Genomic DNA, 144,179 nt, shown 5'->3' on the forward strand with positions numbered 1-144,179 from the left:
ATTCTATAGAACTCTATGAGTGAGAAATATCTACAAAAAGGAGCAGTTGCTCCTCTGATCCCAAAGAGTTAACCTAAGAAGAATAAGTAAACACAAATTTTGTAACTTTAACAACTCCTCCAGAATTTTAAGACTGTTAATGATTTTATCATTATCTAAATTTATTTAGATTTAGATATTAGATTTATCTAATACTAGCAGCAGTCCAATCCAGTAATAACAAATAAGGGATTTTTCCCTTCACTTACCACTATAAGTAAGCTGCCAGGTATTTTCTGTTTTCTACATTCATTTCTTAAAATGTATTTTAATTGACTAAAACTCTGAATTTAATTCTGCACTTATTATTAGCCACCCAGAAATGAAAGGTTTTTTTCAAGAGGCTAGATATCAAGCATAATAAGCTTTTTTCCTTCCTTCTACTTTGGTTGAAAGATTTGGTTTTACAATACAGGCATACTTTTAATGCAAAGATGATGCAATAACTGTAATTTTGCCCCTTTTTTTTTTTTACTTGTATAAGAATGAAGAGCAATAACTATTATAAATTCAAAGAGACTGCTCCTATTTGGCAAACTGTATTCAAAACCAAAGGTCTCTCAATATAATTTATCTCACAGGATGATCATAAAGAGATGCAGCTTGATAGCAAGGAATATATTAGAGAATATGTATATTTTATTAGGGAATATACTAGAAAATACTAGAGAGTATATAAACAGATACCAACATAACTTGTTCTTTAAATACCAAGTCAGAATATAGAACACATGTCCAAATCATTACTTTTTCTTTTGCTATATATTATTTTTAAAACAGTCAGCCTGTACTTTTTCTGTAGTGTGAATACATAAGAACTCAGAAAAAATTTATAAGATTTGCAACATAACTGTTAGCCAACAACTTTCAGCTGAAGGAAAACATACTGATAAACATTAAAAATGCTGACTTACTTGCTTTTTGCACACTTTCTTAGTGAGCAATTTTTATTTAAAAAAAAAACATCTTTAATTGAAGTCTTTTTAGCACTTCCTTTGCTATTATTTTGGGTTTTGTTCATTATTCAGTTACAGTCCTGCACTAAGAGCTCCTGCACTTTTTCTCTTTAAGTTTAGTAATTCATGCTGTAAGTGCATTGCTCTTTGAATAATTACAATTTATATTAATAGGAGCACTTATTCCAATGAATATTTAGCTATTCTATAAATCCGTAGATTATATGCAACTCTCCTACAAAGCAACAACGGCTGAAGGAAAGAGTCTGATCAGTCTGAAGGAAAGACAAATATGACTTATGTCATATCTGGAGCTAAGCTACTTTTTAAAACTGGAATAATTCAAAGTAAGACCTTCTTGATCACATTTTTAAGTTTGTTGCCTTGCACACATAGAAACATTCAGCTATACTTCAGAATGTACAACCACATATCATCACATATGGGAAAAGAAAAAATACGATGAACATGAAAACAGGGAAATGAGTGACTCCACTTACTAGTGTTTCCAGGATAGTCAGTTCCACAGTTCCAAAGTATAATTGCCAGACTTACCAAACCCCAGAAATGCAGCAGCATTACTGCAATTCCTTAGAAACTTAAGTCAGGCCACAACACAGATAACACGTTGTGCTTAAAATTCACAGCTTAGAGTCCTCTTAACTGTAGGATCCAATTACTATTCTGTTAAAAAAAAAAAAAAAAGAGGAGCAGGGCTTGCAGTATTCTGTTAAATCACAGCCAGGATAACAGAAGGAAATGAGAAAACAAGTGCCTCCTATACAGCAACCAATTGTTGCTGTGTTTCCCCATTAAACAAAAAAGATCCTGCCCTATTCCTGTTAAAAGTCATGCCACAATGAAGCAAATTCTGTTGTCCATAGGAACAGAAATGATATGCAAGAATTATCCCAAGGAACTGGGCATTTAACAGGGAGTGGCGGATCCTCACCTCTAATTCATGCTCCCAAGACAATTTAAACTCATGCAGTCAGTCTTTAAGACATATTACTTAAGGGAGGTGATGGGTTTGAACACTCTCAGACGGAAACAAACTGCATCTTCCAACTCTTGTATCAATAATCTAACAGAGAAATTGTTAAATAAAAGGGTATTCCATCTCTTCATCCTTCATGTTCAAAGCAAGCAACTAAAACAGATTAAGAATCTCACAATGCAAACCTGTGCCTGGTGTGGCCTGAGTACACTGACAAAACAGCGCCCTTGAACTTTTCAGCTGAGGACTGTAAATGGCTTAATGTGAAATAAGTGCCTAAACTGCTCTAGCTGCTGCACACTGAATGTGCACAAAAGTAAAATCCAAGACACTCTAAAGATACAAATTAGAATCAAGGAAGAACCTTGTGATTTTAGGCACTCCTGGTTACGCAGCAGCTGTGTGAGCTGTGATTGCATTTTTGTGACTTAGGCACATGAAATCTCCATAAACCCTGCTTTAGGTATTTAAGTCCCTTATTGGATCAAGCCAATAAACTCTCTGTCTTTACCTCCCTAAGTATTTTAGATTCTATTATGTTTTGCCTCTATTTTTATTTTTAATGAGATCTTTATCTTTCTAACATGTAGTTAACTATTTATCCCACGTGTAGTCGTCTTTTCTCATACTAGTGCATACATAATTACTAAGTGTAATTTAATAACTTACTATGGGCCTTGTTTTTTCCAAAGTACTGAGAACCCAAATTTTTTCAAAGGGAATTAAGATCCCTCGGAAAATCCACACTGCAGCGTTGTACAGAAATGCTAGAGACAGTGGTAGCAGTCTAGCTTTGCTCTGCTCAAATTAACTTTTGAGACTAAGCTGCAAATGCACCTTTGTGGTCACTCATAACTACAAATTGAACAATTGAAAAAAATTGAAAAATTGAAGTTAGCCAACTTCTGCCTAACACTGTGTTGCACAAACAAGGGTTAGTGTTTGTTTAACCGCAGTGATGCAGAGCATTTTTCCATTTAAAAATCTCTTTGCTGGAACAATCTCACTAAAGCCCCAAAAGTCTACTAAGCAACACAGAACAAACTGAAACAAAACAAAACCAAGTTGGTTTTGAGCATTATTTCTTAGCCAGGGCTGAAGTGACTCAAACATCAAGCATCAATTTTAATGACTTTTAACTACTTTAGGACAAAATAAATGCCATAAAGCTGAGGCAAAATATTTTCATTCATGGATGAAAAAGTAAAAAAGTTTTTATAACCAGATATGCTTTCAGAAGTTGGAAATGACCGTGGATTCTCAAGAAAAACTTGATTTTCACGAATATGTATATATCATTATTAATTTTGCATATCATGTTTTATGTGAGGAGGGCTGGAAGCCAGAACTGCAAGGTCCTGGTTGCTGATTCAATAGGAATTTGGAAGTTTTTTAACTGCAGCTACAGACACATGGCAGGAGGCTATTGCTATGGAGCCAGGAGCTGACCTTTGACAAGAAATGGATTTCCCAAAATCAGTTTCTTGTTCCACAACAGGGGTTTTACCAGATTAGAGGGATGTGGGGACTAGTCCCACGGCCCAGAGCTATTCTGGAAATACACAGAAATCACCAGTGCTATCTTCTTGGATATTTGGAAAATGCTTCTGATGAAAACTTATCCATGATTTGTCAGATTACCTGAACAAATACTCTTCTACAAAGCATTGCCTTCCTGATTGATGGGTAACTCTTTATTTTTTTTTAATTTGAGAAAATGTTTCACCGGAAAATTTCAACTAACTGTAATAGAAACTGCAAATTCATTTCACATATGCTATCTTGGTCACCAACTGGCATGGTAAATAAGTAACAATTTATAAGGTGAAGCAATCTGAAGCCATTCCCCAACAGTTGACACATAGAAGGCATGACTATGCATGAGCCGTTTGCAGGTTGTTACATTGCACATTTTCCTTCTCAAAAAAATTACAAAAATTATTAGAGAGATATCAAATGTCTCAGAGCATTTGGCACGGCCATTTTCGCAGGGCTGTTTATATTGGGGTTTTGCCGGTTTCTTGTGCATGGATTTTTAAAAGCCGTAAAATGGTATTGAACAAAAATTTTATCAGTAGTAATAAGGTGATTTCCCATGAGAGGATTCAACTTAAGCTCAACTGGTCTTTTCCTATTTAGAGCCATCACCAAAGGTGCAGCAAGGCCTGTTCCATCCTTCACTGGATCTACTTGAAGTGCAACGTGCCCAATTCAGCTAAAGCAGTGAGAATGGCAGGACAGAGATTTAGGAGTGAAAAGCAAAAGGTAATGGTCTAAATAGTCACAGTCTCTGGGAAGTACCCAGCGCCAGGCAGGGCAACAGCCATGAGTACTTCCTCTCTGGAGTGCTACCAGAGAAAGCTCAAGGTGACTAAACTTGGATTTTGCTGCTTTCTCTCCCCACCCCATTTTTGCCACCACAGAAGTAGTGGCTAACACGCCTCTCCCTATGGCTACAAAAGGTGGGTATGGGCATTTGGCTGCACTGACAGCAGCTACCTTCTCTGTCAGTCCTGCTGGTGTGTTGGGTATCCTAACCTGGGCACAGGGCTAGGTAGATGCCTTATTCCTGCTGTCTTTCAACAAAAGAGGTTCCTTCTCCTTCCCCCACTCTTCTCTAAAGTCTCCTTCCCTAAGTGAGTTTGTACTTTTTCCGAGGGCCTGGGGGACATTTTGATTGTGGTCCTCATGACTATGCAACAGTTCCTTTATCGCCTTGCTGAGATGAGACAGCTGAACCATTCACTGTGTAACAACTGAGCCTAAGGGGTGAACTCGATAATTGAAAAGTTTAGGTAGCAGTTTGTCAATTACTCTTCTATTTACCAGCTTGTTTCCTACTGATTAACTGTCTTCTGTGCTTCAGACTGAATCCAGTCCCTTGCTGTAACAGCCTAGCACGTCAGGTAATCCCTGTCCTGGCATTAACAAGCACTGTTTGACAGTGTGTAAATCCTCCCACTGGTTCTCAGAAACCATCCCATAATCTCACTTCAGATTCTCAGTATTCTCCTAAATCTAAATTTATTTTAGTCATTTACTTCATCTTTTTTCTTATGTGTCACTTGTTATCTGTCCTCATAGATCACTTACATAGGGCAATCATGTCCCCTCTCCATCCTCATTTTTGTAAGGCAGTGGAGGAGCAAGCATTTCTCCAATTCTTGTTGCATGGTATATCTGTTCCAAATTATCCTTTTCTCCCTTCAGTTACGGTTATGCTTCCTCTTTTTTTGCAAATAACCTGACCAGAACTGTGTGTTGTGTGTTTACTGACTGTTCACCAGTCACGTACAGCACAAGGAATAATTCCTTATCTCAACAGTAAAAACCTGTTTATATCAGGTTTTTAGAGCTTCCTTTTCTCTCTCATCTTCTTTCATTTCCCATTAATAAACTCTCAGGATCTAGCAATAATTTTTCTCAATAGATGTACATGGTTTGACACTTGCATGACTACAATTTTTCCACTTCTACTATCCCAGTAGTCACGCAGGTCGGTTTCTTTGTGTCTGACATTTTTCTCCTCAGTTTATAGACAGCACTTTCTTACTTGCTGCCAAACCAAAAGATCGATTTCCTGCTTTTTTGTGCCAGGGTCACTGATGAAAATATCAAGTAAAATTAGTACCAAAGCTGATCCTCAAAAAATGCATATGAAGTGTGTTTCCAGACAGGAAGCTCTTCCTATCTCATGATGCATTTCCATAGGCCTTTTAACAGGATCTTTTGAACCTGACAACTTTTTAGCAATTCCATTTTACTCTGTAAAAATCCTCCATGTGGCTCATTATATAATCTGCTTTATTCAAGTCCAAAGAGACAAGAGCCTGAGCACTGCCTGTCTGCAGAATGTAATTTCCATTACAAGAACAAAAGCAGACTGAGTTAGGATGGCTTTAGTCTATCTTAGGTAAATTCAAGGGTTATGGTATTCATGGTAGCTTCATGCCTCTTATTAGTTTTTCACTTGAAAATGTGTTCTACGTACCTAACCTACTATTGAGGTCAGCTTAATTGTCTATACTTGGTGAATTCCTTTTTCTTCCTTCTCATAAGCAATACTGTGCTTGCTGATCTATAGCCAGTGTCCCAGATTTTTGAACATCTGATGGCCATGGCTGTCAGTTCTGCCACATTTGGAAACTTAGTCAGCTCAGCCTCCCCTAGCTGAGATTTTCCTGTATCTTAAAATAAAATCTGTTCTAAACTTTCATTCCCTTTATACATTCCACCTTTAACCCCAGAGGTCATACCTTTGTCATCCATATTTTTAAGGCAAGTGCGGCTATCATCATCATCATCAAAGTGAGAGAATCTCATTCAGACAAATCTCAAGTGTCATTGAATCTATTGAAAACAAGTAGTCTCTGGTTGGAGAAAAAAAAACATCAGTCCATAACATCGGTATGTTAAGACTGAAAACAGTTGGTTTTGGAGATGACCAGAGACTTCCCAGCACCACAGGCAAACTAGCATTCTAGCAGGTAAAAAAGGTAACTGGGAAGGAGGAATAGGGGACCAGCATCTCCTGGGTTCTGGGCATCATTACCCCAAGTCCAAAATCACCCAGTAGGAGCGAGCTCCTCAGGGCTCTCTTGACAAAGTGGGCAGACACCTCCAAAACTGTAATTGAACCAAAGATGAGGACATAGAACCAGAGAATCATTTAAGTTGGAAAAGACGTTTGAGATCAAGTCCAACTGTTAACCCAGCACTGCCAAGGCCACCACTAAACCACGTCCCTAACTGGCACATCTACATGTCTTTTAGATCCCTCCAGGGATGGTGACTCCACCACTGCCCAGGGAAGCCTGTTCCAATACTTAACCACCCTTTCAGTGAAGAACGTTTTCCTTATAGCCAATTTATACCTCCTCTCGGGCACCTTGAGGCCATTTTCTCATCCTATTGCTTGCTTCTTGGAGGAGAGACCAACCCCTCCCCCCAGAGCACTGATCAAGATTCGAAACCAAACTTGTCCCAGTACTGAGCCCTGGGGAACCCCACTAGGGACTGGCTGCCAAGTGGATGTCACTCCATTCACCACCACTCTCTGGGCCCGGCCATGCAGACAGTTTTTCACCCAAGGAACAGTGCACCTGTCCAAGCCATGAGCAGCAGTTTCACCAGAACAATGCTGTGGGAAACAGTGTCAAAGGCTTTACTAAAGACTAGGCAGACCAGCTCCACAGTCTTTCCCTTATCCACTGGCAATTGCCACATTGTTATGCTATGCAGCAGAATTCAGATTTCATGTTGAACTGAAGGGAAATCCCAACGAGCACTTGACTGTTAATTAGTGATTTATTTAGACAGCTGAAATCTGGTTTTGCACTGCAGAAGTCATTGCATTAAATACATTTCATAAAAATGCTAAAATTCTTGCCTTTGCCAAAAGAAAAAATCTTAAATAAATCTTGCTTATTTAAAATTATTTTTGTTTTGGAAAGACTAGTCTTTGGGATGAACTCTAGTACCTTCAGCTGCTCCTCATAGGACTTATGTTCCAGGCCCTTCACCAGCTCTGCTGTCCTTCTCTGGACTTGCTCCAACACCTCAATATCCTTCTTGTACTGAAGGGCCCAGAACTGGACATAGGACTTGAGGTGTGGCCTTACCAGTGCCGAGTACAGGGGGAAAGTCCCTGCCCTGATCCTGCTGGCCACACTATTGCTGACAGTCTAGCCCTGTTCAGCTCATCTTAACTAACTTTTGAGACCAAGCTGCAAATGCAGCTTTGTGACCACTCGTAACTAAAAAAAAATTACTCAAAACCAACTTCTGCCCACCACTGCATTGCACAAACAAGGATTAGTGACTGTTTTACTGCAGTGATGCTGAGTACTTTTCCATTTAAAAATATCTCTGCCAGAACTATCTCACCAAAGCCCCAAAAGTGTACTAAACAACAAAGAATAACTAAAACAAAAGAAACCCAAGTTGGTTCTGAGCATTACTTCTTATCCAGGGTTGAAGGAACTCAAATATAATCAGCTAAGATTCAAAAACCATTCCAGAATTTTAAATATGGCTTGATATTTCCTTTTTTGGTTGGGTTTTTTTTTCCTCTAGAAGAAAAGATATTTAAGAGTTTCTTGGTAGAATGAATAGTTTTCAGGAATATTATGCTTTTCTTTTTTTAAGTATGACTCTTATTTGCCTAATCTAATCTTTCTCCAATTCATTTTATTTTGCCTTTGCTAAACATATCTTTGCAAAAAGTTACAATAGCTGGGTAAGTGGCATATCCTTCAAAGAAAAAGAAGATATACAGCCAGAAAGCCATTATTTCTCTTAGAATACAACTACATCCTTTGAGTTGACTACTTTTTCTTGGGATAGATGCCAAGGACCTGTAAAAATGGGGCTTGGCTCCAGATTTCCAGTATGTAGGTATTAATTTTTAGGTCCACTGCCTGTTCCCTTAGCCTGAGTTGGTCTTGCTTTACTTTGTTTATACTGCTGTTGATTTCTGAAGACCTTAAATCAGAATCATTGTGCTTTATTTACCTACAGTGGGGTCAAATACAACTGAAACCACTGTTTTATTGTCATCTCATGTCCAATTGGGTTACACATTATACTCATACAAGGAATTGCTTGGAAAAACATCCAATCAATACCTTAAAAAGCATAAGAAAGGAATTACTTCTAGCTCACTGTACTGAAGGCACAGTGCTTTGCAGGTACCTTTCTGAATGAGAACAACCAACTTCCATTAACCAGCAGTGCAATATTGCTCTACAGCAGAAAAGGAAACGACAGTCCCTGAAGTCTTTCCTAGAATGGCCCACATGAACTGTGCAATGGCAAAGCTTTGTTATTTTAAAATATCATTTATCTGACCCTACAAGCGGGAGAAAAAAAAAAAAATTTGAGCGTGCTATTTTAATAGAGTGGTGGTGGAGCTGTGTGTTATCTAATCTTGAAAATGTCTTTTTTTCCTCTCTTACATAACTATCACATCCTGATGGTAACAGAGTGAAAAACTTGAAAATTCAGGGTATTTTTCTTGTTTAGTTAAATACGCCAAAGGTGAAATAATACACCAAAACCAAAGCTCAAAGAATGAACAGTAGTTCAAAGATACAAGAATGTCAACACTGGGTAATACCAAGGTCCAACTAGGCTCAGGACTATTTCCAAGAAGGATAAAAAATAATGTCTAGAGAATAAGGACGAGGTGAATATATAGTCTAGATTTATTGCAAATAATCTCCCAGATTCCAGACATTTCTACAACTGGTGGGAGCAATATAAAATGTCAGGCTCCCTACCCATCTATTCATCCATCCTACTCCAAATCCCTTCTTTAACTGTTTCAGTTTTGAAGAGAAAGATGATGGGAAAAACCTCAACTCTTCTGCTCCAAGACCCTAAGGCTGGCAAAGCCATGAGTATTTTGTTCCTTTACACTGGAAATTATGAAAAATGGCTGATTGCATTGATTGCACTCATGACTGCTTGAATCATTAGTATAAACATTAATGTATGAACTTTCATAGGAATCACTGGAAGTGGGAATAGTGGAAACAAGTTTTCATATCTACTGTTTCAAATTGTTCCATCAGAGGACAGCCTTACTATTCTAATTCCAATCCCACAAGCCCCTGGGCTTTGTCGTGTTTTATTTTATTTCTGTATTTCCATGAGTATTCTAATCTGAAGTGCAAAATAAACTACTGCTCTCTTTAACAGTACTTCTTTCAAAGTTTTACTTGCGTCCAAATTGGCTAAGTCCAATACTTTGTGAGGGGTCAGCTCATGCTTGACATGACCACACCAGAATCCTTAATCCATTAAAACCATTCATAATAAACCAAAGCAATTTACAACATCCCACGATGAATCAAGCTCACACTACAGACTTTACTTTGATCCTTAGACTGTCATTTCTTAGCTCACTCAATTTTTAATTAATTACTGTAACAGACTATCTTTCCTATCCATGTTTAAAATATACCCATGGTCCCGTCACACTTCAATTACCATAACATCATTTTTCTTTGACTTTAGGAACTTGAAAGACACTGTGGAGGCAAAGGATGCAGCTTACAGTTGTTGAGTTCACAGAAAACACCTGGACATAAATCCAGATGTTGCTGGTTCTTTCCAGTCATGCCATCTTTGCCCATAGCTCTCTTAACAACCTTTAGCATCACACTCCAGGCTGCCATACACGGAATACGGCTGAGGATAAATATAGCTTTGTTCCTTTCGTAAGGCCATTTATTAATTTTCCTGATGTGCAAGCTTTGCTTGGAAGGTTTTAAAGGTACTGCTACATTTATCTGAAACGTCTAGATTTACGACAGCCTTCTAACATAAGGAAAAAAAAAAAGGCATTGTAACAATGACAAATACATAGCACTTATGCAATAGGCTTCAAGCTTTCATTAGAGGCTGGCATACACCTGGAAAGCCTAAGCATGTCTCCGCTGTGACTACTTTAGGCAAAACAGATCAGGTGCTTGCCCGCAGAGCTCGCCTGTGCTCAGAGCGGCGGGGAGCGCGGCTCGCTGCCCGCTGGGCTGTGACGGCACGGCGGGCGCGCAGCGAGCGCGTCCGACCCGTCCTGCGAGGGCTGGGAGCACCCGGGAAGAGAAGGGGGGAAACAAACCCTAAGGACAAAGAGCTTTTCCTTAACCTTGTAACTTTTATGTTATCGTGTCCTCCATTAAAAGATTAATACAGAAGGAAAAGGGGCCAGCCGAAGCGGCCCAAGACAAGTGCGGGTAGCAGCCGCAAGGGAAGGCGGCAGGCACCCGTCGAGTGATGCCTCCGGGACCACGGCAGCTACAGATCCCCGTTCCCCGCTGGAGAACCCTCTCCCCGCGCCGGCGGCTCCATCCCTCTATCTCTGCCTCCCCACCAGCCCTGCTAACGCCCGACCCTCACCACGGCAGCCGCTCCCAGGAGTCAACCCGGAGCCCGTAGGGCTGTCCCTCTTCCCCGACCAGCCACCCCCGGCCCGGCCGGGGCGCTTCCCCGTCCCCAGCGCCGGGCGGGCTGGAGGGGGCTCGGGGGGACCGACGCCCCTCTGGCCGGGCGTTCCCGCACGGGCCCGCCCCGTCCCGCCCCATGCCCCCCACGTGACGCCGCGCCGTTGGCGGCGCGAGCGTGGAGCGGTGTTTTGTAACCTCCCCCCGCCTCCTCCCGCCCCCCGCCCGCGCCAAGCCCGGAGCCGATCCCGGCGTCCGGAGCGGGAGCGCCACACCCCCTTCGCCGCAGCCGCGCAGCCGATGGCAGCGTCCTCTCCCGCCGGCGCCGTGGGCTCGGAGCTGCCGCCGGAGCCGGGCGGCAGCGGGGCCCCTGGTGAGGTGGCGGACGAAGAGCGGGAGCTGCTGCTGGCGCGGCTGGTGCCCGCGAGCCGACTGAAGGAAGCGGTGGGCGCGTCCCTGGCGTCGCTGTGCCTCGGCCCCCTCGGCGGAGCCCAGCGCCTCGGGACCCTCGTGGACTGCCTGGTGCTGAACTACAGCCTGCGGCAGGGGCCGGGCCGGGCCCGGGAGCGCGGGGCCGAGGGGCCGCTGCGCTGCTGCGGCTGCAGGAGGTTCCTGGGCGAGCCGGTGACCGTCCCGTGCGGGCACACCTACTGCCGCCGCTGCCTCCGCAGGGAGCTGCGGGCCCGCTGCCGCCGCTGCCGGGACTGGCTGCTGCCGGCGGGGGGCACCAGCACGGCCGCGGCCCCCCTGCGCACCACCGTCGTCCTCAACCGGCTGGCGGAGAAGTGGTTCCCGGGCGAGTGCGAGAGGGCGAGGGCCGGGACCCGGCTGGAGGAGCTCCTGGCCCAGGGCCGCTTCCGAGAGGCGCTGGGCGCCGTCAACCAGGCTGTGCGAGCAGGTAAGGCTGGGGGGAGCGCCCTCCCTTCCTCCGCCCGTGCCGCCCGCCGGAGCCGCGCGGTCCCCGCCGCTGCCGCCCGTGTCCCAGCGGGACCGGGACGGGCTAGTAACCCGGGACGGCGGGCTCGGGGGACTGGGGGTGTGGTGGAGTAGGTGGATGTGCCCTTATCTCCTGGTGCGGAACCGTCAGCGACCGACACGGGCTGGTGAAGAGCGTCCGAAGTTTTCTCGAGTTTGAAGGGATTCGAGGAACCGCTCCATTGGGAGAGCGGAGTGGAGGGGACGTGCAGCTGCCCGGCCCTTGGTCGCGCGCCCAGCCTGGGAGTGGGGCACACTTGCTTCTGCTTACTTCAGAGGTGTGGGGGAGCGTCCCACACGGGCTCCGTCGTGTCTCCCCCAGCACGCTTCTGTGGGACTTGTTTACGGAGGAGTTTGTGGGCTCTGCTTCGTTTTGTAGTTTGGTAATCGCAGTGCGCGGGCAAAGAGAAATTCCGTTGGCGTATTTAACCTTGTTTCCTGAGAGAGAGACCTATTTTCAGTCTTAAGTGTCACCAAGACAATTCCCAGCACGCCGGGCCCAGTTGCATAAGCAGACAGGCACGGAGGGGGACAGGTTGTGTAATGGCAGTGACATCATAGGTGGGTGTGGTTGGAGTTTTATATAGTGTTGGACAGGGTACAAAGAGGGGAGGTAGAGGCGCGCTTTTAGGCTATCCTGTATCCGTCGCAATATGTGTGTCTGGCTGATGCCATGGACTCTTACGATACACTCAGTTTTTCAAAGTTTACTCTTTGTAGAGGGAGTCAAATTTGTGTGATTGATATGCCTAAATGGATCCAATGACAGATTCCTTTGTTGTTTTAATTTGACTATGGATTTTAACGCCTGGTGGCATGGGAGGTTCTGTTATGGTTTATACCAGGATTTTTTTTTTCTGTTCAGTAATTTAGGAATTAATATTTTTGCAGATTAAGTGTGTTACGTTTATACAGTTGTCTTCCGTGGAGGAAAAAATCCAAAAGCTTGTATAAGTCTAATCCTTCCAATCTGTTCTGGGGAGATACATTAGGTCTAGTTCCAGAATAAACTGTTCTCAATGTAGATGGGATTAAATCGAAGATCTATTTTACATGCTTTTTGGCAACCTAATTTTAAGGGGTTCAGTTTTAGCTATCAATTCTACTTTATTTTCCACTTTATTTTCAAAGTGTAGGATATAGGATGGATTTTAGATGTTGAAACTATAAGATGCAGACTTCTTCCTGTAGTACGGCGTTGACTCATACAGGTCACAAAGAAATCTCAGTAGCTTTCAGGGTATAACTGATGAATCCAGTACTGATCACAAATGTTTACAGGGCTCCTGTTTCATGTTTCAAGACGGCTTTGAAAGAATAAGAGTAAATTAATTACACAGTTTTTGTTAATATTTCTTTTATGGATTTAGGGATATTATTTAGATATTTATTGGGAAATAATTTTGGTTCTTTTTTATGTGAATCTACATCTTCTATTTTGGCTTCAAAATGGGTTTAAAATTCGAGAATACTTACCAGCTGTGATGCTTATTCAAAATTTGATTATTCAAATGCAGTACATGTGCTAGAACTAAGTGCTCGAAGCTCAGTTTAAGGTTCCTTGTACAGTTCTTTCCTGTGTTGCCAGTCCTGAGAATTATCAACATTCCACATGTTCTGGTAAAGATACTGAAGAACTTAATGAGTCAGAGTGCAGATGTACATTAAATGTGAATTTATAGCTGTGGATTCACAACTACGAATTGAAGGTGATTCCAGGCCACTAGATAACAAATCAATAGCTGCTGGTATACTTGCCATCTAACAATCTTCCTCCAGAACATGGATTTTGAAGACACTTAAAGATGGAAAAGCTGTAGCATAAGAAATGTATTAATGTTTAAAATCATTCATGTTCTGCTTCAGCACTTCCTTACTGCTGCTTCATCTGTTTCTTTTTAATGCACATAGTTTAAAAGTTGTGATAAACATAAATCTGATGTCCTAAATAAGGCATTGATGCTCTCAAGTGGCGTCTTTTCATAACTTTCCTACATTTCTGAAACATTTGAAAGACTCATATTTGCCATGGTGCAAAAGTGACTTTGAAAAACCATAAGGAATGTTAACATTCTTATAGTTAATATATTCATTGCAGGAATTGAATAGTTTAGTTAAAGGATGTCTATTGATTTAAAATACGAGTGCAGCTTGCCTTTAGTCAAGTGTCCTGAAACACACCACTGATGGGTTGAGTTTGGTCTGAATCTCACTCATTCCTGCTGGAGTGGGCCTCAGGAGAGCTGTTGAGCAATCAGTCTCCTGTTTAAAGCAGAACAAATACTGAGATCTGAGCAGTTTGCTTAAGGGTTTGTACAGCTTGTTCATGAAAACCTACAGGCTGAAGATTCCACAGCCTCTCTGGACAACCCGCTTAAAGGTCAATTATCCTCACAGTGAAAAATCTTCTCCTTACTTCAAGTCTTGACTGCCCTTGTTTTAGTTTATAATCGTTGTCTTTCTAGGTTTTTCACTGTGTACTTCAGTAAACAGTGTTCCAGGCAACCCACTTTTGAATTCTGAAAAGCTGTTGTGTTCTCCCAATGCCTTCAGGAATTGTTTTCTGATAAACAAGCCCAGTTCTCTCTCGGCACCTTCTTATGGGTTGTGTGTTCCAACTCTGGTTATTAGGGTGACCCTGTAGTTCTGTGTTAATAAATACTGTGTCCTAAAGTATTTCTACATAGTGTTTTTGATGTGCATGTCTTTTATTTTGAAGAATTTGGTATAGTAAGAACCATAGAAAAAGCATGCAGAATCAGATCAGAGGTAGTCCATTTATTGGTATGTTTATACTGACAGTAAGAGGAGATGCTTTGGAAGTAATATACAACTCAAGAATACGTATTGAATGGGATTTTGTGTGTATACCTTTGTATACTTTCTTACTAATGTAATAATAAAAACTGATACACACAGCTCTATGCTGCAAGTACTTGGTGTCTTTTTTTATTAAAATCATTTGTCTTTGGGATGTTAGAAGTGAGTGATATATGTATTTACAATATATTATTGCTGAAATTGAAACTTCAAGAACAAATTGTGTTTCTGCTCTCTTTAGTCTTTGGTCCAAAGATGCAGAATTAGCTTGCATCCTCTCTTTAGCTGAGAAACATTAAAATATATACTGAAACATTGCAAATTTGTTTTTTTCATGGTAACAAAGCCTAGAAATAGAATTGTGGTCTAAAAAATTGGATATATAAATTTAGAAACAGAATTGTTTAGGCTGGAAAAGATCTCTCAGATCATTAAGTCCAACTGTTAGTCCAGCACTGCTGAGTCTATCACGAGACCATGTCCTTAATATCTACATATCTTTTAAATCCCTCCAGGGATGGTGATTCCACCACTGCTCTGGACAGTCTGTTCCCATGCTTGACAACCCTTTTGGTGAAAAACTTTTTCCTGATACCCATACTAAACCTCCCTTGACACCATTTCCTCTAATTTTGTTGCTTGTTACGTGGGAGAAGAGACAGCCAACCCCCACCTGTCTACAACCTCCTTTCAGGCAGTGGTAGAGAGTGATAAGGTCCCCCTTGAGACTTTTTTTTTCTCCAGGCTAAACTCACCCTTGTCAAACTTGTGCTCCAAACCCTTCACCAGCTCCATTGCCTTTCCCTGGACTCCCTCAAGCACCTCAATGTCTTTCTTGTCGTGAGGGGCCCAAAACTGGACATAGGATTCAAGGCATGGCCTCACCAGTGCTGAGTACAGGGGGGGATGATCATTGTCCTGGTCCTCCTGGCTGCACTACTGCTGATCCAGGCCAGGATGTCTTTGGCCTTCTTGGCCACGTGGGCACACACTGGCTCATGTTCAGCTGCTGTTGACCAGCATTCCCAAGTCTTCTGCCACTGGGCAGCTTTCCAGACACTTTTCCCCCAGCCTGTAGCACTGCAGGGGGTTGCTGTGACCAAAGTGCAGTTCCTGCGTTTGGCCTTGCTTAACCTCATACCGGTAGCCTTGGCCCATTGATCCCCCTGCAGAGGCTTCCTGCCTTCCAGCAAATCAATACTCCCACCCAGCTTGCTGTCATTTGTGAACTTAAGTGCCCTCAATGCCCTTGTCCAGATCATGCATGAAGATATTAAAAGCATTGGCTCTAATACTTAGCCTTGAGGGACACCACCAGTAATCATCTACCTTTGGTCTTCCAAATATTCAGATCTGGTTTGTTATATCTATTGATCATTCAGTGACAGTGTTTGTATGTTCAGCAGCAGAGTTGGGGTCTCAGCTAAACTTCGTTTTGTACTAGTTCAGTTCTAATGATGCATTTCTCTTGGAAGAAAAAAGTGGATAAAATGTCTGCCTGCTGTAGACTTGAACTCACATTTTTATCTTCAAACTACCCCTCATTTCCCCCCCTAGGAAAAAAGGCTCAGAGTTCCTCAGGTCATGTTCTGCACTTGAAAGTCTGAAAAAGATGAGCTTCCTCTGATTCTTTACAAATAGGCAGCTTATCAGAGAACAAAGACCTGCACTTACTGCTGCCTCCGCACAAAGGAGTCTGGTTTGCTGCTAACTCTGTTGGACACCAAGGAGTCAAATACAACATGAAAAACTATCTGAAGAGTTTAATCTGAGCTCCCACCTTGCTAGGCTATAGCAGTCACAAAACACAGCCACAGGAAATCAGGCTTCAGAGTTGTTCTGCTTGCAGAATTAGTGTTTGACTCAGACAAAGAGAGTTTCCCAGACTTCAGTTAAAACAAACATTTTATTATATCGAATATGAAAATGAAGCAAACCAGCTTTGGTAATACTTATATTTGAGGGGAAACTGTCAACTCAAGGACAAATCAGGAAGACACTTTAGTTTCAGCTAAACTAATTATTCCCTGATTTTCATAAGCCTTTCTTTTCCATTATGATCTTTTTACATGTAACATTGTGAATCTAAATACAAAGCATTGTGTTGCAATCTGTGGGAACATTGGCCAGGTTGCCTTGTAACTGTAGAACAGGCTAATGCTGGAAATTTATGAGAATTTATACTAGACATTTAGAATAAAATAAGAATATTAAATTGAAATGATAGCTTTCCAAGAATGCCTTTTTGGAAAAAATACTTGATTTTAGTACTGTTTACAGTAGATGAACCTTTGACTAGTTTATCTCATTCAGTGAAAACCAGGTATATTTTTAAAAACAAGTAAGAGCAAAGTAGTGTTCTGGAATTTTTTTCCAAGCAGCAACTGCAATTAGTTGTGTTACAAAACTGTAGTTTTAGTGGCATGGGGATGAGTGTTCTTCCTATTTAAATGGACTGCTGTACTGGAAGAGCAAAATGCTTTGTGTTGGACATGAGACCTCATCCTTACTGAACACTTTCTGCTTTTTTCCGCGCTGTAGAAGTTCCACTACTACAGCTCCTTACAACAGGGCTGCCAGCTGGTGCTAAAGGCTTTCTGGAATTGACTGACTGTTTTTATCACATAGTGATAAAGCGTGGTTCTGGTAGCTCCCAGATGTATGCCACTGTGAAGTGTCATCTACAGCCATAGTCAGAAGGGGCAGGCACTGTAAAAACAAATTGCAGTCTGCACAAAAACTTGGGTGTTTGAAAGCATTTGCAATACTTAGACTTTTAATACAAGTGTGGTGAATTCCCAGGTTTCTGTGGTTTTGATTGGATGTACTATAAAGTTTACTTAGTCCTCAATTTTTGTGCTCCAGCAGTAGTGAGCAGTGCTTTGTGAGCCTCTCTGTTCAATAGTTGAAAATAAATTTTCTTGTTGCTGCAAGATACATTCGGATCCAAAATTCTTTCCTTAACTTACAAGACATGAACTAGTAATTACTGCCATTTTTTTGATCTAAACACTAGGGAGTGAGAGAGAAGCTACTACAGTAATTTTGGAAGGATTGTACAAAAAATTGTAATTATGACATATCACTTTGAAAGCAAATCTAATTAAAAATTACTAAATTCTGATTTTTAAAATATTTTACCTAATTTCTGTCTGCAGATTCCAGTGACTTGATGCTAAGAATTTACAGAGCTGAGTCATATGTTGGCCTCCAAGAATATAAAACAGCCATAGAAGATCTAAATTTTGTTATTTCTAAAATGCCAAATTGGCCAGAGGTAAGTTGGTATGAGCTCATCATTTTTCAGTATTGTGTTTGTCTGTAAAATTAATAAATTCCAAATTATACTTGCATCAATTTAAAAATCTAAGTCAGCTACTTTAAATGTTGTTTTTTAAAACATGCAAAATGCTAAAAGTCATCTTTGAAATAGTTAACTTGTATGAGACAGTCTCCTGATGAGTATGGCAGGTTAGAGCTGGTTGACAAATATAACGAAAGTTGCAATAGTTCGTGGTGATGTAACCTGTAGCAGCTGGGGTTTGGGGCTTGTTTTGTTTAGTTGTTAATTTTTGTTAATGGAGGGGCACTTTGCTGTTTTAGCTTGGAAAGTTTATCTTCAAAAAGCCCAAATAAACTCAGCGGGAACTGAGCTTTGCAAATAGTACGAATAGCTGGGGAGTCTGTGGTCTTCAGAATTCTACATGTTGTAGCACTGTCTAAACTCTGAACACAGCAGGAGCAGCAAGATCTTGTCACACAAAGGGAGATAACTGTACTTTCTTGGTTTCTCCTGTGTTCAGCAATTCCATGGCTACTGCAAATTCATAAAGCCTCCTGCTTTTCACCTCTCAGTGTTGTTAGTACTGTCTACTTTTTTCTATATGTTTGGAAAGAAGCATCACTTTATTTAACTGAGCTTGGTTTGATGGATGGACTCCTGTAACAATCCCTACCTCTGTAGGAAAATAAACTGTCTGTAAGAGGAGGATTAGCAAACTTCCCTTCTTCAGAATTCATCTTAAAGGAAACTGCCCAAATCATCAGAGGATCCGTGTCCTCATCTCGCAGTCTTGTTGAACAGATGCTACTGTTCACACTGTCAGTCGTTCTGTAGACACTGCACTGTGGGGTTTGGTGGAGTCTTTTTTCGGGATTTTTCTTTCTGTTTATTTGTTTTTTAAGTTTAGTTTTTGGCCCATTATCCAAATTCCTATATTCAAATAGATACTGTTGATTTAACTTTTTTTTTGACAACTGTTGGTTTATCTAACTAATTATTTCTATTACTGCCACTGCAACTTTTAAAAGCTGAGATAAGGTCTCAGTTCCAATGTCATCTACTTTCACGTAAGTTCAGCATAATCCAGTAGTCTTTCCTCCCTCTTTTTCTTTCAAGGAAAGCAATACACAGATATTTTTTTTTTCCAAGATGGTGTTTAGTGTTCAAGCATAAAATTTAGTTGGAAGAAGCAATTAATTCTGAGTGGCATTGTTTTGTTTTAAGAATACAGGTTGAGAGGTATGTAAGGGATGAACAGTTGTGTGGGTCATTTTTTTGTAGTCACCCCTCTCCTGAAGGCTGGAACCGTAAGGCTTTTAACAAAGGAGAGGGCAAAAAAAGTATTCTGTAAGCTGTTGTGTGAGGTTATGTAATAATTTGCATTTCCTGACCCTCTTCTTCCTGTCCCTCTTCTTCCTCTCTAAAGGCTCACAGAAGAAGGAAATTAAGGGCTGTGAATGCAGCACTAGTGAGGGTTTTAATCCTTTATATAAGACAAAACAAGTTAACTGGAAGAAGACTAACACCAGCCTATCCCATGACTCTTTTCAAACACTGTAGTGGATGTATGTTAGACAAGGGATATGGATCACGCCCACTGTACACAGTTCCAATTTGTTAGAGCTATATTCTTTCTGTCATGGTGGGTTCTAATTCTAGCGCTGTTGCAATGCCTGTAAGATCAATACTGCAGTTCTACATATTCTCTACAAATATCTTCATGGTATCTGTTTCTCAGGTCTACTTCCGGAAAGGAAAAGTGCTGCAAGACTCTGGCTTTGTAGGTGATGCCTTACAGCTGTTTCTACAGTGCTTAGCCCTTGATGAGGACTTTCTTCCAGCCAAGCTAGAAGTAGAAAAGGTAATTTTATTTATGATACTAGATTCCTATCTCTGACTTGATTCCTTTATGAAACCCCCATTATGGTAGACTTGAGTGTCTAAAAATCTTTATTACATACAGAGAATGTTCAGGTGGCAGATTCCTTTTAGGATATTTCTTAAATCATACTACATTGAAGAGTTAGTCCCAATGTACACATTTTACATACAAGTTTAAAAGTGTCTGCGCTTTTGAAGTTACTAAATGAATATGTAGAAAACTGGAAAACAGGCAGCAAGTGAAATTTTCCAAGTTGAAACCCTCTGCACCCAGAGCACAACAGTTTTTTCTGTGATAATAAAAATTTACATTGAAAAAACTGCATAACACTGGATTGATAATGTCAAACTCTGTTTGACTTGCAGTAGAAAAGATTTTTTAGCAATCGAGGTATGTAGGTTTCTAGTTGTTCTCAACTCTACCATCACACTTACTGCTTGAATAAAGATCTATTCATGGGAAAAACTTCATGTAGATTACCTTCTTAGTTTTTGATATGGTGTTTCATAACAAAGGTATGTGTAGATCCTTTTTTGTCATTATTAACATTGAGCTGTTTTTTCTAGATACTGTGTGATGTTTTGTCACCAGAGAAGCTAGGTGAAAGTCTGAAGGAATCTGCTTGGAATTCACCCCATATTAGAAATAAACCTTTTATGCTTGGTTCTGAGGTGACTGCATCTTACTGCAATTTACAGCTTTGTCCTCAGCAGGTAAGAAAACTCTGCAATAACTTTGCTCTTTGACTGATGTGTAAACATTAGATGTACTGATACCCTGATTTGTCACACTTACTTTCCAGTGTAAATACTGATCTTATGTAATTAGCTAAGTTGGAGGGAAAGAATGGTGGTTTGGGAGTAGTTTCTTTTCATTTGTAGTGTTAAAACTCCTCATTCTAGTGAACTAGAATGAGTAATAAATACAGTATTAGAAGCTACTGAAGTTTCATATTAGGGACTTCAAAATAAAGAGAAGTACAAGTTTTCTTCTTTTTTTGAAGCAGATGAAATACAATTCTTGTTTTGTTTGAAGCAGATGAAGATTTTTGAATTGTTAATGCTAAGCAAATTTGAGTACTGTCTTGACTTAGAAATTTCTCTAGTTAACTAATGGGTACCCACTAACTGGATATCAGTGTGGCTTATGTATCTTTGCATAGTCACATCTTACATACTTATATTTGTGTTATTCTTAGAATACAGTTCAGTTCATCTTTCTATTACAGAGTTTAGGAGGATCAGATGTACTGGAGCCTGTGAGTGGAGGCTTAAATCGTGCACAGTCTGCCCATGCTCTTAACTCAACAAAAGACCTTGCCAAGGAAGATGGCTTAAAGAGAGTGTCTTCTGAACCCCTTCTCTCTGGCCAAGGAAAAGGTGCTTTGTTAAAAAGAAAGCTTTCCTTTTCAGAACAGGATACAGTTGTATGTGAAGATGGAAGAAACAAACATAAAAAGCAAGGAGGTAAACAGTCACTTACTTCGAAATTAAAAGTATTTAGTGCCTTGTGCCTTTCTTTGAAGTATTTTGTTCTGCTTTTCCTTAGAAAGTACAAAAAGGGACATGACACTGGCTTTTGGAACAATTCCAGGGGATTTGATTGATGCATCAGATTTTGAGTGCTCTCTATGTATGAGGTAAGATTTTGTCCTTAATTCAATATTTGTTACAGATGCTTGGCCGCATATCTGTTACATGTATAAACTGAGGTACTTGTAAGTTGTTATGAGTTCTGATACCAGTCAATAATTTGCAGCTTTTCTCTATCCCTGCACTTAAATGTGTATTTAAATGTTACTTGCTGTAGTACTATATACTATAGGACTATTTTAATCAAGTTGCCTTTTTAGTTAAACTTGGCAGTTTTAACTGGTAAACGTAAAAGGACAGGATCTTTTTTGATTAAGTGTTCGGGGTTCTTCAGTCAATAAAAATTATTTTGGGAAGGCTAATGCTTAGAAGTATAGCCTGCGAACCTTGTATTTGTCTGGGAGACACAGATGCTTCAGAATGTTAGTCTACTTAAATGTAGCTGATGATGTACTTGAAAACTCTTACTGAACCGTCTAGATTTTCAGAATAAATACCATGAAATATATGGTGTATACTCAACTATTCATAGTTATGTTATTAAAATGTAATACTGCTGTTAAAACAACCCAGTTTCTCAAAGAGTCGCCTAATTTTGTGTATTCTGAGTCTCCTATGGAGGGAGACCAAAGTCTTTGTATGTTGGGGTAAATGTTTAGTTACTTAGAGTTTTGGAATGTGTCCAGCTTAATCAGAAAAGCAGAATAAGGAGACTTGGGATTAATTTTTTCTTTGTTATAGTATAGCTAGTCTTAAAAAATCAAGAGGTTAATCACTGACATTTTTAGAAAAACACACACTGGCCATGACATCTAACTTCTAATAATTTTGTTTCAGGCTATTCTTTGAGCCAGTAACAACCCCTTGTGGACATACTTTTTGCAAAGGTTGTTTGGAACGGTGTTTAGATCATGCTCCACAGTGTCCACTCTGTAAGGAGAGCTTGAAAGAGGTATTGTTTCTCAGTAAAGCTCACAAATATAAATACTGTATAATTTTAAGGCTGTTTCACTTGGAGGCAACATTTTGGATTTGCTTGGGCTATGGATTACTGTTAGAATGGAAAAACTTGGGACAAATTTTGTCAATACCTCAGGGTCTTAGAGATTTTGTGTTTCTTTGGCCATTTACTGGTGTAAATAAATCGTGCATATTTGTAAACTTTGGTAACTATTCAGTTTTTAACTGTGATTTCTATACACTTTTCTTATTTGTATGGCTGTATATAGTAGGAAGTCAGTTCTGTCTCTGGTAAGCATAGAAATACAAACTGAGTTAGACATTCAAGTTGTCAGAAACTAAGAACTTACACAGAGAATCTAATTTTCAAATATTAAGAGTATCTTTAGGTTTTAAGTAATGAAACAAAAACTTCTGAGCTGTACGTTTTTACGAGTTTTATGTCACATTTCATAGATCATATTTTCTTTTTAAAGTTGCATTTTCTCAAGCTATTTGTTAAAATACATGAAAATAAATACTAATATATTTTTTAATTGTTTACAGTACCTTGCAAGCAGAAAATACAGTATCACAGAACTGCTGGAGGAATTAATAATGAAATATTTGTCTGATGAATTATTTGAGAGAAAAAGAATTCATGCTGAAGAAACTGCTGAACACTCCAAGTAAGCTTCCTGTCTTGAAAAACTTGAGAAATTAGTATGGAAATCCTTTTTAGAAATGTTTTATTATTTTTATAGTCATTAATCATTGTATATTATGGGTGCAAGAAGGAGTATGAAGCTTGTGAAGGTCCCTCTGGATATCGTCCCATCCTTCTGTTGTGTCAACCACACCACTCAGCTTGGGGTCATCAGCAAATTTGCTGAGGGTGCAGTTGATGCCTTTGTCAATGTCACTGATGAAGACATTAAACAGTGCTGGTCCCAGTATGGACCCCTGAGGGACACCACTCATCACTGGGACTGAGCTCTTCACCACTACCCTCTGGGTGCAACCATCCAACCCTTTGTTATCATCTGACAGCCCACCCATCAAATCCATCTCTCTCCAATTTAGAGAGGATGTTGAGGGGGGAACTCTTTACAGAATTCCAGATGAATGACATCTGTAGCCCTTCCTTTGGCCACTGATGAAGCTCTGAGTAACCTGGTCTAGTGAAAGGTGTCCCTGCCCATGGCAGAGGGGCTGGAACCAGATGGTGTGTAAAGTCCCTTCCAGCCTAGGCTGTTCTATGGTTCTATGAAACATGTTTCCCCTTCCATTTGTCTTTCTGCATGCACTGTCATGGAGCTTTGGTTTTAGCTTTGGTGCTGTTAATAAAATTGTCTTCAGTTCACTGCAGAGTCTCAGAGACTTGAATTTTTTGCAAAGCAATTCATGATAGACATTAATCATATACAGATAGATGTAATAAAAAACCCTGGGATTTTTTGTAAACATGTTGTTTATCTCAGTTCTTCAGATACATAGAGCATAATGTATTGTAGATATGAATGTTGGAAAACTATTTTAAACTACATCTCATGCAATTTATTTAATGGAATTTTTTATAGTCTGAAAGGTATTAAATACCCAGTAATGTTTTAATAATAACATGTTTGTATCTACTATCAACTATACATACTTGATAAAACAGAATGAAAAAAAAAACTTTGTTTTTCAGTTACGCCTGCTGAGGCATAGTGCAAGGTGCAAATTATACCCTGGGTTGCATCTTGTGATCTGGAGTTCCTCCTTGAAAATAATCTAAATGGTGACCTAGCTACTATGTAGTTACTACTACATCTTTTTAGTTACAGGAATACTGTGTCTCTGAGGGCTTAGTTGCTTTTATAGCTCAGACTAAAGCAAAAATGAAAAAGTAGCTGATACCCCTGTCCCCAAAACAGAGCCAGTCATTCACTGACTGGATATTCACTACCTAGAAAACTGTGAGTCTTACTGTCCAGTATGTATGCAAATCAATACATAGGTATTCAGCCACTGTTATCAGTATGTGGGTTTATCATTGAAGATGCTACAACGTATTTTGACTTTGAAAAGAGTGCTTTAGGACATCAAACATAGCCGACATACTGAAAAAAATGTATTGTCTTGGCATAGCTCAATGTTTAGATGTTGAAGGCATATATTTCTTTTTATGTTCCATTGAAGCTTGACCAAGAATGTTCCAATGTTTGTTTGCACTATGGCATATCCTACTGTGCCTTGTCCTCTACATGTATTTGAGCCAAGATACCGACTCATGATTCGCAGGAGTATGGAAACTGGAACTAAACAGTTTGGGATGTGCATAAGTGATTCTCAAAATGGGTAGGTTTGCAACCTAATTCTAACCTTCCATCTCTTATGGCATTTTTAATTACAAAAAGCGTCTTTTCAGAAGTGTATAATTGCATTACTGACAAGGTCTCTTTTCTAGTTTTGCAGATTATGGTTGCATGCTGCAAATTAGGAACGTTCATTTTCTACCTGATGGACGGTCTGTTGTTGATACAATTGGTGGAAAGAGATTTAGAGTTTTACGGAGAGGGATGAAAGATGGTTATTGCACTGCAGACATTGAATATTTGGAAGATGTTAAGGTATCCAGAATGCTGTCTAAATACTTAGTGGTATTAATATACCAAGATTTTTGCTTGATTTGTTCTGGAAAGCTCTTTCAAATTTTTAGGTCCCTAGAAGCTAGCTTAATTTTTTTATTACTATAAAACAAATAAGAAAACTATAGTTTTTGTTTCAACAATAGTTTGAAGCTGTAACTTTAAAAATACCGCAAGACCTCTTTACCATTCAGTCATGAGCAGTCAAGGTTAAGGAGAATACAAGAAATGTATCTAAATACAGTTAAAATTGAGTGGTTTTTTATTTTAGCTTAAACACCTTAATTGTTTCTTTATCACTAATCATGTTTTCTTAACTTTCCTCCTACAGGTTGCTGATGAAGAAGAGCTAAAGAAATTGAGAGAGCTTCACAATTTTGTTTACAGTCAGGCCTGCAGTTGGTTCCAAAACTTAAGAAACAAATTTCGCACTCAAATTCTTCAGCACTTCGGACCAATGCCTGACAGGGAGGAAAATATACAGGTGAGATATAATTTAATATTAATTATTAGATGCTTATTTCTAAAAATAAAAACCCTGTTAATAACTGGAAATATTAAAGAACAACTCCCACTTTTTTCTCCAGCTTCAAAGATAATAAGGCTTGCACCTTGTTTCTCTTAAAATGAGCAACAAAAAGCAATTCTGTCACTGATCAGCAGTTTCTGCAGGAAAAGATGATATGCTGATGTGGTAATAAAACTAGTAAACTGAAAACACTTTAAGTTCCAGTAACAGTTAAACTGTTAGTTTGTATAACACTTCTAGAATTCAAAGTGAAAAAGCCCTCTATTTTCTCCCCTGTGAAAGTCAGGAAAGAAACTGAAACTCCCACATGCAGGCAGTGCCCTTTGGCAAAGAGATCATCACAATTAACACTTTCCTCCTTTCTGAGCTAATGCTATAAACTGCTGCAGCTGCTAGGATTTGACAGATGTTTCTTAAGAAAGCTGCAGCAATCTATATTGATGATTATTATAAACAATTAGTGAAGGTGAGATCCTGAGGGAGTGGAGGCTGTAGGAAAGTAACACTTAAAAATACATAAAAATTGGTTTTCAAAGCAGAGTTATATGTGAATTGGGATCTTAGGGGAGCTTGTCCCTCACCCATCTGCCACATACTTTTATGAGACTATCATAACCTATCTGGGGGGACTGTAGATGCTGTAGAGGCCAGTGCATGAAGACAGAAGTGATTTTAGGACAATTTAATAAAAGTAGATTTAAAACAGCATACTAGGAAAGATGAATACATGTGCAAAACCAGAGTAATTAGCAGGGCAGCAATACTTAAGGTATGTACCTGAGGTTTGTAATACGGCACAAAAGTGTCAGCTATGTGATAGAGCTGCAAGTGAAGAAATGTCATCTTGGAGGGTACCACTACCGCCAGTATTTTAGCAAATCATTTGAGGTACTTAATATTCTCTGCAGCAGTAGGACCTCTACTGAGGAGTATTAAGTCCAGTTCAAGGCCTGACATCTAATGGTTGCTGTTGGTAATTAAAGTACAGGAATAAAATTACAGAATATGTTTTAACAGCTTAGAAGAAACTTAGGAAGTAGCCCTGCTCTGTCTAGAAGGTAATGAGAAAGGGAGCAGAATTGGGAGGTGACAGAGCAGTTCATCAAATAAAGGTAATTATAATGAAAACATTAGGCTTTGAGAATATTCAAGCCTTAGGAACAGCACGAGAAGTATTAGATTTAATTTTTATCAGGGAGGTTTGTTATAGGGTGACTGTCCTGTACTTAGCCCTCTTTTCCCAAGGAACCTATGAGCTTCCTATGTTGTCTTAAAAATAATTGCTTTATAAAGCTTAGTTTAAGTGTACTTTGACTCCTCAGTTGAGGAGAAGAGATCCTTTCAGCACTCTTCTAATCTCATAGATCTGGGATTCTCTAGTTACTATCTAAAGTAGTTACTTTAAAGTAGTCTTGGTCATCGATGACTTTGTCTTTTGATGTCTTCATGGTAGTCAACTATACAACATCGGTTATGGGTAACCAGCTTATGTTTTAATTTTAGGCAATGCCCAATGGTCCTGCTTGGTGTTGGTGGCTTCTAGCTGTTCTCCCAGTAGACCCCAGATACCAGCTGTCAGTTCTCTCCATGATGTCTTTAAAAGACCGTCTGATAAAAATCCAACATATACTCACATATTTTTCTAGAGACCAGTCCAAGTGACTAACCGCCTGGATCTTCCTGAAAAGTTACTCTGTTCTGGTTGTAGTAGCAGCTGGAATTTTTGCTGCCTTTGCACATCTAGCACTGGTTTGAGAAGTGTAATGGAACTGTTTTTTCTCTCCACCCTCCTGGCTTCCTGAACCACATGGTTCATTGAATGCACACTTTCTTCAACTACGAGAGAAGACCACTGACAATTGCACAAAGTCAATCCAGCTAGATATGTTTTTCACGTTATCTACATTAAAATTTGCACTATGTAGAAAAGAACCTTTTTGAGACTTGATCATTTTAGCAATTGACTTTTCTAAGCTGTGGAAGTGCAGGACCTTAAGGCTGACAGTCCAAGTTTACAACATTGAGGAGGTAATAAAGGTTTTACATATATTTGCCTCATACAACTGTTCTTTTGCTGTTTGCACAAATATTTGAAATATAGTATTGAATGTCACAGTTGGATGTTACTACTCTTGTTTAACTATCTTGACCATGAATATGGCACAGATTTTTTTAAGTTATCTTGTAAATTTATGCATCACAAAACAGGTGACATGAACTGTATGCTGAACTGAGAGCCAACTTTAAGGAACAAATGCAGAAAAAAAAGGTACTTCTGTCTAAAACTACTTAAACTGTGAATATGGTTTACATACCAAGGCCTGTACATGTTAGAGGAAACTGAAATCTAAATGCTAGTACCAGTTACATTTCTACTGGGCTTTTCAGGCTGTTCTTCCAGAGCACACACGTAGTTTGTAGAGCTTAGAAGAAGAAATCTTACAGTGTGCGTGCGCGTGTCTGTTGGGGATTGTGCATCCAGGATTCAAAAGCTTAAAGTTTTATTTGACCCTTTTAAGTTGGTGCAAATGTGAGTTCTATGCCTTATTCATATCAATAGTAGAGCACACTGCAGTGGCAGGGTTAGCATCATGCTGCCAATAGGTACTTTTTGTAATTAAAGGTTTGCATATTTGTGAATATGTCTGATACTGGCTTTCTTGTATGTAAATCATTTGTAAAATATTTCTTAAATCTTGCTTTTGCTAATATATTTAATTTTCAATAAAAGCTTAAAGTTTGTAATATTTTTAACTTTGTCAGAAACTAAAAATCACTTTCCTTTTCTGTGTGCTTCTATTTTGGGATCTTAAGTAAACCAGAAGCTGCTGTTTAACCTACATTAAGGTTCTGAGCACTTCATGATGTAACTGTTATGTACGTAATCTGTTTCTGATTGTAGTACCTGTCCCAGACTGATTGTTGGTCACACAAGTTTTTTCCTGGTGTCCCGCTTTTCTTTCTACTTAGTTTAAATCAGGTATGAAGTTTGCATTTTGCAAAACTTAGAAGTTGTAGGAAACTGTGCTTGCAGAGCAGTGAGGTATTTCACTGACTTGCTAGTCAGATGCTCTGGCCTCGTTCTCTTCTGGAGTTCAAGGCTGGAGATATTACAGGCAGCCTGAAATCTGTTGGATCGTCTTGTGATGTCAGTTTCTATCTAGGGTAAATTTCCCCTTTAGGGGATGAATAAAGTCCTGGATGAATATTTGGAAAGCTTTATTTGCATAATAAAAGAAGAAAGGGAATCCTCTATTTTTCTACTTCCATATGCTATAACCTTAGAAATGTAATCTTTGTATCACCATGATCTTCTTAAGAATGGAGGTGGCAGGATATTTTTAACTTGGCAGTTAAAAGTCCCTATAGCCAGGCTTGAAATACCCAAATAAACTAGCGGTAATTTTTTTTCTTCTTCTTGCCAATAGCTTGAGTTTGAAATTGAGTATTCCCTACTCTGCTGAAAGATGTGGCTTTTAAGTGTCTTTATATGCTCCCATGACTTTTTAATACAGTAAAAATGCAAGTATCAATTGGGTTGCACTGTCCTGTCCTTAAAGGAGTTTTACTTCTGGAATGTATAAACTATATAAGGCAAAACTTTATTGAAAAAAAACAACAACAATATGAAAAGCAAAGTTACTGTGTTTAACAAATGCTGCTTTAAGGTTGATTATAAGTACTACTCTTGAGTAACCATTCCACAGATGCGATTATTCTAGGTGCTCTTGGGAATGATAGAAAATGGAGAATGGGGATGAAAGATTTTTAAGAGGTTTCTCATATTGGAATTTTTTTAGTGAATATTTTGTGTACCAGATTTTGTTGCTTTGTGCAGTTACAGTGGGGCAGAACAACAAACTCAACTGAATGTTTGCAAAACCCTTTCAGTAAATAGGTTGGAGAGAGTACCATGCTGTACTTTGTACATTGTATTTTGAATTTGGGGAGTTCTTTGTTATTCTTACAGTTATTTTTTAAATTTTCTTCCCCTCCCCTTCCCCATCACACAGCACGGCTTCTTTAGCTATCGAACAATTGGCCAAGGACAAAGTTTGATCACCTTACATTATTACAGTAAGGTTCAAAATCAATGTAATTAAGCCTGAATGAAATGCAAGGGATCTAGATGAGCGAAAGGGAAAAGAGGACTTCCTTTTTAGGCACTCAATTCCTTTGTAGGCACTGACTTCCTTTGTAGGCAAGGTACAACACCATTAATGATTAGTCTTGCCTGATGATGAGCAACAGTCAACAGAATAGTCAATGTTTCATTTTCTGTCAGATTTAAGGGAGTCTTCTTTGCTGGGCAGCACTCCTGGACCAGCCAACAAGAGCTACTCTCAAGTGTTGTTGGGGCACCTTATGTATGATATTGTGCCTTCTTTGTTCAGTCATAAGATTGACAAGTTGATGTAGAAATGTTCTTTATGTAATCATGAGAACAAAACTAGATGTGTCTCAAAGGATTAGTGATCCATAAATAGCTATACAGTGAATCAGATGTGCGTGTATGTTAATATGAGAGAGCTCATAAACTTCCAGCATGGTGGGATAGAGTCACCATACTCAGAAGTATCTGCCTGGAAGTGATGTGTATTTTTCAAACCTTCCTGGCAAGGATCTCTTCCCAGTTTTGTTAAATTATGGCCAGAGATCTCACTGAAATTCTTAATTTATGATTAATATTCACCTCTAGCCTTTTACTCCTACCAAACATCATTTCTTGTAACAGCTTGCTGCCCTGGATGAGCACTGATGAATGTTCGGTTTAGAAACTTCAGCTTTCTCGGTATGAAATGGCAACTTCATGTTTCTCCATCTAACTTGATTTTTCTTTTGGCAATTGGCAAATATTTGTCACATTCATTCTAGTAAATCGTTTCTGTGTGGGCCTTTTACTGGCCCTAAGTTTCTTTAAGGAAAATGTGCAAAAATGACTGTAAGATATGTTGATGGGAGAGAAACTTGAAGTGATGTTAGAACATTCATAGAAGGATGTTTGTTCTGAACCCCATGAAAGATGAGGCCAGATTCAAACATTGCTAAATGCTTACAAAACTTGTGTCATCTTTTTGGTTTTTTAAGTGATCTAACCCCATTCCTTTGAGCTCTGCATCAGTATGTGTGGGGTGGGCTAAATACCTGCTAGATACTCAAATTGTGCTTTAGGCTCACTTGCATAAATGACAGATGAAACAGGGTAGAGTTACCTGGCACAGCTGAGTCCTGGAAAACAGCATGGGGGAGCCCCACAGTACCAGGCTCTGCTCACTTGACATTGAGGCAAGGACAGTTCCCAGAATGGTTGTCTTTTGAGTACTCTGAGGAGGAGTAGACAAACCATATCTGCCTGGCCTGCACCTCACCAAGGCTGAGATGTTTTTTCAATACTGACTTTGATTGTAAAAACCTGGATATCTACAACTGGATTCATAATGGGAAGAAGGTTTTCCAGAAACTACTTCTGTTTAAGGAAGATAGTATCCATGGTATCATGCTGAAATCTGTCTATTATCCTTTCATTTATGTGCTTTTCTACAATAAAAAAGCCAAAAAACCTAAAGCTGTAAAGTTTAGTCATAGGATTTAAGATATTCTAAGGCCTTTACCAAAACAAAACAGTCCACTGAGTCTTGATTTTTGTGAAGTTATGCTTTCCTCTACTCTCATGACTGCAACTGCTTTTACGAGCAAAGACCAATAGCAGAATTACAGTGTGGATAAAAAAAAAAAATTGCACTCTGGATAGTTAAATTGGAGTCAGAAATGCCTATGAGGATGTGACAGGCTCTCTAGGAAAAAATGTTTTGAGTGTTAAAAAGAAAGTTGGTAAAGAAGTCTACAATTCCAGTTGAGGGGTTTGGTTTTGTTTGGTAAGTAAGTTGGAAAGATGTCCTATATTGGAAATAACTTCTAAAGCATTTTGAATATGGACCTGTACTAGCTATGAAACTGGCCATTTAGTAGATGTTTAGTGTTAGAAAAGGGAAGTGATGTAATGGGAAACTGGAGGCTGTGCCATATTTAGACAAATACAGTCACTTTCCAATCCAAACAAATTCTCTGGAGCTTGGCATCTTAATTATATTATCTATTTGAGTGTGTTTTGGTTCCTTGTGCTCAAGAGCTTTCTGGTCTGTCAGCTCAGAATGTTTTTATCAGCATAAAGAGCTATAGGAGGGGCTTGGCAAAGTGGGCTACTAGCTTCTCCCTGGCAGTGCTGTAAGGGGAGGGGCAATGTTTCTTTCTTTCCTTGGTTTTTTCCTTCTTTTTCATGTTTCCCTTATTGCATCAGATCTCACTCAGTTACAACTGAGGGTTCCTTGCGGGGGCCACAGCCCATCCTCTTTCCCTGCCAGTGTATCAGACCTGTTCTCCAGATGCTTCAGCTGCCTGCTGGATGAAATCATGGAGTCTGAGAAGCACCAAGTGAACGACAGCCCATTCTTTTCTGTGAAAAGCTGTCGTTGAAAAAGACTTGTACTTAATGCTTGATATTCACAAGCATCTGTTGAGCTTCTGGCAGCTTGTTTGCTGTACTATTTTTCTGTGAAGATATCCTCCTACTGGTGATGACATCTGTCATCGGAACGGGAGAGAGAGAGAAAAGCTGTTACAGTTCATTCTTTTACCAACTTCTGTGCAAATACATCTTCATTCCTTCCTAAAGAAGTTTTGAATTTTACCTCCTACAGGGAACAACAAATCTGTCTAAGATCGCCTTTGCACTCAGCGAATACTCTTCAGTAAGTAAATCCTGTGGAAAGTTCCCCACTGTAGCTGAACTGACATTTCATAGTCATCATATTCATACAGAAGAAAGATAACAGGACCTGTCTGTGGCCTGCTATGAGACTGCCAACGCAGAAACCCAAAGCTCTAGAGGCAAGCTCTGTTGCAGTTATTTAAGGAAACAAACTGAGACAGTGTGGGGGGAAAAGGGGAGATCAAGATCTTGCCTTCCCACAGATCTCTGCATGCCTGTGGTGGTTAAAGCACTCTTCCAAGAACTGAGGGAAAGGTGAAGTTTTGTCCTTTCTTCCAGTAGAAAGGGGATCAAATTGCTTATAACGAGGGTGGCTGTTTTAACATGCAGAGTGCATGTTAGGTTTTGTGTGGATAGATGTGCTTCGAGGTTCCAACTGGAACACTTTGTGTTTCCAGATAAGGCTGATTGGTAAGAGGCTGTTTTGCTCTGTAAGATCTAAAATGCTTCTGTAAAAGTGCAACAGGAGATGCTTAAGTGGCTTCAGGTCCCTCTCACCAAGGTAGCCATTGCACAGCAGCAGTGAGAAGCTTTGAATGCACACATTTAGATCACAAATGGAACAGGGATTTGGGAACTAGGACTGCAATACAATTCTAGAGGCACTTAAGCTCTGCAGGAAATTCTGAGTTTGTGTTGGGGGTCTCGTTGTTTTGGGGGTTTTTTTGTTGTTTTTTTTTTTTTAATTAACCCTTGATTAAACTTTTATTACTTTCTCCTCTAGTACATACTTTGAAACAAGCTTTGAGTGTTCCAACAACATTTATACTTTATTTTTGCTTGAGGCCAGAAACTGATCGTTCTCATGTGTAAGCTTTTGGAAGTTTTGAACAGGAAGTGTCATCTGAACATGCATAGGCTATGCCAACTGCAACACAATCCAAATACAGTGCAGCTGGCACCTCTGATTTGATTTTAAACCATGGCTCAGAATTTCCACCACTGTTTCACAATTAAGTTGCAGTGCTAAAGAAATCACTGAGCCTGTAAAAAAAGGTCCAAATGCCCACTCCAGTGAAGGAACAATCATGATTTTACTTTGGGTATGAATTACTTTAAAAAGGGACTGCCTTAACGCCATCCCCAAGAAGTCTTAACTCGCATCCTCTCCTAGGCCTTCAGTTCACTTTCACAGTTCCCCACAGGCAGCAGATACTAAAACCATACCTTCAGTGTTCTGCACAGATGCTTTAACCTTTGAGTCGTGGATGGAGAGCAAACCTGTGGCAGCCATGACTGATTTTTCCCTCATTTTACAAAATGGGGTTTTTTGGGGGTTGGCATTTTGTGGAAATTAAATGATGTTAGTGAGGCTGAGCATCAGGTGCCACTCACCTGTACCTGAAGCATGTAAAAGAAGTTCTGCCCTCAACACTTCCCTCTGCTAAGTCCAAACAGTTCTTTGCTGGTATCTTGAAAGAACATACACTGTTAAGCAGGTAACTGCTAACTAGGACATGATCTAATTCAGTGTCCTAGGTTCCACAGCAGGTGCTTAAAAGACTTTCATTACAGGTATTCCAACTCAATTTACCAAATACAAATAAACTTCATTAACTGCTCTATGTAATAGTTTCTGTGAAGATAAAATCACTTTCTTATTTAAGAATTTGTTAGGATTGTTTTTAAAATTGGACCAAAATAGCACAAGTGCTACTGGAGCAATTTTTAGTCTATTGCATCAATGTAATAGTTGGAGTGATGAAGCAAGGGGAAGTATTTTCATTTCACATTAAAAGCTTTGTGAAGAAGTTTCAGCTAAACTAAACAGCTGACCTTTAGGGCAGCTGGCCTTTAGGGCAGCTACAGAAAGTCCTTGCAGATATGACAGACTTACGCAGGTTTTGTCTGCTAATCACAGCAACACACTGTTAATGTCAGCTGCTGTGTCTTAGTGCTTCTTTGCAAGACAACTCCTCAAGCAAGGATTTGCATCTGAGAGTTCAATACAGACTGCACAAAAACCCCCCAAACATTACCCACCCCATCCAAAAGAATGACCATCTGTATGGCAACTAAACCATTTAACATGCTAATGCCCAATGTAAATTGCCATAATTTTACAAATGAAGTTAGTATAATCAGGGTGACAGTAATTTGAGAAAACTAACTAGAGACCAAACAGTATTTCAGGTGTTAATGCTCAAATCATCATCTATTAATAATTTTTATTGCATAGGGCAAGACTACAGACAGCACAGCACTCTGGGTTGAAGAGACACCAGCGTAGTTGTCTATCTCAGCATGGTGCTAGGGTGGCCAGGTGACTAGTAAGCTTGTCAGGTTGATTACCCATCAGAGCCAACACCCAGTGTAGTGCTGGGTAGGGCCCAGTAGGAAATGACACCTTCACCTGTTGTGTAACTTAACCCTCAGGTTGTGTATTATGCATCTGAGTGAGCAGACTGCTGCCACCAGGAGGAAGAAATGCTGCAATCGCCTTTGCAGTTGTTGGCTCTGGTGCTTGTCTCATTACAAGATGATCCAATTCACTCACCCAAGCCAACAAAAGAGCAAGGACTCTTCCCCCATTAATTCTTCTGCTAGTTGAAGTTAATATCACTGTCTTGTCAGGAGAGCTGGCTGACAGCATGCTTTCAGATGTGCCTCAGCAACTGTGCAGGCATGTACTAACTCAGTAAATAGTTTGCTAAAAAAATGCCCCAGTCTTGAGGATCTTTACTTCAAAGTCAGTGCTTCCACAGATACAGTACAGAATCATAGAATCATCAAGGTTGGAAGAGACCCTTAAGATCATCAAGTCAAACCATCCACCCAGCACTATCACTGTAACCCTAAAGCACTAAACCTTATCACTCAGAACCAAATCCAGACAGCTTTGAACAACTCCATGGATGGTGACTCCACGACCCCAGGCAACCTATTCCAATGCCTGACAACACTAACAGTGAAAAAGAAATTCTAGCATCTGACCCGAATCTCCCCATCTCAGCTTTAGCCCATTTCCTCTGGTCCTCTCACTGCAGGCACAGCAGGAGAGACCGAAGCCCTCCTCACTACAGCCTCCTTTCAGTGAGTTGAAGAGAGCAGTGAGGTCCTCCCTGAGCCTTCTCCAGGGTAAACAAACCCAGCTCCCTCAGCTGTTCCTCACGGGACATGTTTTCTAGACCCTTCATGAGCCTTGTTGCCCTCCACTGGACATGTGCCAGTATCTCCATGTCCTTTTTAAAGTGAGGGGCCCAGAACTGGACACGGCCTTCAAGCTGCAGCCACACCAGTGCAGGAGGATCATCAGTTCCCCACCCTTACTTACTACTGCTTACACCATTGCTGATAGGCCAGGATGCCACTAGACTTCTTGGCCACCTGGGCACAGCTGGCTCATGTTCAGCTGCTGTTGACTAGCACCCCCAGGTCCTTTTCCACTGGCTAGCTTTCCAGCCATTCTGCCCCCAGCTTGTAGTGCTGCCTGGGGTTAGCATGGCCAAAATACAGGAGCCAGCACTTTGTCTTGCTGAACCCTCATACCACTGGCCCCAGCCCATCAATCCAGCCTATCCAGACCCCTCTGCAGAGCCCTCCCTACCCTCCAGTGGATCACCATGCCAACACAACTTGATGTTATTTGCAAATTTTCTGCTAGACTAAATGCCCTCATCCAGATCCTGCCACAAAGGAATTTCAGCTTCTTTGTTCTTCACTAATCCTCATAATTATTGATATTTCATTTAGAGATTCATTAGAAGCCCTAATTCTTAAGCCCTAGAGCTTAAGAAAAGAGTTACAGTTCTTTTACTTTAGGGTAAGCTTTGACCAATTTTAAGCTGTTGCATTCAAGAGAACACTGCTTAGAGCTCTTCTATACAGATACACAAGATATGGTCAGTGCCTGTGAAGGCCAGCAGCATCATTTAATCCAGTTACACTACAAGGTAAGCCTGACCTACCACACCATCACAGAGGAGTACTTCAGGAACAAAGCAACACTCCTGAGACAATCAAGTAGCAGAGTAGCTTCCAGAAGACTGTCACCTAATTGTGTTCCATGCAGGTTTTAGTGCATAAGCTTCTTACAAGATTATTACCTAATTTGAGGTCCTGAAGTTACATAGCACAGCTCATAGCTACTTTTGAGTGTACTTAATAAATCTCCATGAAGCAGATTTGCATTCAATAGTTTATTTATAATTGTAAAAGCATAGGTGTTACATATTTTGAGTAATTGCATATTTGTTAGAATCTTACCTACTCAGGAGACCAGTGTGTGCAAAGACAAGAAAGTCATGCTTAGATTTCCCCCCAGTGGTTTGTTGCTTTATTATTTGTTCCCCTGTTCAGTTCAGTAAAATTTCCACAGAAACAGAGCGAGGAAATACAGACATAGAATAGCTACAGTTATTGAAGTGTATGAAGACAGTCCAACATCACCACACAGGCCCTATAAGACTACTGAAGGTAGATCTGCCTAGTATTTAAAAGGACAAAGCCTGGACTAGGCAAGAGTTAGAGCAAACGGGCAACAAGCCAAGTTACAGGCCACTCAAGCCATTTGTATTTATAGCTTGTTATGAACAAGCAAATTGGTGTCAATTTCATCACATCATCCCAAAAGATATCAATGGGGTAAATATACACACACATTTTTTAAAAAGATATGTGTATGTATATACATTTTTTAAAATAAGGCATGTATTTATTTCAGGCTCTTTAAACATTTTTCCACACTTTTCCTATTAATACAGCATATATTGCCATTTTATTGCTAAAGAAAGCATGCCATCATTGCAAGCAGGAACACCATCAACACTGGCTTTAGGCAGCAGTCCAGTTCAGTTAATAAGGTTCAAGACATACATTAATACTATGGGAGAATGTTACTGTTACAGAAATGCAGAAGACTAGTTGAACTCTATTTAGATCACACCAAATCATTCTCTTGACATAGTAGTTAACAGGATAGACTAAAAGCAGAACAGCACCATTCTGGAGCAACAGAAAGACATACCTAAAATACTACTTCCCCATCTCTATTTAGTTGTTATATTAAAAAAATACACAAGGGAAGGATGACTACACAACAGACTTCCTCTTCTGCTCTAACAATGCTTTCTTCTGCAAGAAATGATGCAGGACTTTTTGAGCTCATCCAAGGGTAAATCCTAACATGAATGAATACGCACACGCCATTATCACTGCGTAACCAATAATAGTTACTTGTTAGTGTGACTTACAAGGAGCATTCTCTAAGTTTTTTGTCAGCCTGCTTCAAGGAGATCCAGGTGTTCAACAGGTTTGATCGCAGTTTGGCCCACACTAAATGGTTGTTTAACCCAAATATCTGGGCCGCAAACTGGGCAGCTGCTTCAGGTGACAGAGTAGTAGGACAGCTAAGACCTGCAGAGAAGAAAATGCCACTTACTAAAGCATAGTTTATAGTCAAACAAAACATTTTCTCTGAAGAATAATTTAAGACAAGGCTTGTTTTAACCGCCAGGAGCCACATGATTCAGTTTTAAAGCCACTGAAGCATCACATTTTCCATTACTTCTAATATGACTGCCTTGTGGCACTTTAAACCAAAAGCCATGATTTATCATCATGCAAATGACTCCCTTATACAGAGGGAACAGACTTCTGGGCCTCTACTCAAGTTACTAACAAAATTAAAAATCATACAGGTAAAAATGCCCTGAATTAATAGTTAGTTGAGGTCTTACCTACACTGATTGTTGAGAAAGATACTATTTGATCTTTGATCATAAGGAAAATGCATCAAAATTAAATCATTTAAATTCCCATTAATATTATTTTTAATTTCAAAATGAAACATTTAGCAAGGATAAGCCAAGGTTTACTTTTTTAAAAGATTACTCCTATTTATTCTTTGCGCTATTGGGCTTTCTCCCATTAAGAAATCAGACTGTATGTGACTTAATTCCACAGACTTTGCTTGGTACTGATCCAGCTGCTTTTCCAGTGCTTTGCCCCGTGTGTGTACAAGAACAACAACAAAACAGAACTAGATCAGAACAAGAGCGTAAGGTGAAGATCATCTTACCACTGGGTAGTCTGAGAGAGGACCACACATCCTGAGTACCCCAGTCAGCTGAGAGTGGAGGGCAGTTGACAACTGGGTAAGCAGTGTTACCAGACATTACTGGCCCCAAACCATTGCTTCTGCCAGCTACTGCAACAAACACTGTTGGGATTCCATCTCCTGGTGGGAAGGAAGACATTCAGAGATAAGCAATCCACCTTGTTCTCTACAACTAGCTTTCATGGGAACTTTAGAGTTCACAATTGTGTTTGCAGTTACCTCTTCAAATTCATTACATTGCACTAAAATTTTGTATCCAACTTCCTCCTTTACAGAAATATCGTCTAAGAAATCTTACATCCTTAAATCCCAGCTACTGTTTAGCATAGCTGAAATTTGGATTTCTTACTCTGAGGGGAAGTCTTAGCATCAGAGGAAGAGATGCTTAGCTTTGTAGAGAACATTGCCATTAAACCTCTGGCATCTTTAAGTGTTGCTCTCCTTAAATCTGAAACAGTTCACCTCAAGGTGAATGTTTTAACTATGGTTACCACATCCGTAGTTTCACCAAGTAGAATGGTATATGTAGAATGTGTATACTCCCACAAAAATAAATAATTCCTGTATCTCCTCTGCTAGGCTATAAACAATTTTGAAGAGATGTTAAGCTTTCTTGGCAAAGAGTAATTTAAAGCAAGTATCTTCTTCTCATGGCATCTAAAGTAATAAGCAAGAACATTTTCATCAAACAAAAGTTGAACACAGTGGGGAGCAACATCTGCCTAATATAACACATAAGAATATTGAGTCAGCTAGAGAAACTGTTCTAGTTTCAGAAAGGCTGGCATCACCAGCAAGATGCTACAATAAATCTATTAACATGATCAAGGCTTGGGGAAAGCAGTTCTAGTACTGGGAAAAAAGCAGAGGTTAGACTTCCAAGTAATGGCAGTTGTGGCTGGGCAGTAGGACAATACATTACTCCAAAATTACTTAGAGCAGTCATGCTACTAGCAAGTGTGAAACAGAATTTTAACAGCTTGGTGTTCTGTTTAACAAAAAATGGAAAAATCCCACATAAATCTTTTAAGTTGCCAAGTCATTCTGAAACATGACGCTGTGTCAATCCAAATCAGTATTTCTTGGCATTTACCTTCATATTCTGCTTTGATCCTCAGGGTTTCATCTGGCCCTTTGTGAGCAGAGGTCACTCTTAATTCACAAGGAATTCCAAAGGTTGCACATGCCTTTTTTATTTTTTCACAGTGACTGAGGTCAGAAGAAGATCCCATTAACACCACAACTCTACCTTGGCTCTTTGTTTTTAGAAGCAACTAGGGAAAAGCGTGGAGAGGGAAGAGGGAAATAAAAGCAGTCAACAGAACTGAAGGCATTCAGTTATCAAAGTCTAGATGTGTTGTTCATAAAAACAGGTACCTCCACTCTTTCTGAAACCCATTCAAAGTTTCTCTTAACCATTTGCAGTGCTTCAGGAGTCACTTCTTTCAGGTCCCGATAGGACTGAAAAGAGGAAAATAAAAGCAGTGAAGTGTTGTGGTTTAACCCCAGCCAGCAACCAAGCCCCACACAGCCTCTCACTCGCTCCCCCGCCAGAGATCAGGGAGAGAATCTGAAAGGTGAAAGTGAGAAAACTCACGGGTTGCAACGAAGAGTTTACTAGGCAAAGCAAAATCTGCACACACAAGCAGAACAAAACAAGGCATTCATTCACTGCTTCCCACAGGCAGGCAGGTGTTCAGCCATCTCCAGGACAGCAGGGCCCCATCGCACATAATGGTGACTTGGGAAGACAAACGCCATCAGCTCTAAACATCTCCCGTCTCCCCACCACTGCTTCCTCCTTCACCCCCGCCGTTATAAACTGAACATGATACCACAAGGTCTGGAATGCGCCTTTGGTCAGTTGGGGTCACCTGTCCCAGCTGTGTCTCCTCCCAGCCTCCCATGCATCCCCCCCCCAACTTCCTCACCAGTGTGGCAGTACCAAAAGCAGAAAAGGCCTTAGCTCTATGTAAGCCCTGCTCAGCAATAACAGAAACATCTTTTTATTATCAACCTTGTGTTCAGCACAAATCCAAAACACAGCCCTACACTGGCCATTGTCAGGAAAAATAACCCTACCCCAGCCAAAACCAGCAGATGAAGTTAATGTGGTATGGGTACACAAAAGACTAATTTTGCTACCATAAGTAATAAGAATTATTATTATACCCTAAATGAAATATTGACACAGTTTCTAGCAATTCCAGGAATAAACAACCTTCTACATTGCAATTTATGGCCATTTACAACACAAAAGATTTTCAGCCACAAGGGTTATTAAGGTTTTGGAAGCTTTCCACAGGGAAAATTTAAGAAAAAACATACAACTTCTTTAAAATAGGATTTATAATGACATGACTGCCTGCAGTAGCACTGTACTAGCCAACCAAGGTTCTACATGATGTTACCATGTACCTTATTTTAGGGGACTGTCAGAGCAATTCACTCAAGCGTACTACTTCATAATTCAGGTCAAGTAAACAACAGCGCAACTCCGCTTCCCAATTTAAAATTAATACTCTTCCTCCCACAAACACCTTGAAATCTTCCCCTGTGGCTTACAACACTTTCTCTCATAGGGTCTCTGTTACTAGTCTCAACAACCATGACAAATTCCTGGCAGCAGCATTCCCAAACCAGCTCTTTCATAACTACTCATCTGGTAATTCAGAGATATTTGAGAAATATAAATGCTGTAAGTTTAAATATCGGACAAGTTCTGTTTCAAACTTGTTTGCAGGCCTCATATGTGGGCCCAGTCTATTAGTAACACTTTTGGAGGCAAGATTATTGAATTCATGGTTAACCAAAATAAATAACAAAGAAAAGCATCCTCACTGCAGTTGCCTCCTAAGTATCGCCAGATCTCTACTAGTAGAGGATACCCCTCTGAATAAACTGAGAAACTTGGAGGCAGACCTGGGAATCAAAGCTTCTATTCTTCTCACTGATCTGTTATGCAACTATTTTATTATTATCTGCACAAGTCAGAAATCCCAGCCATTCCTGGAAACCCTACACTTCATTATGATAGCTCCAGTCAATAGTGCTGTTGGGTATTCCAGCTGAAGATAGACACATAAGATTTTTTTTCTACCATAAACCAGATAAACTATTTAATGAGAACAGGCTTGGACGTGAGGTACCATACAAACTACTCTGTAACAAGATAAGACTATATAGAAAAGCCACTCTGAAAGCAGATGTAAAACTGTAGGGTTTACTTTTTTCATTCTTCTCCCCTGCTCACTTAGAAGGTAAAGATTAAAGCACCACCTGTTTGTCCTTCTGCTGGCTTCTGTCTCCTCCTGGCCACAGTCTCCATGAATCATTGTCAATGACATCAGCAAGAACAATTTCTTTTGTCAGCACATTAACACCAAATTCAATCTAAAAAGACAGTAAGAATCCTATTTTAGTAATTACATAGTGATATTTTTCCTGTCAAAACCAGATCATGAGAAATTAGATGCTTATACCTTCAGGTCTACAAGAGTGCAGTTTTGGGGCTGCCATGCTTTTTCCAGGATCTCAAAAATGGCTTGAGTAGAACGAGACATAATATCCACTTCAGTCTGGCCAATAGTAAGTCCAGCAAAACAGAATTTTGCTTCAATTATTTGCTCCTCAGACCACTGTGGATCATTATTAGCATCATCCTGTTAAGAAAACCAGAACAAATACATCATGTAATTTAAGCTTGCTATAAGAGGAAAATAACCATTAAATGATGCAAGGTTTTGTGTGGGCTTTTTTTTTTTCAAGTAACAAATACAGGCTTCAAACTAGTATTTTATGATTAGCATTAAAAAAAATGACAGTAACATTGAAAACACTTGCTGTAACACCTGACCATCTTTAAGAGTGACAGGGTATACCACAAACACCACTTTTTTTTTTTTTTTAGATTACAATTCACCAGATATATTTTTCAGCACACATTCCCAAAGGAGTTCAGAATCCTAAATGACTAGCTAGCTACTTACCCTCACCATGCAAGTAGTTTATTTTCATTTCTTCAACTATATCAACACATCTGTTTCAACTGATGCATTAAGCTTATGCCTAAAAAGCCCTTATACCTACATTTTTCTATTTTCAAGTACAGTTTGGCTTATAATTCTTTGATTGTGCTGTAAGCCAGTACTGTATGCACTTTGGACAAAAGAGCTGCTGGACAAGAATGCAAGAAGACATTAGGGTGGCAAACTAGTGATACTGAAAGGACTGCTCAGCCATTAGCATACTTGCTTTATCTGTCAGCATTTTAAAGGAGATAATACAGAGTTCTAGCTCTGCTTAAATTTGATTAACATCACAGGAAAGGAAACTTACCTTGTAAAACATCTCAATTTTGGGTGGGTAAAACTTATATCCTTCTTTGACACCAGGGTTTCTCTTGAGGAAGGAGCCAGTAGCAATTCTTCTGCACACCCATTCAATTGGGATCATTTCACAGTGAGCTGCTATGAATGCTGTGTCACTCTGTTTCCTGACAAAAGCTGTTTTGATTCCTAAATATAAAGACGGCAACTTAGTTCCACTAGTAGGCACACTCTACAGTTAAAACAGTAGTCACAAACATCTTTAATTTTTAAAGCACACCTGAATCTTGTTCTTCCCTGGACTTACAGGACACACTGAATCTCTTCAGGGTGTTTTAAGCCCACTCCAGCCTTGCAAAAGACAGTTATCTTCCACAAGTCATTAGTTTTGCCAATTTTATCATACAACTCTCACTTGTAACTCAGAAATCCTAATTTTGTTCACAGAGCCATAATCTATCCTTCACAACGTTTTTGCTTGTTTAAAAAATAAATTAGCAGTAACCAAGTACCTAACCATACTCTGGTGAAAGATTCATTATAGATCAAACAGTAATTGGAGCCTTTCAAAGGAGTAACAGAGCACAGCAGTCTTCACTACTTTGCTTCATAAAAGCAGATGGGGAAGAGAGAATGGCTTTGCTGTCCCTTTCATCACAAACTAAGTTATTTAGGACACTAGATCTTGGTGATTTTTTAGGCAAAAGACAGTAAGATTCAGAAGCATGTGCACTCAAACCTGCTGCAACAAGTCAACCTTCCTACATAATTGTAGATTACTGACCCCACATTAAACAGGGACAGCCAACATGCAGATTAGCACTCCAAGTGCAAAATGGCTCTTTTTCCAATTTCACTCTTGAGGAAAGTCCCACCTTTCTCCCCAGCCAGGGCAAGACAACTGCCAAGCCCAATCGGCATCTGTCAGGACAAGAAGGCAAAGGAGCTGCACTCAGTCAAACCAAGCAGTTCTATTCCATTCCACTTCCAGAACCATAAAGGAAGAAACAAGAAGTCTTAAAATGTAGTATGAACACTGACTCTTCAAAAGTTTGGTGCATTTCCTTCAAAGGCAGAAGGATTTAAATAATCAGCTGCACATTAAGGCCCCTGTCTGGTTCACTACTACATTTTTCATCAGTGCAGATGTGTGCTTTTGCTGGGCTGACATTAGCTCTATTATAAAAGAGAGAGAAACTTTAACAGAACTTTGTAAATCATCACATCTGAAAGAGGAGGTAAAGAAGAGTTGCGCAAGGCAAACAAACTACCTCTACAATCAGGCATTCCCACTATCTGCATTTACACCACTCAAATAAGGAAACTGGAGAAGAACCCTGAAAGTTCTTTAGTTGCTTTAAAATGCAGCTGCAGTTTACTCTGCATGTTTTTCCATGGCACCTGTGGAAGTTATGGGTACAAGCCACGCACAGATTTTTGAGAGGTCAACAGAATGGCTTCTTCATGTTAAAAGTGCACAGTCTGTAGGGTATGAAGTATTTTAATTGTTATCTTAACTACTGCCATTCAAGAATTAGGCAAAACATCTCACTAACTCTTCCTTAATGAAAACTATAAGTTTTAATCAGCTGCAAATATAGTCAAATACCTAGGAGGCTTCTTAGTACTGTATGCACTACAGGCTTCCCAAGAAAGCCAGTGACTCAGGATTACACTGAATTACTTGAAACATATTTCTGTGTAAGCAATTCTTAAAATACGGGCTGAGACAAATAACTCTAGAGAAACCATCTTTCTCTTCCCCACATATTAAACATGCTAGGACTTCACAGTTTGAGAGCTATCACCACACCTTATAACAGATAATACCAATTCTAGAATAACTCAGCTGGTACTTGAAGCAGTCTGTGTGAATGTTTCAAAGCATACTGAGCACACAGCTATAAGCAGTCTTAACTAAGCTTACTAGTGCCTTGTATTCTAGTACTGTTAGCAGACTCATCACCAGCACAAATTCCTCTTTGCAACTTGCAAACTACTCAGTCAAAGACACTTCAAAATGCTTTCTCAAAGCAAAGCTACTGGCTCCATTTTTGGAAGTGCAGTGCAAAACTTACTTGAGTGACTCAAGTTAGTTATGTGCCCCGTGAAAGCTCACTTCTAGCATCAGAAATACTTTGAATCTTTTAAAGTAAGGATTAAGCTCTTGATACGTTCAATACAGACTGATAAATGTATTTAGCAACGTGGTCCTTTGCAAATGTTAGGGGCAAATCTTACAGGAAGTTTATGCTGCTACAACACACAACTGGGGGTGGGGGGAGGGGGGCGGGGAACACTCTAATTTTATGTTTCAGCTTACGTACACAGATTTCACACAGCCTAGACAAAGTCTGGTAGTGCCACTAGCTAGCAGTGCGTTCTATGCATGCAGATGTAGTAAAGCAAGGCAGATGCATCCAGCCCGGAGTTACAGGCAAGGAGGTGTAGGATATGGAAGAACTAACAAAAGCAGAGGGGAGGGGATTAGGGGCGTGTCCAAACAAGCAGGAGAAACATTGCAGTTATCTCCAACACTAGGTTACTGCAGATACTCTCATGTTCCAAACGAACAAGTCACTCGCGCAGCTCTAAAGTACCAGGGAGAAAAACATAATTAAAAACTAACAGAGACGAGACTAAAAAACCACCAGAACCTCAAGGCAGGATAAAGTCTTTTATAAAGCAATACTGTTTTGTAATAACGTCTGTAACATATAGACATATACACTCTACCTTTAAAATACTTACCAGCTTCCTGAAGCAGCTGAAACACACAGCTAGTTGTTGTGTTGGAAATGGCAGCCTTCCCTTCCATTCGGTCCTTCCTGGCTGCATTTCCCGCCGTTATTTGGTCTTTTGACTGCATGAGAACACATCCCGGGATATCTGGCAGCTCGTACACTTCTTTCGTTTTACCTTCATTAACTTTTTTGCCAAGTTTCAGGTCTAGAGGAATTAAAAAAAAAAACCAAAAAAAAAAAACCAAAAAAAAAAGGTCAGTTTTGCCTCGCAAAGGCTTGTTTACTTCCGCAGGCAAAGCCACCCCCTTCGAGTTCATGGGGATACAGCAGGACCCCGCGCTGCGGTCCCTGACCACGAGGAGCTCGCTGAGCCCCGACCCGCGGGCCGATTTGGCCACGCTCCCCCAAGCAGCGAGGCCGAAAGCCCCGCTCAAGGCTTCTGCCCGGCGCCACGGGGGTCGCGCCGGCCGCAGCCGGGCAGCTCTGGCGGAGGCGGTGCCCCGGCCCCCCACCGCCCCGGGCAGCCGGGAGCTGCCGCCTGAGAGGGGCGGCCAAGAGCCCCGCCACTTCTTTTTTTTTTTTTCTTCAAACTTCGGGGCAATCCCGGAGCTCCGCAATACGAGCGGCAGCTGCCGCCCCCAGCATCCTGCGCCTGAAGCTGCCCCTCGCCGCCTCTCCTACAGCCGTGCCCACCCTCGGGCATGAGCGACTACCCACAGGGGGGAGAAAAAAAAAAAAAATTAAAACTACACGGGGAAAAAGTTGGTTCCCAAGCACGTACACCCCAAGCCGCTGAGCGGGCACCGGCCCCCCGAGAGCAGCACCTCCGACCGACCGACCCACCCCCGACGGCCGCCCGGTTACCTGATGCTGCGGGGGCCATGGCTGCGGCGGGAGCGGGCGCGGGCACCTAGAGCACAGGAGAGAGCCTGAGCGCACGCGGCGGGCTCAGCCGCCGGGGTAAGAAGGGGCCGGCGGAAGGGGCGGGCAGCCCGGGCAGCGGGCAGCGACACCGCCCGCCAATCGCCGCCCTACGCCGCGGGGCGGCCCCGCCGAGCCCCCCGTGCGAACCCCGGACGGGAGCATCATCCCCCCCCCGTCCCGTGCAAACACGGCCCCGGCCCTCTGCCCGGCCAATGCGGGCGCCACGCCGCGCCCGGCCCCCGGCCCTCCGCAACCTCACCCGGCGGGCAAACATCCCCCCGGCCTGGCGCGCCCCGTGGGGTCGCGGGGCACAGTGGAAGCTGAGGAGGCGGGGCCGGGCGAGGCGGTAGAGCGGGCCGGGGGTGCGGTGTCGCCCCCCCGCATGTAAATGAGGGCGGGAGGCGCCCGGCGGGCCACCGGGAGCCCCGGGCGGAGCGGCGTTGTGGGCTGAGCGCGCCGCCGGCAGCAGCGCGCGGGAGCCGCTGGAGTGCGGCCGGGACTGGGACTGGGAGCGGGAGCGGGGCCGCCGCGCCACCACGTGCTGCCCGCGCCATGGAGCTGGAGGAGCTGGGCATCCGGGAGGAGTGCGGCGTGTTCGGCTGCATCGCCTCCGGCGCGTGGCCCACGGAGCTGGACGTGCCCCATGTGATCACGCTGGGGCTGGTGGGGCTGCAGCACAGGTAAGAGGGGCGCGGGGGCCGAGGTGTGCCCAGACGGGGCCGCCCGGACGCGGCTCGGTGTTGGGCCGGGCCGCGGCGGCTGCTCGGGGCCCTGCGGCGGCACGTGCAGCCTAGAGGGCCCCGGGTCTCCGGCGGCGGGAGCGCGCTGGGAGGGGAGGGGAGCGTCCCGAGCGGTCCCTTCCGCTCCGCCTCGGCGGGGAGCCCTGGCAGCATCCCGGAGGTGAAGCGCAAGGAACAGCCCTCCGCCTCCTGCCTCCCGAGCCAGTCCCGCCGAAGGAGCAGCTGTCGAACGCCTTTGGACCTCGGCTGCATCTCGCTTGAGTCGCATCCGCTCTCGCTGCCGGGGCTGTGCCACCGGCCCCGGCGTTCGCACGTCCCTGCGCGGAGCCCGCGGCGTGGCCGTATCCGGGGCGGCGGGGATGCGCTCGGGTGGCGGGATGAGCCCCGGGCGGCAGGGGGGTGAGCCCCGCGCAGCGGGATGCGCCCGCCGCCCCGTCCCAGCCACGCCGAGAGGCGACCTCCTGCCGGAGTCGCGGCGAGGCCCGGCCGTCACTCTCGAGGTGCTCACCTTAAAGTGTAAATCACACAATCCGACGCTACCGAAACAGAGCAGTTCTTAAGCGTTTTTAGGCTCCTGCTAGCGGTAGTGGTTTAGATTTATCACCATGGTACAATAAAACTTCTACCTGACATGTCTATGGCAATGTGCAACAGACCTGATTTACTGTCAACCATGTGGATGCAGAGCTACAGAATGAAGTTTGGGTTCAGCTTCCACTTGGTTAGTATTCAAAATAATAATGTTATGGACTGACATATATCAATCATTTTTTCAGTCGTGCCAGAAAGGGATATCCTCCTTGTGGGAACACCTGCACAGTCAGACACGCACAACCTCGTTTAGTAGTACACATACACACTGAGCCTTTTTACTATGCTTGACTTCACAGCTGCAAAAAGTGTGCTAAATAAACACATTCCTGACGTTCTAGGTAGGTGGACTTCTCCAAGTGCACATGCACTAAATAGATAAAATATATTCTTTGTATTTCTGAGCTCACAGATCTGTAAATGTTGATCTGAAATTGGTTTTGGATCAACAATAGGAAATCGTTTACATGGAGATTTTCTGTTTATTACAGTAGAGTTTCATATGCTTTTACTGGTAAAATGCTGCATCCCTACATGACTCTCATATGCTAATAATTCTCTTTGGGCTGCAGGTATATATATTTGCCAGTGTCCAACAAAAATGGTTTTATTGGGAGTGATACAGTGCAAAATACCAGGAACAAAGCCCTGTAATCTATAATCTCATTTTAGGTTGCATCGTTTTTCTGTGAAGAGGCTGGAAAAAATCTTACCTTGTTTGTGCTTACAGTTACACTGGTGGACCTGGAGTTTCTTAGGTGGAAAAAAGATGATTGATGTACTTTCATTACTTTGTATCTTATTATCTCAATTTTCATTGCAACCTTACTTCATAACTTTTCAATATGCTTTTCTTTTTTCTTTGATGGGCACTTGACAAGTATATTTAATTTGCTTGAGCTTTTTAGATATCCCCTGTGGAGGACATAACTGTACATAGCAATGCTTACACTATGATTGAAACTAAGCAATTCACAAATTCTACAGGAAGCTACAAGTAGAGGCATATATGCCACTGTAAAAATCAGTAATTCTGATCTAATTCAGTAATGGTCAAAAATTTTAAGGGATGCTTTCCTAAAGGCATAAACATTGCATCTGTAAAGTGAATCGGTCTGTTCCATTAGGTATACCTGTGCAAGCACTCAATAAAATTCTGTTAAATAGCTGAGATATTAACGTTCCTATTTTCTTCACTAATGTCCTACTGTGATGTGTAAAAGGGCTGGCATCCCGATCAGGAAGTAATAGGATAACAGCTATTTTTCTTTCTACTTTTCGGAATGCCACTTGAAAACCAGAGTTAAAATTTAGGATTAACTGTATCAGTAAACTGCATTAGGCCCACGGTTTTAAAGTTAAAAACTAAGACATGTCTCTTAACCATAGGCCTTTAAAAATAAGTAAATATGAAAGAAAATTATAGTAAATATTAATGAGCCATCCAAGTCAGGCCTGAGTGACTAACAGAAATTTGACTGGCCACTAGAAAATACAGACCTTAGACATCACCTTCAAATTAGTAAGGATATTTATGTAATGATTACTGGCCTTTGATATAAGCATGTTCTTCTATATGCAAATTGAGTCCTGTGCAATACATCAAATTACAGAATTTGGCCCTTAATTGGTCTTAGATTTTAAAATTCAGAATATTAAAGCATGGCATCGTATCAAGCTGTATTTTGGAGATGACTGGGCCACAAAGAGAAGAACAGGTTATAATTTCTAATCTTTGAAATCTTACCTGTATGTGTAAAAATCCAGAGTATTTGTTAGATGCCACAAAAACATGCAGCATAAATTCTTTGTGCTTTATGTTCTGATAAGCTGGTTGCAGCAAGGTGAAGGACTTTGTTGTTTCTCATAAACGGCCAAGAATGAGTTGATAGTTTGTATTACTGTGGCACTGAAGAGATTTTCTTCAGTGGGGTAATGTTTGCAGCTGAAAACTTAAAACTCTGTAAGCTGGAACAAGCCACCAAAATATTTAAGCATATGTGCAGTGGTGTGTATGAGTGGTGCTCGCTGCTTCACTCACTGAAACTGTTCTGCATGAAAAATCGATGTGTATATGTAAGCAAAGTTCTGGAGCCCACAAGTAGGCACATCATGAAAGACAAAAGATATACTTGAAATTTCACTATTGTGACATAAGCAGAAACAACTTTAAAAGTTGTTTGGGGTTGCATTTCTTTTAGTAATTAAAAAGCAGCTGCTAGTTGTTAAGGCTTAAATTCCCAGTCCTTTGTAGCAGAAGTAAAACACAGCTTTTTATTGGCTTTAACTTTATAATGGTGAATTAAAATGAAAACCAGTATATTCCTACTCACAGTCTAATCAAGGCCTTCCACACACTAAGAACATTTTATCAATTTAACTTGACACCATGGTAACATTTTACAGCTATGTTAGCAGTGAATGCTCACTATGTTTGAAACTTTTAATTCTGCTAAAGCAAATCATGTTACTCTGGCATCAACATTAACAAGGCTTAAAAGCGGATGTTCTAAATCATCTCTGCATTTCATAAGCCAGGGAACAAAGTCACTGCAAAATCCACTGACAGCATGCCAAAATAAAATCAGAGGGTATTGGTAAGGAGAGGACTTTCTTGGGGGCGGTGAGGGAGGGAGGAGGAGTTACTCTGAATTACAAATCTATCAAACGTCATTTGAGTCCTTGACCAGGACAAATTTGCAAAGTTTATCTTTGAACAAGTGTGATTTCTGTTAACTTTTTGCAAAATTCTCTGGAAAATATTTTTTGGCAATAATACTGTGTACTGAAACCTAAGTGTACTAGCTTTATACTCATTTTTAGAAAAGGTCTTTCAAAGCCCTTTTCTATGAAGGTGGAAGTCCCATAAAGTCAGGGAGCACTCCTTGTGTCAGCTGGGCCTGTGTATGGAACTTGTTATGAGTGCAGGCTTGGCCAGTGTGCTTTTTGATACCTTTCCTGTAACTGTCCATTATTAAAACCCATGTAACAGAACCCAGATATCAACAATATAAGTTAAGAAACTTAACTTGTCTTTCAATCTAGTAAAGTTGCTTCCCATTAGCCATCCTTCCGAACACCTGCATTCAATATAGCCTAAAGCGTTTATCTACATTTCATATACAACATCTTGGCTACAAGGTAGGGTTTTTTAAAGGCTATTTAGCAAGCCATTGGTATCATGACTTACCCTGTGAATCTTTCAATCAAAGAGCTTCAAATTGCAACAGTATTTGGATGGGAATTTTCTGAGGAACTCAGATATACTACAGGTAATGATCTTGATAATTTGGTATATAAGGTATTATCTTTTTATTTCATCTCAAGAACACATGAGTTCAGCAGATCCCTCATTCCCAGGTGCAAGAACTGCAGAGTCAACTGTCTTAATTGTCTAAATACCAAATTTTGTAATTAATCATATTTCTACGTAAATTCCCTATGGAATATACAGGATAAGATGTTTGCCTAGCTAGTTATTGAGTCTGTATGCTATTTTACAAGAACATTCATGGTGTATGTGCTGGTAAAACATTCCTGAGTACTTTCAGACACTGAATGTGGACGTAAACACACTTCTGTCTTTTAGTTCTATCTTGGTTTAAGTTTTAGGCCATTCTGTGCTGCAGGTGATGACAGCCTGGTTTAATTACATTCCACAGGGCTTGCTCCTGCAAGAAGAGAGGAGGAGCAAGGCCTTTTTGCTGTGGTGAGCTCTTATATCTGGTTGTTTTACATAACATCGTGCAGGGCTCAGGTTCCTGCACACTCATTTGGGAAAGTGAAGAGAAGCTAGATTTCATTCTAACCAAGTTGAGGTCTCTTCGATGTACATGTCACAAAATGTAGTTCAGTCTAAGCTCTTATCTCTGGATGTGCATGCAGCTGGAATGAGATCATGTAAGAAGGAGTGGAAAAATCAGGAGGGAAGTGGTGCCAAACAAGTGATACAAGAGGACATTTCAGAGGCAGCCGTTATGGCGTTTATTTCGGCCAACGGACTTCCCATTACATTAACCTAGATAGAGAGCTGGGGTGAGACTGTTCATTTTTCTTCACTTGGACTGGACATACATCATCCATGTAGGCATTGTACAGCTATCTAGTAATTTTCACAGGATTGCTCAGTTGGCTTGTCTGCCCCTACCTTAAATTTGAGCCTCATGCATGGAGAGAGGGTTGTATGCAGCAAACTGTGTTCACACTGGGTAGTTCAGTTCAAATAAACTATCCTGGCTTAACTATCTGCCATGTCTTACATTCCCATTAAAAAAAAAAAAAAAAAAGCAGGGTTATTTGGAGGGGCTTTTTGTTAGGTTAGTTTTAAATTAAATCAGTTCTGTCAGCTGGGTGGCCACTTGGCCATATGGATGCTTGTGCCAACACAAAGGAGGCCTAGCTGCATAAGAAACAAAGGATGACTGAAGGCAGAGTCTTTAAAGCCTATGATGCAGACAGTGCTTGTGGATCCACCATCACTGCAAGCATTTCTGCTTCCTGAAGCTTATTCTCAAAGCCTTTGGCCCAAACAGTTTGTCAAGTAATCTAAAAGGGCATTCAGAGGACTTTCCAGAATAACAGCCCTATCAAAGATGTGTAAAGTGACCCATTTATCTTAGTGATAAGTGCTCTTTAGAGAAGAATGAAGCTTTTTAATGTAGGTCAGAATGGTAACAGTTCCATTTATCTGCTGCAACTCAAAAATTTCAGTATTGCCATTTGCAAACTGGGGAGGAGACAGATTTGCCCTCACAGGAATCTTAATGGCCCTCTGGCAATAATGCAGATATTTGAGGAGGGAGAAGAGCAAAAACCTCTGTTATTTATAGGATTGATGCTCTTGCCATCATTACTTGGTTTTGCTTATTTAGCTGGAACATTTTCATGATGTAATTTATATTAAGATTCCCAGGATCAGTTATGTGGACATGACTTGGTCTGGCCTTTCTTTTGAGGATCTTTGTCTAAGAAAGGGTATCCTCCCAAACCACTGCAGTCCTGTGGTAGTTCCCTACACATAACCGTTTAGCATGTGTCAGATGGTGTCTCACGTTCCCTTTCACTGGCCCATAAATGTGTCTGGACTAAACACTGGAAGGATGAGCTGGATTAACTAATACTATTTCTGAAGGGACTGTTTTGAGAAATCCTTCGGCTGGCAACATTCTATTTAGCCCACTGTCAGTATGCCAGGAGATGCTGTCCAAATGAGATAGATCATAGTTTTAGACAACCAGAATTCTAAACGTGCAACATTCTTGGTAATTTTGTCTAAGGAAAAAGCTATGTGGAATTGTAACTACAGCGGCAGTGAAGAAAGGTTGTCTTGATGTCACTTTATCTGTCTCGAGTAAATTAATTGTTATCTGTATAAATGGGAGTAGCACATAAATACCAGATGATGCCAAATGCCCCATCTTGATCCTGACATCTCTTACCATCTTTGATCAACAACAAATGAACAGCAGGGCAGAAACAGCTTTCTGACAAAACAATTACAAAAAGCAAGCTATGCTTTGCAGTCACAAAGCAGAATAGAAGAGGAATCCCACACAAAGGGAAGTCCACTTTCTTTGGACATTTGTTTGTCAGATAAATCCTGCTCTCTGGAAAGTTTTCTGAGGTAAAACCCTTTACTTGGAAAGTAAACCCACTTGTGATCTTTTTTTTCTGTCAGTTCTTGCCTTATGTCTACCACCTGGTGTTGATATGAACAATTTCCAAGTAAAGACTGCAAGTGTGCTCTGCAATTCTCTGCTCTGACCTGCTAAGAAATCAGTGAGTCCTTTGCCTCAGTGCTTTTGTGTTGTTCTCAACTGAATATCAGCATTTAAAAACAGATACATATTCTTGAAAGGTCTGCTGATTTTAATGAACTTAAAATCTTTATTTTTTATTTTCTGGAAGGAGAGAAAGGGGTTTTTTTGGGCCGTTGTACTGGATGACAACAAGGTTTAGAAAGGTTTGGATCCTTGGGCATCATGCAGGATTTAAAGTGCAGTTTGTCACCTCTGCAGGGCTAACTGCTTCCCTCAGGTTAGTATTTCTTCTGGAAGGACAGGCACACTGCAACAAAAACAACCTTTCAGCTGTTTAGAGTTAGACCTGGCACATCTGGGAACTTGCTGAGCTACTTCAACTCACACAGAAGACCATTTAGGGTTTTTTCTTACTAGATGGGTTAGTCTTGTGTGAGGTTAGTGAGATGAACTGGTTTATAGGGCATCCAGCATGAAATGGATTACTCAAGGTAGCATAGAGAAAAGGGGAATCTTCATGTTGAAATGAGTTACCAAGTCAATTTCAGCCCTGCACTCATGAAACAGAAGGTAGAGCAAAACATGTAAGTTACCCATATTATTTTCAGTAATTTCAAACAGTAATTTAAATCTAAATTGAACTAAACTGTTTAAATGTACTGGAGCGAATTAGGGTTGGATCACACATTTTTCTGGTTCACATGTGGAAGGAGTAACCCGTGATCTTAATAGTGTTTGGAATGGTGAGGTCTTCAGCTGACTCAGCACGTTCCATGGGGATACCTGACTGCTGTGGTGGCAGAGGCAGACCTTGTCCTCCTTCCAAAGACAACAGTTCTGTATGCAAGTAATACAATGCAAGTTCAAGGATGTATCTTTGAACCAGCTCATTGTAAAGAGAGAGAGAAGAAAGATTTTTAAACCAATGGTGATACTAGTATTGCTGGAAATGATAGTTTCAGTGACAGTATTACAAGCCAAAAAAGGTTTATACTGAGAAATCAGTGTAAAATGTGAAAAGTGGTAGATCAGCATACACTGAAAAAACTGTATCCCTGTCACTGTATAAATTAATGTGATCAAAAAACTATTATTTTCTAGGGCTCTCTCTCAGAATTGTTTTAAGAATGCTAGTCAAATGGCAGATTAAATCCACCTTGGTGGAAAGTATTTGCCTTCTTAATGTCTCTCATAAAAGAATAGACAAGGAAATAATTAAGCATAAAGCAGGAAATAACACATTATATCCAGTAATATTTTTATGTGAAGTTTTATGAAAAGGGACTTGGATGGAATTTAGGCTTCTGTGTATAAATAAACCTGGTGGCTGTTGCTGCTGCAGTAAGGACTTGACTGTTTGACTTGAGTTGTGCATTTGTATTTGCCTAGAACTGACCTGGCTTTGGCCAGGCTGTGTAGGTCTGTGCCCAAACATGACTGAGATCCAGAAAGTTGTTTTACTTGAATACACTGAAAAGAAAACCCTGCAGATGCAGAGGAAAACCTTGCAAATGTAATACAGACCATGGAGTACTTACACAATCACAAAAGGAAGTAGTGGCTAGTAGGATTTTGCAGAATAACAGTTATGGCATGGCATTTGTCTCCTACCATGTCATTGTTCCCTGCACTGTTTCTGTGTTTTCTGTGGGTTACTGGACATAACAGACCCCTTGCCCAGTACAGAATAGGGAGCAGAACTCATGCCTGCCCCTTCTACGTGGGCATCAATTCTGTGTACGTTCTCTCTGGCTCACTCATTTCTCCAGTGCAGTGCTGCACATTGCTGCAAGCCTTCAGCAGGCAGAGGGGGACATTCTCCCACACCAGCATAAGCACGGGGAGAGGCTAGGAGAAGGGTAAATGCTGGTTAAGGAGTTAAGAGTTGTGTTTTCCCCACCAGCCCTGCCTAACCAAAAAGTTCTCCTACAGCTTCCACTGTTTGGTTAATTGCAGAGGACTAACCATGGAGACGGTAATTGGAAATTATGGGATGAAATTTTAACTGTACATGTTTTCTTTGATCAGTTAAAATATTATTTTCTTTCAATTAAGGCTGTTACTTGTAGCATGTAGGTGAGCCAACCCATGTAGGCAGAGGTTGTGTGTTTTATTAGACTGACATCACTGTTAAGAGCTCATAGTTAAGGATTATGATAGGAACTCATGTCTTGATTTAGTTTAAATGACTGATGGTGATTGTATTAAAGGGAAGCAAGCAGGTACTCATGTGGGTAACCCACACTCGTAAGTATTTCATTTCTTACTACCTGACAGAACCTATCTGCATGTTAATTTCATAGAAAGTTCATTAAACCAACCTGTTGTATAGCTGATGGATCAGCATACAGCTGTGTTCTGTTGAGGTCTTGCATTTCTTCCTGCTTACAAAGTCTTTCAAACAGAAACTTTTTGCCTTCTGTTACCGTGTGCACTCTCTCTGTTAGCAGTTTTTGGAAGTGGAGTATGGTGTTTTCAGAAGCACTTTTCTTAAGTGGAACAGGTGACACCTCTGTGGACAAAATCAAAGTACGTATACGTAGTTAGAGTGCACAAGTCAATGAACTGCTGACACTGAAGTTTAGCACATGCTGGATTTTCCTAAAGCTGTTCTTCTGTTCTGCTCTTTTGGCAGGCATTGCCTGATGTTGTGTAAGGGATCATTGTATAATGGAGAATAGGAATGCAGCAGACCCTGTAAAAATCACTTATATCTCAGACTTTCAGTTTTGCCTAGCTTCAGCCCTCTCCAAGAGGTACTTATATAATAGGCAATAAATGAAAGTCTATTTAATCACACAGAGTGATTAAATACAGTGTTAATACAGTTTGTGATGGTGAACTAAAGGGGTTGAATTCAAAAAATGTCATATTCAGATAATTTCTCTTCATCTGTCTGTAGATATCATTTCAGTATTAAAAATAGGGGTGAGCACCTTAAAACTAAGCTTTTTTGTTCCTCATTGTTGGATTTTATTTAGGGCCTGACAATTCTGCAGGAAGAAAAATAAGCTGCTGACCTTCCCCATATCAGATCACATGCCACATATTTCCATCCTTCCCATCATTTTTCTCTCTCCATGATTCTCTATCCTATCCTGTCTTTGACACAGCTGTCTTAACCTGCTTACGTGTAGTAGTGCAGTAGTGCAATATGAGGAAATATGAGGAAATCACATCCATGACTGTGCCTGTCCCTACTTTCCCGTAAGCAACACGGGCAGTTGAGACATCTTGTTTTTTAAATACTGTCTTTTCTTTGCATATGATTCTTACAAATCAAGTATGTTTATGTTTACCTCATTTATACCAGGGATGAGGATTTAAATAAATAAATTGCAATTTTCCTTAGCCCTACATTTTTATCAGAACTCTTCTTTTGCCAACTGTTGTGGGTGAAAGAAGAATGTTGGTTTGGAGCTCAGTGTTAAGTTCCAGGATTATTTTTTGTAACTGTCTGAATACTGGGTGTAAGAATCTGGCATCCAATTCAACAGCAGTGTATAGGTGCTTTTAAAAGTCAGGGGCTCTTACCGTCATTCCATGTTTTCCTCTTGATACTCAAAGATCCTGTGTTTGATGTAGCATCTCCCACTGAAACTTAGAAGAGGAAAACAAGGTGACTAAGTGTTTTGTCGAGATTCTCAAGGCACAGTCAGTCACATACCAGAAAGTTTTATACTAGAAAAGCAAATACCCTAGGACAAGACACATTTATTTGGCAGATGCCTCAAACAGATTAGTAACTGAAGCTTCTTTTCTGAGAGGTTATTGCTTTACTGGCTGCTGCATCAGCATTCACAGCCCAGATTACACACTCCTTTTCTAGCATGCTAAAATGTATAACAGCCAAGTTGGTTGTTGGTGTTGACAGCATACTTGGTGCTGACAAATCCTGTTCATGGAGAGTAGAAACAAGCAGTAATATATTCAGTTCCAGTATTTGGAAGAAAACACATGTCTCGAGAATGTGATCAAGCACAAGACTGAGGCAGGGGAGAAGAACAGTCACCCCACAGCTCTATGGATGTCATTCCAGCCACAACTAATGCACTACTGTATTGTGCCCTTGGACACCACGTTAGGGCTCTGATTTATGACAGAGGACCAGCTGGCTTAAGGATGGTTCCAGCAGTTTCTGCTCAAGCTGTCCATCTGGCCTTTGCTGCAGAAATGGTGCAGGTCCTCAACTAAGATTTGTGATGTTGCAAACTATTATCTAACACATTGAGAACAATCACAGTTAGTTCTGCTTTATCTTAAGTCACTGAACCCTAAGTTGCAGAGGTTCAGTTATTTCTACAAGAGCACCTGATCTGCCTGGAGCCAGGAGCAGGTGCCCCTGAGGTCTGGAGCAGTTGGGCAGTCACGAGAACCCTTACAGCAGACACAAGATTAGCTGTGTAGTTCCTAGATCAGTGGGTTTTTGATACTAAAATAGAAGCAAACTCTATTTCAAAAACTGAATCTGCTTTAGCAAAATTAATACAATTATTAGAAGTGCTCAAATAAACATCACTGCCCTGGATTTTTCTCTGTCTTGACTGCAGTGTGTATTGAATTAATATAGTTCAGGTTTTTTGGAGCCCTTGCACTTGGCTTGATTGCTACTGATTTGTGTAATTCTAAATGGTATGAGCTTGCAGCTCTCTATCCATCAGACTTTACATGCCTGCTGTATGACCTCTAAAACCTGCCATGTGTTCTAGCACCATTTCACTGTATGTCACTTAGGCTTTCAAAAGCAAAGATCCTCCAGTCGCATTGAATGCTTCAGTGCTTTCACTTTTTGCTAATATTCTCACTTCTACATGTCTCCATAGGCCACTTGTGTTCCCTGAGTATTCACTATGTGACCATGCAGATACAGCTTCCCCATTTATTTTCCCTCCCCATTTCTGGCCACACATTTCACACTTACAGCATGGCTCAAACAGGCAACTTTCTAAAGTTTCACTTCAAGCACTTTCTCTCATCACTGAAGTTTTTAGTACCTGATAGGAGACTTGAGCTTTCACATCCCCAGCCTGAGGTTCCCAAAGTCTGTCTTCTTAAGATACAGTCAACTTCATCATAAAATCTCATTTTTCTCCTGGGATTTCCAAGATGCTCATTTTCTTTCTGCAGTGCACGGTATTCATATTTTAGGTTCTTGTACTTTGTGCGACATTGTTTCCAGTCTCTGTCTATACCACGTTTCATTAACCTTCTGGCAATTTCCTCAAATATTTCTTTATTTCTTGTGGCCCCTTCAAGCATTTGTTGTATCTTTTCATCTGACCATATGTTTATCAGAGCCCTAACTTCATTATCACTCCAATGTTTTCCTGCTCCAGTATCATTAACTGTAATAACTTTAAAGTGATTTTGTGCTTCTTCCAAGGGAATGTGATTGTCTGAAAATATAAATAAAAAACCAACTAACTGTAAATGCTATAAATACATTCTAAATATACATATATGAAAGCATAATTGCAACTAATGACTAATCTTGTAACTTTATAATATTAGTATATATACACAATTGTTTTCTCTTAAGTATGCAAAATACGTAGCAAGTGGAATCTCTGGCTTCTCCAAGGAATCTAAAATTCAACATTTTGTCACTATAATTTTGCCACTGTTGTTGTGAAATTAAAGACAGATGTATCCAAGTATTATATGTAGGAAAGCAATAATCCTTAAGCTTTAAAGATGACAGCATTGGTGAGAAGTGTGGTTTCAAATTAAAATGGCAACATGCAAATGAAAAGGCTACTGGGGATTCAACAGAAGAAAAAAATCTTCAGACTCAAAAATAGTCAGAAGTATGCAGATGCTGCTCATCGGATATGTATAGAAGGCAAAGTTGAACTACAGTATTAATACAAGTTTTGCTCATGACAAGGAGAAGAGCTATGAAACTAATTTTTAAGTTTACTGACAAAGCTAGACTGGAGTCAGGAGTAGAAAAGTAGAGCTGTGTTTACAGTAGAGATCTTATTGCTCCAGCTTTGGTACTGAAATTACAATGTGATTTATCTCATAATAAATGCATGGAAATTAATACTCACCTGTCCCAACCATCTGTTTTGCTACTGGCGTACAAGATCTGTCTTCTGAGGTAGTGCTTATAGAATCATCATCTACAGAAACACACAGTTTTAAATAGACTTGGATTTAGACAAATAGATTGCTAATATTATTGTCATCCTCTGTAGGAAACACCTATTTCCACCTAAAAGTGTCCTAAGCCCTTAGTCTAACCCATTAGTTATAGACTTGAAGAATCACAGAGTCACAGAATCATTTAGGATGGAAGCAGTAATCATTTAGGATGGACTTAGCATTGCCAAGTCCTCTGGTAAACCACGTCCCTAAGTGCCACATCTACGTGTCATTTAAATCCCTCCAAGGACGGTGACTCCAAGTCACTGGCCAAGTCCAAGGTGACAGTTCTGCATACCTCCCTCCTTACTTCACCAAGAACCGAAAAAGCTGCCATTTTGTGACTGCTGTGGCCAAGAGGCTCCAACCACCAGCAGTCCTCTATTCACAAACACCAGGTCCAGTGGGTACCTCCCCTAGCTGGCTCCTTCACAGCTGTGTCCGGCAGTTGTCTGCCAAACACTCCAGGAACCTCCGAGGCCGTGTCCTCTGCTGTGTTGTATTTCCAGCAGACATCTGGTAAGAAACCTCTGCTGGAGTCTCCCCCAAGGGCCAGCAACTGTGAGGCTTCTCCCAGCTTCTAAAATATTTCAGCTGCCTCTTCGCCCTGGCTGGGTGGTTGGTAACAGACTCCCACCAGGATACGTGCCTTGTTGCCTTCTCCTGATTCTTACCCATACATCCTCAACCCTACTGCTACCATCATGAGCTCTGCACAATCAAAACACCCTCTAACATGCAGAGTACCCCGCAGTCTCTCCTTCCTTGCCTGTCCCTTCTGAAGTTTATAGCCATCCATTGCAGCACTCCAGTTGTGCAAGTCATCCCTCTGTCTTCAGGATGGAAACTATGATATAGTTTTCCTGTTACAGAATGGCTTCCAGCTCATCCTTTTTGTTGCCCTAGCTGTTGTGCACTGGTATAGATGCACCACCATTTTGACCCCACCATCTTTTGGAGGTGAGAAGTTCTAATTTTTACATCGTTATTCTTAAGTGCTTCTGTGGTTTCTAACACATCAAATAACCCCCCTGTGTCTTTGCTGATGTCCATCTCCTGACTCTACTGAAACAGCAGATCGAAGGACCTCTCTAGAACACATCCCTCAAACATTGGCATATTGTCCCCAGGCTCTCTAGTAAGTCTGGTTTTATCTCTTTCCACCTGCAAACTTAGTTTAAAGCTCTTTCAGTGAGCCCTGCTAACTCCTGAGTTAAGATCCTTATCCCCCCTTTCAGACAGGTATTAGCAAGTCTGGTGTCATGGAACCATGACTAAAAAACCCAGCATCTTCCCAGTGTCACCAGGCTTGGAGCCAAATAGTGATCTGCTGGCTCTTCCTGTTTCTTGAAACTGGAAGAAGAGAACACTACTTGTGCTCCTGATCCCTTAACCAGTTCCAAGGCCCTGAAGTCTCTCTTGATTGCCCTCAGGCTTTTATTTGCAACTTCATCGCTGCCTACTGAGAAATTCTTGAAATCATGTATGAACATCAAAACCCAGCTTTGCTGGTTCTGGGTTCATTTGCTCATGCTCGGACTACTCTGAGGCTGAAAGTTCACTTTTGTGTGGACTTACTTTTTGGGTTGGGAGGAAGAGAAAGATGAGTTCTCATTGTTTGCTAGGGGATGTTATAGACTAATTATGTTCAATACTAGTTTTGGTAACAGGTAGAAGTAAATATTCCTTTTATGTTTTGAAAAACTGAGTGCTTACTGTCAGAAATAGAGATTCTTTGTAAATAAGCAGGTTCATTTGATGTGCTTTCTATAATGGTACTTGCCAGTATGTGCACAAACTAGTACTTGGAATTTGTACTTGCTCTATAACTTGTTTCCTCTTAAGTCATTTGGCAAATACTTGTTTTTCATAAGCCATGTGCAGGAATATATTTTGTACCTGTGGAAAATTTGAAAATCATACAGTCATCAGCATGTATGTGTGATTTACATGGGGTACTAGAAAAAAAGTGCTTTTTCTCATAAATAGGCACCCTATAACTCTTGAGAAAATTCTTGCATCTTCCTTAACACTTGCAGCTATTGGAAATGGGCCAAAATGGAGCTATAGGTCTACTCCTAGGCTCCTAATAGATTCCTTTTTTTTTTGACTATTACCAACCTCCCCATGGTGTTTTCATTTCTGTGCTCCTTCTCTCAACCATACTGGCTCTCTGATCTCTTCCTGTCTTTGGCAGTGGCACTTGTGTAGTGCTGACCTGTGTGATTACTGTGCTCAGTTGGATACGGCATGATAGGGAGTTTGTGTGTATGAGGCCGTCAGTTGAGCTGCATGACATTTTATCCTCCACTTTGCATTCATGTGACCTCACTATGTCTCAACTTCCAGGGTCACAGATGTACTTTATGCTCAGCGTCACTTGTGTTTCTGTGTGTCATTGTTGTGATGGCACTGCTCTGATGTTGTCCTCAGTGTCACAGTCACCACAGTTGTCTTGATCAAGAGGAGCCAATGCAAACAGTTGTAAAGGGTGTGTTGCATAGGGTGTCTCAACATCCAAACTACAGATAACATAATTGCTGAAAAGGAAGCTCTTGGCTGGCATATGCCTGATGCATACAATAGAAATATTCTTATGGTAGAAACTTTCAGTGTCAAAGGCCAAAGAATTGCTGTTCACAGCCTCACTATAATTGATTTTTTTTTTCTATTAACTTCTGTGTACAAACAGCAGTACTGTAAAGAATATTTTGATCCAGGGTGTCAGGTCACTATATTTCAGTGTCATCATTATTTTCTCTGATGTCTTTTTTCCATGATCTTCTATGGTTTTTATGCTTATTTATTCCAGAATAAATATTAATATCCCTACTGCACTCTAATGTTAAAATTTAACATTTTAAATAAAACAAATCTTCTCCTGATCACTTGTCATTGAATATATGACTTCTGCATATTGCTGAGGTGCTGATTTCAGTTTTATATTTAAAATAGTCCAGAATATATGTGGAAATTGCTTGATAGTAAATAATCTGATATTAAATGCAGCCATGAAGTAGTTTGAAAATACAGACTAGATATAAAACGTTCTGAGTTTTTGAGACAGCTATTTACCTTTCCATTTTATTCTCTCTAGCAACTGTAAGAAAACTGTAAGAAAAACAGTATTTGTGTCACAGTCAAATGCAGACTAATCATATTCATCAAAAAAAGGAGCATGTTGTCTGGGAAAATAAGATTTTTTTATAATTATGGGAAGGAGAAATCAGTGTTCATACATTTCTGCACTATGAAATCAAGCAAAACCCATAATTTTTCATAACCTAGAAGTAGAACAAGTATAATTTGCTGGAATAACATGAACCTTTGGAATCTGCAATGCCCAATAAAGTAGAATGTCCTGTTAGAACTACCACGACAAAGTCATGACCTACCTATATCAATCGTCTCCTTCTTTATTCGTGTAGCTTCCAGAGCTGCTGGGGTAGAGTTGGCAAAGTCCCCCTCATCTTCAAGGATTTCTGTAAAAAACAATCATTTATGGAGTTCTTAAACTAAACAGGTCTTCAGTGATGTCTTAAGAATCACCCACTTCAGAATGCCACTGATGATAACTATTGTTAATGATTTCCTCTCTTAACACATTAAGCTGCCATTTCTCTGCAGTAATAGGCTTCAGAGCAGAGTGTACTCATTTACATATTAAAGTAAATCCAGAACACCACATAACAGCTACAGCATACAAGTTTATGGGTTAAATGTGCAAACTCTTAAGTTATTTTAACCTGGATCAGAATTTGTAGCATGGTTCACTGATGGTGGGTATAAGATATCTAGGTACTGGCAAATGTTTGTGCAGCAGAACAGGCAAGACAGTGACTTGCATAAAGGGTGCAGTACATACTGAAATTATTGAAAGACTCCAAAGTGACTGATGCCAAGAGTGTCTAAATAAGCCCCAAAAGGAGCAAGGGTTCTGACATTGCATCAGGGTGCTGTGCCTAGACATTTGATCTGTAAGGCTGCCTGCCTGATGGAAACAATGTACTAAATACTAAAGCCTGTCCTGAGAGCATCTCTGCTGCTGCAGCTTCCAGGGGTTTACATCACACAGCTGATGACAGAGGTGTCCCTGGGCTCCCCTCCATGGGGAGGAGATCTCCACTCCTCTGCCATTGGCCTACTGTTGTTTAAGGGAGAATTCCACCCCTCTGCCCTGGGACAGAGGGGTGGGCAGGTGGATGATGCAAGTGGTCTTGCTGATCCTCGCTTCCCAGTGAGGACACTGCTCTGCAGAGATTAAATGGTGAAGGCCACATCATGGATCAATGACAGCAGTTTTCTGGCTCCCAGCCTGTTCTCAGTCCATTTAAGAATATTGCCCCTAAACATTGAGCAATAAAGTTTAATCTAGAGCCATTTTATTAAAAATTACCCCCAGATCAATACAGCTTTGTTTGCGTCAGATGTTTTTTATGATGTGACGAGCATCATGTGCCTTTTTCTTTTTTTTTTTTTTTTTTTGGCGAGCCAAGAATGTGGGTAGGGAGCCTGGCTTTTTTTCTAAGGCACCTTTCAGAGTTTGGGAGGGAGGGCACAAGAAGAGCAGGACTGAGCCAAACAGAACAAGCCATCAACAGTTTCTGGCATGGATAAAACACAGTGGCTCCATCTGCATTGTTCAGTGAAGCTATAGACAGTTGCCAGCAAATATGCTTAATCTCTACTTTGTGTTTGAAGCACTGCTCACAAGGCCACCCGAGCAATGCTGTCACAGTCTTTCCTTTCACCCGCTCAGACTGATACAAGTTCTGTTCTCTTTTGGCACTCTGTCACTATCACTAATTATCTTGTTTTCTGGCTCATGAGGCAAGATTAGTAATTTGTCTCCTAATCCTTACTCTCATGTGTGTCTTGTACAGTATAAAAGGGAAGTGCAATATGTTAAAGCTAGGGAAAATTTTCAGTGTGTGGCTTATGTTTACTCTCCAACAACTTGCAAAGTTGCTGCCATCTCTGTCATGCAGACCTGTGAGAGTGCGTACAGAAAATTGTGGATGCACAGCTAAGAGTTTGTGTCTGCAGCCCAAATATGCCTAGGCTAAGGCAGTGAATAATCAACAACTTTGGGGTTTGCACTTCTCTGAAACACTGCTTAAAACTAGCCTGGGGCATATGTATGAAAACATTATCTTTTGACTTTATATCTGTACATTTTAAAATTCTGTGCACACAGCAGCAAGTGTTCAAGCCAATGTTAAGTGCCTGAGTATGTACCGACTTAAGATCTTAACTTTAAACAACAACTTTAAACAAAAAGCCCTTGCTTAGGAGTGTATCTTGGAAGTGTCATGACTTACTCCAAATTTGTTTTGATAGGGACATAGAGTAAAGTGTACGGGGTACCAAAAATCCTAAGAAAACAATGACAAGGAAAGGAATTTGTTTGAAGTAAAATACTTGCTGTAGGTATTTTTAAGAACATCAGGGTACTGGTATTTCTTAGAAACCTGTTTTCATCACCACCGTTGTTCCTGGCACTTCAGATTTAATCAAACACTGTGGTCGTACTGCTGAGTCTGACACGCGTGGAATGTACGTGGAGTTCAGATTGACAGATTGTATAGACTGAAGTAGTCGGCTCTTCTGAAAAGATTTCTGTAACTAACTAAAAGTGATCCCACGAAATTGAAGACATCAGTAAAAATGACCAAGTAATGTTTTATTTGCAGATCGATTCAATGTGGGTTATGTTTTGCCAGAAGAGAAAGCAACCCGCAGTGTCCGCAGCCTATCGCAGGACGCTTTAGCTGAAAACCCCCGTGCTGGGGACTCTCGTGGTCCTTCTGCTCCCCCAGCTGGGCAGTGCTGACAGCGACATGTGAGCAACTAGGACAGGCTGTGCAGCAAACTGTGAGGATTTATTTACCTCTGTCTTCTTCTCAGGTGGACATTTGCTGCTCTTAGAGTAGCAAATTCATGTGGGCAGAGGAGAAAAACAGTATCATGGCACATCAAATAACTAGGTGTTTTCCTGAAACTAGTGTGCCTGTCTTTTGACTAACACCATCTTCGTATTTTCCTTACTACAGTATGGCAAACCCAAATGGGCTGTTTGTAGACTGGCAGTGGTGGCCGCATTCCTATGGCTCGTAACTCAGATTCACATGTCAGATCATGAGAAGCACGTGTACTCTGAGGCAGCTCATGCATCTTCTGTGCATTTATGCAGCTGCAGTTGCCAGAAGGTAATGTCTGCCCAGGCTAACTCGTGTGTGTGTGTGTGTATATATATATATAGTCATATATATATTCATATAGGCAAGTGCATATACAGCTCTGGCTGCAGAGTACATTAACTGCATATAATGATAAGGAAGATAGCTAGATATGAGTTTAACTGTTTCTAAATTCTCATTTATTAGGGTTAGGTTATCAAATTAGTGTTTTCTACAGATTTTTTATCAAGGCACACAAATACCTATAAATTTAATAATTCCGTGCCTGTTGAGAAACACTTTTCTACAAAATTTCTGTTGAATATGCAGGAGCTTTATAAAAAGTCACATCCTAAATGCTAGTGATCATGAGACATTACTGATATCAAACGACCAATATAATATATCACTGCCTGTTTGCCTTTTTCACTGTTTATCAGTGAGCATATTTATAAGTACAGAGGTACATACAATCTCTTTACTTACCAGTTTCTCACTTCAAAATTATTTGGACTGTCTAGGAAAAGCACGTACCACAACTAGAGAACAAAGGGTCTCCATGATATTGTAATGTAAAAAGTGTGCATCTTTTCTCTGCTTTATGCAATACCTAATCATGTTCCCATTAGTAAAATTAAAGACTAGGTGTCTTTTACCACCTGCAATAAAATTATTTGAGTGTGTATTGTTTGTTTGGGAATGAGGGAAAGAATTTTGCAAACTGAAGTTGTTCATGATGGAGTGTGGTTTTGCCTTTTTCCCCCATGGAAGTTTAAAAAATAGTCTTATGAGTGGATAGGCTGAGCCACAGACACTTTTGAAGCACTTGCTATTTTAATTTTTCCCCACAAAATCATATTGTATTTACAATTACCCAGAAATAAACAAAGTATGCAGTTAAAATACATGTATTTGCAAAGGGAGATGGTAAACTACAGATATTTTTACACCTACACTTATCTTAAAGGACAGAAATGTGTACTCAGAACTTTACTAGAAATATTCATTTAACTTCATCTTAAATAGCTTGTTTGGAAGAGTGCAGTCCAAGAAGTTAAAATAGTATGTAGCACCAGGCGGTTCAAAACTGTCAGATGACAGTTAAGGGGCACTGCTGAATCTTTGTATTATCACAGTGTCTTACTACTGTCCATGTGTAAGTAGTAATTTTACTTGTTGATGGGGAGAAAAGGAATTTAATACATTCTTTAAGCAGTCTTAACTGGATCCCACAAGGTGCTGTTTATGACTTCTTTCATATTTGTCTCTCTCAAAATGAGGTCCCTATAGGCAATGCACTTGTCATGACAACCTGTTTTTCTCCACTGCATGCTTCAAGTGCCCATGGTGAGCTGGTAAAAGGTTGCTATGTTGGTTTGGGGGTTTTTTTTGTTTTGTTTTGTTTTTTTGTTGTTAGTAAATTTAAATTTATGAATGTAATTGCTATTGAATGAAAAAAACAAAAATGCTACTGTCTGGTATACCTCAGATTACCTCTCATGATCAACCATCTCTTTACTTACTTGCCATAGCTGTTTCTTTCATTATATGCAGAGCTGCCCCATTCTCTGGAGTAGTATTTACAATAACATCATCTGTCAGAAGATTTTTAATTTGATACTAAAATCTTTCAAGTTCACATTAGACCATTTTAAATTCTGTAAGACTACTCCTTAATGCTTAATTTAGACCATATTCTGCCTCACACTACTGAAACAGAACATGAGGTGCTCTGTTGTAGGCAATAAAACTTGTCAGCCTGAGAGACTTTCATGTGTCTCTAATTGAATGTTAAACTTCTGCTTCCCCTGAAATTTATGTTTTCAGATGTAAACCATAATCTTTCTTTGTAAAGAGCAGAGCATATGACCTTCATATTCAGTGAGACTATTAAATGAAGTCTTCATCCCCTGACATGAGCATTTACACAATTATATCCTGATCATGTATTGTGAAAAAGAGATGCTGTATTTGTTCATGCACAGGAGACTGAACAATACTAATCTTTGGGAATAGATAGTTTAGGTAAATGTAAGTGCAGTAGTACATTGCACTCAACTTGCTTAAACCAGTAGTTTCTTCTCTACATTCTGCGTCACAAGTCTTTGAAATGAGTGCTTACTAGACTGATTTTATCAAATTTAGCAGGACATTGTAAATGTCATACATAAGTACATGGCAGTTATCTCTATGACATTATCTCTTGTTTTAAAATTTTCTAGGTCTCTGCATTTTCTACCCATACTTACAGTTTGGACTTATTTTAGAAATTAAATTTAATTTACTAAATTTAGGTATTTACATAAAATAGAAGACTTTTCAGATTACCTGAAGCAGAAACTTTCTTTACATCTGCAACCTGTAGGTCTTCTGACATATTACTTACAGAGTCCTCTTCACCTGTGTCTCCAGGCATTTCTGTGTAAATAATGCTAAATTAATTAGGGCACCAAATTTTTATACTTCATAAAAACAGCTGTCATGTATCAAATCAAAAAATCCATCCAGCCTCAGATTCTCTTTATGCCAGCAGGCAAAGTAGATGCATAAGCAAAATGTCTGCAAAATGTCTGCAAAATGCAGCTGAAGAGTGAATCTTCCCCCAAAATGTTCTCACAGTTTTTCAGCCGGTCTTTGTGTAACATTTTTCTTGACTTCTTCCATTACTTTAGTAACTTCTAGTCTTACATTTGGCCAACATAATATCATCCCCTCATCTGAAAGTTTAATGTTTAATTCTGTTCTTAAACAACAAGCATGTTTCTGGTTGTACATACCAATAAAAATATTTTAACTCTTGGGACATGTAGGTTCATCGGTCTACTCTAATTCTGCATTGATCATCCATTACCAGTAATTGTCAATAACCACCCAAAACCAAAGGCAAGCTCTGCCAGCATTCTTGGTGCTGTTCCTTTAACTATTTTCACAGTTGTCTCACCAGTTTGGGAGTCTTGTTCCAAAGGCCAATAAAACTGAGCTATTTCGGACCATAAGAGAAAGACAGTTTATACGTCAATTTTTTTAACCCATGTCTATAACTACAGATTTCTTTTGCTCAATGTCTTAATTTTTCCAGTAACATAGTCTGACTATCTCTCTGATCCATTTCTTTTATCTAAACTGGAAAGAGTCTCCTCTGACATGATTTTGACTGGAATTGCCTCTCTGTATCATTTTATTTTATGCCTTTGTCTTTTTTTCCTCCTTTCATTTCTCAATTCTATTAAAAAAATACAGGGCAATCACCCAATCCAAAATACTACCTTATAACATAATACAAAACTACCAGACAAATAGTAAATTTCCATTTGGCGTTTTTCCCCCAGAGCCAATCGGTTAATTTCTCTGTTTTCGCTTTTTGAGTTTTTTTAAGGTCTCTCTAGTGCTGGAAAACTTAAAATTTTAAATGATATGTGGGTAGTTCAAGTACTTACCTATGGAATCCTTTTCTGATTTTGCTTCTATCCATTCTGGAGGCCTCTCGCTTTCATCATTATCTGATTTACTTGCTTGTTCCATGGTGCAGTGCCCCAGAATAGCATCCAGTTCATTAAAAAATTTCATACTTTTACTTGTACTCCCTGAGTCTTGGGCACTTTTTACACTCTTGTATTCATGTTTCAGATTTTTGTATTTTGTCCTGCACTGCTTCCAGTCCCTGTCAATTCCAAACTTCTGAAGTCTAGCAGCAACTTGTTCAAATATTCTTTTATTTCTCACTGTCCCTTCCAGTTGTTGCTGGATATTTTTGTCTGACCATATGCGTATCAAAGCTCTGACTTCATTAACAGTCCAGTGTTTTCCTCCTTCATTTGCTACTGTAGGAATAAAAGCCGGTGGTTTGGAAGCCTCTACTGCTGACGCTGGATTACCTGCATTGTGTGGGGTAGGGGAGAGACAGATACGGGTTACCTGCACTGGGTGGCTGGGGTGGGGAAAGGACAGAGAGAGTGGGAATGAAGGATGCTATTTCTCCAGAGAAAGACAGAGCAGAGGTGACATTAAAATCAAGCTCTTGGTTATTAATTTGTCAGCATTTTTGTTAATTCTGATACAATTTTTGCCTTCACTTGAAGATAGATATTAAGATAGCACATGTACATTTAATTAATCTAAGAGGAGCATTTCTTTCTTCTGTTCTAATACACTAAATTTTTACCTGTGACACCTTTGGGAACAACTGATGAGCTGCTTTGTCCTTCAGACATCAGAGAGGAGAAGAGAACTGTTGGGAAGACGGGATGTGCTGCATGAGCACAATAATAAATTGGCCCCGAGTCACCGGCACCAGCATCAAGACTTAACTTTCTGCATTCATGCCATACTTTAGTTTTTACACACATGGAGAGATTTAACCTGGGTAAGGATCTGAAGAATCTGATCCTCCTTTCTTAACAAAGCACCCCAGCTGTGGGGAGCAGAGGAATGGAGACTTTTGCTTAAGTGAAACATTTGTGTGATAGAAGCCATTTCTCATGGCACAGAACCTCCATCTTTCTCAGGACAGATCAATCAAAAATATTTGGTTTTTTTTAGTAAAAATTAGAGTTTGAGTTGTCTTACTCTGCAAAACTAAGATATCTTTTCATTTTCTCCAATCTACAACTTTATTTTTTAACATTATGAGGTAAAGGTTGCCACCCATGCAATAACTTAAAACAGTGAAATATGATAGATTTTTATTTTTTAATGTTTCCCTGTTTCTATTTATGAAATTGCTTTAAGACTTGTTTAGATTATCAAATTAGTTTGGAAAGTGATCTTTCATGCATTCTCTAAATCTTTGCAAAAATAACTAAAAAACACAAAGAAACCCAAAACCAATTCCAGGGCATCATCAAATAAAGCAGCATGAAAATGCACAGTAACTGACAGGTTTTTGCAGTCATACTGAAGTGATAAATGCCTTTGTCCGTGTCTTTTTCTGGAAGGGCAAACCAGATTATGGGGCTTCGATACTTTATAGCCACTGAGATGTGTGTGATGGCAATAATATCTAACCCTTGATTGTGCACAGAGCTTCAGTGAGCATACTTAAAATAACCTGTCTGGGGACAAACTTGTCCTAGATAAAGCCATTCTTTGTTAGTCTCCATAATTCATTCTAGTTGTCAATAAGTTGTTCTAACAGATACAATTTTTTTTCCCGTTACAGTCCTGGGTTAATCAGGACTCTGCAGCAGCCAGCTCATAGGCAATGTAGTTGAGAAGGGTAATTTTCAGGTGGCACATCAAAATTTCTCCATTTCTTCCTGAGGGAGTGAAAGAAAATGCTGATTTACAGGTGAATCAAACCATAGGAACTGCCACAGTTGACAACTTCCAACATCAGACAGACCAGAAAGGAAAGGCCTAGGGAGGATGAGAAGAAGAAGGGAGGATGAAGAATGCAAGAAGGTGCTCCCTACACTTCCCAGTCAAAGCCATAGAGCATGGGGGCATCTGGGAGGAATAAAGTTTCTTTACTCTTTGTATAGACCAGTATTTCTCACTAGTCAGCTCATTTCCAACAGAGCTCACTTTTGGTTGTGGATATTACTTCAGATGAGTTCTGGTGACTTGGTATATTGCTCACTTATTCTGCTGTGTGCAGAGTGGAAAATGGTGGGTGGGTTTGTTCCTCATTCCCTTTAAAAAACGTGCTGATTCATGCTGATTTAAAAAACATGCTGATTCAAGTACCGCTTTGAAACAGTTATGGTCCAAGTTATGGTCAGCGCAAAAATTTTCCTTGTGTCTTACAAGCATTTTAGTTATAATGTGTTTTAAAAATATGTTTAAGCAGGATATAAATTACTTTTTTATCTGAAATACACATTTATGCTGTATTTAATTTTTTTCTAAGCTTCCTCAAATCAGAGAAATCTGCTGAAATAAAACCAAAATATTAGGCATTATAGATACAAAGCGCCCCACATTTTTCTTTCAGTGGTTTCTGAAATAGTGCTTGAAACTTACAGACTAGAAGAGGTACTAGGGGAGGGCATTTTAGTACTAATACATAATTGAAAGCCCATGCAATTAAAGTTATTTTGCTGACTTTGTGGAAAGCTTCCTCACAATTGAAGACTTTTCTGCTTGGCAATATGCTGAGCACTGAGAAATAGAGACATATTCCTGTAAAATTTGATTCAGATATTTTCTGCATGTTTTGTTTATGTGCATAAAGTATTTTATATGTGCATAAATTCCATGTGACATTCTGGTCTCTTCCTTAATTTCTCTCTATGCCAGGCAAGAGGGATGTAATGTGTAACATAAATCCATAGGCTTAGCCTGTGCCTTGTTTTCTTCCTGAATATGGCACTTTGCAGATTCTGTAATGAAAGTTCTTTTAACTGGACTGGAACGTATACTAAGGCATAGAGAGAATATAAAAAATAGAAAGAGCATGTAGGAAATTCAGGACAGGGCTGCTGTTCATCCAGGCAAGGAATCAGCACATCAGTTGCTTAAATATGCCCTAAAATGCGTTCAGGTTTCTCCATTTCCTTTAGCAGTCCCTTGAAGGGGCTCACACCTACAATCCTCTTCCTCTTTCTGGCTTGCCAGATTTATGCCTTTGCTTTTTTAACTTTCCTGAGCAAAACTACTAGAGTAGGACGTTTTCCAAATGAGTTGTTCTATGGTTGGTTGGACTAAAGCATTGCTGACCACTCCTTGCTTGGAGAGGTGACTTTGAAGTTGTGCTGGAGACCACTGCAAGTCTGGATTGCTCTGCATCTCTCTCTTGGCTCAGGCCATTCACTCACTGCTTTAAGCATCCATGATTTAAGAAAATGAGCTAGGGAAAAGCCACAAGCTGACATGGGTATCCACGCTAGCATTTGGCATACTTTCCACTAGCATTTAACAAAATTACCGTGGTTAATGCAGTTAACATGATTAAGCTATAGCATGGGATGTGTTTTGCATGTGAACGGTGGTCATGCAGGTGTTACATCATATGAAGTGGTCAGTGTCTAGTGAGGCACGACACTGCTGAGTGCTAATGCTGGGAAGGAGACGGTGCAAGAGTGCGGCTGTATTAAAGCTACGCTGATCAGAAACAGAATGACGGTGTACTCAAGCTGTCAGGAAGCTCTGACACCCGTGCTGCTTTTTAGTTTTTGATCTCTCTGTACCATCATACTATACCTAGTTGAACTGGTCTGGCATGAGATATAAAAAGTAGTGGATCTCCTGGAGCCTCCTCATCATCTTCTAAAGAAACTGATACTTCACCTGGGAAGGAAAGAGTTTTTAGATGAAAAATAGGTATGGACTAAATAAGCTTAAATTAGTTTAAATTAAAGTGTCCATACACCATGAGAAGATTTTTAACTTGGTAATTTCAACACTTAATTTGTAGTGAAATTAAATTTTAAATTAATTTAGCCTGTCCCCGCAAGGGGGACATGAGTTATATATTTTATGTCTTGCATATGAACTCTGTTTGAAATGCTTTTTAGAATTCTGGTTGAAACTGACTTGATTCTAGTGACTTGTTTGCTCTTCTGACTCAGTATTACACATTGCCAGTATAGTTTGAAAGTAGATATGTAGAGACATACAAGTAAAGGCCGACTTTGCACAGAGATTCATAAAATCACAAATGTATTGATGTAACAAAAATTAATTCCTAGAAGAATATGAAGAAAACAAGAATGTTCTGCAGAGAGCTCTGGAAATCAATGGAATTCATTAATGGTATGGAACCAAATTCATTAATGGAGGGAACGAAAATATTCATTGTGACTTGACAACAGATGTATTTGTAGCTGACGGGATTAAGTCTAGCTTTTTCCAGCATAGCTTTTCTACATTTGTTTAAAAAGGAACATTTCAGCAATTGCTATGTAAGTTTAGAAAGCAGCATCTGTATGTCAGGTTCAGAACCAGATTGATTTTCACAGAGGACAGACTTGTAAGTTGTCCTGTGGTAGTGTGCTGTATTCAACATACCATGTTGACAGGAGGCCTGAAATGTTGATTGCCTGTACGGGGAGCTGAGCTTCTGTGAGCTCCAGGCAGGCAGGGCACACAGATGAAAGCTCCCAGCTCCGCGGTGGTTCATCACGGGAGCAGTAATGAGGCACAGTTAGGATGCAACCTGCTATCCCTGATGTCGGTGAAACTGAAAACTGCGTTTGAACACATTACCCTAAATCCTCCGGACTTTCAGCAAGGCTCACGATGACTCATAGATGCAGTGGCCTGATCTCTGACTGCTCCCAGCTGTCCACCTGGCTTCCCTGGCAGGAGCTGCTGCTCCTGCCTCCAGTGACAGGACTGGCGTTTTAGCTGCTAAGAGCAGCAAAGCAAACCAGGGAGAGGGGAATAAATTCTCTGCTGGAAGGCTTCTGAGTGTGCCAGCAGCACTAGTATGAGCAAGATTAATTACATTGTTATATTAAAAGAGAAACATTTTTTATTTTTAGTAAGAATGGTTACCACAAAAGGTATTACTATCTTTGATGGGGAAAAAATTTTTAAAAAGCATTTGAAGAGCGGAAAAAACGATATAAAAACATTTGTCAATGACATGTTGAAAGTCCCGACATGGAAAACCATATGTAAGTGGCACTTCTAAGTCAGCATTTCTGAAGGATCTTTCTGCATTTTAGTAGCTGAGTTTTCTGCCAGTCATTGCTGATGCATTTCTGCTCAGCTATAATCTTTCTGCATTTGCTGAGGTAAAGTGAAGGTCAAGCAAGGTGACCAATGCCTTAATATTTAAACATAAAGAAATATAAAAAGTGTAAATAACTTGAATTACTAAGCAAATATTTTGTAAATAATGTATTTAATTTATTAATACTTTTTTAACTTGAAACAATCCAAACTAGTTAACAAAATGGGAAGGTCATTCATTTGAATTCTAATGAAAGATACCATTTTCCACAGCACACCATCGCTTTACATAGATTTTCTTGGTTGTTGATTAGTGGGATAATACACAAACTGTACTTGAAGAGAAGTGAACATGTTGACTTGTATCTTTTTTTGATGATTATTTAAACTACACCTCTGCCTCTTAAACATGTTTTGAGAGGACAGCATGAGCATCTCTGCTTACATTTGTGTGTGCTTATGCATAAAGTGTTATCTTTTCATGAACAAGCTGAGAACTGGTAGGTGTTGCTACCCGGTTTGTCCTGAGACACCCCTCTCAGATTTGATTGAGATTTTCAGTAATAATTTCTTCAAATAGACTTTCAAAAGAAAACTGGTTCTAGCAGGTGTGAAAAGTCCTCAGGGAAACACTACTGAAATACCATTCAGTCCTATAAAAAAAAGTAGTCTCTTTTCCTCCCTTCCTCTTGCTCCCCCTCCACAGCAATCTCACAGTAGCTGAGATAATGTAAAGACATGCTTTGTATCTTTACATTAAGGATGTGTATGAATATTGACACTGAGGCTAAGCAGAATGGTAAATATACGGTGAATTATTTGGGAACATGCCCTGTCCCATTTCATGCTTTTTAAGAAGACAAACTAGTATAGCTACCAATTTCTTCAAATAAAGTAAGATGTTCATGGTGGACACATATTATTTGTCCCAGGTTTTAGTTTGTTCTTGCTACCCAAGCCACAAGCCTAGACATCCTTGATTCCTCCAGCCCCCTCAAAATGAGACATCTCTGCCTCTTTTAAAAAAGAGGCGAGGGACCATTCTTCTCTCCTCTCCTGTAACACTCTGTGGCTGAAAGGGAGAAGCCCAGGAGGGGGCCTGCAGTCGCTGCTGGAGCAGGGGTAGGGGGCTGCCTTTGCCTGTGCAAGGAATCACCTTTCCCTCAGTGGGAGTGCCACCAGCAGCTCTGTCACCACAAAAGAGAGCATCAGCTGCAGAGCCACTGGTGCCAGTTTTGCCTTACAAGTGCTCGTCAAAGTACTGGGCTGGGCAGGCAGCATACTCTGACTGCAGGTGGAATAGGACTGGGCCTCTAGTACAGTGTTAGTTGCTTGACTTGCATTCTTAAAAGAGAAAGTTGATGATCTCACAGCTGTTCCCTGAGCCCCTTGTTATGGATGTATGCATGCATTCTGCATAGCTGCAGGACACATTTCTATCTTAGTGTGCTTTCATTGCGACTCAATTGTGGTTGTTGTGAAAATCTTTGCATTTCAATTTTTGCATTAGTGTTGCATTATTACAGTTAGCTGCATTTAGTTTTTGTTTATCCATAAAACTTGTTTGCTTTTATTTTTTTGGAGGGAGTAACAGAAATGCTTGTGCAATTAAAAGAGATATATTTAATTATACCACATTTAAAACCAGACTGTCCTAGTGCTTCAAAACAAGGCATGTTTCACCCAGGGGTAATTATTTTTATAGATACTATAGTTTGGGATTCACAACTGAAGTTAACTTTTGCTGATTTAAATTTGCTAGAGATCTAAAGCAGATGAGAACTAGGATTACCAGGTGCAAACTACATCAAAACACAGAGAATAATCTAATGGCAGATCCCCAGGTGTAGGACACTATCTTAATTTAATGTAGTCCTCAAAGTTTATCAGCCTGTATTCGCCTCAGTTCTGCAAGTTTAAAATTAAAAATGGATTGCAATTCACAGTGCAGAGAGCACATTACAACATTACAAAATGGCCATTTTAATTTGAAGTGACTTTGACAGATTAGAGGCTTTCTGTTAGTGATGACAAATAAAGGTCAAGCTTTTTGTTAAGGTAAACAATGACAATGAAAAATGGCAATTTCTTTTCCTCAGACCTGTAAAACATCATTGTAGAGGGAGACGTGCACAAGGACAAGCTCGATGTCCAGCTCCTTTCTATACCTTTGACAATATCCCCTAACGATAATGTTGAGTTTTTTGTTTTCTTAAAAAAGCTTCACAGTCTTAATTAATGTAAATTGCTACATACCATAGGAACAAATTAAGCTTTTAATTTCTCTTTTTAGTCATCTTATTTTGGTACTTATAACTATTATTGGGGCTTATGCTTCAGTGACATTTAGAATGTGACAAGGAGATTTGAGTGATGTCAAACAGAAGATTGACCCTAATGAAATGCTAAGCAGAGCTTAAATGCATATGTAGAGAAGGTTGAATAAAACAAGAGATGCAAATAATTTAGTAAAACCCACTTCAGAATAAAGGCAGCTGTATTCATTTGGTCTGCCACAAAATAGTCTGATAAATACAATAATTTTTACTTTCACTGCTAAATTAGAGTTTTTAAAGAGAGGTTATTAAGTATGTTTCTTGATTATTTAAGTAAAACTGCTTATAAAATAATTTACCTTAAGTTATCACACCTAATTATCAAGTTGATGTATATATATATGCAAAATAAGAATAAAAATCCTAAATTTCACTTGTATCACAAATAACGATTTTTACAACACCCTGACAATTCCAACATTTTCTTTTCTTTTTCTGTACGTTTACATCTGAATCGGAGCTCTACAAAACCTGCTTCCAAAGTACTGCAAATGAATGGCAAAGGGAAAGAAAGCAGCTTATTTTAATTTAGCATTTTCACCCAGTGCAGGAGCCTGGACACTAGCAAGTACTCACCGAGGCTGCTATACAGGCAGTTAGCATAATTTTGCTGGAATTACGCTGTATTTACAGACTTCGACACTGGTGGGTGCTAACATTTTATTCCCTGCGCGAGGCGTGCATCCAGTCACTTCTAACAGCGCTGCCGGAGCTGAGCAGCCTCTGCTCCACCGGCAGCCAAGTCGGGCTTCGGGTTTGTTCCCTTTGGGTTTTAAGCAAAGAGAGAAAAATAGAAGCAAAAGCATTTTTTTTACCTTGCATGCTGTCTGTTGTGGGGCTTGTGTTCAGCTGCGTCTCAGTCGCAGAACACCTGCCGTTTTCTTCTGCTGCTAATTGTGTGACAGGCTCATATCGCAATATGGCATCCAGGTCATGGAAAAACTTCATGCTTTTAGTGACATCCCCAGAGTTGTGGGCATATTTAACCGTTCTGTATTCGTACTTCAGGTTTTTGTACTTTGCACGGCACTGTTTCCAGTCCCTGCACACTCCCAACTCCTGCAACCTTTTAGCAATGTAGATAAATATTCCTTTATTCCTCAGGGTGCCGTGCAGTTGCTTTCTGATATTTTTTTCTGACCAGACGCTTAACAAGGCTTTAACCTCCTCCTCAGTCCAATGCTTCCCTGCTCCACTCTCCATGTTGAAAGTGACCTGGAAATGATTCACTATTTCTAGCCAAGATTTTGTTTCCTAGGAAACCAGACGGCTGGTTGTCAGTAAGCTGCGCCGAGATGAAAGGATCTAGTTTTACTGGCTCAAGCTGCCTGAGGGGAGTAACTTGAGATACTGCCAAACAAGCAGGCTCAGCACTGGAGCACAGCGAGGGAAGCGGCTCCGCCAGCGGGGAGGGGAGACCTGGGCCAGGCCGGGCTGTGCCGGGCTGCTCTGCTCTTTCTGGGGAGTCAGTGCGGGCACCAGGGTGTGAGAAGAGAGGCAAAAACAGTCTGTTTTGTTCCTTTTTAAAAAAACCAAGCCCCATGTGAGAAACGAAGCTCACTCCTCTTTTTTGGGGTTTTATAAATTTACTAAGGGACAATAGGGGACAAAGGTCACTTAAAGCAAAATCACAGCGCTGGGTGCGTGGCTCATAGCCAGAGGCACACACACTTGCACAAACTTCCCGTTTATATGCGTTAACATTATGCATAATAATAAACCACAATGCATATGCATAATTTTTCTGAGAAGTAATTTGCTTTTTTTTTTTAAGAAGGGATTAACGTAGTTTCTCCCCTGATCCGCCTGTTTAGCGCATGCATATTATGATCGTGAGGGTCTTTAGGGGTCTTCTTCGGTGAGGACTCAGGTCTTCCTCACATCCTGAACTTTTCAACTTTGTCTTCAGAGCATGCGCAGTTATGGTGTTCCTAGGTCTTTCTGGTCCAACCAGTTTGAATTCTTTACTTTGTGGCTAATTGGCTTCACTTCTGCCAACTTCTCATTAGTACATCCTGCTGCATATATAGCTATACTTGTCTATTTTTGAGATTAGTCACCTGGCGAGTTTCTGTTTATTTAAGCGTTAAGCCATTAGTTAACCATATACTAGCTATTACATTGTATAGAAAGTTATGATTCAGATTATATAGGTATAGAAAGTTATGATTCAGGTTATATTGGTATCATTGGTATCTTATAACTCAAGCTATATAAGCATCTTGTAACTTTGACCCCAGTTACAATGTTAGCTAGTTAATATCTGCATAGCAAAGTTATTCTTAACATAGTTGCACATAATATTTCCCAACATATTATGATACATAGTAATTCTTACATTTCACTACCTGCGAAAGCCAAAGCTGTAATAGCTGTTTGTCACACCCAGCAAAACAAAGCAACATGACACACACACAGCCCCTCACCCCTTGTGGCCTGGCCTCTGTCGGGAGGCTGCCAGGCAGCCCCTGCTCTGGAGGGGGCACGGCTGCGGGACCTTCTCCACAAGGAGCGCATTTAGGATCGTCCTGCCCTACATCTTCACATCTCTGTGCACTGTTTGCCTTTGAACTGCGGGCCATATAGATACGTTTTATATATTTGCGATATTTTAATAAAAAGCTGGCATACTTAAAGTCTGGCTCAGCTGGTAAAGTGGTGTAAGCATTGTGGTAATGACACTGAGCTCCCATGTCTTTTGTCAGTGCTAAGTGAAAGATGTAACCCAATGCCTTGACCAGGGCCTTCCTTGGGGTGTCTGCTTCCCTCTTCCTACTGATTTAGTTAATATTTAAAGGGACCATGACAGTATTAAAATGGAAATTGCCTGTAATATTAACATTGCAATTACAAGTTGCTGAATGCAGTGTATCAACCTTTAAGTTTTTCTACCCGTCTTCATCTTTATAGATGGAACATCTTCCCAGGTTAAAGTAAATGGCTTTAAGAATGTCCTCATCTCTGATTATTTTCTTTGAAGAACTGTGTCACTAACAGGCTGAATTTGTTCAGATATGTGGGAAGTTCGGTTTGTTTTGCTTTCTGTAAGCAAGTGTTCTTTAAAATTTTTGCTTTACATCCAGCTGGGACTAGTAACAAATAAAGGGATTTTAGGAACTAGAGAAAATTGGTAATGAGCATGGTCAATTGTAGATTAGCATCCCTTCTGTAGATTTTTGTGCCCAATTTTATTGTTGCTTATACTAATTAATTCCAGTGACTTCAATTGAGTTAAACCAGTCCAATGCACAAATAGGACATTAGTTGCAAGTCTTTCTAGAAAAGCATCTTTCCTATTCAGACATTACTATATATGAGAGTGGACAGGAGCTCACTAGTCCACCAAAGTCCTGATGAGTATTACAGGCACAGCAGGCACATAGCAGCAGTTTTGTTTTAGGCAACACTGCCTTATTTCAGAGAGCATTTTAAAGGGAGATGGAGCAGCCTGCACTGTTGCCCACAAAAAAAAAATCCAGTCTGCAAAGCAAACCTTTTCAGTGGATAAGGACTGAATTACAGACCATGGGCAGGTGCACAGTGTTCTGCCTGCCTTGGGCAGAGCACCGTCAGGGGATCTGGGGTACACCCAGGGGACCCAGCGAGGAGAAGGGCTGGGGAGGACAGGCAGCAGGACAGGGAAAACTCCCGTATTTCAGCTGAATCAGCTCTTGTGCTCAACAAAGCACAACTGCTAGCCTGAGGTTGATCTGCTGTGAGAGAAGTATTTCCATTTGCAGTGACACTTGTACATCATACTTGCTTCGCCTGAGTTCAGAAGCCGAGATGCCCAACATTAGGTTTATGCACTCAGATGCTTTTATCAGAGTCTGTGTAGCTTTTAGAGGTGTAAAAGCTAGCTTGTCTGCCTAAGTGTAAAAATGCAAAAGCTTCTGTGTAGGTAATCAGTGGAAAAGACGATGCAAAACCATCAGTTTTATTAACATCTTCCAATCCAAAGCAGAACTAGAATAGCACTATAGAGCCTACTACTATCGCCTAGACCATTATGCCTCTAAAAATGGCTTTTCCAATTAAGCATCTGTTTTTATGTTATGCCCATACTGAAATTGGATTCCAATAAGAGCCTGAGCCAGTGCTTATTAGTGGAAAGATTCCCACTGAGTTCAGTGGACTTAGGCACAAACCTTATTGTGACTGTTTTGAAATAAAGCATAACACAGGCAAGAAACCTGAAATTAACATAGCAATTATAAGTCTGTAAAATAAAACAACAACTAAGCCTACATTAAAATTCATTTAGAAAACACCTATCCATTGTATGTAAAAGTGTTTCATATTCATTTCAGTGCTTTATGTTGATTTTATTTTGTCCGTAGGGGCCAGGAGAGCGCTGGAATTGTGACGAGTGATGGCGAGTCATCCCAGGCATTCAAAGTGCACAAGGTAAAATGCAAATGAATGTTTTGTATTCTTAAGTGAGATGTATGTAAGTTTGTTTCTGCTAAGAAACCATGTAATTAGAGAAAAAGTAACATGTTTTGATGGGCTCTTTTGATTTTGTCAGTGAGAGTATCTCATTTTGTTACCTGTCTTGGGTGTGTGCTTAAAACAAACATGCCAGCATCGTAGTGCTAGGTGTATCTGTGCATACAGTGACAGACAGACACACAGAAGTTACCCAGAGCATGCTAATGATGCCACAGAAAACTTCTTACCAAAGTCACCCTGCACCTCGGGTGTTAACTCTGCAGATTTGGAAGAGCATTAATGCAAATCGATCTCAAGAGAAAAGAAATACGGTTACAGACTATGCACAAGGAAATGGATGACTAAATCTTACGTTAGTGAGACTCAAGGAAGTGGCAACTACTTTACCCATAGTTAGCAATAAACAGAATCTAAGACTGAATGGAAGCCTGAGAAGGTCAAACAGACTTTCTCAAGGTGATAGAATCACAGGGGATATTACAAGACACATAATGACCACAGCCAAGAGAATACTTGCCTGCTTTGAGGATATTTCTGTTCAATCTGAATAGTGATCAGGAAAAAAAAAATCACCATCCTATTCCATCCTGAAAAAAAGAGAGGATTGGAAATAAAAAATACACCAGCAAAAAAACCATGGGGCAATTCTCTATGTATGTTCTCTCACCACAGTCAGAAAGCAGTTTGTCTTCCCATTCAGGGGTCTCAGGGGAAGATTAATTAAGCTGTTCAAATCAGTCCAAGAGTAAGAAGTACTCTGCTGCAGCAGCATGTGTATCTGTGCATGACTGCTCAATACCTCATGCAAACTGTTAACCCTCAAGCATCGTTTGTTGCCCCTTCAGGCACTTTCCCCCTCTTACCTGTTACAGCCCAATTCACACACACACATACACATACACATGCTTTTAAATGCACCTTCTCTCAACTTTAGCACCGTGTTATCTGTTCTTCATTCGTGCACCTGCTTGGGTTTCAGCTTTCCTTAATGTTTACAGGAATTCCAGCTTCCTTTAAAGTGGGCTGCTCTATAAATCCCATAGTAAGAACTGCTTCTCAGAATGAACTTCCAGTAGGTGATATAATAATTTGCAGTATTTCTATGTTACTGAGCTACAATACTTAGCTGTGATGCTAAGAATTTAATTGACTACCTCATCAATTTGGATATTTTAAGAGTTGGAGAGCATGTGATGGTTTCTTTTATCCTTGAAGTATGTTTCTCAACTACAGCACTTTTAAAAATTGTAATAACCACAGTGTAAAAAAGAGCTTGTGGAGTAAATTTATCTGACCTGATTGATCCCAGAAGTGGTGCTAATATAACAACATTTGGGTCTGTTACACTGGTGAAACCATATTTAGGACTCTGAGTTGTAACCTAGTCCATAAAAATGTCAGCAGTTATGATACTACTGTACCTTTTTGTTGTCCTTCCTGTCCCATCTCACTCTCTTGTTGTTGTATCTGCAGCACAGGTTATGAGCCATTGAGACCTGTCCTGTATATCTTTGAAAGTCCTAGAGGAGCGTTACCCATCATGTATACCACAGTTACCACGTGTGATAGGCAGACCAGGCATAGAAGGATGTAACTATTTTCCACAGGCAGTGGCAGAACCAGGAGTTCATAGGACAACCTGGTCTTAATTTCTACTCTCTGTGCAGTTTTTTTTTACTATTGTTGCTGCTAAATTGTCTCTGCATAGTGCTTGTTACCAAAAGAAGCTCCTGTCCTGATGACTGACTAAAAAGTTTTGATGCATTTCTGCTTTAAATAGAAGATAACTTGGCTATATGAAAAGTTCAAGTAAACAAGCCTCTTGAAAAAAATCTTTACTTCAGACACGGGCAAGAATGACAGTGGAATCTAATAAACGTTATCATGGATCCACTTTAAAAGTGAATCCAATATACCTACCACTAACTTGTAAAAGGTATTCTCTACCTAGAACTTCCTTCTTGCAACTGTTTTTCTTCTTTGCCTGTCTTCTGGCAGCCTTTTTTTACTTATTTTTAAACAACACAACACTTTGTTAGTGCTTTTCAGAAGATGTATTTTTAGCCAGGGAATAGATTGTTCTGTGAAAATCCTCAGCACAAAAATGTATATTGCTTTATTTAAAAACAGGACTGCTGGGATCTGATATACCACTGTGACACCTACTCAGCTTTTTTCTTTCCCATGTCTTTCGGGTTACTTGCCTTTCTCTTAAAGTTCCATTAATACTATATCAACACTAAGCAGAAGAAGAACTTAGAAAGTTACCAGGAAAGTAAAACCAAACAGAACCCTTTTTTCTTTTTCTCACAAAGGGAATGGGTCTTATAAATCACGTCTTCAATGCAGACAGCCTGAAGAAGCTGTACCCTTCAAATCTTGGTATTGGGCACACAAGGTACTCCACCTCAGGAATTTCTGAGCTGCAGAACTGCCAGCCTTTTGTTGTAGAGACTCTTCATGGAAAGATTGCTGTGGCACACAATGGGGAGCTAACAAATGCTGCACAACTCAGGCGGAAGGTTAGTACCTCCTTGGGGGGCTCAGGCATTGTTTCTTTCTGAGTGCGAGGCAGAAATGAGCAATACGGTTGCTGTGACTTTTCCTTAATACCAAACTGTTGGGGTAATGAAAGAGCACCCTAATCAAAATAGATCAGTTTTGGGGGAAGAAAAATCCTGTGAAGGGGATTCTGCCTTGATACTCTTTCTGGATCTGTTATAGGCAATTTCATATTTTTCTCTTGTTTATTTTACCTCTCTTCCCAGAGCATGCACAAAGATAATTAAATGGCCCAAACATGAATTTATGCCCTGAATATTGGTGGCATTAATTTTGGTTGCATGCAGAGCAAAAGAATGAGATGAAAAAGGAAAAATGTAGTACTAGTGTAGAAGATTGTACCACCTCATTTTACGTAGTTGGTTTGTCGGAAGAAACTTGGCATTATTATGCTGTGATCACCTGAAGCACTGATAAGTTTTAAAACATTTAAATGTTTTCATTGCACCAAGGTGTTGTTAGATTCAAATCTGAGCAGTGAGATGTGAGATTGTTTTTTTAATGCTGGTAACACTTTTGGTTTGTGTCTTAAAAGCTTATGAGGCATGGTGTGGGACTGTCGACCAGTTCTGACAGTGAACTGATCACTCAGCTGCTGGCTTTCACACCTCCGCTGGAAAACGATGATACGGCTGACTGGGTGGCAAGGTGAGGAGCATGGGCTTCACAATCAACAGCAGCCATTTAATCCCAGCAGGATATGCAGCTGCAAATGCACACAGCTGTTCATGTGACACACAGTTATGTTCACCTATGTCTCGTTCCAGAATAAAAAACTTAATGAAGGAAACTCCAACTTCATATTCATTGCTAATTATGCATAAAGACATAATCTATGCAGTACGTGATCCATATGGGAATCGCCCGCTCTGCATTGGTCGCCTTATTCCAGTAGGGGACATGAATGGAAAAGGTAAACTATGTATATATATATATATATATGTATGCAAAGTTTGTGCATGAAATCACTGATACAAGTAATTAAAGCTACACTTACTAAGGTGTAAGTAGGAATGTGATGCAAAAATCAGTTTTGAAAAATCAAAACACAAAACAAAGAGTTGGGAAGGAAAAATAATCTATAGGGAGTCTGCAAAATTCCAGTCCCAAATTAAGGGAATCTTAGTGGCCTAATGATAGCCACAATTAGGCAGCCCAACTGTAATACAATTTAAATAATTCTCATTGCTTAAACAGGAAAGCAGGGATGAACAGAATCACAGAAGGGTTGAGGTTGGAAGGGACCTCTGAAGGTGATTGGTCCAAATCCCCTGCTCAAGAAGGGCCACCTAAAGGCAGTTGCTCAGGACAATGTCTAGAAACAAGTCTGGTTTCTTCCTTTCTTTCTCCTATAATAAGGTGGGCAAAAAGTGCTGGATTACCCACAATGTATTTCTTAATTCCAACCAACCCAGTCACAAGTAGTGACTGGACCATTACACAGTCAGTTTATGGAAAAAATTCTTTGTGTTCCTGTTCAGCCTGCAAATCAACATTTTCCATTAAGTAAGATTAAAATATCTTCACTTGTTTAAAACTAAAATAATTCAAAGACAAAGCACTAAATGCTTCTGTATCTTCAAAAAACTGAGTAATTTTAACCACAAAATTTTTTAAAGCATACAGACATTCCTACCCTATGTGACACAATTCAGTCTTTCCTGTGCTTGACTTTCAAAACTCATGGAATTCAATCCAGCATCCATTGTAATCAAAAGCATCTATCTATCAACCTATTTAGCATAGGAAAAGTAAGGAGTTTCCTGTGTGAACAAAAGTAATTATGTCTATGTAAAATCACTGAACTAGAATTTGAAAAGTTTGAAATAGTGCCTCTTCATGAGCTGTGAATACAATGCTGTTACTTCCACTTCTGCCTAGAACAGGTTTATGGTGTTTATTTTGTGGATTTGTTTGGGATTTTTTTAAATAATAGAATGATGGAAACAGTGGAATGCTGTACCTTTTAATTAGAAATTACAACAGTCTTTAATTGCACACTTGGCAGCCATAGCAAGCCAGATACTGCAGCAAAAATGCAATTGTGGGGGGTCATGGTAGCAGAAATTGGGGACTCTAACTCAAATCTTTTATTTCAGGAAAAGATAACACTGAAACAGAAGGATGGGTTGTCTCTTCTGAATCCTGTAGCTTTTTGTCTATCGGTGCAGAGTAAGTGCCCTGATTCCCACTTTATCTGAAAGCTCTTCCTTAGGCAGTGATTAAACATTAAATCCCAAGTGGCCAAGTATCATACAGCATGAAAGACACCAAGGATGAGTTTTCTGTGAAGGATGTTTTTGCTAGTCCTGGTTTTTGCCAGTTTATTTTCTTGAACAGATGATTGTAAAAAAAGAATTATGTGTGCAGAAAGTAGCAGTAAAGACAACTACTGTCACAAAGTAAATGCCTCTTATTTGTTACATCATACCTGACTACCCATATAACTTACTCATTTTGCCCTCATTTGCAGCAGCATAGTTGTATTACAAAATAATTCTTCAACTACAGGAAAGTGACATTGGTAGCTCACAGGCTGAAATAACCTGAGTTGTAGCATATGCTGTCTGGTAAGCTTGCCTCCTCATTAGAAAGAAATTAACTGTTTTCTGAAACTTCTTTGAAACCTCTCTGAAGAGAAGCTCACTATGTAGGACCATCAGCTGAATCCTGTGTGTTTTTAAAAAAGCAATTTTGTCTAAACTTCTGCTGTAGCTAGTGCTGCTGCCTGCTACTGCTAGTATCTGACCAGTGAATAAACACAGATTTGCTCACCTCTGATTTGTATCTCCAGAATATTTCAATATTTTGGGATAGATTTAGATAGACTTTGTTAGAATAGCCACCTGAGGACTCATTAAAGGATCTAGAAAAATGTTTAATAAGCTTAAACACTTTAACATAATAAACCTAAACTATTCCATATTTAAACCTAACTATTCCGTATTTCTACAGATTTGAGAAATAAAATGTACATTTTTAGTCAGCTTTATGTCATTTGGGGGTAGCTATCTGTCCTCTCTAGACAGATATTTCTCTAGATTTGTCTTGTGAGGCAGGATTATTTGGCTACCACCTCTATTCTTGGATTATATTTCTTACATTGCACTGTAAGGTTTATTAGCTTTCATTGAAAAGTTCTCTAGCATTGATACAGGACAATATTATTAAAATATATTCAATCTCAGTTAAGCCTATACAGTATGTCTCACACATAGGACGAATACCATCATTCTCTGGTACTAAGTTTATTGCTTTTGGATAATAATTCAGACTGTTTGAGTAAGGGTCACTTGTCTTAGCATGTTGGTCTTAAAATGCTTCAGGTCAAATCCTAAGATGGAAGCAAGCTGTCATGTTATGATGTTCAAAAACATTTTTTCCTGTCAGTTGACTCCTGTTTGTACTTAAAAATTATCATCCAGCTTCAAGACATTTCTAGCTTCTCTATATTTCTTTTCCAAGGTACTATCGGGAGGTCCTTCCTGGAGAGATTGTGAAAATATCCAGACATGATGTCCAGACACTGGATGTTGTACGAAGACCTGAAGGAGATCCATCAGCATTCTGCATCTTTGAATATGTTTATTTTGCAAGACCAGACAGTATTTTTGAAGGTACAAAAATGTAACTTACAGAGCACTTGCCTAAATAGTGAATGATGTTATCCTGGAGCACAGTGACTCTGGGATCATAGTAGAGTACCACTGAACATAAGCTTGCAGCACACAGCAGGGACAGAATGGGCTGGCAAAGCTTTTGAGATAAAACTCATCAGGAGGAGCATGTAACAGCACCTTCCTGTTTCTGGATTGTGGATACAGCCTGAGACAGACTGCCTGCATTCTCCTATGGGAGGGATGAAAAGGGCTATGAACATGATTAAGGTAGATGAAATATCTTTTAAAAGTGAGAGACTGAAGAAAGGAACTTTATTGGTTCTTGGGAAACATTTTAAAAATTAGACTTATGAAATAGGATTTACAAAATAACTTTATTTTGTTATTTTCTTTGCAGTAAGTGTCATTTCGGGAAGATGCTTTTAATTTAACTTGCAAATCTATGCACTAAGTACTTGGCATTGTCAGTGTAATGCCTTTATTATTATTTCAGTAGAAGCCCTCAAAAATTGTCTCAGTGACAAGATACTAGCCAGGACTCTCATGTCTGGCAAACAACCTCTTCATTGCTTTCTAGGGACATGCTATCCATTGATCCAATACAGTTCCCCACCCTTACAAAGCCAGTTTCATCCCACATTCCTTTGCTTTCACAATCAACTTACCCTTCAGTATCCTTACTTCTTACATTCCTTAGTACTCCTGCTGTAGCCTTTGCCGTGCCTCATCTCATCACAATACTTCCAGTTCTTTCCCATGTTGCAAATTTTTTAGGACCTTAAAAGCTTCTGAGTCCTCTTATCCCCTTACTAAATTCCAGGTGAATTCTGCCATCTGATTCAAAGTCAATAAGTGGACAGAAGCAGACAGCAGCATTGCATAAATTTTCTCTGTTGGAAAAAGCAGTCTAAAAATAGAATATGCATGTTATGAACAGGCAGGCATAATTTCTATTTCTTTCCTCTTGCAAATAGATTTTGTAACATCCACAGGACCTTTAGTTAGTTACCCAGTTAGGGCAAACTGGATTTTCGTTCTCTGTGTAGTCATAAGAATGTGAATGTTAGAATGTGACATTATGGGAGGAAATAAAAAATGACCTTATGCAAGTGACTTCTTATTAGTTCTAGAACTTTTCTCACTGACTTCTGTGTCTACAGCTTGACACAGAAATTTGTACAGAAAACTGAGAAGAAATCTGAGCCAAGAAAAACACTTCTTTCTGTTCTTAGGTCAGATGGTGTATTCAGTCCGCAGAAGATGTGGGCAGCAGCTTGCTATTGAAGCACCTGTGGAAGCAGACCTGGTCAGCACTGTTCCAGAGTCTGCAACCCCAGCAGCTCTTGGTTATGCTCAAAAGGTATATGTTACCTTGCTCTTTTTTTTTCCCCAAGCATATTTACATATATCTCTTTTTGTAATGGACTATAATGATGTGGGCTGTTAGAGTTGCATATTGATTAGGCTTTATATCTTCAGTATGCAAGCTACTGCTGTTGAGTACTCTGCCTTGTTTTTTCTGCCATTATTCCTCTATATTAAGGTTTTAAACATTTTTTGGTTACTGTGAAGCCATACTAAGTCCTAAGGGCACTTTAAAAAACAGTAACTGAGAATAACAAGTCCTCTATATTAATTCTGTTTAACTGTCTCCTGTTTGCAGTGTGGACTACCATATGTTGAAGTACTTTGTAAAAATCGATACGTAGGGAGAACATTTATCCAGCCAAATATGAGGTTACGGCAACTTGGTGTTGCAAAGAAGTTTGGCGTTCTGTCTGATAATTTTAAAGGCAAACGAGTTGTTATCATTGATGACTCAATTGTGAGAGGCAATACCATTTCACCCATAATAAAACTACTGAGAGAATCAGGAGCCAAAGAGGTAAGTTAATTTTAAGTCAGTACAATAAAGATAAAGAATAGAAGAATAGAAGTTGATAGGAGGTTAAAGCACAGGGGCTTGTCTTCATTTGTACTATACATTGTTTCCTTATTTAAAAGGGCAAATGTGGAAAAAAATGGCTAGTGTGTGTTTATTGTGAAGATAGGTTAAGAAGGTTCTTTTGTGTGAGTGTGACTTTTGGATGATTGAGATAAGAGGAACATCTCCACTTACAAAGCACTGTCTGGCAAATAAAAAGAGAATGGAATACAAATTAGTTAAGATCAAAAAACCAAGTATTCCTGATGGGTGACTTGTGGAAGTGCATAAAGTATAACCATGGACTGCTGTAAATACCACATGCCTTAAGTCACCAGAGCACAATTTTTTTAATTGATAAAGATGTTTTAAGCAAAACAGTGTGCAAGTCAGTCACTGGAGCAAAAATGTGCTGTATAATGTTTGGTTTTCTAAGCTGAAACTTGTTTATCAAGAACTGAACACCACAGAAGATAAGTAAAATCAGGATGGAACCTTCTAAGAACATTAGGAAATACATAAAAAACAAGTTCTAAAACTCTCTTACATTCTCCTGCTGTGTTGACATCTGAAAAAAACTTTATCTTACTTTTAACCCTTCAAAGATTTCTGTGCAGTGCTGTGTTCTGTTCATTATCACTGTGCAGAACTGAGACTTTGCTATTATATTATGATCTGCTGACCATCAACTTATATCAGTCTCTTTTAAAACTGTTTTTATGCAGGTGCACATTCGTGTAGCTTCCCCTCCCATAAGATTTCCCTGTTACATGGGAATAAACATTCCAACAAAAGAAGAACTCATTGCCAACAGACCTGAATTTCATGATCTTGCAAACTATATAGGTAAATGCTACTTTCTTTTTTTTTTTTCTTGAGAGAGCTTTCAACTGTATTTTATGGTCTACTTCAAAATAAAGCAGAACATATCAAGGCACCAGTGGCAAAACTGACTAAAGAATTGTAAGGTTGGTAAACTAGGTGTCTGCAATTGTGAGTACTCCACTGATCAAACCACTTTAGCTACACACTTTTTTTTAACACAGTTAGGGAACTGTATTTGCAAAACAATAGAAAGTATTAGAATAATTGCATAAGTTGCAAATAAAGTATAACAGCAGAGCTTTCCAATACTTAAAGCTCCTTCTGAGAAACTTGACAAAAAGGAGCTACTGCAGTCAAAACACCAGGAAGAAAGTAAGTGGTGAAAATCTGTCCTATAATGAAAAGCGGATGTAGTTTCACTTTCATGAGACACTCATAAAAAGATATTCAGAATTTGTAAACACCCACTGAATTTTCAAAGAATGTTAAAAACCTGAAATTTCAAGTCATGTTTGCAGCAAAACAAAAGGAGGATCGACAGTTTGTGTTCCACTGTAAGCTCCAATATCCTGTGTTAAATACTGACTTTCACCATTTAATACTGCAATGAATTCTTTTTCCCAAAATTATTGTGAAGGTGGTGGAAATATTTCAAGTTTGTAGGATCTCATTTTTAAGTATTATTCACCATATGAGTGCAAAGGATAGAAAACTAATGATACGAAAATGCTATCAAACATTCCTACTGCTAGAAAATTTGTATGAACCCATAATGATTTTTTTTAACATGATGGTCTTCCTCTCCTCCAAGTCCCAGAGAAGCTTGGTAGTCCTTGGTGCTCAGATTTGGGAAGCACTAGTCACACACACATCTACTTCCATACCTCAACTAAGGTTAACTCTGGGAGACTACAAGGAGTTTAGGGAGTCTTAGTACGCAGTCTGGACTTTGCTTCTGTTTTTGCAGTTATGTGTCACATATTTTTTCCCAACAGAACATTCTTTCTAGATTTCAGTGAGTCTGCTCCCTGCACAAAGCATTTGAGAAGGGCAAGACGTACTATGATCTTAAAAATTTTTCATAGTCATTCTCTTTTGTTAAGGTGATCCACCTGGCATCATAATCCAGATGATAATGCGACCGCATTTCCAAAGAGCACTGCATTTGGTACAATATTGCAGCTTTAACTGATGACTCTTTTATTTCCTCTAGGAGCAGACAGTGTTGTCTATCTTTCTGTGGAAGGGTTGGTATCGTCTGTGCAAGAAAGCATCAAAGCAAGACAGGACAACAATCCTAAAACCCAAAAGTCATTTATTGGAAAGCTTGGTCATTGCACAGCGTGTCTCACTGGAGACTATCCTGTTGAGCTAGAATGGTGAACTTTTAATGAACGGACATCAGTTCATATGTTGTTCAATGTACCTTTTTCAATGATGCCTTCTTGCTAAATAGCCTTCTTGCATGTAGGTAAAACAGAAGCCTTATGACAGCTAACTAATTACTGTTACTAAAACACATCTTTAAGTAAAGACTTACAGAAAGTCTGATGTGCTGATGAAAACAATGTTAGCAGATTAAAATACAAAATCATATAGTTTTGATGCACAGTTGTGGCTTCTATTTTATCACAAAATGCTATAAAAACCAAAGTTTTTTTTAATTACGTTAGAAGTCCCAGAGTTTGTTGTTTCAGTCTTTCCCCGAAAGCTTCCCCATTAGACTTGTTCACAAAGCACAAATTGTGTGATGATGTAATTTCAAATTATCCAATGCAAAAATATCTGAAGTTTGCTTTTCTCCTTAGGAAAAATACCAGATTTTGAAGAGTGAAATTGCTTCCTCAGCAGTTCTTGCTTAGGTTTTTAAAGAATAGAAGTATCTAACTTTTGCGTACAAACAACCTTTATTAATTGAGGCCTTTGTAACAGATTCTATGCACATGATGTCTAACATGATTTTTAAAAATGAAGACTCAGGGAAATGCTCAGCCAAAAGCTCTCTAGTTTTGTAACTTTAAAATTAGGTTTTAGAAGTCGTGTAATTACATTATCTCTGTGTGCTTCTATCCGTTGCCAATACAACGTGGAAGGAGAAAAATATACTTGGCACTGCCATTCTTTTTTCTGTTTTACACCTTGTTTTCTCTGGAACAAGTCTGACAATTTCTGAAGTGTACTTTTCATGTGCCAACATCCAAAGTAAACTAAAAAAAAACAACTTTCCATTCTTAACAGTAAAAATGATAAATGAAGATCATGAGTTGTTTTGGATATAGTCTTATTTTACTACATTACTGCTGTTAGAATAAATGTAATGTTTAAAAAAACCCAAGTGTTCTGAAGAACAATTAGCTGTTAAATGCATTGTGTTCAGTTGGTCACAATTACACAGTTACTGGTATACAGGAAGATCACTTGGTCAATGAACCACTAGCTGAAAATGGAAAAGCACCTTTTCAAAACTACTGCAAATTTACGCACAATTTTAAAAATATTTTGTATACCTCAGTCTTTCTCACTGAATACCAGCAACTTAATTTTAGATTTTCTATTTAATATTGTGTATTTTGGCCTTATAATTGTTTGTGACACTGTTAAAAAAAATAAATAGAAAAGTTTAAGAGCTTCTTCCTTCCCCTTCATCTTCCATATAGTTGAGAATTACAGGACTGCTAATTAAATTCAAAAGGGAGTTTTCTTATGTGGGATTTGCAGCAATTGTGCCTGATTGACAATCACAACACAAAGTCCTAGTTCAAGAAAGCATGTAAATACACGTGCTTTAATGAAGTCAAGACTGTGACTTGGGCAGTGGAATCAGAACCTACTTGCAGCCAAACCTATGGGAGAACCAAGATTTAGTGAGCATTGGGCTCTTGCTGTGCTTCTTCACCATTGCCCAGATCTGCATATTGGGGATGTATGTGGATCTCTTCTATTAGCAAGTTTGGTTTTTTAACAGAACCGTAACAGTTTGTCTGGACAGTAAATTGAACAAAACCAGAACAGGGTGGACACTGACCACCCCCTCTTCCAGGTTAACCAGGAAGGAGTATGAAGAAACAGAAAAACTGCTGTGAACATTTTTCACTGTTCTTCTTTCCCAGCCTCAAAAGAAAATCATTTTTAGAAGGGCTAAGTTGAGCTCTTAGATTACAAATACGTGTGAGGAGCCCTTTATATGTGAGATAAACATTTAGATGCACAGTGTAACAAGTCTATCTGTCTATAGTCATCCACAAGACAGACTGGAAATGAAACTTGTGGAAATTCTGTTTTAATGTGCTTTTAACAAAATTTTTGAAGTCCAGTAATAATTACTTTAATGTGATTTGAGCATTGGGTGGCATAATTCTAATTTAAAAAAAAAATAGTCCCATTGCCTTTTCCCCTCTCCACATTATGCAAATGAATTGTCTGCTACTGTGAGCACTGTAATTTTTGGATGCACTGTAATAGTGAATCTTTATTATGTACTTTTCAAAATCTTAAGTTAAGGAGGAGATACTTTTCAAGTGTCATTTTATTCGGACAGCTGGATTTATGCTCCAGGTTACTAGACCCCTTTTTGTCACATACAACCAACACACACATCAGTAAGTGTGCTGAAGGAGAAAACTCTGGCTTTAGGTGTCGCTGTTTGCATTATTGTTTTACTGTGAAACCGTTTCTGCTGTATTACCCATGTGCAACTGTGCCAAACTATCACTTAGAGAATGTGATGAACAGTAGAAAGCTAATGTCTAACTTCTCCCATGCAAACATTAAAAATGGTTGTGAACTGGTCTTCTCTTTCTCTCCCTCTGAGGCATCACCGGCACCGTGCACAGAGGCTTATTTAATAAGGACACCATGAATGTGCCACAGAGCCAAAGCAGCACTGACGCAGGTTGCCCAGAGAAGGTGTGGATGCCCCATCCCTGGGAAGTGTTCAGAGTCAGGCTGGATAGGCCATTGAGCAATTTGGTCTAGTGAAAGGTGTCCCTGCTCACAGCAGGGCGCTGGAACTAGAGGATTTTTAAGGTCCCTTCCAACCCTTAACATTCCATGATTCTATGACTTTGTGTCATTGAATCACGCACGCGGCCCCCAGGGCAGTACCGGTGCCCCCCGCCCAGAACAGCTCCCGCTACCGTCACCCTCAGTCCCCGCTGGCGGCCCTAAATCGTATCCGGGGGTGGAAGCCCACCCCGGCCGCTGCCGTTCGCCCCGCGGGGAGCCGGGCGTGGGCTGGCTGCAGGGGCCGCTCCAGAGCATAGTTCAGGGGTTGCTGCAGGAGCCCTCCTGGGGGTGGAGCGAAGATCTCCCAGCCCGAGCACAGTGGAAAGGCGGAGCGCCCGCTCCACAGCCCGGACGTGACATCCCCGCCCGCCCACGGCGGTACCCACCGGCAGGAAGGCCCGTACCACCTGGGGAGGGGGGGGACGGAGAGGAGTGAACTGTGAGCGTGGCGGGGGAACCCTGCCCTTCGCCCCAGCCATCTCCATTTGTTTTAGCACCTTTCCCATGCCTGCCGGGGACAGCGGGGAAGGCTCTGACGCACTCGCTATTCCTCTCTTCTCCCTCCTTCCCTCAGGCAGCAATGGCGGAGGCCTCTGGCGGAGCAGGCGCTGCTTGTTGATGTCCAAACGGCGCGACGGCCTCTGGCCAATGAGAGCGCGGTATTATCGCGCCCCGCCAATCGGAGGCGCCGCCGCTGCCGGACTGGGGCGGGGCCAGGAGGGCGCTGGGAAGTGCCGGGGGCGGGGACCCCGAGGAGCGCCGGGAAGTGCCGCGGGCGGGGACCCCGAGGAGCGCCGGGAAGTGCCGCGGGCGGGGACCCCGAGGAGCGCCGGGAAGTGCCGCGGGCGGGGACCCCGAGGAGCGCCGGGAAGTGCCGCGGGCGGGGACCCCGAGGAGCGCCGGGAAGTGCCGCGGGCGGGGATCCCGAGGAGCGCCGGGAAGTGCCGCGGGCGGGGATCCCGAGGAGCGCCGGGAAGTGCCGCGGGCGGGGACCCCGAGGAGCGCCGGGAAGTGCCGCGGGCGGGGATCCCGAGGAGCGCCGGGAAGTGCCGCGGGCGGGGACCCCGAGGAGCGCCGGGAAGTGCCGCGGGCGGGGATCCTGAGGAGCGCCGGGAAGTGCCGGGCCGTGCCCGCCCCGTGTGGAAACGGGGGTTACCCCCTTTATCTACCTAAAAGAGGCGAGCGGGGGCCATAGCCCGGATCCGTCTGGGCACCGGTCCGGGCTTGGCGGGAGGGCTCGTGGGGCAGAAGCGGGCACCAGCACGAGCAGTGCCCTAAAAGTTCACGTGTTGCGAGTTTCTGCTTGTGAAGGAAGGATTCGTATTTCACAATTCCATTGAAAGAGTTATTAATTAATTAAGTTGTGTTAATGAAGTTATTAATTCAGTGATGCCCAGCTTTAAAAATAAAAGTGTACCGGTGAGGAACAAACTGCCTCTGTACGAGTCAAGAATACAGCTTTGCACCTTGTGCAGTCTAAGGTGTGGTAGAGCTGTGTGTTCTCTGCCATGGATCTCTTTTTCTTTCCTTCCTGATAGTGTTTTGTGTGCCTTTATAGTCCGACTGAAGTGTTGAAAGTGAGGAGGTGTCAGTGCAGTCTGCTCTGTGGTTCTTGCAGGGGGACTGAAGCAGTGCAGCCGCGATGACGCTTCAGGAGCTGGTGGCTCGGGCAGCCAGCCTGCACTCGGACAGAGCAGCAGTTTGGTTTGATGAATGCACTGGGAAACCTCCAGCCTTCTACACCTACGCCACGGTGGTCGACCTTGCCGTGGAACTGACAGCTTTCCTTCAGAAGCACTGTGACCACCAAGGCAAATGTGAAATAGGCCTTTACTGCTATCCAGGAATAAACCTGCCGTCTTGGATCTTAGGGTAATGGTTTGAATGCTTGCACTCTGTTGGTTTTCTAAGGGTCATCTCTGTTAAAGCAAAATTTACAGTTTGTTTAGATTTTTAATAACAACAAAAAATATAGTAATAGCATAGTAGTGCAGTCAGGGTGTTGGAGTCTTGCGTCGTTTAGGGAAAGAGATGGCAATGTTACGATTTTTTGAAAAGACATTGCTAAAATATTTCTGAATCTTAAGTTCTAAAGTTGCAAACTCTGTAACTGCATGCTTTCATTAAAAGTGATTTAGCATGTTTATAGGAATACAGAAAAATTAATGACTAGTATCTTTGTTCTGCTTGTTTTAAACTGGAAGTGATCTGACAGAAACATCTATTGAGAAAAGAACTGTGCAGGTTTTTTTAATGTGTTGTCTTGCAAAGAGATGCTCTGAATGCCAATTCCGTGTTTTAAGCTAAATGAATATACATTTAATGTTCCATTACAAATATTGCAGAAAGAAGTAATGAGCAGTGTAACACTAAAGCGATATTGATTAACTAATGGCTAGGAAGTTGAAATGCTTGTGATCTCAACACTCATGTTAATCCAGCAATTTTTAAAATCCTGCTCCTGTTGATGAGTTCTAATGTTTGGATCTTTTATATAGGTATCTTTTGTATTTCTGGCATTTATGATGTATTAGACAATCACAGGATCACAAGCATATTTTTTTCAGGTGATGAATACAGCAGTAGTTGTGCTTCCTGGGGCATGGACTGTGTCAGGATTTTCCTATTGTCACACCACATGTAAAATACACAATGGCACAAGAAGAGGTACCACAGTGGAGTATGAGGATTTCAGTGGAGTGAGCAAGCACTGTAATCATAAATTTCCCACAAGCACTGAGGAACTTTCCCACTGGTCAGGAAATGCTTTTGCCCCAGTGCAGCAGTGGAGCAGGTTGCTCTGAAATGTTGTGCAGGCACCATCCCTGGAGGTGTTCAAAACCTGACTGGACAAAGATCTGGACAACCTGGTCTGGTGCCATAGCTGGCTCTGCCTGAGCAGGAGGTCGAACTCAGCATGCTGAGGTCCCTTGCAGCCTGATTTGTCCTGTATCCCATTACATGCTTACTGACACAAGCGGCTCTAGGAGCGTGCAGGATGCTGCTGTTCGCATGTCTCCATTCAGGACCTTGGCGTTACTGCAGTGGCAAACCACTTGCACAGAGAGGAAGTATAATAAATTGTATGTACAGTACAGGACACACGTACAGTACAGAACCCAAGAGCAGAGCAAATGTGAGGTTTTTTGGGGACCCTTCATACTTCAGTCGCCACTTACTCGGTTTGATTTTCGGGGCGGTAGCGAATTCCAGCGCTTGTGGTTATCCGGGAGCGCCGCTAGAGGGGGCAGTGAGCGGGAGCGCGGGGCAGGGAGCCCCTCCGCCTGCCTTGTAGGAAAGACATCCCAGTGAGTGCTTAGATTTTCTTACGCTGCATTCTTTAGACTCGTGGAAAAGTGTTTTCAGCGTGCAGGTCTTTGGTACTCTTTAGAATACGTTCGTACATGTTGTATGTGGGTAAATGGAAAGCTTATGTTTCTGTTCTAGTCAATAGCAGGTTTTAAAATGTGACGGTGTTGATGTCAGTGATACCTTTTGTCATCGCCGACTTGCTTGGCCAGAAATATTGAATGTTTTCATCTAGCTTTAATCTTTTCCCTTGCAGTAAAAAAACAAAAGGCAACATTGATTTTCATCCTACTTGGTTACCAACAAGATCTTTAAAAGTCATGACTACATTTTCTAGCTCAGGCAACTATATAAGTCTAAAAAATTCTAGAAAAATCTAGGAGGATTTTCTTATGTTTTTTTTAATTGTTTAAAACATTTGTGTTTTATTAGAATCCTTCAAGTTCCAGCTGCCTATTCACCTATTGATCCAGATGCACCACCAGCCATATCCACTTACTTCATGAAGAAAAGCAATCTTCAATATATTCTTGTTGAGAATGACAAAACAAATGTAAGTGTTCATGATTCTACAGGAAGCATTAAAGAGCAGTTTAAACATGTAGATAGGCAGATTGAATTCTGTTTTAATAAGCTTGGATGGAATGCTTTTGTTTTTTAATGGCAAAGGGTCGTCCTTCTTATTCAGAAAAGAACATCTTTAAAATCAGAAGTATAAAATGCTTCTTCCCTCTTCAAAAAGAAAGTGCCTTCTTTCCTGTTACACTGTTGTTTAGGCAGCCTTGTTGGTCACTGACATCGGAAGACTTTTCCAGACTTGTTTCTTTATATGTCAAGGTTGAGAGCTAGAAATCTGCAATAATTAAAATAAGCTCCTGCATTTAATATTTTGGTTTCTCTTTGTCTAACTCCTCTCAAATCTTACACCCTCACTCATTGCAAAGGGAGTAGACAAGTTATAATTCAGATTCCTTGGTCTTCTGCAGCATTCTTTTGTATATTTCTTTCTTTTTTAATTTGCTCAGATAACTGTTTATTTCATATTCACGAAGTCTGTGTTCACTCAATTTATAGAAATACATGAGCTTGTAACTGTCTGATGTGTGTCCTCCAAAAGTGGAGGTATAAAAAATCACAGCTTGTTTGTATGAAATGCTGTTTCCTATTTCGTTGCACACAGTAGAACAGCAACAGTGCCTCCTGACTTCCACTGTCTGAGTTGTTCATTTTCTCTTGCAGAAATTCTGGATGTCCCATCCTGGCTGTTTTTACCACAATTCCTCTGCCATAGAACATATTGGTTTAACTCTCTTCCAAATGAGCTCAAGCAACACTGATTTAAGTTCACAAGCAGACAATATGAAAAGTAAATGTGAACCTTTCAAAGCTGTGGATAACTCACAGCCAGGATATACCATTTGCCCAGATCAAACCAAAGTAAAAACATCAGAAGGAGGATACATGGATGCTGGCCAGAAACACACTTTAGCATATGTCCTGCATACATCAGGAACTACAGGGATCCCCAAAATAGTCAGAGTGCCTCATAAATGTATAGTGCCAAATATTCAGCATCTTAAGTAAGTGTGGTTTTCCGTTTTCCTTTCAAATGCTTTTACAAATTTGATGTTTTAAGGATTTTTTTTAATACTTCAGAGGAGTGTAGGTAGGGTTTTTGCTGACACAGCTAGGCTTCTTCCTCCTTATCTGCCTTTGTGTTTTTTTGCTTTTATTTCCAAGCAGAATCATAAAACTTTTTTTTCTCTGTCAGTATTATATGGTGCTTTGCCTTCATTTTTGAGGGCTGTGCTTCAAATAGTACGCTGTTGCTCTAAGTTTTGTATCGTCATCTGGCTTGTGGCTTAAAAGAAATAGACAACAAAATGAATCATTTGTTCACAGTTATATTTACTGTGTTCTGTAGTTTTTAAGTCCTAATTCCTTTTTAGGCTATGCAGGTTTCTTTCTGTTTCATTTAATATAAAAACAAATCTATTATGGAAAATAAAATCTTTTTTCTTCCTTTTTTTTTCTTTTGCTTTGCTTTTTTTTTTTTCTTTATCCTTTTTTTTTTAATGAGCATTTGTTAGTTGAAATATGCCTTTCAGTGAACTCTGTTGGTGTGTAATATGGTGGGTATCTTCATAAAACACATCATTAGTGAAATCAACAGTTACAGTCCAGGAGCTCTTGCTCAAATTACCTGTCTACGTACTCAGAGCCCTTAAGATCTGAGCTTTGCTAATGCACATTTCTTTCATGCTTTCATTCTTCTAGTTTGGAAGGCTTTTTTGACCGCATGCATCAGATTTGTAATTCCTAGCTTTCCTATTTTAGATCCATATTTGAGATCACACAGGATGATTTGCTATTCCTGGCTTCTCCTCTCACATTTGACCCATCTGTGGTTGAACTGTTCATCGCTCTGACAAGTGGAGCCTCTATTCTTGTCGTACCAAACACTGTGAAAATGATGCCCGTGGAGCTCTCTGCTGCTCTGTTTCACCACCACCATGTGACAGTGTTGCAGGTAGGCAAAACCTAAGTGTCTCCAGTGTCTTGCTTCTCACTTTTGCTAAGGTGTACTGCTTTTTCATCAGCCTAGATGCTAATGTTAATAGGACCAGGAGTGTTCTTGCTCAAAGGCAATAGCTATCCTTTTTGTTGTAGAGTGCTAGCTGTCTAAAAAATTACCATTTGATCAAAACCTCAAACATTTTGTGATAGAAAACACTGAGCTAAATATTATTTTAAGAAACCTTTACTTATTAAGAATTAAGTATTCTGTTAATTAAACTTTTTGTTGTGAAGAATCTGGTAATAGAGTAAACTGTTACAGACATTTAAAGCACTTTTTAATGGGCTTGATCTTGGAGCCTTTAGTCATAAACTACTTTTAATGGTAGTTTTTTATGCTAAAAGTACAACTAAACCAGTGCTATATATGTGGTGGTAAACTGTTTGTCATTTTTACAATAACGAGAACAAGGTAACAATTGATTTCAGAGCAGTACTTACTGTTTTCATGTCACCTGGTGAGGCTTCATGCATCTCTTAAGTAGGTCATCTTCTGTATGATGTCAATTTTAATAGTTTTAAAGTTTGCAAAATTTACTTGAATTACTTATTCAGTGTGGCTGAATAAGCCTAGCCTGTGCCTGTCGTCCTGTCCTGTTCCTCTTGTCCTGTCAGTTGTTACCTGGGAGAAGAGACCGAGCCCCACCTGTCTTCACCCTCCTTTCAGGCAGTTGTAGAAAGCAATAAGATCACCCCTGAGCCCCTCCTTTTCTCCAGGCTAAACACCCCCAGCTCCCTCAGCTGCTCCTTGTAGGATTTGTTCCAGACCCTGTTCCATTTCCTTTTTTTTTTGGTAAGAATGGTGTTAGTTGAGATTGTAGGGTGTAAATTTAAGATTAGTGAGTACCTGGCTGAAGATTCCACAGCAGAAAAAAAATCCATTAGTTACAAATCTTTTGTAGCTATTCTCTGCTCTTACTTTGATTTTTGAAGATTGCTATAAATGGTGTACATTATCCTATGACATACAAGTTTCATGATCAGTTTAGCTCAGTTGTTTTTAGAAAAAAAAGTCTCAGATATTTCTCTCTATTAGCAAGATTTTTTAAGTATGTGCTTTAAGACTTTTAGAGATACATTTGTTAAGCATGTTAAGCAGTAATAGAGAAGGGCAAAATTTTGTGAATGAAGGGTTTTGAGATGCCTTTCTAAGAAAAGTTTGATTTGGTTTGTTGGGTTTTTTTTTGATCACTGCCCTAATCAGTGAAGGAAGGGCTTCTTAGCCAAATAATTGACAAAAATGTTCTCCTTACAGCTTAACTGATGGATGAGTAATTTTATGATGCTTCTTAAGTAATAGAAAGGCATTACCTCCCACCTTAACTTTTTTGAGAAGACTTGAAAAATCTAAAAAGTGATTATGAGGGAGGGAAGAGTGTAAATGTTTCCCATCTTTTTTGGTTGGTTGGGTTTTTTTGTTGTTGTTGTTGTTGCTGTAACTCACTAAAATTAAAATTATCAGTTGAAAGAAGATGGTCTTCATCTATTACTAGAGAAAAAGAGTCTGGTAAGAAATCATCCCATTAATTTTCCAGTGCTCTTACTAGAAAAGTAGGCAAGAATGAGAGTGAAATGTGTCTGGTAAAATGATTTATAGTTTTTTCCTTTCAGTGAAAGGACTCTACGTCACCAATAGTTTTATATAAATAGTTGTTTAAGGAAACTGATTTGGGTTTGGGGGATTTGAGTTTCATATCTTTTCCCCGTGCTTATTTTAGTGTGATGTGAAAGCTTTGAGAAATTCTAATTCTTGTAAACTGTTCTATTTACACAAATCAAGGACAACCCAGAAACTGACATCCTTAGGAATTTTTAGTGTTATGTAAGGTCTTTAAATGTTCTATATTCAGGTTAATCAGATGCGTAGGTTATATTTTTGCTGTAACATTTTGGAATTAAGGGAAAAAAGGTTCAAACAATAACATGAAGAGAATACTGTGTTGCTTTTTGTTTCCAGGTAATTAACATAAGAACTAATGTGCATACACTTGAGGTAATAGCTGAGACAAAAGGGAATCCGTAACACATCTGAGTAAAGAAGCCATGCAGAAGAACATAGGTTGGTGCTGACAGTACTCATTAAAGGCCTTACATAAGCAACAAAATCTCACAAAACACCAGTGTGATGGCTGATGCCATCTATTATACATAGATGTTTTAAAGTACATCCGTAAGGCAGCTATGCAGTAGATATGATAAAGCAGGAAGAGAGGTACACATATAGTGACAAAATGTAACAGGTCTTCCTCTTTTAAAAATATGTATCTTTCAGGCAACACCAACACTTCTCAGAAGGTTTGGAGCTCACATTATTAAATCAAGAGTGTTGTCTGCAAATACGTCACTTCGTGTCTTAGCCCTTGGTGGTGAAGCATTTCCCGTACTGAGTCTTTTGAAAAGTTGGAAGCACGAGGAGAACAAAACAAGTATTTTTAATCTCTATGGTATTACTGAAGTGTCAAGCTGGGCCACTTGCTACAAGATTCCTGAGGAGGTTTTTAGTGCTGATTTTAGGTAGGAAGATTCACTGTTCTCAATGGCTCGGCATGTGGATGATGAAAATCACCAGAAATAGAACCTCAGTCTCCTGTTACCAGGACTACTGAGTCCTCATGAGTGTTTACACTGGTAGAAGTTACATTTGGGTTTTATGTAGAAATAGACTAATCCATTATCTCATGAACCAGTACAGCCACTCCTCCCCCCTATTTTAGTAGTGTCGATGACAGAAATGTGTCCAAGGTGGCTCACCCAGGGTTTCACAGTAATTTTACTTAAGCTTCAAGAAGGACTTCCTTTTCATCATTTATCACTCTGTCATTTTTCACTCAGTTTCTGACTTGTTCCTTTGTTTGGCCTTTTTTTTCCCATATTATTTTATAGAGTCATGAAAGGTACTTCCAGTTATCTCAGTGTTTCGTTTGCTCTCTGAAATGTGTAATTATTCCACGGCATAATAATTATACATGCAATTTGAGTTAAATGTGTCCTACAAAATGGGATGGTTTGCGCAAATGATGTGATATATTAACCTGATGCTTAAACCCTTGAAGACTAAAAATGGTGGATTGTCACGAAGTATTATTAAATTCTCATGTAAAACTAATTTTCTCTGAGTTCAAACATGAAGTGTAATACTTTAAAATAGAAATTGAACTGGAATCCATGCCAACGTTATTTTAAATTGCTTTGAGTTTTAGGTTTTGCTTTACTGAGGAAAATACATGATTCTATACTCCCACTCAGAAATAGCTTCTATATTCAATAAATGAGGTCCTGCAACTGCTTGAAGAGGCTGGAGAATGAAGGGAAAGGAAGGAGTTGGTCAGTAGTTCAAGAGAAGTCTATAAATAGATACACGACATTGAAATGATAGTTTCTTGTATTTCAGTCTTTTCTGAAATGAACGTTTTCTAAATCTTTTTCTGAACTTTTCTTAACTGTACTTACTAAAATAGAGTAAGAGCTCAAATTAGGGAAAAACGAGTTAGAAAGCAGTTGCACATGTTTAAATTGGTTGACTTGATGGATGTTTTAATTGGGGAGACTTAAAAGTTAACTGAAATGCTTGGGGTTCTCTCAGGGTATTTCAGGGTCCATTCAGGCCTTATTTTCTATCATTCTGTGGATTTTTTCTGGTATATATTAATGACACCCATGAACACTGATAAGGTTTTTAATTTTTAAGAAATTGATACGTTTTTAAAGAAGAAGCATTTGTAGAAAGAAGTCCCAGGCATCTACTTTTGGTCTAATACCAGTCCTTTAAAAAACTACAGGCTACCTGGTTTCTGGGACAGTTATTTTGTGTTCAGAAGGGAAAGACTTCCAATTTTTCTCTCTAATATATTTAGAATGGATTTTCCTATACCTTTGGGATCACTGCTCCTTGGAACAAAACTTGAGGTCAGAGATGCCAACGGATCTGCAGTTCTTGAAGGCGAGGGACAAATATTTTTAGGTTGTTTTATATTTCTAATTCTTCTAAGATACTGTTCTTAATTGTCTGAGTTTTAATAATATATTGATTATTTTACTTGATATTTGCCTGTGATATACAGATTAATATAGCATTTTAAGTTCTGATTGGGCCAGGAACCTTCTGATGGTATTTTAGGTTGTTGGAATGATGAACAGGAAATTACCATCATTTTATCTGCAGGCTGTGCCTTCATTATATTGACTTCTTTCTCCCTCCCTGCATTTTGACATTCTCAGCTGAAGTCATTTCTGTGTATTAACTGAATTAACTGCATAGCCAGAATTGTACATTGCAGAAGTTTGGACATTGATAATAATCTTTTAATATTTCTTATAATGCTTGATAAAGTTTAAGAAAAGTTGATAAAACACTCTTTATAATTTTCATTTACGGATAGCCATTAAATATATATGACCACAATCTTTTTTTGTGTAGGTGGCGAAGAACGAATCTGCTTTCTTGATGATGAAATAACTGTGCCACTGGGTACCATGAGAGAAACAGGGGATTATGTTAGAGTGAAGAATGCAAAGTTGTTCTTCTTGGGTCGAAAAGACAATCAGATTAAACGTCACGGCAAACGTTTTAATATTGAATGTCTGCAGCAGGTAAGTGCTCACATCAACAGAGTAGACTATGCCACTACAAAAAGGCAGGTATAAGGAACACATTGTTATCATCAGAAATGGGTATTTGCTTGTTTTCAGATGACTTTTAGGAGTCTAAAGGAATTTGGGGGTGTATTATAAAAAATCTAGTCACGTAATTTAGGGAGGAGCTTTTTCTGAGTTCTTGGGAATCTGTTTTATTGTATGGTTTCTTCCAGGAGAATTGAGAACTGTATAAACATCTGAAAAGTACTGAGTATAGTGATTGTTCTACAAGACTGAGTGTCAGACTCCTGGATTGTATCTCATTCATGGCATTTTGGCAAATAATACATATATCTCTGAGTTCATTTTTATGTGAAGTACAAGCTTCAGCTACAAGAGAGGATATTTCATAGGATGTTATGTAGGAATGTGAGAAAAATACAGTTTTTAAAAGCATGCACTTTAATCATTGTTTTTTCCTTCTTTTACTCTATTGATGAAGATTTGCATTTCAAAGCTAGAGTAATATTTTTTAATTACAGGCTGCTGAAGCTCTTTGCCAGGTAGAGGCTTGTGCAGTTACCTGGTATCAACAGGAAAAACTTATCCTGTTTGTTTTACCCAAAGATGATTTTGAAGAAAGAGAAGCACTTAAAGAACTCCAGAAGCATCTACCAGCTTATGCAGTCCCTGATGAGATTGTAGTGATTAAAGCTTTGCCTTTAACATCACATGGTAAATGAAGCCATTCAGTACCCTTGTCACTTGTTTTAATGGTATCTATTGCTTTTTAAAATTATTTTTTCTTACTGACCAAAATGCAGTATCTGATTCATGCTTTTAGAACATGTACATTAGATAACTAATGCCTAGTAGGAAATAATGGCTGTGTATTATGTTTTCTTCGTGATGTTTCATTTGAGAGTCAAAGAGTAGTGGAAAAATCAGTTTAGTTTTAACACTGCAGATTTCTTTCCTCAGTTGTTCCTGTTGCAATCTGCAACAGAACCCTCACTTCAGCTGAGGAAAAAACAGGCCTTGAAGGTGGTATTATGTGGGAGGGTAAATTTTCAAAACCCTTACTGGGTTTCATGTAGTTGATCAACTGTGTAAAAAAATGCAGATACAGTAGAGCATGAGTAAGAAAGTATATACAAGAATATACTGACTAGTTTTGAAACTGCAAGTTTTGAAAGTGTTACTACTAAAAGAGCAATGAAAAAAAATTGTCCTTTATTTTCTACAAAGGCAAAGTTGATACATCTGAACTGAACAAGATTTACCAGAACCATCTAAACTCCAGAAGGTGTGACAGTAAGCTGAGTGACGCAGAGGAATTGTGGGAAAGACTGCAGTATTTATGGAAGGTAGTATTTTGAGCTGCCTTTTTATCTTTGCAAGTGGATCATTATACATGTCTCAGGAATTAAACAGTTTTAAGAAGTATGACTAATGCAACCAGAACCTTCTAGCTGCCTATAGATTTAAGCAGTACAGCTCTTTTCTGTTCAGTTAATACTTAAATATAGTTGCTCTGCAGTGGCCAAGAGGGAGTCATTTATATTTCTCTATCAGATAAAACCAAAGGCTATGAGGTATAAGCAATTAGCATAGAAAGAACGTAATCTGTCAGTAGCTTTTTGAATGCTGCTTCTCATGCCAAAAGAAGGTATCACTAAAGAAAACAAGGAACTGGGACATGGAAACTTTCTAAAAAAATAGCTGCTGTGTTAGTAGAGTTCCCTATTTCTCAAGGTAATTATAAACTGGAGATTCCTTTTTTTAAATAGATGGCACAGTTGCACAACTGTCTCTTGGACTGCCTGTTCGTATTGTTTCTAAATTTCTGTGCTAGAGACTTTGTTTTCCAAGGTATTGAAATATGTTGCCAAACGGTATTACTTTGTTTTTCCAAGGTGGACTTAAAAGTTTCACCTGAAAGTGGGATTAGCTGTGGCTTAGGACTTGAGCAAGTAAATGTAGTAAATTTATTTGTCTGTGCCAGTCATTTTTGCATTGATGACTATGAAATGATAACCCAAGGGATTGGATATGACCTAGACCCATTATGGACAACAGAAGGTGGCTTCCAAAACCAAAGGATTTGGACTTTGCACCCAGGCTTAATAAGCAGGGAGTGCAGTGAGAGGCGACACAGTTATTGCTGTTTGTTTAGTAACAATGCCAAATGCAAAATCTTTCGTGAACTGAAGTGCTTATAACTTCAAAAGTAGGTCGTTAAGTAGATTGCTTAAATAATTCACAAGTAAAAAAGAACAGTTTATATAAGTTTTATTAATAAAATAAAACACCTAAACTGATTTTATTAAAAGGCATCTATGTTTTATCTGCAAAGTTGTCCTTGATAAATGATAGTGAAAATGGCCAATCAATATATATCACAATTCCCTTTAGTTCCTTAGGCTGCAGGATTGGAATTGAGCAAGACATTTTGTGGGACAGAACTAGTATCTCCCTGTTTCCTTGTTCCTCCTAATTCTTGATATATCAGTCCCTCTGTTGGCACTAACATGTTTCAATGATTTTTTGTAGAGCAGTGAATTTTCTCAGTTGTTGATTTTTAGCAGGACTTCTCGTTGTTCAGGTGGATTCTACCCTGCTTGAGGTTTTATATGTGTGACATGGTATAACACCTGTGGTATCTCTCTCCTTTTTTTCTCTAGTCTGTCCTCGGTCTTCCAGGTGATTCCACTGGAATTTCTAAAGATGCAGTATTTCTGTACAGTGGTGGAGACTCCCTAAAGGCGCTACGATTTTATGATGAAATTGAGATGTTAGTAGGCAAAACTGTGCCTGGACTCCTTGAAGTTATTCTCAGCCACTCAATTGAAGAGGTTTACAGACATATTCTTAAAATGCTGTTTCCAGATGAAGAACAGTTAATGAATCCTGGCAATGTTGTGAAAAGAAAATTAAGAGGGAGCAGTGGAGGGGAATTCCATGGAAAATATATTAAACTGACATCTGAAAGAAGTCTTGAGATTGCTTCAGGATTAATGCCATTTACTGCACTGAACAGAGGAAATAATTTTTTCCCTATGAATTTCACTAAGTCTTCTATGCAGCCCAAAAATACAGTACAGGTAGGAGTGGAACCACTACAGCAGCCATGCTTTCTGCATTCCAAGACTCCAAGTGTAATGAAAAGCCATGTGCAAGGGTCTGAACTGGAAAATAGAATTTTAACAGTTGAAAACAAGGCAAATAAAAATGACTGTTCCTCTGTTCAGCAAATCCACACCGAATGTGGTCATTTGCCAGTGACAGAGTTGGCATTGTGCGTGAGGTGGAAGTCAAACACAAGAAAATGCGTTGATGCATCACCACTGGTTATAATACCAGCTAAAGAAAAAGTATCTGCATGTGTGTATGTTGGCTCTCACTCCCATGCAATGCAGGCAATTGATCTGGATTTGGGAGAAATAAAATGGGAGAAGACCCTTGGAGATCGTATTGAATCTTCTGCCTGTGTATCCAAGTGTGGAAATTTCATTGTTGTTGGTACGTCTTTTGTTTCACCCTTCATTTTAAATTCTTTTTTCTTCTAAATATAAGATGAATGATAGAGAATCATGTTTCTTATCTCTGATTGTCCCCCATCCATCAACTTCCATGTCTGCCTCAGAACTCATTTATTGTAAAATAGAAACAGAAGGAAGAAGTAATTTAAGTTTCATGATAACAAGTGATGGAGCTTATCTAACATATACTCTTGAGGTTTATTATATCCCAACTTATTAATAAGGAATAATCAATGGCTACAGTTTCTTTTTTAGTGGTAGATTAAGGTGTGGCATTTAAACTGGTGGTTTTTTGGGGTTTTTTTTAAAACATGGAAAGGTGATACAATCTTAAAATGTCTTTGTAAATGGATTGTTAGAAATCAGTACATGGTACTTCATACTATTTTTCACAGTTTAATTATCTCATTTGACTCTTCTTTTTGGAAATGTGAAGAGTATGTTGGGATAATTTTTTGGTTTTGTTGTATCCATTGTCAGTGGAGTTGCCATTGTTCGTCTTAGTGTCATCTTTTTAGCTAATACATCTAAATCACTGATTAGCACAGATGTCCAAGTTGTGAGGATTTTTAATGCAAGTCTAATGTTGCCATCTTTTTGTTTGTATTTTAATTGCTATTTACTCTTGATAATAAAGTTGAATATTTCATTAACATGAAGGAGTTTCTATGATGACAGTTTGGTTTTCATTAGAAAACTTACAAACTTTATTCTTTTAACAGCTTTGTTCTCAGAAACAAAAACTAGACAAAGAGGTAATTTAAAAAATTTGTATTCTCCCTTTTCAGCAACTTGCTATGTCTTCTAATATTGTTACTGAAAAATTTGATAGAAAGACAGTGAAATAAGTATATTCTAAATGTAACCTAGAAAAAACACACAGAACAATCATCTTTGAATGTATCAGCAAAACCTTTGAGCTAAAAACACCGGAGGAGCTTTGGAAAATATTTTGAAACTCTACCTTATGAATAATCTTATTTCTTTCCGGCAGTGATGCAACTAACAGCATAAATCACACCATAAATGCAAATAATCATTATTCTTTTTTCCCCTGTTGTGTTTTATTCCACATAGGTTGTTATGATGGCTTAGTGTATGTGCTTCAAAGCAATGATGGAGAAATACACTGGACTTTTGTCACAGGAGACACTGTGAAAAGCTCTGCAGTTGTAGACCCTGCCAGTGGACTGGTCTACGTTGGATCACATGACCAACATGTGTATGCTTTGGATATTTATGTAAGAAGACTGACTAACTTTTACATATAGAACAATAAATATCCAGTTTAGACTCTGTAGTACACCAGAGGAAGTTCCACTGGTGTTAGTATTCTTAGGAGTCCACAATCACACTTCTGAAAGTTAGGCCTGCTGTAAGTAAGGTTAGGATTATGTGGCAGTAAATAGTTTCATTGGTGTTCTCAGTTGTGGTTCTTGTCTTATTAGTCCTGGTTGAAACCAAATTTTCTTAGTTACTAAATTCTCAATGGGTGTTTCAGAATAGGGTGCCTAGCTAGAAATAGAACTGTGGTTTTCTGGTGGGGAAAGAATCTTACATTATAAATGAGAAGATGGAGGGAGATGAAAAATAAAAGGGGCAGATACTGCCTTTTGATTAGCTGAATTTAGTTTATTTGTTGGAAGAGAAGGCCAGTGGCACATGTTGCTGTCATAGCATGTAGATTGGCTTCACTTCTTAACTAGTATTTGCTGAGTAAACACAGTATTTGATAATGTTTGACATTCAAAGGGCTTTGTAAACATGATGAGCTCTAACTCCAGTTGAAATATTGTTTATTATTTACAGAAAAGGGTGTGTATATGGAAGTTACATTGCGAAGGTGGAGCTGTGTTTTCATCTCCTTGTCTAAGTTCTTTTCCACATCACCTCTATGTTGCTACACTAGGAGGACTGTTCTTGGCTGTTAACCCAGTATGTACCTTTGCTTATGTGCCTTTCATCCTGATCTCAAGTTTAAATGAAACCAAACGTATTTCTGAAGTTAAGATCACTATTCTGATGAAAGGGAAGATGATCATATGTTACCATTAAATATTTTCTGTGTGGGGGCATTATAATTATACGCAAGGTTACCATAATAGTGCTCGTACTTCAGAAATCTATCTGGTGATAGGGAGAACTGAAGTGACTTGCTTAAATTCACATGCTGACTGTAGGCAAAGTTGCAATCAGTTTCTTGTCAGTCCCATATCAGTAAAACCAGTGAGCGAGAGCAAGTCTGTAGATTTATTTCCTGCCCGCGCCTCCTTTGACAGTAGGATTGGAAAAAAACATACAGAAATCAGAACAGAATGGAGAAAGAAGCCCCTTCATTCCTCCTACTGTTTCCCTCCCCATATTTAAGAGCTGTCCTTTTAATCTCAGAGTGCAGTTCTGTTCTTTGCACTGGGGAAATGGCATTCTTGATAGATGTGGAGCAGTTTCATTGTTTTCTGAGGCATTGTTGGCTTACAGCTGGTCCTGCTTGATAAAAGGAACAGGGACTTGAAGAAGCTATTAATGTTTTTGTACTCAACAGCACAGAGCAACAATCCTAATCACCTTTACCTTCCACCCACTACAAATGTCCTCAGTAATAGCCAATCTACCATTAGAAAACCAGTGTGTGTGGTTTTGCAGCTAGAGTGGGCTGTGCTTAAGAAAAGATATTTTTTAATTCTGTAATCCAGAGTAACAGGTTGTTGAGAAACCCACCTACAAGTGAGTCTGCACATTCCTATTTTTATTAATAATCCTAATTCCTGGGGAACGTGCAGGACACGCTAGGAATGCATTGTGACAGTCATAGTGAATTGCCACATGTCCTAGAGTAACAATATAACTTGATTCCAAGGTATCTCTACTTCATTGGTCCTTGTCACATACTGAGGTGGTGGGAATGAAATAAAAACCTGAATCTGGCATTTATTAGAACTACTGCTACACTATTAATACACTAGTAATTATCATTATTACTTTGCCTAGGGGGAGGAAGAAAGGGTGAAAAATGGGTATTGACTGTCCTGTGTAAAACACTATACAGTTGTTGGAATAAGATTTGAAGAGTACTTTTGCTTCTGGTGTGCATTCTGGATGGGAGAAAGCTACTTTTTGATTACATTTTTGTTTTCTGTGGGTTTTGTTGTTGTTGTTTTGGTTTGGGGGTTTGGGGTTTTTTTCCACATTACATAATGGCTGGGTGAGGCAGTGATGGAAGGGTTGTTTTGTGCTATTTCTTATAGTTGTGTTAAGGATCAGATATTCCATGCTGCCACTTACAGGTGACGGGGAGTAGGATTTGGAAAAGCAGCCTTGGAAAACCACTCTTCTCCTCTCCTCACTGCAATGAGAACTACGTCTGTGTTGGGTGTGTGGATGGAAACTTACATTGTTACACTCATTCTGGAGAAAAGGTGAAAGAAAGTGGTTTGGGTTTTTTATGTCTGTCACAAAACCCTGAATAAGATACTTTATTATGACTGTTTTCTGTGGCTTAATGATTGACGTGTACCTTTTTGTGAACCAAATAGAAATGTCTGTTGTTAGAGAGAGGAGAAAGTAGAAAAACTGTTTGCCTAGGGTAGTCCATGCAGTTCATGGCAAAATCACAGACTCAAGTTGCCTGATGCAGTAAGAGGATTTCTAGTTCAGACCTTATACCCAAAGTAAATTGTCAAGTGTAGTGCCAGCAAATGACATGGTTTCATTTGGAGTTTTTCAAACAGGTTTAAGCTATCTCTTCTGTAAGATGGTTGTTATTCAGAGGTAAAGGTTTCTTAGAATGTTTATGCATTTATCAAAAAACTGCCAAATCATAATTCCGGTAAAATATGTGTCAGCCTTCACATTGAATTAAGTGAGAGTATTTTTTCAGTTCTTTGGAGATAAATATAGTTTGGTGTTAAAACAACTGATGCTGTTTGTTGGCCTGAGATGCAGTGTACATGGCAATTCCTAAGCCTTTTCTAATTATAAAATACATGTGAGCCCATGCCCTGCTCGCTGCTTGCAGCAGTGTTGCAGAACTGATACTCCCTTGAGGAGGGATCTGTGCATTAGCGTAAGCAGAGGAAATCTGTATTACAAAAGGAATATCTGCCTTTCTGCCAAAGAATGGCATATTAACGGGATTCTTGATGTTCATTGATAATTGTACAACAGCCCAAGAATATTCTTTTCCCAAATTGGCCATCTTTATATGTGCCTCACAGAAGGTAGTAACTCTTCCCTCTTCCACATCTATTTTATGAGACTTTTATTGCTTACTCTCTGTGTAAAACCTAACTTACAATTTGACGAGGATTTACCAGCCCTCACTAGTACACAAAATCGAGTACATTTGAAATGAAATGCTCTCCTATCAACAACGAGCCTATTAAAAAATTATAGTTGCTGTAAAACTGATAATGTGAGAAACCTTTCATAATGAGTGGTTATGTTCTTTCTGTAGGTTTGGCAGTTTTCCACTAATGGGCCAGTGTTTTCATCCCCGTGCCTCTCAAGTTTAACTAAGCAAGAAATATTTTTTGGCTCTCACGACTGCTTTATCTACTGCTGTAACATGGAGGGTAATTTACTGTGGAAATTTGAAGCCACTTCAAGTGTATATGGAACACCATTCATTTTCCAAAGTGATGACTTAAATAACAAAATTCTCTTGGCTGCAGTATCTACAGATGGCAAAGTGTGGATCCTGAATGCCAAGAGCGGAACAGCAGAAGGAGTATATAAGCTTCCAGGAGAGGTTTTCTCTTCACCTGTAGTATGGGGAACAAAGCTTGTTGTTGGCTGTAGAAATGATTATGTTTATTGTCTAGATCTGTATATAACAGGAAAAAATAACAGCTAAGATGTTAGGCTGCTTTATGTTTATTGTTTACATTTGTGAACTAGGAGCTCACAGGTGCTCTCTACCCCTCTGCCTATTTTGCTGCAGGCAGGATTTTGCATGAGGCAGTGTCCACAGTTGGCTGTAGTGATGGAGGGAGGATGGCTGCTCAGCACCTTGCCAGAGAGGGGACAAAGTGTGTAAGGTGCCATATTCCACAGCTTGGATCGTGGGCTTGCCTCCGATGAAGGAGTGTTTTGCTTCCTCTGAGTCCATCTTCACCTGTGCCTGGCTCTTCCTTGCATCACACTAATGTTTGTGTGTCTGTCAAGATTTCTGTGCCAAGGCAAGCTAACCCAAGTCCTTTTTCGAATCTAACTTTTAACTTGATTTCTGGAGACATAGCCTGAATTTCATACACCAGGAAGAAGCAACCTGTTTACTATAGTTTTTACAAACAGAATATTCATCTTTCATGGACTTAGGCCCTCCAAGGCTTAATTCAATCTAGCATATACTTAGACTCCAGTGAAGTCAGTAGGAGTTGCCTCTTGTGTTCTAAAGTGGAAATAACACTATAAATATTTATTAAATTTCAATGACAGGTATGGTATGAGTTCCAAGATGAAGTGTGCACTGCTCAAATCAACCACTGTCAAATAATTGTTTAAGATACTTGAAGGAATGCTGTTTACACTGTCTTCACAAGAACTATTAATAAAAGGTTGTGTAAATTGGGTTTTGTGTTCTTTAGCACCTTAGAAGTAAGTACCAGGGGTCTTAGTAATGCAAATCAAGTACTTGCAGTGGCAAAAGTACACTTCACTGAGAGCAGTCCCTGACTAAGAGTCTTGTAAAACAAATATAGTAGAAACTCTTATCTTACTTTCTCTCATGAACCATCTGCTTTGAATCCTATGGAGTACATAGTACATTTGTAGCACTGTGAAAATTCTATTTGTAAGGCAAACCTGAACTACATGTTTAGCAAAATGAGACACATATATCAACGATTAGATAATTTTGACCAGGTTATAGTTTAATAAGAATTAAAATGACAGTATAATAAACAATTGCACTTTAAAACATTTGAAAAAATTAAAAAAGTACACAACAAATACCCCACAATTATACATCTTGTAGTTTTTATACATTACTATATGAACATATAGGTTAATCATATATAACCTTGTCAAAAGAAATGGTATTTTGTGTTTGTATAAGTTACAAAAAATTGAGACAATATACTACATAGTGGTTTATTCAGTTCTTAAAACATTTTTGCTGTTTTAAACTGGGTAGTAATGTTTTAGATTTATTTTTACAGATTTCCTGTACTTTATCAGAAATGGTTGCAACAAAGCTAAAGCAAAGTAACACTTCACTTCATTGGTATTTAGTGCAAATCTTTGTTAATTTAACATGAAATGTCACTGTTGAACGTGTACACTTTAGAAATGTTTCCATCAAGTACTGTACATAATACAGTTTCCATTGTTACACTAGATACCTTTATGGTTGAAAAAAAACTCTGCTTTGAAGCTTTAGCTTAGGACCATCCTTAATGAAAGCTCTATTCTATGTGCTATAAATGGATTGAATTGGAAAATTGCATCCTTATGTCATGCACAATAGCACCTAATTTTGCTATGCTTTTCAAAATACCAGTGTCTTTCATCCTGATTTACTTCACCTTCTCTGTTTTTCTACCTGGCTCCCCCTCCCAAGAAATAATTGTAAAGATGGATTTCAGGCAGTTTAGTTATTACAGATCCATACTTCAGGCAAACAAACTTGGAAAAATTGTAAATTTGACTGTAAGATGCACTAATTCCTGCTGCTAGCAGATTGAAAGTAATTACAGGGCCAATTCTAACTTCAGATATTGAAGGCATTAAGTTGGGGGGTTTTCCCAAGCAGCATTGTCTTATTTCTGCTTAAAACATATTAATTACTTATATTTGTGGTAAAAAAAGTTACTTTAGAGATTCTGGTCTTAAATATGAAACTGAGCAAAACTAATGGCTTAAGACACCCAAGAAAGCCCATCTTGCTGCTGCACATGTACTCAATCTAACATCCATTTTGTTTGTGCTACTGTAACCATGATACTGAGCCCCTGTTTTCTGTTTGATGGGAAAGGCTGTACTTGACAATGACTTTTGCTGAAACTCCTTTTGGTTCTGGGAACAGGGTATGCAACAGCTTTCATTCTGTTTCCTGTGTAGTTTAAAATGCTGTTTCTCATGCTGCTTACAGCAGTTTGGCTAAAACACTTCCATGAAGCATATGTTGTATCATTCTAGAATGATGTAATTTCTTTTCATGAGAATGTCTCCCTTTATGATGTTGTAGGCTTAAAGGTTCCTTTAAGCCTTATGGTTGTAAGAAGGAGACTTTGAATTTTTTTTAAAGTCTTGCTTGTAAAACAAACTCAGTTGATTTATTTAATAGGGTGACATTTTAAAATGCAGACCCAGTGATTTCTGTGGAATGTAGAGGATAGTGACCTTTTTATTACGTTTATGGACTTTATCCTTTTTTTGTAAAAGGGAGGGGTTGGACATTTCTGTTTTAGTTATGCGAAGTAATAAAGTGTTCAATTGCCACAGCAGATACCTGAGATGGGTAAGTAAACTTCTTTCTGAAGTGTTCTGGCTATACTGGTCAAAGTACAGGAAGTTATCTGAACTACCTGAAATTGCATGTGGAGTAAAATCGGGAAGAATGCAGAGTTAAAACCCCTAAAACTCTCACTGACTTAGCTTTCAGTTCTCAGTTAACTTCAGTTCTGCCAGTCCTACTCCTGTGGGAACTTACTGAGACAAATTCTACAGCTGCATTCACACAGGTTTAATTCCAGTTTAAGTCCAGTCAACTGCTTTAAAGTTGTAATCCACAGTCACTGTCTCTATGCAGCATAAATATGGCCAAGCACAAACAGTGATGCACTTAGATGGCTAGAAGAAACAGTGAATCCCTGACTTAATAATATTTGTTTAAAAAATGGTGGCTTTTTAAGTAGGATTAATTGTTTTCTTCCTAGAAGTGAGGGTATATAGATGTAGTGTATTAATCCTATGATGAAAGAAATTACCTCAGCATTTGGATGGTACCATCTATCTACTTATCATTTGCATGTGGAATGGTGTATCCTGAAGCTCTTCCTTAGGGAAAAAGCTTTCAAATAGCAGGCAGAACTGGCAGTTCATACAGTTCAATATGTTTAAATAAATTATGACTTAAGAGAAGGAAACATGCATCTTGCTTCAATTTCAACAATGAAGTTCTGAAAAAATTTCTGAGATCTCAGACATAGAGATCTAGAATTCCAGAACCGAATACCAACAGAATTTAAGAAGCTTCTGAACCCTTATTCTCTTCTGGCCCTTATTATGATACCTGCTAAAATTTACATCCAGTATCCGAGCACTCTTTAAGTTTTTGAGAGTCTGGCTGTGAGATGTTTGCCATGACCTCCTTTAGCTATTTGTCAAAGCAATGGAATATATGACTTGAGTAGACTTTACAGTGAGCTAGAGCAAAATGGTAATCAGTTCCGTTTTCAGTCCTTCCTATACATGCATTTTCAGTTTTGTCATGTGTAAAAAGCAGAATAAATAAAGCAATTTATAGTCAGCAATGGAGATATAACTTTACAGTTTACTTTATGATCTGTGGACAGTCACTCCAGGCTTTTGCTTTCCTCTTGGCTAACGCGAGCCAGGCTGGTTCTGTTGACACTGGGTTAGCATCAGGCGTAGAGAATCTCTTGGCCACCTCCTTTGTCACTGGGGTTGATGGAACAGAATCTGAAATTTCCACTTTTTTTATGGGATAGGGAGAGGGAAAAAAAACCCCAACATTAGTTGAATCCTGTGCTTTGTTGCAGGACTCTAGAGATTTCACTTTTATATGAAGATATTCTGATCTAACACTAGATATTTATTGCCAACACTTTCAGTTAAATCTTACTGTATTTGCAAAACAATCAAATTAGGAGGAGCTGAGTTTCCTTTTTCAGAGGTGACTCCACGTGATCTAACTCACAAAAATAGGGACGATATTTTCAGTCTCCGTGAGAGCCAGAGAAAACATTTCCAGTTTGCCAGTCTTTCTCTTTAAATAAACTATTTTAATTACATCTGCCCCATAGAAAACAATGGGAAATAAAGCTAGGGGTTTTTTTTCTCTTTGCTAATGCAGCTGCTGCACACATGTAAACCAAATGTATTCACTAGTATTTAGATTCCCTCTTCAGAGAAGAAGGTGGTCCTATAGCTTCCTGCCTCAGTTAACCCTGCCCAAGAGACTGTCCTTGAAAAGAAAGAAACCTGCTTTCCTCACTAGCTGTTTGCCACATTTTCTTCAAAGTAGTATCTTGAAGACAAACAGCAGTCTCCATAAGAAAATGTGGTTAATAAACAAATGATTTCTAAGAAGCAACTTCACAAAGCAGAACTATGGAAGTATTGTAGAAGTCAAATGGGAAAATAAATTCTGAGACAGTGAATGCCCTTGAAGGCAACCTGAGTAGAAATGAGTCCTGTCTGAAACATATGGAGTAACTCTAAAAATCTTAGTTACAAAACAACTCCTCACTCATTCCCCCCCCCCTGCCCCCCCCCACTGGCATGTTTTCTATTTTAGGAGCCAAAATTCTTTTCTTGTTAAATGTTCAGATTCCCAATTACTTTTAGTTGCATTTCATTTTCAGGTTTTGAATGTGTGTAAAAGCTTTAAAATTGCATGGATGCCAAGAACTGTTCTATTTTTCTTTTTAGTGCATCTTTAATCATATATTTTTATCTGTAAGTAAATGAACAGTAGCAGCAGCAATTTCTGTAGATGGACACTTTGAAAAGCTAATTATTTCAAATGCTGTGGTAATTTATGCTGTTTTAAAGGTCACACACTCTTATCAGTTCCTGTTGCACAAGATGCAAGTGCAAGTTTGGTGTTTTTTAATGTCCTTAGAGGAGGACTCAGCAGACTGCCATTTTAAACATGTCCTAGGCTGGTCTTGTCTTAAACGCTCTTCTAACTGTGGGAAGCCCAAATCAGTCTTATTACCCACAAATACCTGTATATATGTGTAGCTGCTAATGGCTGCCTGGCTCCAAATGTAGTCAGTAATCAAAGGGGAATCCAGTCACTATTTTGTAAGGGCCAATAGAGTTCTATGCTTTCACTTTAGGTAATTCGAATTTGGTAATTCCTCCTCAATTTCTTCCTGAACTGTCACTCTAGTGCAGACAGAATGACTTTGGATAACTGGGTTTTGGCCCTTTGATCTAATTTGGCATCATCCATTGTGATGAGGTTTGATTTCTGCTAGAATTTACCATGTACAGCATAACAACACTGTGCTGAGTCTTTGGGGGTAGGGTTGCCATAGAGCCCCTTTAGAGTTTGACAGGCATGCTGTAAAGCATGAAAGTTTTGGGCAATTTATGTAAGATCTTAGAATGGTTTGGGTTGGAAAGGATCTTTAAAGGTCATCTAGTCCAACCCAAGGTGTTCCAAGTGAAGTTCTCAGGGATGTCTGCTCTGGTGTGCAGCTGCAGTGTGAAGATCCAGCTGTTGAGGCAACTGAATATAGGCATGGTTGGGGGTGGGAGGGGGAAGTTCAGCTTCAGACAGTCTGTAATGCAGGAGTAGCACTGGTCTAGCCTTTAACAAATCAGTTGAGTCACCTCATTGCTTTCAATAGTTGCATTTCATAGTCCTTGGCGTAGAGTGGTACTGAACAGATGCAGCTGATACTTGTATTTACTTTCAGAAATGCTATTTACTTGTGCAACTTTTTAAAAGGTTTCTTCAACACCTATCCACTCAAAAACCTTTTCCCAATGACTACTGTTAGCTAGAGAAATACAGGCAAGTCTGTATTTCAACAATCACCTTATACCACCCCAAATGTTATGCCCTTTGGGGAAGTATTTATTTTAATTTGCCTGCCTTTTGAATATGGAATAGTTTCGGCTTAACTGAAGTGACAGATAAAGCAGTAGGTTCTGGTTCCAACCTCCCATACCAAATATTTGACTGGGAGGGAGAAGTCCTAAATTCAAAGTAACAGACTACCGTCAACTGAAGTGATTATCTTTTAAACATTTTTCAAATGAGAATGCTTATTTCCAATATTGGGGGGTGAATATTTCTCCTTGACAAACTGGGAGGTGCGACACAACATGTTTCATTTCCTGCACGAATGCACTTTGTAGAAGTTAAATATCATTCCCCCTCTGTGCTAACCCCCAACCTAAAGGCAAAACAGTACTGCAATTGCAATTTCCAGTAAATCAGATCCCTCTAATGTGCATTAGTCATGTTCCAAAAATACTGTGGATATGGCTTGGGGAGACAGCCCAATTTTGCTAACTTGAACTGGGGCAATTCTAAGGAATTGCAGCAGTGCAACCTTAATAACCTAGGGAGGCTGGTAAAAATCTGTTAAAATTAGGTATTTCCATCATAAGGGGCAGCACATGAGATGGGAATAAGTTGTGTTATTCTGTGCAATGCATTTGTAATTCTAGCAGTAGTATATGAGGGGGGAAAAAAACTCTCATTCACTTTCTCAAAAACATGCAATACCATTTCTGAAGTGCATTATTCCTAGAGTGAATCTGAATCTCTCAACCGTACCTGTCACAGATGTTGGAAGCGTGTTCGACTTTTTTAGATGCTCCCTTCTTTCTAGTCTTGACACAGCTGTCTCAATTTTCTTCTCTCCTTCTTGAGCTGTAGATTTCTGCAGTGTGCTTGTTTTGCTGCTGTTACTTTTATTATCTGACTGATTACTTACAGCAGCCTAGAACAGAGAAGGGAAACTGCTAAATGAGAAACAGTCTGTCATGTAATGGCTACAAATTAGAGATGACACACTTTGATGCTTTCATTCATCACCTGTCCTTTCCTTAACCTTCATTTCTGGCAAGGGATCACAACACTGATACTTCTAAACCCAACACTTATTAAAGACTGTAAAAAACCCACCACAAAGTTAAATTTGTCACGTTGTCATTTCAGTCAAAATACTGACGAGTTTGAGCCAGCCCTCCCTGTTAAATACAGCACTGACACATAGTGTGCATCTGTGGGCAACTTCACACCCACTGCTGTTTTCTTCCATCAGTTGTCTATGGCTACGGTTAGGCATATATCCATCAGAAATTTGGGTCTCATAACAAACACCAAAATATATTTAGTTATCCACGTAATATCCCTTTTTACCGTCTGTGATATCTATGTACAACATCCCTGTTTGTGCAGCATCACTTTGGTGCTGTTGTAAGTACAAGTGCTTTCCTTACTAATAGAAAGCCATGGAGAATAAATAGCTATTTGGAGAACAGGAAAGAAGTGATTGAATTCAGTGCCTGCTTTAGGCATGTGGACATGATCATGACAATCATGATTGTTCATTTCTTCTGTTCATATGTGTTTTACCCAAATAGTATATGCTACAATAAAAATAATTTCAGACTTACTAATATTCACCTATAACTGCATATTTCAGCTGTTATTCCCCAAGCATTAAAGGTTAACATCTCACTTATTTAAGCTCTGAAAGAACCACATTGCACACAATTTTTCTGTTCCATCACCTGCACAGTAGTTGTGCTTATGACTGTCATTAACTACCACCTGATATCATCAGAGTTTACACTAAAATTGCCAAACTGTCGCACAGTATTTTCTCCTGGAGGTCTGAGTTTTGCAAGAGGGAACTCCAGACTTTCAGAATACTTTTTACTTGCTGTCATTTTAGCTTTTATGAAATCTTACAAACCAAACATTAAAAAAATACATACTCCCACATAATGAAATTAGCTAACAGTTATAATTATGGTGTCGGTTTTTCTAATGGGCAGGTTTCTAAAGATTGCTTACATTTTCTTTAGCCAGTTTTTCAGCTTGCTTTGCCTCTCTGGCTTGTCTTCTCTCTTCCCTCGTAGCTTGCTGCTCACGAAATCCCTTTTGCTTTTGCAGTGCTAATGTAATCCAAAGTGGTTGTGAAGTTTCCACTTTCTCCATCAATTTAGAGCCATCTAAAGAGTGTCTGCTCTGAAGAACAGGCTTTTCTGAAAGAAAACATGACAAGAATTGATTGAATAATGCACATCTCTTGTCTTGAGAAAACCCCTACAACTTCTCTACCTTGTGAAAATGCTGGAGCTAAGCCCATTGAATGCCATGTCAGTCACAGACCTTTATGGACTTCACGACAAATCCTGAAACAGACTTTATGCCTCAGGAATAAGACCTAATTCAACACACTCAGATGTCCAAATGTATCTCTTTTTTTTGTTCTGTTTTTTGGTTTGGTTTGGTTTTGGGTTTTTGTTTTGGTGAAGGAAAAAAAAAAAGGCAGCAGTTCCACTGAGATACTGGTTTACAAGTGTCCTGATGTTTGGAAAATTCAAGAATGAAAAAAAATTGGGATTTCCCAATGAAATGCTTAATTCCTGCCTCAGTCTTTTGAGTGTCCTTACTCTGAAAGGGTAATTTTCCCTCTTGTACAGAATACCATTTCAGGACACAGGGGCTTTCAACCCTCCTCTGAAGAGACATTATGGCTACTCTAAATGTTTTCATCACTGAAGACTGCCTCTGAAGCACAGACTGCTGTGCCCAGCTGTATTGCTTAAAGAATTTGCCCAGGATAAGGGGACCTAGATCTTAGTATTTTTAAGCTAGATGACAGTCCTTTAAAAAGAGAAGCAACAGAATGTAGATTTTTAAAATTACACCCTCTGCTCTGATGACACCATTATACATGGACCAGAATCCATCACCTGACTAACTAGAGGCAGAGGTAATATCTCTGCCAAGGAAAACACACACACACACACACACACTCACACACACACACACTTCTGTTACCTCCTTGAAATTAACTTTCTTAAGTAGGTTGCACTGGTCACACTGAATTTGTGGGCTTCTGAATTAAACTGTGGGCATGGGAATTCACACTCATTCAGACAACCCTAAGCAAAGTAGCAGTCCTCCACAAATAACATGCCAGGTAAAAATCATAGCTTAAGACCAAATGTCTTCCTCTGGATCTCCAGAAATGCAGATAATAGCTAAATTTGCTTTGAAAGATACATACCTTTCTTCAATGGCTCAGGCTTTTTGTCACTTTTTTCTCTCCATGGAATACTTAGAGATGGGAAAAATGACTTCTTTTCTTTGACTTCTTCCTCTTCATTTTTGTAGTCATTGGATGGTATGGGTTGGGCTGCATTTGCTCTGTCTTCTTTTCTCCAGCCACCATCTGATTCAGCTTTAACCACCCTTTGCCCCAACACTTCAGATAGGTTTGATCTGTTCATTTTAGAGAGAGGAGACGATGGTGGGGTCTGGCTGGTGGGCTTTGGAGCTAAGGCAGGTTTCTGTGGGACCAGTGACTTGCATGCTGGTTTCTCATGAGCAGGGAGAGCACTCTGGCCGGTGGCTGGTGGGACCACTGGTGGTGAAAACTCCACGACAGTAACTGAAGAGTCTTTTAAATTACCAGAAATGTTTGCTCTCCCCGTGCCAGGAGAGGTACTTTCTTGTGAAGTGAAAACAGAGGATTCTTTCTCACCTTCTGTTGAGGTGAGTGGGTCAGGCACACCATCAAAACTGTCTCCTGCACTGTATCTTTTCTTTTTCTTTTGCTCTGCCTGTTGATCATAATGAAAACGTAAAGAATAGTTTGTCCTTCGTAACTTTATTCCAAAAGGAGAAACATTTTCTTCTCCATTTGATGGTGGTTTATCTGCTTTTTTTGTGCTGTTATTTTGCTGATTTTCCAGGGCATTGGGAAGTTCTGGCTGGGGTAATTCCTTACCCATAGAATGTGGAAAACTTGGAACAAGGAAAGATGGAAGATCTTTTGCAAATTTACAGCCTTCAGTGTTGTCTGTCACTTCACTATGGGTTTCCATTTTCTCCTTGGGCTTTTCAGATAAGTTATCCTTAAAAGTGGAGACCACGTCCTCCTTTGAATCAGCAGATGAGCCAGTGGTTCTCCCCACAGCCACTGTTTCATTGCCTTTTGCCACATTTACATTCTCAGCATCTGAACTGGTTTTTGAAACGTCTGAAAATTTCTGCCATGCTGGTGTAATCGAGAACTTTGCATTTGCAGAGAGGGTTTTCCTCAAGTTACCATGGGGAGCACCGCGTCCTCGGGCTGTCCAGTCATCACTGTGCCTGCAGACGCTTACCCGGTCTCTCTCATTGTATTTGTTGTTTTCTGCGTTCTTTAGGATTCTGGAGCGGATAGAGGCCCACTCAGCCAGTACAGCCTGGTTGTTCAGTGCCTCTTGTGCGTGTTTCATTTTACTGCTGCTGGGTTTGGGATCCTGTTTTTTTCTCTCAGACTTCTCTGGAGAGGGAATGTCCACATTTTTCCTCTCTTCTGTTAAGCCAAGTAATGATTTGCAAGCCGTGTCCTTAATCTGGTTCAGGTTCACTGCTGTGCCACACAGCTGTGCTCCAGTAACCAAAATAGCTGTGTGGGGTACACACACAGATGATGGGAGGGAATGAGAGCCCTTACTGGTAGTGTGCACCCTGCAGTCTTTGACAGATGGAGAAGAGAGTCCTGCTCCTTTGATGGGCATGACAGGACTCAGATTTACTTTCTGAAATATGATCTGTTTATCTCCAGAAGACACTTGAAATGTGAAGGGTCTGGATGCCGTCTGTCTTTCATCTACTTCTTGCCACCGAAGTTCTTCCCCTATGCGTTTTTGCTCCTGAGCCTCAACTTCTCTCTTCAGTTTCTGGGCTTGCAGTTCTTCTGATGTTTTATTCCCTTTTTCTGGCTGTTTGACTTTTTGGGAACTTAATCCTTCTTGGAGCTTCTCCTCTGCTGGATGCCTATCAGCCCCTCCAGCAGAACACAACTGATCTTTTTCATGTGGCTGTTCCAAGGAGTTTTCTCGTTTTGGCGGAAGATTTTGTCCTTCTGTGTCTACCTTCTGCTCTTTCAGCTTGTTCCATTCATGTCCATTTTGTTCCTTTTGCTGCTTCATTTCATCTAGTAGTACATACTCTGAACTTTCCATGTGCATTTGTTTTGTGAGCTTGTGTTTCCGCTGCTCTTCCCGTTTCTTTTTCTTATCCGTCACTTGCTGGGGTTGTTCTTTCTCTGTCCTTTCTTTCTCCTTCAAATGCTGTCTTTGTTCCTCCTGTTTCTTCTCTTGTTTGAGGCTCTCAGGTTCTTTCTCCTGTTTCAGTTTTATTTCAACTTCTTGAAGCTCTTTCTCTTCTAGCTCTTGTCCCTGTATTTCTTCCTTATTTTGTTTCTTGAGTTCTTTTTGCTCCTCCAGCCAGTTTCTTTCTTCTTCCTTTTGACTGTCTTTTTCAGTCCTATCTTGCCTTAATTGTTCCAGTGCTAGCCTCTGCTGCTTCTCCAGCTCTTGTCTCTGTTTCTCCTCCAAATCCTTGTGCTTCTGCTCTTCCCATTCCTGATGCTTCTCCTCCTCCAATTCCTGACATCTCTGCTCTTCCTGTTCCTGGTGCTTCTGCTCCTCCAGCTCTTGTCTCTGTTGCTCTTCCTGTTCCTGGTGCTTCTCTTCCTGCTTTAGTCTCTGCTGTTCCTCCCATTCCTGGTGCTTCTCTTCCTCCTGCTTTAGTCTCTGCTGTTCCTCCCATTGCTGGTGCTTCTCTTCCTCCTGCTTTAGTCTCTGCTGTTCCTCCCATTGCTGGTGCCGCTGCTCATCCAGCTCTCGTCTCTTTTGCTCCTCTTGTTCCTTGAGCTTTTGTACCTCCAACTCCCGTCTCTGTTGCTCCTCCTGTTCCTTGAGCTCCTGCTCCTCCACCTCCTGTCTCTGTTGCTCCTCCTGTTCCTTGAGCTTCTGCACCTCCAGCTCTCGTCTCTGTTGTTCCTCCCCTTCCCACTGCCTCTTCTCCAGGTCTTGTCTTTGTTGTTCCTCCAACTCCTTCTGCCTCTGCTTCTCCAGCTCCTGGCACCTCTGCTCCTCCAGCTCTTGCCTTTTTTCAGCCTTCATGAGTCTTCTTTTCTCTTTATGGCATGTTTGCTCTTCTATTTTCAAAGATGTCTCTCCTTCAAGGAGGTACTGCCTCCTCTCTTCTTCACGACGTCTTTTTTCGTGTTCTTTCTGCATCTCCTCAAGTTCTTGGCACCTTTTTTCTTCCATTTCTCTTTGTTCTTCCATTTCTACAATCTGTCTTATCCTTTCGGCTTCAAGGATACCCCAGTGATCTTCAATTCTTTTTTCCTCTGCCAGCTGAAGCTGCTTCTGCTCATCTCTCTCCCGGATTAGCTTGTCTGCTGTGAAGCGTCCAATATAACCTGGGTATATGTCCTCATACAGCTGAGTTTCTAGGTCCTCTGGCTCAAATTCTGTTATTGTTAAACTTTGTGATCCCTAAAATTGGAGACAAGTTTGGAGTTACTGAATATTGCCTGTTGGCTTGTTATCCTTTACAGGGAACAAAGAGTTGCAAGCGCAAAAAAAAAATATTTCAAGCAGTGATTTAGATGAGCCAGCACACCCACCCCAGTTTATGGATTACATCATCATAGATCCCATGTCTCTCATCTATTCGGATGATAGCCTTTAAAAGAAAGAAAACATCCCAAGAGTGATAGTATTATAATGCCAAATATTGAATCACCCTTTGGTGTACATTGAGACCTGACATTTCAAATTTGCAGAAGCCCAAGGAACAGAGCATAAGTTTCATATGCCCATTCTTCTCCTACTACTTAGAACTCCGTCCTTTAAGCCTGAAATAATTAACACCTGCTTAGGGGCATTGTTTTGCTAGCTCTTTCATGGCAAATCTAACTGTTACTTGCAGAGACAGAGCTGTTGCCTGCAGAAAAAAGCTCTGCAATGCTAGCCAGGAAAGAAGACTGCTCAGGGAAACACACTTTGTTTTCTTTTCACAAATCCTGAGCCAGGATATATTCATCATTATCTGTGCTGAGACTCCAGTGCTATTGTAGGAGCCGTGGGAACATGCATGGACAGCAAACCCAGAGCTTCCCAGGAATACTGCTCTGTTCTGTACCTGAAGAATGCTTCCCTTGGGGAAAACAGCTCAGCTATTGTCCTGTCTAGCTATCATTTGTTGAGCCATCATATGGCTCCAGTCAACCATTCTGTATAAACAAGAAGTTTAAATTTAATTTCTTCATTGCAAGAGTGATAAATGCAAGTACAGTGGTGCAGAAGAAAGGGCAGTGGCCTCTCCTGAGCCCTATGTAGCTGAATGGTCTTGTCCCATTTACAAGAACTAATAAGATGTCAGGATAAAAACCAAAACAGATGTGCAGTAAGTGTACAAAGATAGAACTTTATGTTTTTCTCTATAGCTGCAAGAGCTACATTACTTAAGTCTTATTCCTTCTTATAAGGCAAAGATATTATCCCTGCCCAATTTAGAGAATCTGATTTTTTCCCAACCTAATTTTGCACCATCTGATTGCCTATATCAGAGCAGAAGCACATATCTTCAGGCCTTTATGACCTAAAGTTTTTACTAGAAAAACTAGAATCAGAAAGCTCTCCCAATGTAAAATCCCAGTGGAAGTACTTTAGTTTTAAGTAGTATTTGTCTCAATTGGCAATATTAATACTTCTTTGCATCTTCTCTCCAGCTAGGGTTTCAGATAAATTACAGTGTTAATCACATCTTAAGTCCTCTGTCTATAGATCCTGGTACACTCAGTTATGGTTATTTTGTACCCAGTTTCAAAAGTAATCGCCCTCCTCTTGCTGTTTGGCCAGTGATTTAATACCTTTGTCAATCTCTTGTGCTGTCTTGACATCCTCTGCTTTTTTGGCTTCACTGACAGTTTGTGCTTAGCTGCACTGTTGTCTAGACGAGCAACAGCCTGGGGAACTGAATCCAAATTGATTGTTTCAATTGTGCCAGAATAGGAAAACTGTCTTTTTGGCCGAGATGATTTGACTGGAGTGACCTGTTTGTATCATAAACACAAGAAACCATTCTTAAACTATTTGTTCCATTAAATAAATAAATAAATAAATTATGCGCGCACACACACACACACGTCTTTGCAGTTTTGAATTCAAAGGAGTTATTAGCAGAAAAGATTTGAAACCCTGGCTTTCCAGTATACAAATCACAAATTTTGGACATGAAAGTCACAGCACTAATATTTTCCCATTTTCTGTACTACACATTTTTATAGTTTTCACGTAAAAATTACTTAAACCATTCTATTGAAATTTTTTCACGTTTTAGCTCCACTCTGAACTTGTTGGGAATGGGAAAGACACAGGCAGGGTTTTAAGCAACTGAGACATTTTAAAGTTTGTTTAATGTGAAAAAGGATCTACATCTTTAAATAATTTAGATTATACACTTTAGGCAGAAGCAAATCAGATTGACTTATCTAAGCATCGTAATAGAACAGCTACAGAGCTGTACTATCTGCATGGGAGATGACTGCAGCACTGGATCTCAGACTGGCACAGTGCCTGTGGACAGCCTTCCCTCCAGAGTCATGTGGAGTTGTCCAAGACAGCGCCAAACAGCAAAACACTGAAGTAAGACAACATTGGCTTTGATGGGCACTTTATTTCTCGTGCCCTTCAAATGCTTGGGTTCAGAAAGTGCAAATATAAGCAAAGTGATTCAGTGAGACTCCTTTTGTGAATCAATAGTGGAACTGTATGTCTAGGCATGTAAGAATAAGGCTATCCTCCCAAGACTTGCATTTGGCATAATACGAATGAAAAAAGAAGACAGGAAAAAAAAAAAAAGGAGAAAACATCTTCTGTAAGGAAAGAAAATCACATACATTGTTTTCAAGACAGCTCTGTAATCTTCTGAGGTTAAACATATGCTAATCAGGGAACCAATTACTTAAAAGCTGAAGGAACACTTTGCATATGCTTATTGGATTACATGCAGACATAACAAAGTAGTAGAAGTGCTTATGAAAATTATGACTCTGTGATTAATACATCAAATAGAGGAATGCTGCAAGACTGGCAGAGACTGAGTCCTGCTGTTTCCTGCAATCAGCTCTTAAGATTTCTCAATCTTAGTTATTGCTTATTTACTATTTCCAAAACTGCACAGCATTCACAAAATATTGGATGATCAATCAAGCAATGTGTGAAAACAAAAACTGTCAGGCTTCTAATATCTAAAATTAGAGTGTAACTCAGTACAAACCAAGTGTAAAAGTTTTTTTACCTTTTCTTCCATTTCATGTCCTGCTCCAAGAAAATTCATTTTTCTCAAGAAATCTGGAGTGTCAGTGGACTAGAAAAGATTACCACAGGCAAGTGTTAAAATGTAAAGGATCTAATAAATATGATACAAAGGACTTGAGAAGTCATGTATGTCAGAGTAGGATTTTTCCCTCTTTCCTATTACTTCAGGACTGATGGATAAGCCATTCTTGTTTCTACATGCTCTGAGTTTCTCTTCACTGCTCCTTGAATCACTGCTGTCTGTACAGCACTACAAAAGGCAAAATATTCAGGCTTCCTTAACAAGATAATCAGGTTCCAAAACAAAAGAAAGAGCACAGCTTTGTAGGATTTTGATCAGGTCTTAATGATTTTATTTTCTCCTGACTTACACAATAAGGAAAAAATATACTAACCGGTTCAGGCATTACTTCCGCTGCAAGGAGTTTCAATTCCATGCTCTAGATGACTCTTTTCGCAGAGCTAACAGTCCCCCTACAGCCATGGAAGCCTGGAGACCTGGGACTCTTTAGCTATGGTCCCGCTCCAAGCCATCACAATGAGGAATTTTCAAGGCACAGAGGTTGAAGCAATATTCATCACACTCAGAAACTCTGGTTTTAATCATTCTATCACAGTATTACTTCGTAACCTAATGTGTGTTGCGACCCCATTACACCACATGATAGTTACTATCAAGGCTAAAAACTCAGCTTCGCAAATACAGATTAAATGAAACCCAGAACTCTTGCCATTGATCCGAGTTACTCAGTCGGGAAAATCAGAAGTCACAAAGCAGAACAAGAAACCTGTTCAAAGTAGAGCAGCTCTATGTGGTCCTGGCCACCAATTTTTGACAGAAGCCACCCCATCCCCCAAGACCTGTGCAGAGGAGTTACAAGGCCAGCAGATGAGATGAGCAGAAAACAAGCTGCACACTCTAATTTTGAAATTATTTTCATTTTTGGTACTTGATGCTGTGAACAACTTTCCTTGCTGGGAAGTCCATATTTTAAAATACTTTCTGTATCAGAAAAATTTCATATCTTCCAGCAACACTGGAATTGATGTCTGCATTGCTGGAAGTTCAGAGCAAACGCTTGGACTGGTAATTCTGTTGTGACCCGGCTCAGGATGCCAAGAGCATGCTTCCCACCAGGCCAAGAAGTACAAGCTGAGAGATCCCTCCCACATAAAACAGCCCACTGAGCTCTGCTACGCCTCACTGGAAACATCTGCTACACCTCAGTGAACTTTACTGCTTTAGTACTGCTCTAGTGCCACGGACATGTCAGTTTAAAGTGCTTACTTTATTACTGCACTCTGAGATCACTGTGTCCTGCTGGGTCTCCATCTCCATGGGGCTGCTGAGCAATGCATCATCTTCTGTACTAGTGTTTGCTTCCCCCATTGTCCTCGCAGAAATTGTCATTTGTGGAGGCTGCCCAAATTTTATATTTTTGGCCAACTGTTGCTGAAGAACAAGAAAAATCAAACAAACAAACAAACAAAATAGGTATTTATATTATGAGCAAAACAAGCCAAGTCCAGCAAGTGCCCCTTCTCTGCCTGAAAGCTGCACAGGAATATTCTGGGAAACTTCTGACTCTGGACCAAAAAAAAAAAAACCCACCCTGAGGCTCACATTGTTGCAACATGGTGGGCACTCCCTCTTCTTTCTCCCCAAAAGATGACTAAAGTGAGGGATTTGCTACATGATTTCTGATTTTGGATGATCAATTCGAATTCTTGACAGTGTTGCCAACTTTTGAAAATTTACTGGGAAAATTTACTCAATCTTTTTTAATCTATGTTCTAGGTTAAGCTTTGTTCAGAAAAGCTAATTATGAAGCCTTCATGTTGTGAAGGAATAAGCTTATGAGCCAAGTGTACACTGAGAAACTAAAACTACCCCAAAAGGCAATCTTCTTCTTTTCTAGCCCCTAAAACCTGCATGTCATGCATTTGCATTTCTAAAAGGTATCCTTATTGTAATGCATAATCGTAAGTTTTAAATGTTGAGGGTTTGGCGCAACCCTGCCTTAGGCAAATTCTCAAAGCAGGGGAAACCCAGCTCTTTTAGATGCTTGATCTCATAGGAAGAATACACAAACTCACGCTCACAAGCACTGCCACTCACTGCTGTTGCACAGAGAAGTTTAGGCAGGGGACATGCAGCAGGTGAATGGATAAAAAAGCTTTCCCACCATTTATTTTGCATGTTGAAGCAATCTTCTCTCAAGGGTTACAAGGAAGTACTCTTGAATTACATCAAGCATAAGATGATTAAAATAAGAAGCATACACTGTGTGTCCTCTAGCAGGGTAAGTTAGAAAAATTGCAGCCCTGGCTACTGCAGAGACACATACCATACAGACTTCAAACGTGAATTTTTTGAAAAGAGAGAAGAAATTCTCTAGAAGGAGCAAATGGAGCAAGGAACATTTATTAATATACTCTTTTACTGAAATATTTCAGGGAATCATTCTCAATTCAGAAGGAAGGGACCGTGGAGTTATTTTCCCGCTTTGCTGTTTTTCAAGGACAGAAAATTCTCCAAAGGAGATCTCCCATCTTTGTCTTGTGGTACTACAAACAAGTAATTCAACTGTGCAGCTTCTATTCAGTGAAGATGTCAGGTACTTACACAGTCCCCTGACATGAGTTTGCTGCTGAGAACTGTAGAAGATTGGAGTAAATAGTAGGTAAAACAAAGATTTTTTTTTTTTTTCCTATAGCATAGAATCAGTAACATGGCACAGGTGAGGAGTTGTTAAGGAAAGATATCCTCTAAAAAAATTCAGGTCAGATTAGTATTTCTTGCTATCTTTCCCAGTGGCCTAGACTCCTATATCAAGTTTATCCATATTATCCCAAAAACATTAACAGATTTCTGTATTGGACCATTAAAACAAAAATTACATGCAGAAACTCCTCATAATCAGGTTATCAAAGTAGAATAGCTTTTCTCAGTCTCCTCATTGGGTCAGAGCTAATTATTTATGCCCATTTGAATTTTGGCAGAAAGTAGTGAAATCCGCATCATAAAGGGTTTTGGCATAGCGGGCAGTTCTGAATGGCAAACTTTTATTCCCACCTGGATTGCTGGCATAATCTAAAGGCAAGGGTTTCATCAAGTCCTTGCAGTCTTTTATGTTGCCAGTGCAACTCTCTGAATTGAAATCTCACATTGTGTACATTGAAGCTGGAGCGGGCAAAATGGTCTGTATGAGGTAGTGTGAGACCTTTAATTCTTCTCTATTCCTGCAGGCCTTCTGATGCCAGAAGAAAATTACTTCAGAAAAAATTCTTAATTTGATAATGTGTTTTCTAAGTTGAGATTTCTCCTTTCTTCTTCCTGAAGTCGTATTCCTAGACAAATAATTCTCCTGGGCAGAAAAGTGGAACTATCCACATTACTGAGCAACCACCCAGGAAGCTAAGGATCTGTGCATCTGTTCCATGGTGAGAACATGCACACACTGACATATTGCTTGCAGTGTGTTTTGGAGGAAGGGATGTGTGTTACCCTTTTGATCTTCTGACAAGTTCTTGATGTAAGTGTGTGTGCAATACGAGGTGGGAGTTCGCTGATGGAGCTGTTGTGGAGAAAGTCTGTGCTTGAAAAAGAATGGCCTTTTTAATTATCATCAAGCATGCTTGAAGGCTCCGCTGTAAAAATGTGGCTTTCTGTATTTAAAAGTTTAAAATGTTATTTTCCTGATATTTCCAAGAAATATACTATCTCCAATATTTATGGACTGCACACAGTTGTGACTGTGTTTTGGTTTGGGGTTTTTTTTAATTGTTTCCAAACTTTAAAGTTTGTTTGCTCAGACTTGCATAAATTAGTTTGAAGATTGAGGAATAAACTCTAGTAACCCTCACTTCCAGGACAGAAGGCACTTCTCTGTATTATTTATTTATTGGCCTTTTTTGGAACAAATTTAGCTTAAAAATCAAAAAGCTCCACTAGCAGTTCTCCACTGGCCATTTTCTTTCAGTGCATTCTAATCTCTAAAACTGACACTAAATACCAAATGACCAAATGTCAAAATCTCAAACAGCTCATTGTAACTACTGAGCAAATTTATTCTTATTGCTTTTAAAGAGTAATGCTAAACCTGCTCCTTGGTCTTTTTTAGAATGTGCTTATAATGTAACTACAATGCAATTACTCTTTCAGAAAAATTTCATACTGACACATTTTCTGCCTGGTCAATCATAAAAATTCTAAAAATGCATCATCCATGAAAGAAAATAAAGCCTCTCAAATTTACTTGAGAGAACACTCAGATAGTCTAGCCCAAAGATGGAGAGATACATCAATTTAAGATGCAAGACCTCTGAGAAGAGGCCATAATCCCTGAAAAGGAGAATCTGCTTTAAATTTCTCAAAAGTTTCACAGAGACATATATTTCTGAACACATAACTATAAATCCTCTGTAGTTAAGAATTCCCTGTGCTGACAGTATGTGGATGATAGTCGCCTAAGGAGAATGATTTTCAATGCCAGTCATTAGAAGTTGCAGGCATGGCATTTTGTTCTTCTGCCATTGCACAGTCATGTCTAAATACTCTTTTGAAAAATCTCTGCAGATGCATATTGGGCTCAGTCAAAGGACCTTGGTCTCTTTTGGTTTGTACAAGACTTGTAATTTAGCAGCCAGAAACTACCATCTTGTCCTGAAATCTGTTGACTAGAAGCAGAAGGAAGGAAATAAACTTTTCATGCCTGCACCTCCCACTTCCAGCCTTATCAATTCCAGTGGGCATTCCCGGTCCCTCAGTTTGCAGCCAGTGGACAAACATTTCCACAGGACTTGCAAACCATTCTCAGCACCAAAACAGCACAGCTACCACACACAATACCTATACCATGAAGCAGGGGCCCAAGACACCGCTCACAGGGGAGCTTTAGGATGAGATCCAGGCCAGGTTTACCTCATCCCCTTTTTTTTTTTTTTTAAGATCCTTTTTTTAAGTTTCTGTAAGATTCCTGATATTTTTTCTATTTACACACAACCCGTGTGGCTATCAGTGCTATAGTGAGGTAAGGGGCAGGGCTGCACATCTAATACAGGCAAATAAATAGTAGGAATTTAGAAAAAAAATTCAAAGTTTGCACTCATCGAATGTTTAAAATCTTCCTTGGTAACTGGACCATGACACAGACCCACTTCTATTTCATGCAAAATAATTTGCTAAAATGTGATACTATTTACCTGACACCAGCCTCCCATTAATAACTTAAAGAATAAAGCTTCTAAGTAAAATTGTTCCATGTTGTCTAGCACCTGCAGCAAATAAAAAAAGCACTGACTTTCAAAGCATTCTTTGCATTTGCATAGGAAATGCCACAGAACAAGTTTTCCATATTAATTGGCAAAGAGCCCAGATCAGGCTGTACATCTCCTGTCTCGCTCCCATTTGGCTCCTCTTCTGTGTACATGCCTACTTGCATGTGTGTTGGATTCAGGCCCCTGAAACCACACCATTCTTAGGGCTTCACGCCTGGAGTGAATCCAAAACTAGATCTGCTGAGCTGCTTATTCTGTTCAGTTAAAAATCATTAAAACAGAGTGTACAATTTCAGCTGGCTTACAAGAAATGCTGGTCATGTTTTTCCTTCAATTCAAATATCTACTCTTCATGTCTGTTTGCAATGCCTAAATATAATGAAACTTAAATGAAATTAAGTCTTTTAGTTATATATGAATGGAAAATAATGACTTAATTAATACTTGTGCTAAAAAGAGTCGCACTGTTGAAGTTCCACTTGGTCCTGTACAGTCTCTCAGAATGACCCAAAAATCAAATGCCTTGGGAATACATAAGAACAGGGTGAGCCTGTACTGAGATGTTACTTGTAAATGCTCCAAGGACTTGTGGCATCTGAGGAACGTTTATACAGTCCAACTTTGCTTAAAGAAATATTTGTTTTGGTTTGGAAGTGTTACTAGTTTCAACTGTTGCTCATATGCTCTCATGCTGTGAAATACTGAATAATTATCCCCTATTCATTTTATCAATTCCACTCATGATTTCAGGCATCTATCATATTCTCTCTTATAATTTCTTTTCTAGGCTCAAAAGAGAGTTCACCTAATTAACAGTGAACTATGGAAGTGAGTCCACTTCTTAACCCAAACAGGAAAATCTGCAGCAAACTAAACAAATTAAATAACCCCACATAAGCTTTTTTTTTAATCAAAGCAACAATAAACTGGAAAGCATCATGTGAAAAGTTGTACTGGTATAGTTGGAGGCTTTAGAAAATAATCCAGGTGTAAAATTGACATAGAAACATATAGAAAATTAGGAAAAGAACAAGTATTAGCACAGATATTTTGGATCTAAGATGCAGGGAGGAAACTATTCCACTCTCCATTGCTGGAGCAGCATGTGGTTAGTGGCATTACACTTGAAGAAACTTTTGATTAAGAAAAAAATTATAAACTCAGTTTATACAGCAAAAAGAATTTTCCAATATGAGGAAAACAATTAGGCCATAGTGGCACTAGGAAATATTGGCAACAAAGAAATTAATTGTAAGAAATAAAAAGCTAGGCAATCATGCAGTGAAAATTCACTCCCAATTCTGAAAAAGTCAGAGCATCAGGGTAAAAAATATAGCTTCGATGTTTGAAAAATGGCTTTGTAGCCTTGTTGAGATCTGGGCAATAACAAACAGAAGATACATTAGGAGTGGCTGGTAGAATACAGACATGCAATGCACAGTGAGGGAAGCACTGGCTTGGTCATTAGCTAAGGTATGTTAATGACTAAAAGAAATGCAATCCAAAACTGAACAGTCGTAAGGTCTGGCAAGAAGAAAATGATCAGGGTCATTCAGCATTACAAAATCAGGGAAATGTGAATTTTAAAAGTGGTCCTTTTGTATTTGACAGAGAAGTTGGGATTTACAAAAAATGTTTTATCATAATTAATATCTGTATAATAAATAGGTGTTTTATATCTTTACAGAACAGAGGGTTTGTTTTAAACTGCATGGCCACATGAAATGAAAAGGATGTAACCCAGTAGTTCCTAAAGGCCATAAGCCATATGTCATAGTCAATCTTTAATATTTCTTGCAGCTGACTGCTGCAACTGCATGGATGCCAGATGACCCAAGATAATTTCAGTGAAGGCAAGAAGTGGAGAACAAAGGCAGTAGCAGTTCCACACCATGGTATCATCACAGCAAATGGGAGAGAATAGTGTAGACCCTTCAGGAAACTAATGTTTTAAACAAGCTTTCATTTTACTTGCTGCAGTTTTTATAAGTCTGAAATAAAAACTGCCTTCTGTTCATTTGCTGACCATTCCTGGCAAATATCAGAGGTAGGAAGAAGAGTCACAGGTACAAAATGTCAGGAAGTAGTTCTAAGACACTTCGATGGGAGGAGTAAAACCAACCCACTAACCTCTGAAAGGGAAGGATGTAAAAAGAAGCTCCAAGAGTTGGGTTTTTTTCTGACACGCTGTTAGATTTACATTTTAAATATTCCTTGTGTCTCATTCACAGCCCTGTATGACAAGCAAAGCAACAGAACCCCAGAAACCAAAAGAATTCAATATTAAGAGTACCAGTGCCTGTGTACCACCTCTTGGTGGGAACAGGTTCAGGCTGGCTTTCTACACTGTATCTTAAAAACTAGGTAATGATAAATCTCAGCAGTTCCAAAGGACAGGGAAAAGACTGCTTTTACGATACCAGATGGCTTGAGCGAACACAAAATAACTTCTGGTTACAAAAAGGCTATTGGAGGTTTATGAGAGGTAAATTTCTCAGCCTGACTTCTAGCACACAGTAAAACCTTTGAACACGACCAAATCCATTTTCAGAAAGCATGATAAGATGAATACTGCCAATCTGAAAATCAATAAAATCAAATGAGAGCAATTCCAGGAAGAACTAATTAACCTTTCAGGCATAATTAGAAGGAGAGAATTCCCACAATAAGCAGCTGAACCAGTGCACATGCTGGCCAGCTGCCCAGACTACTACAGTAGTTTGCACCATTACGCAACATTTTTTGTGGGTTCATCAACACTCCAAAGTCAGCAGAAATGCAAGGCAAGAAGGAAGGAACACTGGTAGTCCCCAGAATGAGATCCAGCACCATCAGTATTAAATGTCTTGCATTGCTCTTCTGACTTCAAAACCCTTTTCACCACGCTGTCTCTTAGGTTTGTAAGCATGGGGACTTTTCCAAAAACAGATTTAAGTTTTCCAGGAACATTTACTGTACCACCTCAAAAAAAAAAAAAAAAATCCTGAAAAGGGTTAAAATCTGCAGAGCTTTTGATCTCCATTTGGAATGCAGCAAGTTTAGAATCAGCACAGGGCACAGAATCCTGGCAACAACTCTTTACTGAAGAGTAACTTGCCAGGTAAAAGGAAACAGGAAGTGATGTGCTACCACCCTGACATTCAAGCCTGGCAAAACCACAGTAATGCTGGTAGGATAGCAAAGACTGGGGACTGGGAGCTGGCCATGGAATTGCCTTCAAGGAGTAGAGTACTCTTCAGAAGAGAGGACTGTCTCCTCTTATTCCAGCACTTTAAAAAATACAAATGTTCCCAGTTGGAGTTAGCTTGCAGAAGGATTTCAAAGTAGATACAAGCTTTTGGTATCAGGAGACGGAGTATCAACATTTTCTGTGACTGCACAATCACACAGAAAACACTGGCTTATAGAATACTACAGCAGGAAAAAAAGGATGGGGTATGGAGTACATAAAACTTTCAAACAGCAGTGATAGTCTAAATAACTCATCAGACATGGAACTCAACTCTAAAGTCAATCTAAAAATGTGCAATGGGATTTTGGCAAGATTTTGTCCTAAAACTCAGGGAACAGTAGCAGAAATCATGGGTAGGGAAATTGGAAAAGTTATATGGTAGGCAGCAATTTTTGAAGATACAAGAAGTGGCCCCTAGGCTTATTCTAGGGAGGCTTTCCATGGGTTTACAAAAAAAAAAAAATCTGTGGACATTTAGATGAACATATAACTTCTGTGTAAACATGTAAATAATTAAAAGTGTCATTTGCAATCTATTATGCATTTCTTTTCTGAATGAATGAGTTGCTTTCACCATCATTAGCAGAGTTGGAAAAGGAATCTGGTATGTTACAGGCTGGGTTCCAGCTACACTAAAATGACAAAAATGAACTACCATCCTTCAATTTTAAATAAAAAGGCAAGCATATTTTTTACATCAAGCAGCTGAAACAATACTGTCTCTTAAAATCATGCAAGGAACCACACTAAAAAAAGGCTTATGCAAAGTTCATATGAGCAAGAGAGTATCACTGGCTATTTATTCTGTGACTTTCAAGGGTGATATTTTGCTCCAATTTTCTTGATTTAGCATTTGCTTAGTGAACATGGTTGTTACCATATGGCATTAACTATACTTTTTATCAGGTTTCTTAGTTTAGCAAAGGCAATAATTTCCATTGGGAATTTCAAGCTGAGTTTTGAAATGAGAGAAGCCACACCTCTGGAAGTGAAAAGTTATTCAGAGAAAAGCTAGTATATGGAAGCCAAGAACACAAATCCAACAGATAGGGAGGGCACAGCTCCCTGAAGGAGTTGGTGGGCTTTGTAGGACACTGCAGGACAGGCCCACATACCTCTTGTCTTTACCCAGAGTCAGCAGTCATTTTAAATGTAATGGTTTCCTGGGAAATAGCATGCACTCAATCTACCTGACCTGAGGAAATTTAAGCTGAAAAACAAGCACAGAGGAATTGGAGATGTCCTAGTGTGGTTTCTGCTTCGGAGTTCATCCACAGTCAGCATGGCCAACACTGTGCGGGTGCTCTGTCTGCTGACAACACCAGGCAGGAAGCAGGAACAATTCCATTCTGAAGGTCAGAGCTGTCTAATGTGCATGATCTCTCACTCACCAGAAAAGATGGATCATGGGTAGACTTCAGAGGTAAAAGAAATCAATGATATTTTACTAGTCATCTTCAGGGTAACAGCACTTGCACAGCATTAAAAATTTATGAGCATTCTGACAGGACATGAAAGCATCCTGAACACTAAAGTGCAATGTGTTTCTGAAGGACAGCTCTCTCAAGGTCTAGAAAGGCATAAAGCTGGGAATCTTACATACAAGGTGAGGCCTTTTCCTGGTCTTAAAATCAAGAGTCAAACACAGTTAGAAGGGAAAAAGGGGTTTTTCCTTGATATTTATTTTAAGGATCCTTAGGTGCACTACATCCAGGTCAAATGCACCAAAATGCACACCACAATGCACACCCCCAAAAGATCTGGTCTAACATTATAGGTCTTACTAATTAGCTGATCTATCAAAGGTTCCCCAATGAGAGGCTCAAGTGAGCCCCCCCTCCCCAAGGAACCTTCCCCTGGATGGTTCTATCTTGGTTTACAGAATGTGTTCTGGAGAGGACCTTCGGGTCTGGGGCATACTAACCCCCTACCTATGAAGCTTCTAAAATGTTTAGTCTCTTAGCTGAACAAACAAGTCCAAGAAGGTAGGCAAAAAGCACTAAGAATACAGAAGTTGTAAAGAGGTATAACAGGGGTATAAAAGAAAAGGCAAAAAATTATCATGTCACCAAAGGAGTAGAGCAAAAAATTAGTTCGAGCACTAATGGGAGAGAGTTCTGCAAAAGAAGGGAAAGCAGATCATGTAAAGCTCTTTAGAAGCAAATACCCAAATGTGTTGTTTATGCTTTGGAGAGATAAAAAAATCCACCTTCCACAAAAACCATTGAAAGTGCAGTGAGAGAAAGGAGGAAAGAAACCCCAAACTTATAAATGTATAATTAAATTGGCTTTGCAAAGAAGTCTCACTCTGCATGCCATTCCCTGCCCTCAACACAGCCTTCATTTTTTCTCTCATTACCACATTTGTAGGACTTAGGCGTACACATCAGGACACGCCAAAACCATGAGTCCAATTCACATGAGTTCCACAGGCGCAGAGGTTTCTGCAGATATGTTTACGGCATCAGTGCTGTACATTTCAAGACCAAAACCTGCAACTTCTGCAGATTATCTGAATGACTTACAATGGCTTTTGGCCAGAGAATTTAACATGGCTGAGAAACTGCCCCAAGGATATTGGAAAAGCAACCCACCTTTATGCACATTTAACATGTTCTGGAGACCATTTTCCACCACATTTTAAATATTTTTCCCACTTATAATTTCTTACCTGAAGAATTTTGACTTTTCCTAAAACGTTCTCCTGTGACATTGCTTGAATGGCCTGTTCACTCTCTGTTCTCCCATCAGGTATGAAAATACTGTCATGGGAAAAAGCTCGACTGCCCATAGAATAATGGGAGGATCTGTTAAAAAAAACCAGTTAACAAGTAAATAAGCACTGCAATTAATTTGTGAGAGTGACTCTTCATATCATAGTTGTCCTGCTGTGTGGATTTTCCCTCCCTCTTGTCTTCTACATAAAAGCTTCGTACATTCCCAGAATAGAGGTATCCAAACACGTCTGGTTTTCAAAAGTTTAATGGAGGTTCAAGCTTCCTTTATACACAGTCTTCCTCCTTGGAAGGACTTAGAGTTGTGTGTTTTTAATAGGCGTGTTGAGAAGCTCATTTGATTTTGCTTGTATGTCTCAAATCTAAATGTTACTTTCAGGATACAGAGTGGATGATAATGATGTACACATTGCCAGACTGCATATCTAAGGAAGTGCATTCGTGCTTAGTCCCACTGCTTGGGACACAGTGTCACTCCTGGTCAAAGAAAACAGCAGGTGCCAAGCAAAGGGAGCTTGTAACACAAAAAGAGGTATTGCAGTGCAGTAACACCCTTCTAAAGAACTACCTTCTTTAGCTGATTGCTCAGCTCTTCCTATCGCCATGAGCATGATCACACTGACAATAAAAGGTTATCATCAAACCCCAGACTGCTAAGAAGCTTATTGCACCAAGCTGTGTGTCCTTGATTAGCCACAAAGAGCGAGAAATGCCCGTGTGTTGCTGCTAACCTGAACACTGATGCCAAGGAGGAGGGTGTGTCACGAATGAACCAGTTATATGGCTCTGATTGAAGTCCACAGGTAAAGGGATGAAACAAAAAGAGGTTTAATTTACCAGGAATAATTCTAATGAATTTAGTTCCAAGAAAACTTAGCATTAAATTTAAAAAAAAAAAAAAAGGATTGTGGTTGTTACTTTGGGGTTTTGGGGGCATGCTGAGGGAAAAATGTATGAGTTTGAAAGTCATGTTTTGTCTCACCTAGAATATTCCATGGTAAGTGAAAAGCCGGTAATCTAAAGTCGTGATAAAAGCCACAATAAAAAAACCTGAACAACTGAGAGTTCCTAAATCTCTCCTTTTAATAACCTGTTGGCAACTCCATAGAACCCATTTATAGTTTCCGAAAACTATCTGGAGGGGAAAAAAAAAGAGAGTTTTGATGGAGATCTATCCAACATAACCTTCTACATACGATAAAAGCAGTATAAACAAATATCTCAGCAAAAGCAAGGAAGATGATTCTTCCAGAGAGAGGTGTAAGTAAAACAACAAGAAAAGTTAAAGTTTCACATATTTAAGAAGATCAGTATATTATCTTTTCTGCCTTTTAAAATGTGCTAATTGTTCACTAAGTGTTCAAGATATTTCTATTCATACTTTGGAAACAAATAAGTTGGGAATGTATTTATTACATCTCCATCACCTTTTTCCCTGGGGTATTTTAAGTAAAAACAATAATCTTTTCTTACCGAGGGAGATGTTACATAGGGTTGCATAACCCTGTTGTAAATGATTCGATGATAGACTATTCTTGACTTTTATAGCAGAATTTCTTAGAGGTAACCTGAAAATAACAGGATAGAAAGTCCCCCAAACCCTCTCTCTTTCCCTCATTTATATATAAAGTACTTTAACACTTACAAAATAATCCATTCAATTTTTGGGGGAGAACACACACAGTTCTCTGAATCATTTCATCTTCCATACAATCACAGACTAACTGAAAAACTACTACTACTTTTCATCCAGATTAATATTTGAGCAACTTGCGTCATTTGAAACAAACCAACAAACAATCAGACAAAGAGCTGGTCAATATTCTACAACATTTTTAGCCATGGAAAAAGAGGAACATTTAACAGGTGCTATATTCTATGTTAGACATTTTTTTAGAAAACCCACAACTTGATTGCCTCTGGTTAAAGGTAATACACCTTCTTCTAGAAACCTTTCATTAGAGAAATCATAAAAGTAAGTATATTTTTAAACCCTCTTCTAAAAAGGTTTCTATACTGAAGCACCGTGACTCAGCCTGTACACAGAGCTGTGGGAAAATCGCATGGCATTGAAATACCTCTACCTTGCTTGGCCAGCCAGGAATCAGCCAGTGAACCACAACTTGAGAAATGTCCCTTATGCAGAGACGAATTCCTAGCAGGCCTGGAAATGAATGGTTTGACATGAAACTGAGTGAAAGCTGGCTTTTCTCATATAATTGTGTAGATCTGTTTGAATGGAAAGCTCCATCATTGCATTCAACAAGGTGGGAAGGAAGCACGCAAAATCTGACAAACTAGCCCACGGCAACTGCGTTTGTGCTGTTCAGTGTGTGAGCCTGCAGCAGGTGCAGAAGGCAAGGTCAGTGGGAACTGGTTGTTCACTATTTACCTTTGAGCCGAGACATCTGCTGAGGATCCATAGTCCAGGTCATATTGTTCTCCAGAGAGGATCCCTTCTCAAATACTTTTCCAGCAGTGCTGCGGCTCAGATACTTGTGGTTTTGTCTCACAGCTACTCACTGTGCATACAACACTATTCACCCCTTTTGCTGTCCAGTGGGTTGGGCTTGTCATACTTTAAATCAGATACCTCATGTATATTTGTGTTGTTTGTTACAACTAATTAGTAGGCAAGGGTTGCAATTCAGGCACCAAAGAGTTCAGTGACTTGTTTGGAAGTTGTTCTTGACCTTACTAATGAATTCTTTTAAATTGAAGTTAGGAGCAGCCAATATACAGCATTGAAACTGAACAAAATTTGCCAGCAGTTCAAACTCCAAAACTGCAGTTGACCAATAGCAGGAATGCTCTGACTGTAGGAATTGCCTGATAAAATCTGAATCTCTGAAATGGAAGAAAAGAGCAACTGCTGAGGTCAGTTCTGGTGGATTGCATAGGGCATGGCTGTGAGAGAAAATCTTCCCCACTCTGCTGCAGAGTTGAGGAGACTTTTAGGGATCTAGTCTCTCCTTCTGCCTGTAAACTTGCTAAAATTTCATTTAAAGCTTCCCTTGGGAACACCAGGTCACATGAAGCTGCTTGGGAGCTCTATGTGACCTGCAGCCATGAGTACATCATCACTGAAAATCCAACCCAGTCTTTGACAAGTGCCCACAATGGTACCAGTGGCAGGTCAGGACCATGCTAAGCAATTACAGCATGCCCAGCATTCTCCCAGCTGCTCTGTCTCTCTCTCCCCTCATGACAAGGCACCACATATTTTTGTTTCATAGAGCTGAGGACAAGCATATCTGAAAGGTTTTGTCCATTTTTGTTTTCTTATTGACTTGATAATAAAACAAACATACTCCAAATTGTCAGAACACATGAAACAGTCACAAGAAACCCCACAGTGAATTAATGGCAGACTGCTCTCTACTCTACCCCTTCAAAATGCTCTGCAGATACACTGAATATTTCAGAAGTGGGTGAATGAGCAATTCTGCTAGCCACATGTCCAACAACTGATAAAAATAGTATAAGAATTTTGTTTAAATGTCTATGTAGGCTAAAGAACATCGGAAAAAAGATATTCGCACATGGTAGTAACCTAGTTTCTTTTATAGGCAAGTTTAAATAGCAGTTAAGGTGATTTCCAAGGTACTTGTACTCTCTGAAAGGTCTCTTATTTTACTCCCTTGGAGCCCACAATCCTTTCATATTTTCCCAGTTGTGAATTTGACAGATTATATCACAAAGGTCCTTTTTCCACCTCTTTTTTTCACTTTGCTCATGTTCTACTTTTGGAAAGAATGAATGTCTTTTAAGTCATAATACAGTATGAATAATTGAGTTTCCTTTGCTGCTACCCATCCCTGAAGTTTTTCTCAGAAGTCTTTATACAATAACATCCTCACAATCCACATTTACAGACTGTTCTCCCTTTGATTAAAAGGCATGTCAATATCAGGAGTGGATTCCAATAAATTCGCAGTATGACAGAGATATGGGCTACAGTCATAGCCATGGCTAAAGGCATTAGAGTTTCAAATTGCCATATCACTTCCAAGAGATGTGGGAAAACAGGGGCATCAGTTTATGAGCACTTCTGTTGATAATTCCAGTGATGACACTTCAGAGGCTGTTTGTGCTGAAAATAATTGAATCATCATCTGACTCACTTTCAGAAACCTGACTAAATTACATTAATTATGGATGTGCTATATCAAAATACAAAGCACTTTAAAATACAAAATCCTTAACGATGTTCTCTCTGAAGGTTTGTTGCAACCCAAGTATCATGTTCCAGTTTCAATTGCAATACACAAATTTTTTCGTACTGAGAGCAAAGTTAAATTTCATTTGCTCTTAGAGTTTTCTTTGCCCCACTTGCGTCCCTCTCCAGATTCCTGAGATAGATTGGAATACTTGGTTTCTCAGTGAAACTAAGAACATACTTTTCGCCTTCTTTTATTAGGATGAAATTTTCAAGAACTACTAAATTTTTGAGAATGTATGAGGGGCTCTGTGGTGCATGCAGAATTTGCACAAAAAGAGTGCACCAGGATTTGTCTTTCTCTTGAGGGTACCCCAGGAACATAAAAGTATAGCAGACCCAATCATCCCACAGGATTTTTACAAGTAATGAAACCAGCAGGGTCAAGTGGGTGGGAAATAGAGTGAGAGAAAGTATGAGGACCACACCACATCTTGACCATGGAGATAACTGGATTCCTAGCCCACGTATAACTGTGTTTAGCTGTAA

General features: G+C 39.7%; 5 protein-coding genes across 7 annotated transcripts; 3 read left to right on the top strand and 2 right to left on the bottom strand.

Annotated features, from left to right (window-relative positions):
* Positions 1 to 11,237: 11,237 nt before the first annotated feature.
* LONRF1 (LON peptidase N-terminal domain and ring finger 1) lies at positions 11,238 to 28,323 on the top strand (the record flags this gene model as incomplete). Its single annotated transcript, XM_082282560.1, has 12 exons — positions 11,238 to 11,835; positions 17,891 to 18,009; positions 19,754 to 19,876; positions 20,464 to 20,610; positions 21,126 to 21,363; positions 21,446 to 21,536; positions 22,327 to 22,441; positions 22,996 to 23,117; positions 24,610 to 24,768; positions 24,878 to 25,040; positions 25,390 to 25,542; positions 27,091 to 28,323. 12 exons carry the CDS (start codon positions 11,238 to 11,240, stop codon positions 27,247 to 27,249), a joined length of 2,187 nt encoding a protein of 728 aa, XP_082138686.1. The 3' UTR covers positions 27,250 to 28,323.
* An 8,208-nt stretch (positions 28,324 to 36,531) lies between these two features.
* On the bottom strand, positions 36,532 to 77,981 carry PAICS (phosphoribosylaminoimidazole carboxylase and phosphoribosylaminoimidazolesuccinocarboxamide synthase; the record flags this gene model as incomplete). The annotated part of the gene is made up of 19 exons (XM_082281987.1): positions 36,532 to 37,711; positions 38,376 to 38,534; positions 39,508 to 39,688; positions 39,792 to 39,875; positions 41,694 to 41,807; positions 41,897 to 42,076; positions 42,753 to 42,931; positions 45,494 to 45,691; positions 46,683 to 47,686; positions 53,340 to 53,359; positions 55,822 to 56,012; positions 57,035 to 57,100; positions 58,495 to 58,896; positions 59,554 to 59,625; positions 63,043 to 63,129; positions 68,155 to 68,244; positions 69,264 to 69,701; positions 72,967 to 73,053; positions 77,594 to 77,981. The coding sequence occupies 19 exons, from the start codon at positions 77,979 to 77,981 to the stop codon at positions 37,545 to 37,547; spliced, it is 4,107 nt and encodes a 1,368-aa protein (XP_082138113.1). The 3' UTR covers positions 36,532 to 37,544.
* A 614-nt stretch (positions 77,982 to 78,595) lies between these two features.
* PPAT (phosphoribosyl pyrophosphate amidotransferase) lies at positions 78,596 to 91,544 on the top strand (the record flags this gene model as incomplete). Its single annotated transcript, XM_082281988.1, has 11 exons — positions 78,596 to 78,636; positions 81,119 to 81,185; positions 83,546 to 83,752; positions 84,328 to 84,440; positions 84,560 to 84,705; positions 85,892 to 85,964; positions 87,258 to 87,409; positions 88,645 to 88,772; positions 89,076 to 89,297; positions 90,062 to 90,182; positions 91,375 to 91,544. The coding sequence occupies 11 exons, from the start codon at positions 78,596 to 78,598 to the stop codon at positions 91,542 to 91,544; spliced, it is 1,440 nt and encodes a 479-aa protein (XP_082138114.1).
* Positions 91,545 to 94,968: 3,424 nt separating this feature from the next.
* AASDH (aminoadipate-semialdehyde dehydrogenase) lies at positions 94,969 to 113,738 on the top strand. Of its 3 annotated transcripts, XM_082281671.1 has the most exons (15): positions 94,969 to 95,647; positions 95,785 to 96,038; positions 97,908 to 98,028; positions 98,715 to 99,055; positions 99,813 to 100,005; positions 102,325 to 102,566; positions 103,907 to 104,013; positions 104,470 to 104,642; positions 105,170 to 105,362; positions 105,876 to 105,994; positions 107,312 to 108,149; positions 109,247 to 109,410; positions 109,979 to 110,104; positions 111,454 to 111,585; positions 112,623 to 113,738. In XM_082281671.1, the coding sequence occupies exons 2-15, from the start codon at positions 95,809 to 95,811 to the stop codon at positions 113,019 to 113,021; spliced, it is 3,378 nt and encodes a 1,125-aa protein (XP_082137797.1). In that variant the 5' UTR covers positions 94,969 to 95,647; positions 95,785 to 95,808; the 3' UTR covers positions 113,022 to 113,738. The 3 variants fall into 3 exon arrangements, with proteins under 3 accessions (XP_082137797.1, XP_082137796.1, XP_082137798.1); XM_082281670.1 differs by having other exon boundaries at positions 94,969 to 96,038; XM_082281672.1 differs by lacking the exon at positions 112,623 to 113,738 and having other exon boundaries at positions 94,969 to 96,038; positions 111,431 to 111,582.
* A 2,925-nt stretch (positions 113,739 to 116,663) lies between these two features.
* Positions 116,664 to 139,542, bottom strand: CRACD (capping protein inhibiting regulator of actin dynamics; the record flags this gene model as incomplete). The annotated part of the gene is made up of 9 exons (XM_082281669.1): positions 139,408 to 139,542; positions 129,513 to 129,677; positions 128,205 to 128,273; positions 126,775 to 126,957; positions 124,905 to 125,395; positions 122,122 to 124,784; positions 120,900 to 121,090; positions 119,652 to 119,817; positions 116,664 to 116,824 (listed from the first exon to the last, which is right to left on the bottom strand). The coding sequence occupies exons 1-9, from the start codon at positions 139,525 to 139,527 to the stop codon at positions 116,664 to 116,666; spliced, it is 4,209 nt and encodes a 1,402-aa protein (XP_082137795.1). The 5' UTR covers positions 139,528 to 139,542.
* Positions 139,543 to 144,179: the final 4,637 nt, after the last annotated feature.

The sequence above is a fragment of the Coloeus monedula genome (assembly GCF_965178545.1).
Source record: "Coloeus monedula genome assembly, chromosome: 5".
Lineage (NCBI taxonomy): Eukaryota > Metazoa > Chordata > Aves > Passeriformes > Corvidae > Coloeus > Coloeus monedula.

What these genes read in the sequence shown, in the direction of transcription:
- AASDH (XM_082281670.1), top strand. Translation starts at nt 95,809, where the DNA reads ATGACGCTTCAGGAGCTGGTGGCTCGGGCAGCCAGCCTGCACTCGGAC. An exon ending in CTGCCGTCTTGGATCTTAGG is followed by an intron (nt 96,039 to 97,907) that starts GTAATGGTTTGA and finishes GTGTTTTATTAG; the next exon opens with AATCCTTCAAGTTCCAGCTG. An exon ending in TTTGCCTTTAACATCACATG is followed by an intron (nt 105,363 to 105,875) that starts GTAAATGAAGCC and finishes TTTTCTACAAAG; the next exon opens with GCAAAGTTGATACATCTGAA.